General features: G+C 35.6%; 16 protein-coding genes across 22 annotated transcripts; 7 read left to right on the forward strand and 9 right to left on the reverse strand.

The window, feature by feature from the left end:
- Nucleotides 1–7,735: 7,735 nt before the first annotated feature.
- On the reverse strand, nucleotides 7,736–14,663 carry LOC108319049 (uncharacterized). Its single transcript, XM_017550062.2, has 19 exons — nucleotides 14,039–14,663; nucleotides 13,795–13,958; nucleotides 13,166–13,273; nucleotides 12,430–12,600; nucleotides 11,780–12,346; nucleotides 11,564–11,638; nucleotides 11,361–11,489; nucleotides 11,218–11,292; nucleotides 10,917–11,126; nucleotides 10,383–10,535; nucleotides 10,069–10,283; nucleotides 9,718–9,835; nucleotides 9,490–9,622; nucleotides 9,222–9,423; nucleotides 9,034–9,139; nucleotides 8,814–8,954; nucleotides 8,596–8,719; nucleotides 8,385–8,504; nucleotides 7,736–8,189 (listed from the first exon to the last, which is right to left on the reverse strand). The coding sequence occupies exons 1-19, from the start codon at nucleotides 14,526–14,528 to the stop codon at nucleotides 7,813–7,815; spliced, it is 3,678 nt and encodes a 1,225-aa protein (XP_017405551.1). The 5' UTR covers nucleotides 14,529–14,663; the 3' UTR covers nucleotides 7,736–7,812.
- Nucleotides 14,664–14,695: 32 nt separating this feature from the next.
- On the forward strand, nucleotides 14,696–17,284 carry LOC108319050 (protein PLASTID MOVEMENT IMPAIRED 2-like). Its single transcript, XM_017550063.2, has 3 exons — nucleotides 14,696–14,934; nucleotides 15,155–15,294; nucleotides 15,520–17,284. Exons 2-3 carry the CDS (start codon nucleotides 15,160–15,162, stop codon nucleotides 17,134–17,136), a joined length of 1,752 nt encoding a protein of 583 aa, XP_017405552.2. The 5' UTR covers nucleotides 14,696–14,934; nucleotides 15,155–15,159; the 3' UTR covers nucleotides 17,137–17,284.
- Nucleotides 17,285–17,443: 159 nt separating this feature from the next.
- Nucleotides 17,444–18,364, forward strand: LOC108319004 (50S ribosomal protein L10, chloroplastic). Its single transcript, XM_017549998.2, has one exon. It carries the CDS (start codon nucleotides 17,507–17,509, stop codon nucleotides 18,206–18,208), a length of 702 nt encoding a protein of 233 aa, XP_017405487.1. The 5' UTR covers nucleotides 17,444–17,506; the 3' UTR covers nucleotides 18,209–18,364.
- Nucleotides 18,365–22,149: 3,785 nt separating this feature from the next.
- LOC108318981 (uncharacterized) lies at nucleotides 22,150–23,653 on the reverse strand. The gene is made up of 2 exons (XM_017549976.2): nucleotides 23,181–23,653; nucleotides 22,150–23,082 (listed from the first exon to the last, which is right to left on the reverse strand). Exons 1-2 carry the CDS (start codon nucleotides 23,651–23,653, stop codon nucleotides 22,326–22,328), a joined length of 1,230 nt encoding a protein of 409 aa, XP_017405465.1. The 3' UTR covers nucleotides 22,150–22,325.
- Nucleotides 23,654–26,427: 2,774 nt separating this feature from the next.
- Nucleotides 26,428–29,323, reverse strand: LOC108319006 (protein DETOXIFICATION 9). The gene is made up of 7 exons (XM_017550001.2): nucleotides 28,958–29,323; nucleotides 28,014–28,558; nucleotides 27,828–27,914; nucleotides 27,690–27,746; nucleotides 27,007–27,245; nucleotides 26,689–26,894; nucleotides 26,428–26,528 (listed from the first exon to the last, which is right to left on the reverse strand). The coding sequence occupies exons 1-7, from the start codon at nucleotides 29,231–29,233 to the stop codon at nucleotides 26,448–26,450; spliced, it is 1,491 nt and encodes a 496-aa protein (XP_017405490.1). The 5' UTR covers nucleotides 29,234–29,323; the 3' UTR covers nucleotides 26,428–26,447.
- Nucleotides 29,324–48,570: 19,247 nt separating this feature from the next.
- LOC108319028 (mediator of RNA polymerase II transcription subunit 33B) lies at nucleotides 48,571–57,285 on the forward strand. 2 transcript variants are annotated; one of them, XM_052867459.1, is made up of 10 exons: nucleotides 48,571–49,573; nucleotides 49,805–50,121; nucleotides 50,245–50,336; nucleotides 50,707–51,058; nucleotides 51,526–51,736; nucleotides 52,318–52,432; nucleotides 52,563–52,724; nucleotides 53,488–54,154; nucleotides 55,038–55,244; nucleotides 55,861–57,285. In XM_052867459.1, the coding sequence occupies exons 1-10, from the start codon at nucleotides 48,867–48,869 to the stop codon at nucleotides 56,979–56,981; spliced, it is 3,951 nt and encodes a 1,316-aa protein (XP_052723419.1). In that variant the 5' UTR covers nucleotides 48,571–48,866; the 3' UTR covers nucleotides 56,982–57,285. The 2 variants fall into 2 exon arrangements, with proteins under 2 accessions (XP_052723419.1, XP_052723420.1); XM_052867460.1 differs by having other exon boundaries at nucleotides 48,572–49,573; nucleotides 55,864–57,285.
- A 1,656-nt stretch (nucleotides 57,286–58,941) lies between these two features.
- On the reverse strand, nucleotides 58,942–59,921 carry LOC108318969 (uncharacterized). Its single transcript, XM_017549968.2, has one exon. It carries the CDS (start codon nucleotides 59,666–59,668, stop codon nucleotides 59,186–59,188), a length of 483 nt encoding a protein of 160 aa, XP_017405457.2. The 5' UTR covers nucleotides 59,669–59,921; the 3' UTR covers nucleotides 58,942–59,185.
- Nucleotides 59,922–61,595: 1,674 nt separating this feature from the next.
- Nucleotides 61,596–65,718, reverse strand: LOC108318954 (elongation factor Ts, mitochondrial). The gene is made up of 7 exons (XM_052867461.1): nucleotides 65,296–65,718; nucleotides 65,132–65,215; nucleotides 64,815–64,989; nucleotides 64,386–64,570; nucleotides 63,400–63,525; nucleotides 62,425–62,513; nucleotides 61,596–61,917 (listed from the first exon to the last, which is right to left on the reverse strand). Exons 1-7 carry the CDS (start codon nucleotides 65,635–65,637, stop codon nucleotides 61,875–61,877), a joined length of 1,044 nt encoding a protein of 347 aa, XP_052723421.1. The 5' UTR covers nucleotides 65,638–65,718; the 3' UTR covers nucleotides 61,596–61,874.
- A 1,845-nt stretch (nucleotides 65,719–67,563) lies between these two features.
- Nucleotides 67,564–69,413, reverse strand: LOC108318985 (50S ribosomal protein L22, chloroplastic). The gene is made up of 2 exons (XM_017549981.2): nucleotides 69,098–69,413; nucleotides 67,564–68,121 (listed from the first exon to the last, which is right to left on the reverse strand). Exons 1-2 carry the CDS (start codon nucleotides 69,333–69,335, stop codon nucleotides 67,736–67,738), a joined length of 624 nt encoding a protein of 207 aa, XP_017405470.1. The 5' UTR covers nucleotides 69,336–69,413; the 3' UTR covers nucleotides 67,564–67,735.
- Nucleotides 69,414–69,568: 155 nt separating this feature from the next.
- Nucleotides 69,569–72,885, forward strand: LOC108318947 (uncharacterized). The gene is made up of 11 exons (XM_017549939.2): nucleotides 69,569–69,776; nucleotides 69,853–69,915; nucleotides 69,995–70,129; nucleotides 70,213–70,315; nucleotides 70,402–70,472; nucleotides 70,566–70,670; nucleotides 71,047–71,080; nucleotides 71,209–71,309; nucleotides 71,519–71,578; nucleotides 71,633–71,833; nucleotides 72,603–72,885. Exons 1-11 carry the CDS (start codon nucleotides 69,603–69,605, stop codon nucleotides 72,690–72,692), a joined length of 1,137 nt encoding a protein of 378 aa, XP_017405428.1. The 5' UTR covers nucleotides 69,569–69,602; the 3' UTR covers nucleotides 72,693–72,885.
- A 117-nt stretch (nucleotides 72,886–73,002) lies between these two features.
- Nucleotides 73,003–74,661, forward strand: LOC108318948 (heavy metal-associated isoprenylated plant protein 21). The gene is made up of 3 exons (XM_017549940.2): nucleotides 73,003–73,919; nucleotides 73,994–74,069; nucleotides 74,318–74,661. Exons 1-3 carry the CDS (start codon nucleotides 73,848–73,850, stop codon nucleotides 74,605–74,607), a joined length of 438 nt encoding a protein of 145 aa, XP_017405429.1. The 5' UTR covers nucleotides 73,003–73,847; the 3' UTR covers nucleotides 74,608–74,661.
- A 5,964-nt stretch (nucleotides 74,662–80,625) lies between these two features.
- Nucleotides 80,626–83,362, reverse strand: LOC108319030 (actin-1). 3 transcript variants are annotated; one of them, XM_052867462.1, is made up of 5 exons: nucleotides 83,272–83,362; nucleotides 82,313–82,390; nucleotides 81,817–82,210; nucleotides 81,002–81,615; nucleotides 80,626–80,910 (listed from the first exon to the last, which is right to left on the reverse strand). In XM_052867462.1, the coding sequence occupies exons 2-5, from the start codon at nucleotides 82,370–82,372 to the stop codon at nucleotides 80,845–80,847; spliced, it is 1,134 nt and encodes a 377-aa protein (XP_052723422.1). In that variant the 5' UTR covers nucleotides 82,373–82,390; nucleotides 83,272–83,362; the 3' UTR covers nucleotides 80,626–80,844. The 3 variants fall into 3 exon arrangements, with proteins under 3 accessions (XP_052723422.1, XP_017405525.1, XP_017405524.1); XM_017550036.2 differs by lacking the exon at nucleotides 83,272–83,362 and adding an exon at nucleotides 82,573–83,230 and having other exon boundaries at nucleotides 82,313–82,387; XM_017550035.2 differs by lacking the exon at nucleotides 83,272–83,362 and adding an exon at nucleotides 82,573–83,034.
- A 459-nt stretch (nucleotides 83,363–83,821) lies between these two features.
- On the reverse strand, nucleotides 83,822–86,046 carry LOC108319031 (uncharacterized). The gene is made up of 4 exons (XM_017550037.2): nucleotides 85,830–86,046; nucleotides 85,693–85,759; nucleotides 85,511–85,591; nucleotides 83,822–84,231 (listed from the first exon to the last, which is right to left on the reverse strand). Exons 1-4 carry the CDS (start codon nucleotides 85,989–85,991, stop codon nucleotides 84,167–84,169), a joined length of 375 nt encoding a protein of 124 aa, XP_017405526.1. The 5' UTR covers nucleotides 85,992–86,046; the 3' UTR covers nucleotides 83,822–84,166.
- Nucleotides 86,047–102,253: 16,207 nt separating this feature from the next.
- Nucleotides 102,254–105,838, forward strand: LOC108319055 (pyruvate kinase, cytosolic isozyme). Its single transcript, XM_017550069.2, has 4 exons — nucleotides 102,254–102,627; nucleotides 102,715–103,004; nucleotides 104,005–104,466; nucleotides 104,788–105,838. Exons 2-4 carry the CDS (start codon nucleotides 102,747–102,749, stop codon nucleotides 105,598–105,600), a joined length of 1,533 nt encoding a protein of 510 aa, XP_017405558.1. The 5' UTR covers nucleotides 102,254–102,627; nucleotides 102,715–102,746; the 3' UTR covers nucleotides 105,601–105,838.
- A 2,031-nt stretch (nucleotides 105,839–107,869) lies between these two features.
- Nucleotides 107,870–114,747, forward strand: LOC108318946 (uncharacterized). Of its 2 annotated transcripts, none has more exons than XM_017549938.2 (7): nucleotides 107,870–108,302; nucleotides 108,379–108,552; nucleotides 108,683–108,761; nucleotides 108,848–108,907; nucleotides 113,280–113,401; nucleotides 114,075–114,179; nucleotides 114,265–114,404. In XM_017549938.2, the coding sequence occupies exons 1-6, from the start codon at nucleotides 107,905–107,907 to the stop codon at nucleotides 114,148–114,150; spliced, it is 909 nt and encodes a 302-aa protein (XP_017405427.1). In that variant the 5' UTR covers nucleotides 107,870–107,904; the 3' UTR covers nucleotides 114,151–114,179; nucleotides 114,265–114,404. The 2 variants fall into 2 exon arrangements, with proteins under 2 accessions (XP_017405427.1, XP_017405426.1); XM_017549937.2 differs by having other exon boundaries at nucleotides 107,873–108,302; nucleotides 114,075–114,146; nucleotides 114,265–114,747.
- Nucleotides 114,748–115,166: 419 nt separating this feature from the next.
- On the reverse strand, nucleotides 115,167–130,670 carry LOC108319047 (katanin p80 WD40 repeat-containing subunit B1 homolog KTN80.3). Of its 3 annotated transcripts, none has more exons than XM_017550060.2 (20): nucleotides 130,541–130,670; nucleotides 130,041–130,435; nucleotides 129,793–129,942; nucleotides 129,480–129,610; nucleotides 128,572–128,689; nucleotides 128,203–128,429; nucleotides 126,393–126,495; nucleotides 125,096–125,166; nucleotides 124,915–124,989; nucleotides 124,693–124,836; nucleotides 124,356–124,578; nucleotides 123,788–124,210; nucleotides 122,510–122,569; nucleotides 122,311–122,429; nucleotides 119,569–119,688; nucleotides 118,584–118,658; nucleotides 118,362–118,474; nucleotides 116,181–116,297; nucleotides 116,017–116,085; nucleotides 115,167–115,795 (listed from the first exon to the last, which is right to left on the reverse strand). In XM_017550060.2, exons 3-20 carry the CDS (start codon nucleotides 129,818–129,820, stop codon nucleotides 115,732–115,734), a joined length of 2,280 nt encoding a protein of 759 aa, XP_017405549.1. In that variant the 5' UTR covers nucleotides 129,821–129,942; nucleotides 130,041–130,435; nucleotides 130,541–130,670; the 3' UTR covers nucleotides 115,167–115,731. The 3 variants fall into 3 exon arrangements, with proteins under 3 accessions (XP_017405549.1, XP_052723423.1, XP_052723424.1); XM_052867463.1 differs by having other exon boundaries at nucleotides 122,510–122,587; XM_052867464.1 differs by having other exon boundaries at nucleotides 122,510–122,587; nucleotides 130,524–130,543.
- Nucleotides 130,671–132,465: the final 1,795 nt, after the last annotated feature.

The following is a 132,465-nucleotide window of genomic DNA, read 5'->3' on the forward strand; positions in this document are numbered from 1 at the left end:
AAAACTTTTGACATTTGTTATTTTCGACAAACTTAAATATCCAATTCTAAGAATCACATCTATCTAAATATTCACTGTTGCAAAAAAGACTTTTGACGATTGTTATTTTCGACATTCAAACGTCTAATTCAGATTCGACATCTTACTGAGACGTCAATTAGACGTCAAATGCTTTTTCCTGAACGTTAATTTTGACGTCAGGCCCTCCTAAACCGACGTCTCTTTTATTTTTTATTTAAAAAATTAAAATTTTTCTATAATATTACCATCCCTGAAATACAAAAAATCATTATAGCACATCATAAAATTGTATATACTATGAGTTTCAAGTAATGGAGATTGGCACTCGCTACCGCCGCCAAGATTCATCAACTCACGAACAAAATTGTACCATAAGCTAAAATTAATCGGTGCAAACGAAATTTAATCGGTACAAACTAAAATTAATAAGTGCAAAATAAATTAATTGAAAGAAAATTGATCAAACTTGTTGCAGAAATTAGACGTTTTTCTCTAAAATATACAAGTAAAGTTTTAAATGAATTGTATGAAACTAATTTTACAAATGTATGTAAAGTTTAGATTTTCACATTATTTATATTTTATTTAAAAATTTAATTTTAGTATTTACAAATATTTATATAAATCATGTTTTTATTTATATAAATATTTAGTTTACATTTGATTGAAACAAATACGTGAATGTAAATAAATAAGATTATTTAAAGTATTTCCTGAAGTTTAATAGTTTTAAAATGACTATTATTTTAATATTAATAAAGAAAACTCAACCTACCAATTAGTTATTACAATTTTTAACCGGGAAAGTACGTAATTAAAATTGAAATTATGATTAGTAGACACTATGACGTGTGTAGTAGTAATAATACATACACTTAAACAACTCTTTAATAAATATATAGGTAATTACACAACTTTACGATATTGATGCCGAATATTAAGCAAAATATTATTTAAAAGATTGTTTGTATACTTATTTTTCAAAAAAAAATTATAAAATTAATTGAACTAAAGCATAACAAGAATTAAAATTACTAATAAACAGAAAAGTTAACAATTTAATATGAGCTGAAACAAATATACCAATGTGTGAAAACATTAACCATGATCTCTCAGGCATGGGATCTTTTATGGGCTTTTTCGTTCTGCACCTCCATTATCACTAACCACACCTCCATATTAAAGAAAAAGACTGAAGTATTCTCCAAAAATACAACACATTATTACTATACCATCATTCCTTTCATTTTGAATTTTATATAAAAACTCTCATATTTCCATATATCTTTAAACAAAATGTTTAACGACATTTATATATTCTTATAACTGCCATCTGTAATTGAAAATTGAAAAGCGTGACAATTCAAACAGTACTTTATTCATCTTGACCAGTTGACGCCAAAGTCCTAAACTGTTCATAGGCCTTTCCAAAGTGGCCCCGTCAAAAACGATCATCAGTCATTCATTTTTGAAAGAAGAAAAGAAATAGTTGTTTCTAAAGAACAACATGAAATTACAGAATCAAGAACCAAACTTATTCCATTATCTTCTTCAATACTTCATTCACACATACAACACAATCATATTAATTTCTTAAAGCTAACCAGCACGCTGCAACACCATAGAATGAAACAGACGGTTTATTACATGCATGAATTGAATCACTGAAAAAACTACCGAAATATCGTAGCAGAGATGTAAAAGTTCGTAGTAATACTTAACATGATTTGATTTAGATTAACAAGTTGGAAAGGGAACCCCACATGAACTAGCAACCCTTCTGGAACCAGGAGAGTTTACGTAATTCTTGAAACTAGGGTTTTGGAGGTAACCACAGAGGCATGGCCTCTGTTCCCTGACTTTCTGGCAGCAAAGAGTTGATGGTGGAGATGACGAAGTTATTGCCCCCAAACAAGGACTCAGCTCCACAGGGCTACACGTCACACCCTCTGCCGTCGGAGCCACCTCCATCGCCACCACTGCCACCACCACAACTGCAAAAACAAACACCTTCTTCATCTCTTTCTCTCACTTCTTCAATCTGTTATGTGCTCACACTCTAACATGGATGGTGTTTTTGTACTCCATGGACTGGACTCAAAGGTAAATAAACATACTGATCAATATTTATGACAACCACTCTCAGTGTTCACACGGAACTTCTGCTAAAGATGTGGACAATTCCACCGTCTGAGGTCACTTTCAAAAAAAACATAAACTAATAATTGGAAATAAATCTCACATATAACTTGTAAATTAAAAATACCATCAAATTAATTTAGAGTATATGTGTAAATATAAATTTTAGCTTATAGGTTAAGTTATAAATTAAAAGTCTGTTTCTTAAGAGTTATAGATTAAAATCCATTTTAATTAAATTTATGTTTATTGGATATATCATTTCAATTATTGAATTATCATCTTAAATAATATTATTTAATATGTAAACAATTTTAGTTTAAGTATGAGTTTGAATGTAGTAAATAGTGTTATTTAATATGTATCAAGAAATTCGGTTTTAGTATGAGTTTGAATGTAGAAAAAGTGTGTTGAGGAAAGTAATGTGTATAATGAATGTTGTTTCGGTTACTTTTGTCTGGGATCGGTCGTCCTTCGTTGCTATACTCCGATCGACCAACTCTTCAAGTAATCATTCCCGATTTGTGGTTGGCCTGCAGAAGACACTCCGACGCTCAAGTCAGATATGTTTCATAAAGAGGTCTATATTTTATTAGGATAGAAGAAGAGTTTGTGGCAGTGAAGTCCATTGATTAGTTATAAGTGCAGTATAATTTTAGGGAATCAAAACCAATAATCAATAATTAATACCGTATATTTGTAGAGCGTAAGGTAATCTGACCTATTAATACCTGATAATTGCCCATGAATGACCATTAACTCCGATCGGTATATTTCATATAGTACATAAGCCCCCCAAGTCCGAACAAGCTCTTTATTAAAAGAGGTGCGTAGGGATTATTATGAGCTTTAAAAGAGGTCACTCACGTTGTATTTAGGGAGTCTATCTTCGATGTTTTAAGTCTTCATTGCTCTATGTACCGAGCGACGAATTCTAGGAGTTCTCTTTGGATCTGTTCCTTAGACTGAACAGAAAATGCTAAGAGTTCTCTTTGAAACTTTTTCCTTTGCAAGAAATTTTCAATCCAAAAAATATGCTTTTAAATAAAGTAAACGCTTCAATATTTATTTTTATAATGAAAAGGCATTGGAACCTGACAAAGCTGAACCTGTTGAATAGTTGACTAATGAGAGTTCTTTTTCGAACTTCCTACGTTGAGCGGGAATTTCTGAAGCCATTTTTCTGACTTCCCCCGAGCGGCTTGAGGCAGGAGTCATTTTCCTGACTTCCTGCGTTGAGCGGAGATTTCTTAAGCCATTTTCTGACTTCCCCCGAGCTGTCCTGAGGTAGAAGTCATTTTTCTGACTTCCTGCGTTGAGCGGGGATTTCTGAAGCCATTTTTCTGACTTCCCCCGAGGAGAGGCAAGAGTCATTTTTCTGACTTGCTGCGTTGAGCGGAGATTTCTGAAGCCATTTTTCTGACTTCCCCCGAGCGGTTTTGAGGTAAGAGTCGTTTTTCTGACTTCCTGCGTTGAGCGGGGATTTCTGAAGTCATTTTTCTGACTTCCCCTCGAGCGGTCCTGAGACAAGAGTCATTTTTTTTGTTTCCTACGTTGAGCGGGATTTCTGAAGCCATTTTTCTGATTTCCCCTGAGCGGCATGAGGTATGAGTCATTTGTCTGAGTTCTTGCGTTGAGCAGGGATTTCTGAAGCCATTTTTCTGACTTCCCCCAAGCGGTCCTGAGGCAGGAGTCATTTTTCTGACTTCCTGCGTTGAGTGGGGATTTCTGAAGCCATTTTTCTGACTTCCCCCGAGCAGTCCTGAGGCAGGAGTCATTTTTCTGGCTTCCTGCGTTGAGCGGGATTTCTGAAGCCATTTTTCTGACTTTCCCCGAGCGGCATGAGGCAGGAGTCATTTGTCTGACTTCCTGCGTTGAGCAGGAATTTCTGAAGCCATTTTTCTGACTTCCCCCGAGCGGTCGTGAGGCAGGAGTCATTTTTCTGACTTCCTGCGTTGAGCGGGGATTTCTGAAGCCATTTTTCTGACTTCCCCTCGAGCGGTCTTGAGGCAGGAGTCATTTTTCTGACTTCCTGCGTTGAGCGGAGATTTCTAAAGCCATTTTTCGGCCATTATAACATAACCAAGTTGAGGTCTGAACCTTCCTGCACATAATATTTTATAATTTAAAATTAAGAGTCGTTAGAACCTTACAAGGTTGAACGCAACTCTGAACCATCATGTGCATAATATTTATAATTTAAGAGTTGGTAGAACCTAACAAGGTTGAACACAACTATGTACCTTCCTGTGCTGGATATTTTATAATTTAAAATTAAGAGTTGGTAGAACCTGACAAGGTTGAACGCAACTCTGAACCATCCTGTGCATAATAATATTTTATAATTTAAAATTAAGAACCTGACAAGGTTGAATGCAGTCTGTACCTTCCTGTGCAGGATATTTTATAATTTAAAATTAAGAGTTGGTAGAACCTGAGAAGGTTGAACGCACCTCTGAACCATCCTGTGCATAATATTTTATAATTTAAAAATTTAAAATTAAGAGTTGGTAGAACCTGACAAGGTTGAACGCAACTCTATACCTTCTTGTGCAGGATATTTTATAATTTAAAATTAAGAGTTGGTAGAATCTGACAAGGTTGAACGCAACTTTGTACCATCGTGTGCATAATATTTTAAATTATAATGAAACTGGAGCCTGTCAAGGTTGGATGGAGGGCTGAACATTCTTGAAAGTTCTCAAAACAAAAGTCATGCCTTTAGGAATTATTACGGAATTTTTTACTCTTGTTGCAAAACCTGGTGTTGATCCGAATAGCGATGTCGAGACCGAGCGCGCGTCTGGTTCTTTGTGGCTTCATGGGGATGCCGCTCGGTCCCACGGTGGGTGCCAAAATGTTTCGGTTACATTTGTCTGGCGTCGGTCGTCCTTCGTTGCTATGCTCCGATCGACCAACTCTTCAAGTAATCCTTCCCGATTGGTGGTTGGCCTGCATAAGACACTCTGACGTTCAAGTCAGATATGTTTCATAAAGAGGTCTATATTTTATTAGGATAGAAGAAGATGATTGTACCTGACATCAGTTGTATTATTTATAGAGTTTGTGGTAGTCAAGTCCATTGATTAGTTATAAGTGTAATATAATTTTAGAGAATCAAACCCAATAATCAATAATTAATACCGTATATTTGTAGAGCGTATGGTAATCTGATCTATTAATACTTGATAATTGTCCATGAATAACCATTAACTCCGATTGGTATATTTCATATAGTAAAAAAATGTTAATTTTGAAAGATAAATTTTGGTAGTCCTATATTTGTAAGTGATTGTTTCTTGTAGGAGAGAATTCGTGTGTAAGAAAGGAGGAAAAAGTTGGCATGCCAATTATTGGAATTTCGTGTTTAGTACACAACTTTTTCACTGATAGAATTCAGAAGTTCGTGGTTTCTTCTTGGGCAGTGGAAGATTCGTTAAATGATGAATGAAGAGTCCTAAAAAATGAAATAAGATTTGGTATGTATGTGATGTATGAAATAAAACTGAAATTCTGTTTGCATTGTCTTTAGACTAAACGAATTTTACTACTAAAAGTTTACTTCTACCCTTTAACGTAAAAGAAACTCGATACTACAAGTTAATATGTTAGGGGGTTTTAATTTCATATTATTAAGATTAATTTTATGAATAAAAAGTTCAATGTTATACTCTTTCTTTCACTTTCATTTTTACATTTGATTTGGACAAATTTAAATAATACTAACAAATATGAGTTTATTTATCCTACTATAGTAAGTTAACTTGTAAAATCTATAAAGTATAATTATGTAACCTCTTGGTGTAATTATGGCTTGAATCAATTGTCACATTGCGTTGTAAGGAAAATACCTACATTTTGCTATGATGTGCTCGAATTAACAATGGCTTCATCACAAGTAAGGAAAATTCAAACAGAAAACCTCTTTCTGGGATAACATTCTTAAACTCTTCACTCACCCATGTTTCAACGTTCGAGGAACGTAATCACATCAACCACAGATTCTGTCACAAAATGTTGCCATTATCAAACCCCGTTTCAAACTTCTACACAATCTACCTATTGACGTTTCAACACTACTTTTACAGATTTCAAACTACATTAAGGAATTCCAACATACGAAATGAAGAACGACTTTTCTTTTTTACTTTCGATTTTTTTTTTAACTTTTCCAACTTTAATCTCAGCATCCACAAAGTTAATCTTAGAAGTTTTATTACTGATTCGTTTTATTGTTACGAACCATTTTTAATTATTTTTATAGGCTTATAACTTGAATCGAATTTTTCACAAATATCTATAACAAGTATTGTTTTATTAATATAGATTTAAAAAGATATACATTAAATAAAAAAAAGTTATACAGACATTCTCTTCTAGCTTTCTTGCTTTGCTTTTTTTTTTACTCTTATTTCCAAGCTTAACCTGGACAATCTTCATGTCCAAATTGAGAGAGGAGTGATAAAAATATTATATATATATATATATATATATATATATATATATATATATATATATATATATATATATATATATATATAAATTTAAAAATGTATATAACAGTTTTAAACTAATTTAGAAGTTGTTCTTGCATTAAGCACCAAGGATACACCAATACTTATTGTGTGTGGTTAGTTACTCTTGTCAATGTTTATTCTTCTTTTCCAAGAAGGTTTTCTCCTTTGTCTTTTGGTTTTGTTAGATTGGTAAGTTACCTTTTAAAGACACTCAAACGCTACCGTTAGTATCGTCATATGTAGAGTTCAATAAATATAGTAGATTAAAAAATCGTTAATGTCTTATCTTTAGTCGTACTAGGACATCTGAAAGTTCTTTGACCCAATTCCCTTTAACATTTCCTAGCCTTCATTTTATTTTTGTGGTCATCACCTTGTTGGCTATCTCGACTCAGATGTTTGTCTGAAAATGTTCTACCGAGCTAGTAACATGTTTTATGTCTAGATATTCATAAAATTCTTTTAACCTTTTGTCTGTAAAATACTGACCGTTGACAATAATTATCATCTATGGTAGATCGACCAAATAGACATATCAAGTGTTTCCATACGAACATTTGTACTTGCTTGGATATGATCATCACCAATACCTTTATTTCCATCCACTTTGTAAAATAATTTATTGCTATTAATATGAACTTTTTCTATGTTGGTGCGGGAGGGAAAAGACCTATGATGTCCATTCCCATTGTGCGGAAGGTTATGGCGATATGAGTTGATGTAGTTGGTTAGCCGTTGATATGTTTCATTGACGTGCGTTTGGCGCTGCTTACACCTTTTTGACGTACTCAGTGGTGTTTGCTTTTGAGGGTGAGCCAATAGAAAGGTAGTCATTTGAAACACATATGTATCATTTGACGTGGTGTTCATCTTTGAGTTAAAAGCTTAGAAGGATAATATACAAACATTTTTCAAACCAAATTTGTTTGAAATCTAACCATTCATTTGGTGGGTGATACATTAAGATGATAGAAGGTTAACTAGTGTTACTTTTTAAACAACATCTTATAGTAATTTACAATATATCGAACTAAAAAAAATAAGAAAAGTGTAAAAAGTGAAAGTAAAAATCAGTTTTTATTGAAATTTGCAACTCTGATAGTGAAAAAAATTGGATATTGTTGAGACAACACTCTTATTGGTTGTGAGAATGGTCATGTTGTTTTCCCTTTGTCCTAAGTATGTCACTAAAATGTCCAAGCATGATGCGCCTTAATCTAGTGTCCTCTACTTGTGGTTGTGGTGTTGTGGCAGCCTTGGGGAAGACAACTTTCTCTTCTGTGCTGTCTCTCTTTCCAAGCAAGCCACCATCACCAAAGAAATTGCTCACCGATGATGGAAGCCCAAGATGAGAACCCATTGACTTACTTGCACCTCCAAAACTTTCCCCAGTTCTTTCTTTCATAATAATTTCAAGGGCTTCTTTGTGAGCTGGATCTAGTGCATCCAAATCTTTCAAAAGGTTTTGTGTTGCAGGAAGGAGAAACTCTCGCACACTACTTGCAGAAAGATCTGTAATATAAACTCAGAATTAAACATAAAAAATACTTTCTAGATGATAAGAAAGAAATGTGATAGGATGGATCCCAAGTATTATTTATGAGAAAAATGTTACACTCATAATTTGCAGCATTCACTTTTAAAAGAAATTATACTTAAAAGGGTTAATTATGTTTTTATCTCTAAGAGTTATGTGTTTGAGCAAACCTGTAGCATCTAGAGCACGAATTGCCTCACAAAATGCATTGGCTCTTTCTCGCCGGCGTGTCAAATCACTTGAAGCAGTACCGGGCACGGCTGTAAGTTGAGAAATCTTAGATACAAGATGTACATAAAGGTTAAGAAACAAACGACAAAGTTTAAGAACAGAAAACGCAAATGACAACAAACTAGGTGCATTTTTGAACATTAAGGATATAATCTCTAAGTTGTTCTGTTGTATTTGGTACTGCAACGACCAACGCACGAATGACAGAAATAGTAACTTCATGGGATCCATCTTCGAGAAAAGCACCCATTTGAACACGTATCTTGTCAACTATCTACAAGATATATATCATTCTTGGTCAAGAATTTGAAATGTATAGCAGCACCAACTTTTAGCTATAAAACCAACATTATGTACTGAACATATACCGTGTCGTTTTTAAAGCGTTGAGCCACAACACCAAATGCTTCAATGCTTGCACACTTAACATCAAGGTTTTGGTCAGATCCAAGTGTAACTAGGGCAGGCAAAGCATGAGTTGAAGCAATTTTTGCATCAATATATGGCACCTAATGTTCAAGAACTGTCAATTTTGGTGTTTATGAGATTTAAATGTAAGAAACTGAAAAAGAAAAACAATAAGCTTACAATAGCTTTTAGAAGCTTGGCGACAGTGATTTTCATGTTGACGTTAGAGCTAGCAACCATTTCCCAAACTATAGTAAATATCATACCATGATTTTCTTCAAATATGCTGCATTATAAGAAAGCTGATGACTCAAATACTCTACCGATTTTGAAATTATAAATACAAGAAAATTGTGCTATCTACAAACCTAATGAAGCGAATGGCATTGATAATCTCAGGAGTGTGCTTTGTTGGTTGATTCTCCTCTGAATTGTCTTCTACAAGCAACTTTCTTGAGTAATCTTCCAGTTGATTACGTTTTCCGGGAGCACTCAAAATACCGGCCAACACAAGTGGTAGGACACACAATGTCGAGAGCTTCTCCGCAACAATAGATCTTGGTCTCAAACCTGGAAGTGAACAATCAAAACAAACCTTTTACGCAAAATTTCACAAAATAGTTGAAGAATCATTACCATTGATTCTTGATTTTATGGTACTAGGAAAAAATATCAAATCAGCATCATCTCCTAGTGCTGTTAAAAATACAGGTAGCATGATGCATGTCACATAGGAATCCCCAAACCTTTGAGAAACAGTTAACAAAAACTGCAATTAAATAATTTAGATCAGAAATGACTCAATTACTTATGCTACAAAACATACAAAAAAGTAAAAGAAAAGGGAAATTACGAACGAGTTACCTTCGAAATTCGGCTCCTTAAGTTATCTTCTTTCCATGGTAGCAAGCACGACAGTTGTATCAGTTTGGGAAAGCACTCAAGATGCATCCATTCAAATGCATCCCATTCAGCATTCCCCCTAGCAAAAGTGGAAATCATTCAAGGTTAAACACCATTTTGGTACTGCATTCGAGTATATAGTTTATGTTTTTACATATATATGCATGACTACAATGCATATTCAACACAACGAGACAAGCATATAACTTCAATGAGTTTCTCTTCCAAACATGTAACTTCAATGAGTTTCTCTTGTATAGTTCATATTACTGATGGTATTATTTTAAAGTGAACATTTCATGTGAAGCTTACCTTGAATACAATTTAAGCAATGTGGTAGAAAACACAACTTGAGTAGATTCTACTTCGGACAAGAAAGGACATGTCTCAATTGCTTTTTCATACACGAAAGGAGTCAATTCCTCAAGCATTCTCAATAGAACATCTATATTCCAACGCTCTATTTCACCCAATGCATGTAGATGTGACTCTATACACCCTTCCATTACAGAAAGAGGTGGACAATGCTGTAATGCAGATGAGAAATTCAACTCAGAAATAATTTCCAACAAGGATTAAGTTCTCAGTGACGAGGGACAGCTAAATGCAAATGGGAAAACAAAGACCTGAGCAGAACTCAAAATATGTGAGAATAAAACTCTCAAAACATGGTCTAATTTGTTTCCCCACTTTACAACTGCAATAACCAATTCCTTCAGAGTAGTTTCGACCACCACTCCCGATCGATCACCCATCAATTGGAACATCAACTCCTCCACCTAACAACAAATAAAACAAAGCATGTATCTCTGTTCTTTTAATTTAAGTTGTCACATTATGTATGATAAGGGTAAAAGGCTCCATTTCCTATAGTACCATGATACACTTTTACATTTGACACACTTTTACATTTGACACATAGTAGAAGATAAAATAGTTATAAAAATGTAAATTTTTGTATTTTTTTGCAAGAAAGAAAAGAGTAAAAAGTAAATAAGGATAATATCAAATGAATATAAAAGATTTAAGCGTGTCAAAGAATCATTTTTCTTTCCTATACAGTCCCGTCAACCTGTTGCAGAGCTTACATTGCAGGCAATTCTTTAAAAAGTCAGAAATCTTCTCCATGAATGCCTCGAAGCATATATAGTGAGGCTGACCTGGAAATATTTATCCATGCCTTGAAAAAGTGGAAGCAGCATAGCCAAATTGTGAGCTGCAGCCTCTCGAACAATAATGGCACCATCTTCTATTAGTTGTTGCACAATAGACAAAATAAGGGAATCCCGAATCTCAGGCCGCACAAATTCTGCAAGCTCGCCACATGATTGAGCAACAAGCAGTCTACGTTCCTCGTACGTGTGATTTATCTAAAACCCACAATAGAAAAAAAAAACCCTGAAAATCTAGTTTCTAGGTTAGAATGACAAATAAAGGTGAAAAATTATGGGTAGAACATACTTGTTCCCAACACTGAGGAAGCAATTCTGTTTCTGTTCTCATCTCTCCAACATTCTTTGCAAGGCTGACACATGCCTGAAATTTTGAAAGTTGCATTCAACCAAAATCTTTAAACTAACATAAGCAAACCAAATATAACGTACATCCATTATTATTCGTCTTTGTTGTTCATCAGGGCGCTTGATTAAGTTGAATAATGTATGGGTCAAAGAATCCCGAGTCCTGCTATCTGGGTGGTGCTCAATTGCACACATCATTAATGGAAGAAGTTCCTGCAACCAAACAGCATTAATGCAACATATGTTGAAGATCGTGTAAGTGTAAATAAAGAAAAGTGAGTAGCCACCTCACGATGATTGATCAATACATAAGGAACAATTTTAGGCAAAGCATCTGCAAGTATCTGAATGGTTCTTAATCCCTGTCAAAGAAAAAACATTTGTAAGAAACATAAACAAAGAGAAATTAAATACTTTCAATTTGAAATCTCATCAGCTTAACTTTACTGAATCATTAATCCCCTTCATGTGTATGCTAAAGAATAAAGGTGTAATGGACTTGCCATCTTCTCTGATATTGCTTCATCATTTGCATTGTCTGTTTTTGCATTTATCTTGTTATCCTCTTCTTGCTTGCTAACATTTTGTTCAGGGATATTTTCAATATTTTCAAAAGCACTATTTGCATTTGCAGGATTGAACAATGCATATGGTTCATCTTCGTGTTTATCAGTATATTTGCTCATAGTTCGAGAAGTTGTTGATTGAGCATCTTCATTGCGTATGATATCCAGTGCTGCATCAATAGGGTAAGAAATTGCACCTTGGTCCTCATGAATCTCTATTTCTGTGTCTTCTATATGTAAAGTTTCATTTTCATAGCCAACAAATTTTCCATGTTCAGGAATTCCTCTGTTTTGTTCCTTTAACCATTCAACTTCCATTTGCAACTTGTTAATTTCTTCCTTGTAATTATCTGAAGACGCAAGTTGAAATTTGTCAACATCACCAACAACCACATGATTTCCTGAACCAGATCGTTCGATATTCATTTTCAGCTTACTGATCTCAATTCTGCTAGCATGAAGATCTTTTCTTTGATTCTCCAAGGACTGCTTTAAAACTTGCACCTAAAAGTTAATATTAGTTTTCACGATATAAAAAACAAGTGAGTATTGTTGGACAATATCTCATACAAGTAAGCAAAAACTACCATGTTCTCTTTGTCTTTAAGATCTTTGTGCAATGCCTCCAAGGATTTTGTTAAGTCTGTAATCTGACCATATGCCATATCTTTATCCTTCAACAAGCTTTCATTTTCTTGTTTCAACCTCTCATTTGCTATCAACAGTGTGTTACTTTCTTGACCTTGGGTAATGTTTTCCTGGATATTTACATGTGTAAGATTTAACATGAGACCATGAAAAATATCATATTTTAAGAATCATAAATATTAATATTTTATTTAAAATTTTTATTTATACTCACTTTTATTAATTAAATATAATATTTTATTGTTAGAAAGGTTGTAAAGTAGAGGTAAAAGAAAAAAAAGGTAGGTGTCAAATGATAATCCCTTCAACATAAACAATAATGAGTTTTATAAACAATATTATTGGACTCATTCAATTTTCACACTTAGAGAAAATGTTGTCAAAAGTATATTATTGGACCAATCAGGTAATCACACGTTAAAATGTTGTCAAAAGTACATTATTCTTTTCTAATATCCATTCAAAATTACTGAAGTTAATAAGTTATTTAAAATAATAAAGAAGTTTTCTTTATTAAAAACAAATGAAACTTTTAAATTGAAAAGTAATGGTAAGATTAAGAAGCTAAGTGAACATGTGAGAACAAATCAAATAACAAACAATGGGTTTAGCCATTAATCTACAGTTTAGATAGTGTTTTAAGAAACTTGCCTACACCATGAGTTAAATAATCACCTCAGCAACCACTGGAGTTGATGAAAGATAATGGTAATAGTAATGACGCAAGGCGTGTGGTCCTGATGCATTTGTGTTATTCCAGTTCTCCAAGTTCTGGTCTTTAACCTACAGGAGGAGTCAGAGTTTAACTTAATTGTCTTGCGTTGCAAATTAAACATTTTTACACTTTAATTAAATAATATTACAATGATTTGTTTTTTCATGCAAGAATTTTTCTTACTAATCTCATTGCATGGTTTAAAAGGGAAAAAGAGAGTGAAAAATGTTGAAAGAAGGACCTTTTGTAAAAGTGTCAGCCAGCTAATTAGATGATGACAGACATCAGCCCACTTTGTAATTTCGCAGAAACAAGATGACATCAACGTCTAACTGTTTTTGTTTCGCTGATGAAACACTGAATTGGTTGTGACAATATATGACAACCCTTTTGGAACAAGAACTTATTCAAATGTGTAAATAAAAAATTCATCTACTGTAACTCTCAAAGATTGTGTTTTTAAGCCGGTAAAATAATGAATGAAAGCATAAAATTTGTTCTTTAAGGTTTTGTATGGAATGGGTTGAAGTGAAAAAATGATTAGAGGTGAAAGAAGAAGAAGAATGAATAGAGTTGGTGAGGGTGGAACCTCTTCGTAGAATGTCATTGCAGTGAGACGGTAGCCAGCAAAAAGCAAATATTCCTTCACAGCACAGTTAAGATCTCGACGCTCAGTGTCGGTGAGAGGTCCCATGGCGTTTCCATTCGGTTCCCGATTCTGTCCCTCCCAAGCATCTCCGTTTGACTGGGGAGCTGCGGGGAGAAACGCAAGAGTGAGTGAGTGATTGAAGAGACAGGAAAATGCAGAGTGTGATGGAAGAGGGAAGGAGAACCGTATAGCTGATTGAGGCGTTGGGTGTGGGAGTGCAGTTGAGATTTGAGTTTGGCAATGTCTTCGTTGGCCAAACGGAGTTCGTAATCGGTGATGGCCAGCTTGTGTTCGGATTGGTTTTTGAGGTGGAGGAGGGTTTGGGGATCGGCGGTGGGGAGGGAGTTGAGGCGGGAGATGTCGTTGGGAGGGAAGCGGGAGGGGTCGGCGAAGTAGTTCTGGAGGCGAATGGCCTGGTCGTGGCGGCCATCGTCGAGTAGCTCGTGGAGGAGCTCGAAGGCGGTGAGGAGGTAGTTCTCTTCCAGGAGAAAGTTCACGACGCAGTTGAACAGCGACGAACGCTCCACCTCCATCATTCTCTCACACCCTTCTCTCCATTCCCATACTTTTATTTCTTTCAACTGGATTTCCATGCTTTTCGCTTCTTCTCCCTCTCTTTTACACCATCCGTCCACCATTTTTCTATTTTTGATTTTCATGCAACTCCTCACCATCCAATCATCTCAACTTTCTCAATCAAACACTTCCATCTTTATCCCAATTCTTCTAAATAATCTCTCATAATTAATATTCTCTTTTATCAAGAAAAAAAAAACAGTGGCTCACATGATTTCCGTCTTTGCAATATGCGAAACGAAGCAGACAAAGAATGAAAGTGATATTTTAATTGATTGGTCTAATGGAATAAAATAAATCTGAGAACAACTTAACGATATATTTTGATGAAGAGGAGGAATAACAGTGGTACTGTCCAATGGCAACCAGTCATGTGGACCTCCACCCTCTTTTTGTACGTTTTCAACCCTCTGAGCTTATTTACAATTCTCAGCCACAAAACTTCTCTCTCTTGACATGTTTCGTTTCTGAGCTAACACTTCTCAAACAACACACTCGTTTCAGGTATGGCATTTCAAGCCTTTCTGCTGTTTTTTTGTGTATCACTGCTTATTTTGTGGTTTGGCTAGTAAGCTGTGTGTATTTTGTGTTACCCTTTTGAAAAAAAAGCTATGTTTATGAAACAAACGAGAAGTGAATACTTATGAATTAAGCCTTCATTTCCATGTGAGTACACCATAGCAAAAACTGATAATTTTTTTGTTGTGGTTCCAAACTGGAATAGGATATATGCATATGGATGGCTCCAGCTCAAAGCCTGGTGGTAACTCAACGAGAGTTGGTTTGGTTAAAACTGCTGTTAACATGTATGGTAACAGGATTGCAGATGTTAATGGTCCTTTGCTGAGAGAGGAATTCTCCACGGTATGTCCTCATTAATTTTCATCTACCTGCAGTTTATGACATTCGTTCTACTAGAATTTTTTGTGCCTTTTTTTTCTCAACAAGGTAATCTAAATCGAGATTTATTTATTTATTTATTTGAGACTAAATTTTTTGTGAGATACTATTTACCATCGTGAAAGAAAATCTATGTATTATCCTTTTAGAGCATTTGATGACAGCATTGTTTTATCAAATATTTATCAGAAGAACTCTTCAAAAGCAAAAGAACTCCACAGAGCAAGAAGGGATATTGTCCTGTACAAAGAGAGCAAACAGGCTGCAGAATCTGCGAAAGCTGAAGCAGAAACCAAGCTTTCTAATGCTAAAAGGACGGTGAAAGATCTTTTCTTCATGATCGGGGAATCCAGCTACAGGGCAAAAGCGCAAACGAGAGATATGGCATCACTAAAGAAGTATAGGAAGCCAAGCAAGAATGTTGGTGATAATGAGCATTCACGAGTGATGAGAGAATTGGAACATGCTAAACGGGAATTGTTTCAACTTAAGCTGGACGTGGCTTCTGTTCTGGAAGAGAAACTTCGAGCAGAGAAGGAAATCGAAGCATCGAGATCCAACGTGCTGTCATGCTCAAGAGTTGCACAAAAACTGATGATGGAGATTGAAGCAGCCAACGAAGAACAGGTGGTTGTTGAATTGGCCCGGATGGACGCTTTGAAAGAATTGAGACACATGGAAGCTCTGGAAAATGCAAGGAACAAGTTGAAAGAGGCCATCAAGGAAATAGGCGAGTCAGAAGAGCTTGAAAGGAAATTGGCCACAGCAATGTATGAGATTGATATCTTGAAGAATGAACTGAAGTTGGTGAATAAAAGGGTTGAAAGAGGTGAAACAGGAGACGTTGGTGTGTTGGAGACTATAAAAGAAGAAATAAAGGCTGCAAAGAAAGATTTAGCTTCGATTAGAGATCAAGGTTTTAAGTTTATGGCGTCCATGGATGTTATAAGAAATAAGCTGAAGCAAGTCAATGCAGAAGCGGTTCATTTGAAGAACACGGAATCAAAAAAAGGTACAAAAGTGAGAAACGTCAGTTACAAGCTTTTGAGAGCAAAGTCTAAGCTAGAAGCCATGACTGCTGCTGAGGAAAAGGCTGAGTCAGTAGCCATGAACTTGTCACAAACTCTTGATGAGCTCAGGTCCAAAACAGAAGCAGCAAAGAAGGAAAAAGAGGTTATAAAAGAAGAGGTTACGGCCACCAAAGAAGAGATAAAAAAGGCTTTGTTGGAGATAAACGAGGGAGAGGAAAGGTTGCAAGGTGCCATGCAAGAGCTGGAAAGAGTGAAATCATCAGAAGCTTTAGCCTTAGAGAAGCTGAAGATTCTGAGCGAGAACGCCATGAGAGAGAGAAGCTTAACAAATCCTAGTACCTTGATTATGATCTCAAAGTTTGAATACGATTATCTGAGCAACCATGCAGCGGAGGCAAAAGAAATTGCTGACAAGAAAGTTGAAGCGGCGAAGGCGTGGATTGAAGCTGTGAAGGCCAATGAGAAGGAGATAGTGATGAAAACAAAGATGGCTGAGAGAAAACTGGAAGAGAAGATGGTTCCAAAGAGAGTTAACAATGAAGAGTTTGAGAATTGGTCAAAAAAAAGAGAAAAATATCCATCAAAGGAGTTGCAGCGTGCCATGTCAAGAAAGAGCAAGAAATCTGAAGGAAGCTCCACACCTTCTAGGGTTCATAAGTTACAGAAGGGAGCTTCACCAGGATCTCGTCCTCTCAGTCCTTTCATTGTTAAGAAGAAAAAGAAGGTCGTACCAAATTGGACCAAGATTTTTAGAGGGAAGAAAGAAAAGCATTAGCACACTTGTATAACTGTATTTCGACAAACTGATGTAACTGTATAAAAAACCAAACAACCTCGTGTATCAGTGAATCTAATTTTCTGTTAATGTAGATCTTTCTCCTACCCAAAATTATAAATTATATATTAATTAATATTTAAATGACTATATTAATCAGAAATTTGAAGTTTGGCAATTTTCTTTTTCGTTAAATTGAGTTATTTGGATGAAAGGAGAAACAAATAGAAACATTGCCAGATGTCAAATGGTGATTGGTGAACAGCGTTGGGTTGGGGTGCCCCGAAATCAAAACTAAAAAGGTGTAAAAAGTGATAAGATAAGGCAACGAGAGTGAGAAGCATTTTGCTCTGTTTCCCCAATTCCCACCATGGAATCGACGGCCACTGCTGCAATGACCTTCGCCGTTCCCTCTACCAAGGCCCAAGCCCGCTACCGAGTCCTGACACGGCCCACCAACCCATTCATCGTCCCCGCCGGCGGCGTGGCCCAACGCCCCCCCGCGCGCCACCTCTGTATCCGGGCGGCGATTCCCCGCACGAAGAAAGAGGAAACTGTGGAGACGGTGCGGGAACAGTTGGAAAACTGCTACCTTCTTGCGGGCATAAACTACAAGGGGTTCACCGTGAAGCAGTTCCAGGAGCTTCGGAAGACGTTCCCCGAGAGCACGAAGCTCATCGTGGCGAAGAACACGCTGGTTTACAAGGCCGTGGAGGGAACTCCCTGGGAGACGCTGAAACCCTGCATGAAGGGCATGAATGTGTGGCTCTTTGTTCACTCCGAGGAGATCCCCGCCGCCCTCAAGCCCTACAGGGACTTCCAGAGGGAGAAGAAGCTCGAGGATAACGACTTCACCGGCGCCGTTTTCGAGGGCAAGTTTTACGGCCCCGACGAATTTAAGAAGCTCGAGACTTTGCCCACGCGCGCCGAGATTTATGCCACTCTTTTGGGGGCTCTGAAGGCCCCTTCTTCCGCTCTCGTCTCCACCCTTCAGGCTCCTGCTAGAGAACTTCTAATGGTCCTCAAGGCTCATATTAAGAACCTTGAAGAGCAACAAGGTCTTCTGCAGTAGATATTCAATATGTGTATGCCTTTTGTTCTTATCCTTTTCTTGTTTTCTTCTGTTGTTCAATTGTTTACTCTCTGTAGATTATGTCTTGTTTTGCTGAAGGAAAAAGGAAATTGAGAATGCTGCATAGGGGATTGAAGCCCTTTTCTTTTCATCTTATTTTAACTATTTGTTGTTTTTTTTTCATGCTCGTTAAAGTGCTGGGATTTGTTTGTTAGGATGCATTAGTTTGTACCAATGGTAGCTTATAACAATGCCATAGAAACACTGTCTTGCAAGTATTTCTGCATCATACCTGCATAGAAAAACCAGTTCAAATGAAGAAACTCACTATTTACCTTCAAATGTTGGGTAAGATTACACATCATCGCTTGGGCAACAGATTTCACTAGGATTTCTGCTCCTGCTTTCTATAAATGTTTACATGTATAGCTGTTTACTTTCTACCACACTCTTACTATCTTCCTCTTCCTCTTGACAATGGATGACAATTCAAAGCACTTTCCTGTTCCTAAACTTTCGGAGAATCCCAAGATAGCATTGATTGTCTCTTTGGTCTGAGGATTGGTATTAGCATTGTAAAAAATCTCATATTTTGTCATGTTGGTTTACATATATGGGATATGCTTAACTCGGTTGCTTTCAATGCCATTTGCTCTGAAAAAACATGAAACTGTCATCTGCAAACAATTAGTAGGTTATGCTGTGTAGATCCCCACAAGCTTAAGCTTTCTTAATAAACGCAGAAAAGAAAACCCTTCACAACCTAGGATGAAAAGATAAGGGGGGAGAGGATCCCCTTACCTACCCATTTTCCATTAATCTGTATAGAAAACCCTACAGAATGCATGTATATACCCATCCAATGTATCCACTTTTCACAAAACCCCAACTTCTGCATAATAGTTTTAATATATCTCCATTCCGCGCGGTCATAGGCTTTACTCATGTTAAGCTTCAGAGCTACTTCTCCAATATTTCCTTTTCTCTTGCACTTCATACGTTATCAACCTCTAAAGCAACCAAGGCATTGTCTGTGATGACTCTAAATTCCACAAAAGTAGCTTGCTCAGGGGCTATCCACTTTTCCAGATAGAGTTTAAGCCTGTTAGCCAGAATTTTGGAAACAACCTTGAAAAACATCGCAAAGAGAGTCTTTCATAGGGCTTCTCTCTCTTGGGTATGAATACAATGTTAGTTTCATTCATCTAACTGGGTAGGGCACCTTCTCCTAAGAAACTTTTATAGCCATGTTTAGCCCATTCGGGCCAGAGTATCAGAATGCATTTTGAAAGAGAACTTTCTTAAACCCTTCACCTTAAAAGGCCTGGTTAAGCTAACATTATCTGCTGCATTGATTCTATTACTAACATTTCGCAGCACCTCTTCACAATCACCACTACTACATACCTGAACAAGTCACCAAAATAATTCTTGCAATTTGGCACGTACCTGTTTGGGTATCAGAGACAACTCCAGTTTCGTCTTCCAGCTTGTGCAGTTTGTTGTACTTCTTCTCGGCTGAGGCATGTCTCTAGTTGTTTAAGAACATTAAGATCAATGAAGTTATCTAATAAATGTAGGGAAACAAGCATCAATTATAAATTAGTTCACCAGAGAACAATCCTTATAACATAAATGAATAATGATAGAGATACATTTTTATTTTATATACATCTATTGCATGTTTGTTTCTCAATGCATTTTTTTTATATCTTATCATATAATCTATTATTTTTATTCTCCTTCTAAGTGTTCATGACCAGTTTTTATGAACACCAAATCATTTCTCAATAATTTAGTCACGCATCTTAATGAGAACAATTTTCCATTCATTATTATAAATAGTAAAAAAAAATTGTAAGTTCACAAAAAATGAGGTAAAACTAATTTAAAAGTATAAATAGGGTTAAATATGTTTTTAGTCCATGAACTATTAAGCGATTTTGGTTTTAGTCCCTACTCAGAACTTTGATGGTTTTTAGTCCTTATTGTTTTGAAACTCTGAGTAATAGTCCTTAAAATTGGACGGTGTTAAGTTTCAGTGGATGTGGCAAACGGCGTTGCCACGTGATCACTGATTTACTTTATTCTCTGTCTGCCACGTTGGATGTTTAAGTATTTGAATTGAGACTCCCAATTATAGACAACTCGGATGCCTGAGACTCCCAATTATAGACAACTCGGACAAAAACTCACTCTTACCTTGACCACTATGATTACACCTCTTCACCGCAACAGTGTCACCACTCTCAGGCAGCACACCCTTGTACAGGGTCCCAAAAGCACCATGACCAATGACCCTATTAGCACTGAACCCCTTAGTGGCAAATTTCAGCTCCTTTAGCTAAACTCCTTTAGCATTCTAATAATCTCCGACTCAATAGATTGATCAAATTTCTTCATTCGCTTCACCTTCTTAGAATACACCCAAATGAATGCACCAGCAAAGAGCGCAAGATGAAAAGCACCAGCAGTCACAACCCCAGCAACAGTCACAACCCCAGCAACAACCCCCACAGTACCGTTCCAAGAAAACCCCACATACATGAAATCATTAAGATACATACCGACATCGAGATCCACCTTCAAAATCGGATCTTTCGGCCTCACAGTCGAGTACGAGACCCACACAGCGGTGGAATCGCCGACAGCGGTGGAGTCCGGCGAGATGACGAAGGTGAGGCCACCGCTGACGGAGGATGGATTGAGGTTGGTGACAGAAAAGGAGAAGAAAGTGGAGAAGCTCGCCAGAGAAGGGGACCCTTGTTGCCGGAATCTGATGGGGTCGGAGTAAAGCGCTTTGCCAGCAGCGGAGTTTGGGACGGCGGGGTCAGCGCATTCCACAGGGAAGGCGTGGTTGCAACCGGGAACGAGTCGAGCGGGTTGGTCGGTAGCGATGTCGTCGAGGCAGACGGCGCATTCGGAGCCCATGAGAAGGTCTTTTCCGGTGATGGAGGGAAGCTTTTGGAGCTGCGAGGGGGAGAGGCCGGCGTCGGAGACGTGCTTGGCCGGTAGGTGGGGATCGGGGTGGTGAGTGCTGGCGTACCATAGAAGACACATGTAAACGACGAAAATGGCGGTCCAACATGTCCAGCTTGTCGAGGTTTGGCACAATTAAATCCCCCAATTCAAAAATTTAATTTCACAAATTGTGAACCCTAGAACAACTTAATTAATCAACTTAATCTCAGTTCAAATACTTAAACATCCAACGTGGCAGACAGAGAATAGAGCAAATCAGTGATCACGTGGCAACGCCGTTTGCCACATCCACTGAAACTTAACACCGTCCAATTTTAAGGACTATTACTCAGAGTTTCAAAACAATAAGGACTAAAAACCATCAAAGTTCTAAGTAGGGACTAAAACCAAAATCGCTTGATAGTTCAGGGACTAAAAACATATTTAACCCGTATAAATATTAAGAATTAAACGTTAAATTTAATTAAACTTCTTGAAAGGTGAGATCTTTTGTTTTTTTTTTCGTAACAAAAAGTAAAAGCACCATATTCAAGCATTCAATTTACATGAGCATATACGTCTAGAAACTACAGTATAGAGTGCATTAACATGATGATAATAAAGAAGTAGAAGCACACTTGATCTTTCATTTTTATAACGCTTCTCTCTCTCTCTCGAAAACCATCACAAGTGGTCTGAAAAATAACAACAAAATCTCCTTTAAGTACTGGTTGACTTCTGTGTGTTGCAAAGAGAAAATTATAATAAGTTAATGAAATTCATAGTAAAATAACATTTTTAAATTCATAATAATAAATAATTTATTTCTCCTTGTTGGAGCCAACCGGTGAATCAATTCAGTTCCGAAGTGAAATTGTGGAAACCAAAACAAGTTCACAAATTATATATAAAATTGTTTTAAACAACATTACATACATTTTATTTATTTATTTATGCTTATTAACTTGCAAACTTTAAGATATTAAAATTTCTGTAATTATATTCAATGTACGGCTATTAAAAGTGACATGCCAAAGAAAAGTCATATACAACTACCAAAACATACAAGTACCACTATAGGGAGAAAAAAAACACATGATGGAACATTAAAAGTCATCATGGAACATTCAAAATTGTGTCTTCCAGATAATACAAATCAATGTGGCTGTGATATTTCTGTGTGCTGCGGCTTGAGGCTATCCACATGCAACTGAGCAAGAGCTTCAGATAACAACTCCGGGGTGGCTTTTCTCACGGTTTGGTGTTTAGAAGGCAATGCCGGAGGTGGGGGCTGAGATTTGTATATCTGATCACGAGTAAGGTTGTTGTCAAGTTCATTTCCACTCTCGGCTGATTCCACGGAAGTAATAGATATGTTCTGAGATTGAGATTGAATATGATGCATTGGACTAACATCGATCTGCGGTGCCTGATTTTCGTTGTAAGGGACGTGAACGAGTGCTGCAGTTTCTGTGTGTGTTAAATAGTTCTGAGAGTCAGAGGTAGAGTTACGTGGTACACGGGAACCTATGGATGAAAGATTTAGATTCATTGATGCTTGGGTAGAGGCAGTCATAGGCAAAGTAACAGGTACGAGGTATACAGGGCAAATAGGATTGGTTTGATAAACCAGATGCGTCGAAGGACGAGATTGCTGATAAATACAGTGGCCAGTCGGTAATGAGTTCAGGGGAGCATGAAGGGGTAAATTGCGTGTAGCAGATTGCACCACTGAATTAAACCGTGGAAATGAAGAATACCGTGCATTCAAATTTGCATTATTGGAAACAAAGAGGTTCTGACTTTCAACTTGGACAGTCTGAGCACTGAGTGTGGCCTCCGAAACATGAAGCACAGAGTCCTGATAACACGTATTCTGCCGCTGCGAAATGATGCTGGAAACAGTACTATCACTGAACAAAACACAACCAGAGTTTATTATTAAAATCTTGAGAAAGAAACAAAAAAAAGTGACTTGGTGAAGAAGTTAGGGGATAAGGTAGCGGAATACCTTGGAAGAGATGAGGGGAGGGATGGAGGAAGAAGAGAGGAAGCGAAAGAGGAGGTGGTGTCGAGAGGGAAGGAGTGGTGCATGATGGAGGAGCTCTTGAGGGAGTCCAAGAACCATGACTCGGTTTTGGGGTGGCGGAAAGCAGGGAAGACGAAGAGTCTGATGCGGGAAGAGGAGTTGTGGTACTCGTCGACGAGGATGTGGAGGTCTTCGTCGGAGGCGAGGGAGATGAGAGAATCAAGGTGAAGGTGGGGGAGCTGGTACTTGAGAGTGAAGGGGTATTTCAGAGAGAGGAGGGTGGAGAGATGGGTGCGGAAGGAGGAGAGCGTGGCGAGGGTGCGGTGCTGGATGGAGAGGATACGGGTTTCGCCCCCGGCGTAGAAGAGGGAGTTGGTGCCGGGACGGGGGAGTATGTGGCCGCCGTAGCTGCACATGAGACGGAGCTTGGCGGTGGATGCTTCTTCTGACTCCATCCGGTTGAGTCGGTTGCTTCCCAATTGAATTGAATAAGAGAAAGCTTTGATTCTATTTTTGAGAATAGATATTCAGTAAATTTATTTACCTACCGACTTGAACAGTGAGGTGAAAGTGAAAAGTAACGAGAAATTGGAGGTTACGTGAAGTATTCGTTTGGATGACATAAGGTTCGAAAGCTTCTAGATCTTCCGCTGCTATTTATTTCTTAGTCAAAACTCTTCTCTCATAATCTCACCAAATCAATCTCCTCTCCATCGGAAACCATGAATCACCACCACCACCACTCTCATCCTCCTCCTGGGCCACCGGGGCCACCGGGTCCGCTGCGAGGACCGCCAGGGCCACCGCCACCTCCTGTCCACCACTCACCGCCGCCACCCGATCATTTTGCTCCTCCACCACCACCGCGTCATCATGCCCATCCGGATCCATTTTATCCTCCACCGCCACCCCTGCATCACCATCCTCCCGGACCTCCCGGGCCTCCCGGCGGACCTTATGGGCCTTCTGGCCTTCATGGACCTCCCGGGCCTCCTGGCCTTCATGGACCTCCCGGGCCTCCTGGCCTTCATGGACCTCCCGGGCCTCCTGGCCCTCATGGGCATCCCGGGCCTCCTGACCCACATGGGCCTCCTGGGCCTCATGGGCATCCCGGTCCTCCTGGGCCTCCCGGACCTCCACCTCCACGCGGGCCTTACTTTTGAGGAATACGTACGTAGTAAGCTCCACATGGCTATATCTGTTTTCGATGTTTTATTATTATAAATGTTCCAAAATAATGTCAATTTCAGTGCAATAATTTATGGTGGAGCTTTGTTTATTATCGTTCTTCTCATTTATATTATACTCCCCTCATTGTATTTTATGTTCTATTTTTTATTCATACTTTTTATTCTAGATGCCTTTGCGTTTGGTGCTTATGCTGATTTTTTAATAAATTCGTATCCTTACGTTTCATAAACTAAAATAATATTTAGGGAAAACTTTATGAAGAACTTTTAAATTATTTAATAATTTATACGATCAAATTTAATTTTTTTGTTGTTATAAATACTTAAGGTTTAATCCTTTACTACATCCCTATTTATGTACTAATGTCTCAATTGGGTCCTCGTTTTTTAAAGTGGACCAAAATGGTCCCTAATTTTGAAAATTGATATCAATTGAGTCCTTTCCGTTAAGTTGGCTGGACGGCGTTAAAAAAATTGATGAGTGGGATGCTGAGATGACGAACGAGCGCTCGTCCACCAGCGAACGAACGCTCGTCCATCAGCGAACGAACGCTCGTCCATCAGCGAACGAACGCTCGTCGACCACCGAACCAACGGTCGTCCAGTGTGGAACAAACGGTTGTCCAGCAGTAAGAGGTCGACGAGCGTTCGTTCTCTGGTGGACGAGCGTTCGTTCGCTGGTGGACGAGCGCTCGTTCGTCATCTCAGCATCCACTCATCAATTTTTTTAACGCCGTCCAGCCAACTTAACGGAAATGACTCAATTGATATCAATTTTCAAAATTAGGGACCATTTTGATACACTTTAAAAAACGAGATCCAATTGAGAAATTCGTACATAGGGATGTAGTAAAGGATTAAACCAATACTTAATTAAATCACATATCCAACCCCACTGAGATATAACAGAATAAAATAATTTTTTAAAAAGGCTGGACCAATGCTGTGCCCACGAGTCCCACGATTCTATCTGTCCGAGGTCACTTATTCTATTATCCAAGAAAAAACATTATCTATTTATTAAAACAATATCATTTTTTACAGTATTTTTTGAAATTTCTATTTACTTAGCATTCTTTTTAAATAATAGAAAACGATCCAAATCAATAATAGGTTGTTCCAATAAGGAAACCACGGCAATTATATATTTTTCATTTAAATTACATATCATTTTTTTTAATTAAGTAAAAGAAAGGACATTTATTGACATTTAAATTGTGAATTTTACTTAATTTTGTGATTTGTTTATTCTTGAATCACGGTAGGTGGTACTATTGCATTGCATTCTAATACCGGTGCCTATTTTCATCAATCAACTGCAATAAGAAGAAAAGGAAGGATCAAATTGATTTTGGAAAAGAAAAAGTCTCTGCCATGGATGATTAGATATTTGTCTGTAATGTCTTACCCAGCGTAAGGGTAATTTTTTAAACACCAAATATTGCAAGAGAAATGAAAATATGATAGTGAGAGAGTTGCAAGTGATTGAGAAATATAATGGTAACCTTTCACTGGCATTAACAATCAACTAGTGCTTTCAACCAAAAATGGACCATACCCCATTCACTTTTCTTTTGTTTGATTTTACCACTGAAAACACATGAGACATATTATGAACACTAGAGAAAAAGGTGAAAATGATCCGTGGGACTCGTGGAGTGTTATTATTATCATCAATGGAATGTGCAGTTCAAGCATTTACTAAAGTATGCAGCAAAAGAAAATTTTACCACACATTGCTGAACACCTTCATATCATGCATCAAAGTAAGAAGAAACATGTCCATTAATCTGATATGTTGTAGTAAACATTCAGAGTCAAAAGCAAAAACAATACAAAACTCTCATCACATATTCACACAACTTGTCTACATGTTAATATAATTAAATCCTGACAGACACAAAACAGAAACAAAAACACAGTCACAAAGAAAGCTAACACACTAGACTATATCCTCTATGGCTATCTCTCTTTATTTCCCTACTTCCTTTCCACAATCAACTCAAAAACCAAAAGAGCAATGACAGTGTATTGTCTGCTCTTCCACTCTTTTTATTGTTCACTTGCCTTGAACATCGCAAGCAAATGGAGTATGAGTTTTACTTGAGTTCTCGACCACTCTCTCCCTAGCTTTAGCTGTCTGCAATAGTAACAGCAACAACCAAGTACAGTAATTTAATGTTAGCTATGTATTCGGGTGATGTCTCACTATCATTCAGCATGCATTCCACATGCAAAGAGTCTAAAAATGGAAGAGTATAGATTTATTTATACATGTGAGAAAACTAACTAAAACTAACCTCTTTCTGCCAATCTGTTAGTGCTGTTACGATAGCAAGAATGATTGCTTGTAGAACAGACCCTGATAGAATTCCCATCCAAAGTCCCTTGGCATTTAGTTGTAGATGAAAACCCAAAAACAAACCCGTAGGAATTCCTACAAGATAGTAGGCTCCCAGGTTCACGTAAGCACCTATTTGTTGAAATCCTCCACCTCTTGCTATCCCTACAAACGTTCATAGATATAGATGCAACAATCAACAATGTTGTTATATTTTAGATGTATACACAGAAGAAGAAGGAGATTTTCAAGTCGAAGAAGGAGATTTTCAAGTCACCAGAAAGTGCTCCAATTAGACTGTCTACACTGACAGACACACAAAGGAGGGGAGCTATGCTTGCAAAATAATCCACAACTTCCATATCATTGCTATATGCGTATCCTAATATATGTCGGCAACTGAAGAACACTATGCTCACAACAACTGCCTCTGCAACCACAAGAATCACAACCACACGAACAACACCTTTGGCTGTCCTTGGATTCCCTGCCCCTAGTTCGTTTGAAACCCGAGTGCTGCAAATCAAACACCATGTCAATCTGTGGGGTGATGTAACAAGTAAAAATACAGAAAGGAAATGAGGAAAAAAAACACATGGAAGAATCAAAACAGTCATTCAACGGAGAGAGGAGAGCAAAATCTGATTCAAATCTTTCCTGTGTTTTCTGTGACCATGATAGAAAATTTATGATTTTTTTTTTCCTTTTGTGTATGCTACTCTGGTAGCCTTCTTTACCAGTGTAAGAAATTCATATTTGATATAATGCATACACAGTTTATATCCTTGTACTTCTTTTTTTACAGGTGTCTCTGCATTAGCACAAGAATAAGATACTTTCTAACGTAATATTTGTTGAAAATCACAGCATTTTGAAGATGTTAACTTTTGTGTAGATTTTAGATTTTAATAATATAACGTAAACTATTAGTAGAGAATGACGCAACCAGAAAAAGCCAACCTTGCAGAAGCTCCAACAGCATAAGGAATGACGTAGTGTAAGGTAGTAGCGTTAAGGCTGCAAGGGTGTGATAAAAGTCAAAAGATGATGACATCAGAGTTATTTCATAGTAATGAAAGAAAAATCGATTCCACCCACCAGATTGAGAGTACTGCGGTTTCAAGCTGGGGATTAGGCAAAAGCCCTGCAAGTAAAGTTAGCAGCTCAAAAGACCACCATTCAAAACTGCACACAAGTGTGAAAAATGCAATTAGCAGAAGAAAAATAGAGCAAGAAAAAGCATTGTGTTATGGGAGATGCAAAGTCATATAATGTCATAATTACCATAACATGAGTCCTGAAGGAATAGCTAATTTTAAGAACTCTGGAATGCAAAGTAAAGCACTACTAGAAAACACTATCTTGGTTTCTTGACAAGCCGGGGAGTAGAGTATGTAAATTGCAAGCCAAACCACATTCAACCAATAAGAAACTCCAATGGCTAATGCAGCTCCAACGTGTCCTAGGTCCAACGTAAAAACCAGACCCCAACAAATAGGAATATGCAAACACAGTGAGGTAATTGAGCTGAAAACCATGGGAAAGATCATACTCTGAGTCTGAAAGTAGCGAGTCAAAGCCTGAAGAATAGCATAGCCAAATAGTGCTGGTATGAGGTATATGCAGTACTCACAAGCTGCACGAGAAATTTCAGGGTCTTGACCAAACAGCATCAGTATTTTATCAGTGAATATCCACATCAGAGATATGGGGACACAAACCAACATCAGAGTCAATGTAGCACACCAAGTGTAGTTCCCAAACTTTCTATACTCTTCTGCACCATACGTTTGCCCGCACAAAGTTTCCAATGCACCAGACATTCCCAACTGCAATGCAACACAAACGTTTCAAAACACAAATATAATTATCTTAAGGAAAAAACTTGAATGAGGGGATTTTCAAGCTCTCAACTTTCAACCCTTTGCACAGATCCAGTCTCAAAAGCAAGGTTATCAACCAAACTGAACAACTAAGCACTAGTAAAACACAAATATTCAATAGGATGGCCCATTGTACTTTTTACATGTGATCTAGCTGATATGCTAATACTAGGTACTGATCACCTGGATCAAGGGCCCTCTCCCAAGAACTAGAAAATATATATCTATCCAGTAAAAAAACAAGCAAAAAGGCTAAAGATGCTAACTTTAAAAAAAATGAGAGAAATAAAAGAAAAAGGGTGCATTGAAGCAGAAAGAGAAAATGGAAGGGAGAGTTGTATTTACAAGGACACTGAATCCGGTAACTTCAGCAAAAGAGGTGGCAATAGCAACCCCGGAGAAGGAGACCAGTACTCCAAGATGTCCCACCATCATCAGCGACACAACCTGGAGAAGGTACTGTGAAACAGTAACAGCCACCATTGGAGCCGCCATGGAGCTTATCCTCTTCAGCTCTTGGCAGAATGTACTCTCCGATGATGATGATGCCATTTCTTGTTCACCACCCTTTTTTAGCAGTGGTTCTGCCATCTCCTTACTCATCTCTCTAGAATTTTCCATGGTTTGAAGAATGTTGAATGCTCATGCCAAAGATGTACTGCAAGGAGATACATATAGGAGCAAAAGTGCTCCTTCTTTCTCCCTCCTTTTTTACCAAACCAGTGGTTCTTTTATGGGAACCGATATTTTGACAACAAAAAATTGTTTGACACTATTTTAACAACGCCAAGTGTCATAATTCCATTGGTTGGTATTATAATTTTTTTTTAACTTAAAATCTGACTTGAGGTTTGGGAGAGGTTTAAGAAATCTGTGATTCCAAAAATGTCTTTGTACTGTTTCATTAGAAATGAACATTTTTGTGTCCTGTTTCAAAACTGTTGCTTTCGTTCTCTCTCGCTTTCATTCTCTCTCCTCTCGTTCACTCTCTCGCTGTCGCTCTCGTTCTCACTCTCGATCTCGGTCTCGGTCTCGCTCTCGTTCTCGGTTGCATCTCTTCGTTCCAATTGTTCGTTTTCAGCAACATCATCGTTTTTGTTGAGTTTATAGTGCGAAATGACAAGTTCTTCAACCACCAAGGTAAAAGGGTTGTTCCTGGTTTTATGTTTTTACATTGTGTTTTAGTTGTTGTGTTATATTTTATGTTTTGTTCGTTTTAGGACTTTTATGTTTTGGTTAATTTTTTGTCGTTGATGTAGTTGATGGTTCGTCACTCATTTTCAACAAAGTATATATCTACTTTCCTTCCTCTTGGGGTGCCCAAACAAGACCTCCCACACTCTAAACACAGTTCAACAACAATAATCCACTCAAAACCAGCTGGACTTGTGTAAAAATGTCAAAAATTTGGACATGGTCCTCTACGTTCACAGAACTGGCTCCTATAGTACAACTTTTTGTACAAATCCGAAAATTTGCTCGCGTAAACGTTTATCAGGTCTTGTAAACGATTACAAGTGCCTTTTCTACTGCACAATTCATCCAACTTGCTCAACTCACAAACAATGATACTTTCCTTCCTCTTCGGGTGCCCAAACAAGACCTCTCACACTCTAGACACAGTTCAACAACAATAATCCACTCAAAACCAGTTGGACTTGTGTAAAAATGTCAAAAATTTAGACATGGTCCTCTACGTTCACAGAACTGGCTCCTGCAGTATAACTTTCTGTACAAATCCACCAATTTGCTCGCGTAAACATTTACCAAGTCTTGTAAACGATTACAAGTGCCTTTTCTGTTGCACAATTCATCCAACTTGCTCAACTCACAAACAATGATGTTTTCCTTCCTCTTGGGGTGCCTGAACAAGACCTCCCACACTCTAAACACAGTTCAACAACAATAATCCACTAAAAACCAGTTGGACTTGTGTAAAAATGTCAAAAATTTAGACATGGTCCTCTACGTTCACCGAACTGGCTCATGTAGTACAACTTTTCGTACAAATCAACAAATTTACTTGCGTAAACGTTTACCAAATCTTGTAAACGATTACAAGTGCCTTTTTTGCTGCACATTTATGGATCATTCACTTAAGTTGGACAGCCATTGATTTTATTAAAAGGAATTATTAATATCACGCTTTCATTTCTCATCAAAACACAAACAACGTCAATAAAATTACATTGGAGTTCATGTAATCAACAAAACTATGATCTTATTTAATTAAAAATTTGGTATATATATATCATTGTTTGTTAAAATCTGTACATATGACAATGTAATTGGGAAAAGTACAACTTCCTCTAAATACATATACAAGTTTAACAAATCTAAACAATCCTACAACAACCCATATTCAGCTAGTGCTTCCATTCTTCTAATGTTGTCGTTGTCTAGGATCCAATCCCTTACATAATTCTTTCTAATTGCACGCAACTCCTTCTGAAACCAAAATTTTGTACTTTAGAAATCATTAACATAATCATCAAATATTGCTAACAATCAAAATGATAATTACATTCGTATATTGTGGCATGCTCGTGTCGTTGTATTTGTCCTCTCCATCCCAAATTTTCATTGCTTTTAACATGATAACTCCACAATCTACTCTGAAATAATATAACCAAATGAAACCTTTCAATCAACTCCTTCTTTGTCATGGTTTTCGGATTAAACATCTGACCAACCAATCCAACTACCGATTCATCGAAAGGGATCTTTAAACCACCTATATCTAAACCTGTGGCTATAAAGACATCAAGAATAGTAAATAGAACCAATTGTTGACAAGCCCTAAAACTAACATCATGGTCAGCCCACCGTTTGACCATCACCTTCAATAATTTTAAATTCACCTCAAGACGGTTTAAAATATTCAAACACCACTTAAAAGGAGTCATCCTAATACGCTGTATATGAGCATCTCCTAGTAACCTATTCATTTCAAGAATAGGCGCTGAATCCATGGAGATACGAAAGCCACTACAAAACATTAACAAAAGTTGATTAAATACAAACAGTCAAAGGATAAAAAATCATCCATACTAATAAATATTACATTTTAATCTTACATTTGGTTTTCCGGTTGCCATTGGACCTGCACTCATAAACAAAGTCCACAAAATCGTTAGGTTTCAACAAAGCAAAAAACGTCTATGGTGGAGATTAGGTTAGTGTTCGACCACTTCGACTTACCAAAAAATAACAACACAGCCACAACGCAGGAGATAAATATGCTAGAGGGCTTCAACGGATAACAACCACAACGCACAAGACACCCACAACAATGCGAAGGAGAATGACAGAGCGATACAAACAGAGACAAATGACCGATAAAGAGTCAGACGGTCATGAGAAAACGACAGTCCTGAGAGAACGACAGAGAGAAGAACGCACAGAGAGTGATGAGAGAACCCTTCCCTTGAACCAAAAGGTGCCAATCTTTCAAACCGCGAAACTGAAATTCCTATTCGTTTTCCCTTCCAAATATGCCCCTGCCTGATTATAAAACACTTCATTCCTCTTTTTTAAAATTCGGCCAATTGACAACCGCCACGTGGCGTTGTCAAAACTGTGTCACCATTTTGTTGTTAAACTAGCGTTTTCCTTCTTGTTTTATGGTCAAACATGCTCAGCCACTGCAAACTGCGAATAAACCATTCATGCTACATCAACCAAAATAATAAGACAAAAACAACTCTATACCTAGGTAACCTATCGACAAGATTCTGTATCAGGAATTAACTATCAGAATATAAAAATAAAAAGTGTAACTAGATATTGTTAAGTTTGTATGGAAGACTAATTATTGACTAAAGCGATAATTTTTTCATATAAAATTGACAATGAAATAAGAATAACAAGAGGATTTTCGTTATGTGAATTATTTGTCTGATAATGAGTATTTAATATTGGCTAAAAAGATGCATGAAGGTGGCAAGACCATATGCATTATAGGAGTTGTCTGTGTAGAGTTTTTAGTTTCATGAGACTTTGAAGTGGGGACAAACCAAAACCGTGATCGTTCCGCCGCGTGCATTCCATTGTACTTTAGTTTGATGTTACTTTTGAATGGTACAGTTCTTTATTTTGGCTTTTATCATAATTTAATTCAGTTATTGTATAAGAAACATTATAATATAAACTAATAACAAAAGGAAAGTTTAATTTAGTAATTAAAAAGAATACTGAAGTCGATTTAATGTAATAGATTTGGTTAACTTTATAAAAAACAAAAAAAAAACTATGGAATAATTAATATATATATATATATATATATATATATATATATATATATATATATATATATATATATATATATGACGTTACCTGTAACTTATTATGATCACATAATCTAAATTTCGAAATTTCAATTATTATCAATTATGATATTCTCGTAAAAATAAAATAATTTTAACATATAATTTTAATATATTATTATCTTTAAAATTTAAAAGTGAATTAATAAAATCTTTTTAATCTAATAACATGATTTGTTTTAGTTTACGGTGAACACCATATATTCAAAGATAATAGAAAAACTTACCTTACTTGAAAAATGATATGTGATGTAAGTAATTAGTCACCAACGTTCAGAAAGGTGATATTTGTTGATAACAAATTTACTTTGTTGTGAATAAACTAATTTACTTTTGTTGTTATTGTGTTATTTATATAAGTAACAACATAATTTATAAACTCACATTTTTAACCGTTGTACATGGTCAAAAACAATTAAAAATAACTAACTCATTGATTATCCATAAAACTTTAGTTAATATATTAGTTACCCCACAACAATGACTAATACATTATTCACTGTTAATATTGTTAATATATTTAAGTTTATTGTAATTCTAAGAAAATTTTCTCATAAACTTAAATGTTTATTTTATTCTTCATCGTATCAGATTTTTACAATTATTGAACAACAGAGTAGACAATAATTTTTGTATACATATTTACAATTTGATCTCGATTTATTACGTGCATCGACTTCACACGTGCATCGACTTCAAATTTCCTTCCTTTATATATTCTTAGATGAAATTACATACATGTGCTTTCTTCTTTCATGATTGATCAAGTTGTTTGTCAAGTCAATTACTCACTTGTTATCCACTTGTATCATCATCCTTCTTTCCTGTTTCATCTTCGGTTTGCTTAGAATATTTCTAAGTCACACTTCATGATGACATACACATCATGATGCTACATTATACATGACTTTACACTTTCACAATATTAGTGTGAGTTCTTCTTTGAAAGTCAAGTGAACGTCATCTGGTCTATGAAAATAAATACTCGGATGTGTTTTTTCAATCATCTACATCTCTATACCAATCATTGTCTGAGTATCCTACTAGTCGGTAGTTATCCAACTTAATATAGTATAGGTCGAGTATACCATTCTCCGAATATACCTTAAGAAAGGCTTCTTCATTTCTACCACCGTCGTTTCTACACAAGTTTTGTATTCAGCTACTCCTTCAATCTCATTCATCTTCATGTATTTCAACTCATTCTTGAGTGTTTGAAGTCGAAATTGTTTCACTCGATCATTTCCCTTATACATCTTCTCCAATATATCATATGTTTATTTTGAAGATTTGACATTTACAATATCCTCAAATTCAGACTCATTAACAACTCAATACAACACATACAAAGATATTTTGTACTTCATATGCTTTACTTTCAACGTATTCATCTAAGCATTCGACCAATTTGTTGTGTTTGTTAGTTCTTTGTAACCATTTTCCACCACTTCTCAATTGTCTTAGGAACCAAGAAGAGACTCCATGTGAGGACTCCAATTATAATAGTTGACCGCATTTGTCAACTTAGAAAAAAAGGCATTGTTTGTAAGATTGGTCATCTCACTTTTTCTTTTACAAAACAATCAGACACTCAAGTTCTCTAGCTCTTATGCCAATTTATTGACAACAAATTTACTTTGTAAATAAATCAATTCACCTATGTTTTTGTTGTGTTATTCATGCAAGCAACAATAAAAAAATGTTGTTATAGTGTGTGTAGTTGAACACAGAAGAAGGAGATTTTGAAGTCACCTGAAAGTGCTCCATTTAGACTGTCTGCACTGAGAGACACACAAAGGATAGGAGCCATGCTTGCAAGATAATCCACAAACTTCCATATCATTGCTATAGCATAGGCGTATCCGATTATATGCCAGCAACTGAAGACGACTATGCTCACAATAACTGCCTCTACAATCCCAAGAATCACAACCACACAAACAATACCTTTAGCTGCCTTTAGATTCCTGCCCCTAGTTCATTTGAAACCCGAGTGCTGCAAAACATCCATTGTCTTGAATAATTTTATTAATATTATATATTTCTAGTTATCTATTTTAGTTTATCATCTTTATAATGTTTTATTTAATAATTTTATATTATTAAATTGAATGTTAGATAAAATTCACTTTCTTAAACAAAATTCTACTCATTTACAATGGTACGAATTTGTAGAAATTGTAAAACATGTTTCTATCTTATAATATTTAATACCATTTAATTAAAATTTAAGAGGTAAGATTATGAAAATGAACTGATTTTGTTCTTAGGTACAAATAAATCAATTTAATGCAATTTAATTTACTTTTTTAGCTACTTATAAATTTTTGTAGTTGGGATTGATTTATTATGACTTAATGAATTAAGTGTTATCTTATTTTACTAAATATTAATCATATTTAGAAAATAATATTATAAAGACTAAATACAAATTAAAGTTTTAATCTATATAGTTATATAAACAAATTTTAAGTAACATTGTCCAATAAAATTATAACACTGTTCGTGCTTATTAGCCTTTACTCTGATAACATCAATCTATAATTTGTTGTGTCAAGGAATTGTAGTTGTTTTTCTTCAATCTGCAGTATCCTGGAACAACGTCCATGCCTTCCGTCGATCACAAAGTTCATCTCTTCTAACTCACCAATTACAACTAATAAATAAAATTTTGGTAAACTAGTTTAATCACTACATAATTTTGAACCTAAACAGCTGCACCGAAATCATCGTCCCTGCAAGATGAGCATTACCATCACTTTGCCATATATTCAAAACTATTAACCACCTTATATTTGAATATTCCAAGCCATGGCAGGGTAAATATATGGACTCTCAAACGACCATCAGGGAAGTTATTTATCATCAACTAAAGACATTACAGGAATTCCCTTGTTAGAAAAGCTTGAGCACACCACTCGCATCTCATCGCCTATTGTAAAGTCCCTACTATTATTTTCCTGCACGATAGAACAGTAACAGGTTAGCAAGTGAATTGAATGGCTCATGGTGCAGACAAAAAGACAATACAAAGATGGATTCCTACCTCAAACCGGTACACTCCTCGAACTCCTCCACCCAAATCCAACACAAACCCCTGTGCACGAATTTGATATACTTTAGCAGTTACTATGGTTCCAACTTCAAGATCTTTTGCAGTTACAGAAGCCTTATCTTTGCAGTCTTCTTAGCATTAGTATATGGCAAGGGACCTGAATGAGAAGTTGAAGAATCGATAACATCTTGAGATTTACGAGATTTTGATTTCGGTGCAGAATGAATTGCATTTTGAGATGGACGTGATTTTGACTTGCGATCCAATTGGACCCCATTATCTACTTGAGGAACTTTGGAAGATTTCTCCTCTTCATCACACTCGGCAGCACTACGTATTACAATTACTGGTACTTGGGAGGTTGGGGATTTTGCTTCACCCGACTCAAGATCACCTAAAGACAACTGAGAAGCAGAATTTTGTTGTTCTTGTACTCTAGACGCATTCCCGTCTGTTTCTTTTGCGGACGTAACAGATCCTTCAGTTACATCATTAGTCTCCAATATTCCAGGACGAGGAAAAGTTGCTTTAAGGGATAATTTGATGTTACCATAAACATCTTGGCCTATGCACATCAAAGAAAGCTTCTGGCCAACAGACACAACCTCTGAAACTCGGGAAACCTATGTATGCAGTCACTAAAGACAAATTATAACATACAAATTGTTTTGCCTGCTGTTAGCAGACCCAACACACGACCCTTAACGACAACCAAATAAAATAGTTAAAATCATACATACAGGTTCATATGACAACTCAGAAATGTGGAGTAAGCCTTGGTGGCCACCATTAAACTCCACAAAAGCGCCGTATTCTTTTATATTGGTGACAATACCTGTGTAGATACCTCCAACTTCAATTTCACGGCCCACAATAAAATCAATCTGACAAACAAGATGATTGAACTTCAGAATGAAAGCCAATAGGAAATAAATGAGGGTGACATTTGTGACATCCCGACTGATTATATGGAAAACACAATATAATATAGAATTTCCACATTTAAATAAAATAAAAGAGAACAGTTAGAAGTAGACGCGCTGTTATAGTATAGGATTTCAGTCATCCAAAATGGATCAGAATTTAAAACTCTAGAACATAATAGAGTATTTCAAAAGTTACTAAATAATATAGGTCCGAACTAAGCTAAGCAGTGGAGTCATCTCCTTCCAAGACCTGCTCCAGGGGCACCACTTCAACCTCTGCTCACATCCAAGTGGATGATCTTTGCAACAAGAAGCACCAACATACAAGCACACAAGCAAACAAAAGGGTGAGCTAGATAAACAAACAATAATCATATAACACAATTAGTCAGTATCATTACGTTATTTATTAAGAGTCAAAGGCATACAATTCTAACCATGCATCAAGTACTCAACATGACTCATCCGAATCGTCGAACTATTGGTAGTCTTTGCACTTGTATAGTTCAGCTGGCACTCCCCAACACCATACAAGGTTAATCCTTATACCAACCTATAGCTCTACTCTGAGTCTACAGACAAGGACCTCCCTCTACTCTCACCACTCACATCGTTCTTCTCTATTTGAGCATGAATGATGCTTAGAGTGTAGTGATAGACTTACCATTTCAAAGCTCCATGCAATTATACAAGACAACAACAAATCCTCCACCATTACTTCCAATCATCTCACCTTGAGATTTCCAAATCATACTCAATTATATCATCTTGATTCACAATTATATTCTTACAACCCAAACAAATCTAATATGTAATCATACATGACACTCTGCCAAGCAAACAACATTAATAATTCCATACACATTACCAGACAATAACAGTCCCAAAAGAACCACTAAACAACACAAAACCCCGTAACTCATACTTAGACAAAGAAAATGGCTTTGAAACCATCACCAATAGTTTCAGACAGGTCCAAAACCCTCAAAACGACCTATGGAACGTCCAAAACGGACATCCGAAACCCCAAAAACTATCAAAAACAAAAACAACAGCATGTTGGTGCGCCTAGGGGCGCTCGGGGGTGCCCAGCGCGAACCGCCTCGGATCCAGGGGTGCCAGGGCTCAACCAGGGGGCGCCCAGCCCCATACCAGTTGACAACAATCATGAAAATTGACTTTTGATGCACTTGGAACCTGTTTTAATGACTAAAGGGGGTTCTTTACACATTGGTATTGATGGGAAAACACGTTTATAAGTTAAAACAAACATCCATTTGATCACTAGATCCAAGACTAGGTGTATCAAACAATTTTTGACACTTTAAAATCCAAATTCACTTCTACAAGTGGTCCAATTTCAATTCTACTCTTAGAACATGAGTTTGACCTTCCTAATAAGTCACAATATACCTGGTAACACTACCCAACAACCCACTTACACCTTAGACCTCAATTGCCCAAAAACGCTACTCCACTTCTTTCAAACTCACTCGAAAGCACCAATTTCACTTAAATAACTACTTATTAACTAGCATAACACATTTCGCCTCATCAACAAGCGCAATTCCAGCAAAACATCATACATAAACAAAATACTCAAGTTTTACCACCTTAATTGGTCATCGGAGAAGAATCAAATGTTTGACGAATCAAACTCACCATAAACGCCAGTACATATGACTAGTTACATATGACTAGTCACAACTTACTAGTCACAACTTAATGGATCAGATGAGGGCTGCTCTATGATGAGGGATGTACCAACTCCAGTTTTAAAGATTCCTTTATCCTACCAACAAAATATTCTCAATACAACTTTTAACTCAGTTAAAATTAGTTATCAAATATCATGCTAAAATTTCACAGCTTAAACATTCCAATACATGCACTAAACCCACTCAAAACTCAGAACATAAATCAACAACATACCAGTTCAGAATTTAACATACATACATAACATACAACAAATTTTAACCAAACTCTAGCTCCCCTTACCTTGCCACTTCACAATTTAGCTTAAGACCCGCCTCTACAGTACCTAGAGTCACAAGGAATTTAGACTGCACCCTACAGACCACAAAACAGTGATCAGTAACAACTCTTAGAGCTAGGATAGGACAGGAAGCGGAAGAAAGAAGGCAAAAGACACATGCAACCAACAGATTGCATGGTCTATGGTTCCAAAACAGCAAAGAATAGTGAAGAACAACTTATCACTAGAAACCCAGAAATTAATCGGTGCAATTTGAAGCCCTCAGTAGTAGAGAGAAATAGGAGTTGGAGTTCTAGAGAGAAGATTGTTCTTAAGAAAATGGGTTTTGCTTTTTAGAAGTTCAGCAGAAATATTAAAACTGTTTTCTTTTTTTTTAAAGCCCATCCCCTTTATCTTAATACCGTTTTCGCCCACATATATATATATATATATATATATATATATATATATATATATATATATATATATATATATATATATATATATATATGTGTCCTTACAACATTCACCATTTGTCATTAATATATCCATGACTTGGGTGACTCCCACCGAGTAGTATATATGAATAAATGTAATTAATAATTCTTAAGGAAAGCATTACTTCATGATATTATCAATTTATCAGTGCATAAGTATTTCCTGATATATGATAGACAATTATCTCACTTGTGACTAAAAGAATAAGACTCCAAACAAAAAGCACGATTGGATAAAAATTAATGGTTCAACAGAATGGAAGAAGTACCTTTTCTAGTACTTTGTCCATTACAGATTGATTCTTAGCAACTACTGTAAGTTCTCCATCGCCTACAGACATCCGTGCACCTGAATGAAGTGCATGATAACATGTTCCATGTGTTCAAGAATGAGAAGACGAGCTTTGTGTGCAGGTTTTAAACATTCACAAACGATATCCAGAGGAATTCCTGCTGGTTTCATATCCAACTGACTAGCAGTAACTCCTTTTCGAGTTCCAGCAATTTTGAAGTCTATATCACCCAAATGGTCCTCCAAGCCCTTAGAAAAATTAAAATGAACACTTTTGCATGAAATCAATAATCTTTTTTTGTTCAAAAGTAATATAGAATAAATGAAACACAAGATGCCATAAAACCTAAACGTAAACGTTGAAATATTTAATATTATTGAAACAGATATTTCGATGATCAGAAGTAGGAAACTAGAATATAACAATGTAACTATATTAAATTATAGGTTTAATACATCATTTGGTCCTTACTTTTATGGGTTTGGTTCAAAATGATCATATCTTTTAAAAAAGTGCAGTAAAGTCCTATATTTCGTTAAAAAATGTTCAATCAGGTCTTTTTCGCTGACGCCGTTAAAAACCTAACGGTGTAAATGCCACCGTGGCCAAATCTAAGTGAATTGTGAAGTTTTATGAATAGGTGGCACGTTGTACTGTGTAAATATTTAAAAAAAATTAAGATGACGTAAGGTAGGTGATAGGTTTAAGATTGGGTTAAAGAAAATTATCTTTTTCTAAGACTGATTTCGCCATTTCTAGGTTCAACATTGTGCTGAAAGTGGTGTTGTAATTAGGGTTGGTTGTTGATTCCTTGAAGGAGGTGAAATTGGAATAGCGTACGTGAGGTAAGTGGTCGTAATCTAAGTCTAATTACTTAATATTATTATTGTTGTATTTGGGGATTAGGGTTAAATTATATTTTGTTCGATTGATGATGATTTTGGGGGTATAAATTTGTGCCTTAAATATTGTATGTTGAATTGTTTTGTAATATGTTGTCTATTGTGTTTTAAATATGATTATAGTTATTGGTTCTTGGATGATTGAAGACAGTGAGCAAGATTGTCGGCTTTTGGGGTTGATAGTGTGTCGATCATGTTGTGGAAATAATTTACCAGTGACGATGGCGGTGAGGCAGGGGAGATCGGCGGGTTTTCCATGACTTGTTCGGCGGTGGATTTGGAGCCGAAGCCGGTTGGACTGGCGGAGCCGAGAAGGTATCTAAGTGTGTCGATCATGTTTTGTATTGAGAAATGAAATATATGAAGGTTTGTAGTGAATGTTTAAGTAGACGTTACTCTTGTCTTGACTGAGCGAGCGAAGAGTTTTGAGAGTGATATGGGAGTATAATATTGGGAAAATTAAATAAAATTCTTGTTGTGATTCTTCTTATTATTTTGGTTGGGGCTGTTTTTCTTATGATAGAGAAAAAGGAGGGGTTGAGGACTTGACTTTGGGTTGTACTGTAAAAAATGTCATCTTAATTTTTTTAAAATATTTACATAGTGCAATGACACGTATTTATAAAACTTCACAGCTCATTCAGGTTTGGCCATGGTGGCATTTGTACCATTAGATTTTTAACAGTGTGAGCAAAAAGAACCGGAATGAACATTTTTTAACGAAATATATGACTTTACTGAACTTTTTTAAAAGGTAGGATCATTTTGAACCAAACCCATAAAAGTAGGGACCAAATGATATATTAAACCTAAATTATATATTCTTAACAAATTCGCAAACAAAATTCATCACTTTTTGAACATATTAATTTGAAACTAAAAAACATTTCAACATAAATTAAAATATAAAAATTGTTCAAAAAAAATTGACACAAGTTATTATTCAAAATGATCACAAAAAGGCCATGAGTAACAACTTGAACATGAAGGTAAGTATAGTTGTTAAATTAATAGACAGTATACATTCCAACCAAAATAGCCAGTATATAAAATGATATAATTCAACAAGTTCTGGAATTTACCAGAATATCAGTCAATATGCGAGTCTGCTATTTTGTCGATCAAGCTCACTAATAAGACCCACAAAAACCCCAGCAACATGTTCACGTACAAGAATTCCAGCCTCCATCAAAGCCATACTACCTACAAAATGGAAAGATTCACTGTGAATTTTCTCTTCATTTACCGATGGACATTGGCATGTTCCTTGCAACTGAACAAATTATATTAAATTGCATACTTCTCTATTGTTCTGTGGGTTTGCACATGGTAGCAACTATCGTACTATTTTTCAAGAATAATTTGTTATTTGGTTTTACTTTTTGGTTTTACGCTTTCTGTTGTAACGGCCTTCTTTACCTTTTCTCTCTCTTCTTTGCTCGTGTATATATTTGGCTTTTGGCCACAGTAATAAAGTAAGGCAGTATGCATTGAGATTTTTCTTTGTCTGCATTTTTCTTTGTTATGGTATCAAGAGCAAGGTTTTCTCTTCTCCTCTGTCACACCTCTCTGTTTTCTTTGCAACCATGAGCGATGACAATGATCCATCTCTTAATGTTCATAGTTTTCTATATTTACATCCTAATGAAAATCCAGCTATGGCCCTTGTATCCCCTTCTCTTGATTCTACGAATTATCACTCTTGGAGAAGATCTATGATCACTGCTCTTAGTGCCAAAAACAAGGTAGAGTTCATCAATGGCAGTGCTCCACAACCATCACAGTCTGATCGAACATATGGTGCTTGGATACATTGTAATAATATGGTCGTTTCCTGGCTTGTTCATTATGTTTCATCATCTATTCGCTAGAGCATACTTTGGATGGACTGTGCTGAGGAAATCTGGCATGACCTAAAATCTCGTTATTCCCAGGGTGATCTCCTTCGTATTTCTACTCTGCAACTAGAGGCATCTTCCATTAAACAAGGTGATTTGTCCGTCACAGATTTTTTTACTCGACTTCGAATTATTTGGGATGAATTGGAGAATTTTCGACCAGATCCTGTTTGCACCTGTAATGTTAAATGCACCTGTAAAGTTTCTTCTACTCTCGCTCAACGTAAGCTTGAAAATCAAGCTATGCAATTTCTTTGTGGGCTTAACGAACAATATGCTAATGTTCGTTCTCATATTCTGTTGTTGGATCCACTGCCTCCTATCACAAAAATTTTCTCTTATGTTGCACAACAAGAACGACAACTCACTGTTACTGACCCTTTCACTGCTAAGACCAGGCATGGTTCTATTAATGCTGTTGGTGCTAATTCGAATTGCAATTTTTGTGGTCGTTTTGGACATACTGAAAACACTTGTTATCGTAAACATGGTTTTCCTTCCAATTCTGATAACAAGAACAACAAGAGCGTGTCTCAACGTGGAAAAACTTGCACTCACTGTGGCAGGATTGGTCATACTATAGATGTATGCTATAAGAAACATGGGTTTCCCCCTGGACATCGTTTTTTTAATGCCAAACCTCCTTCTGCTAATAGCATTGTGTCTGGTGAAGGCAAAGTCACTGAGAAAGATCTCTCTACTTCAGCTACTGAGCACCAAGAGATTCATTTCACACCTCAACAGTATCAAGCTCTATTAGCTTTAATTCAACAGCCACCAAATGTTACTTCAACATTAAATACTACTACTGCTCATGTTAATCAACTTGGTTCCATTTCTTCTTCTTCCACTCACACACGTCATGTCTCAGGTACTGTCCAGTCTATTATTTGCACCACCAACAATTTTAACACTACTCCTTGGATCCTTGATTCAGGAGCCACAGATCATCTGTCTTGTTCTTTTCAATTTTTCACTTCTTATCATAACATTGATCCTATAACTGTCAAACTCCCTAATGGTCATCATGTCACTGCTACACACTCTGGCACTGTACAAATTTCTTCTAATTTAATCCTTACAGATGTCCTTTATATTCCTTCATTCACTTTTAATCTCATCTCCATCTCTAAACTTGTATCTATTGTTCCATGTCAACTTATCTTCACTGCTGATAATTGTCTTATACAGGATGTGAACACCAAGATGAAGATTGGTTCAGTTGATGTGCAGGGTGGTTTATACAGACTTACTCCCCATAATTTTACATCTCATCATATACATTCCTCCATAGTTAATCCTAAATGTAACGTGATACCCGTTGACTTGTGGCATTTCTGTCTAGGTCATTTGTCCCATGCTCGTTTACAGATTATGCAGCAACTTTATCCATGTTTGTCCATTAATAAAAAATTTACTTGTAATACATGTCACTATGCTAAGCAACACAAACTTCCTTTTCCTCTCAATACATCTCATGCTTTACGTTCTTTTTCTCTTTTACACATGGATATATGGGGACCATGCTCCACACCTTCTTTGTGTGGTCACCGTTATTTCCTAACCATTGTTGATGATCACTCACGTTTTACATGGATATTTTTAATGCGCTCCAAAGCTGAAACTCGCATGCACAACATTAATTTCATAACTCTTATTGAAAATCAATTTAACATTCATGTTCAAACTATCCGAACAGACAATGGTGTTGAGTTTTCAATGCATGAATTTTTCAAATCTAAGGGAATCGTTCATCAGACTTCATGTGTGGAAACTCCACAAAAAAATGGCATTGTTGAACGTAAACATCAATACTTACTCAATGTCACACATGCACTTCTTTTTATTCAAACTTACCTCACAATTTTTGGAATTTTGCACTTCTACATGCCACATATCTCATCAATTGCATTCCCACTCCTTTTCTTAATAATGAGACTCCTTTTCAAAAATTATATGGTCATCCATGTGATATTACTGCACTGAAAGCCTTTGGGTGTCTCTGTTACACATCTACTCTTACTTTCAATCGCAAGAAACTTGATCCACGTGCCCATCCTTGCATCTTCATAGGTCTGTCACCACATAGCAAAGGTTACATCACCTATGATCTTCACACACGAAACATTGTTACTTCTCGCAATGTTTACTTTTGTGAAGATCATTTTCCTTCCCTACAATCCGATTCCAAGGATACTCATATTCCTACTATTGCACCTTTACCTTTCATAACTGATTATGCATCACTGGATCATTTTCCTTTTTCCACTGATTAACATCAACCTTCTTCATCTGATTCTGCTCCACTCGTCCCCACAAGCCTCCTAATTATTTAAAAGATTTTCATCACTCTCTTACATCTACTGCAACCAATCTTCATTCAGGTACTCGCTATCCTATTGAAAATTTTCTCTGCTATTCTCATCTTTCTCCTTCATTTCATCATTTTGTGTCTTCCATTTCTGTTGAGTCGAAACCAAAATCATATGCTGAAGCTGCTAAAAGTGATTGTTGGCTTAAAGCCATGAAAGCTGAATTAGATGCTCTTCAAACGAATCACACTTGGACGCTCATCACTCTCCCACCTAACAAACGTGCTATTGGTTGTCGTTGGATCTATAAGATAAAATATCATGCAAACGGAAGCATTGAGCGTTATAAAGCACACCTAGTTGCCAAAGGATATACTCAGACAAAAGGATTGGATTACCTTCCCACATTATCACCAGTTGTCAAACTCACTACTGTTCGACTTCTTTTAGCTATTGTTGCGATTTTTAATTGGCACTTAAAGCAATTAGGTGTAAATAATGCTTTCCTCCTGGTGAGTTATATGAAGAAGTCTATATGAGCTTACCTCCTGGTCTTCATCTTAATTCTCCAAATCAAGTTTGTAAACTACAACGTTTAATATATGGCTTGAAACAAGCTAGTCGTCAGTGGTTTGCTAGACTTTCTTCATTTCTCATGCAACACGGTTATCAGCAATCTCAATCTGATCATTCGTTGTTTCTCAAAATTTTTGGTTCTTCCACAACAGCTCTTCTGGTGTACGTTGATGATGTTGTTCTTGCAGGTAATAATATCTGAATAAACAAGGGTAAACAATAATTGGGAGCATAACCTCCTTCAATTACTTTGAGAGCATAACCTCCCTCACAAGACAATAATGTCTGTTACAAAACTCAATAATCAAAAGCATGTCTTTAATCCTAAACTCTAACTTTATTTATATTAATTATTTCCCGCCCATCTCTTATTAAATATTTCTCTAGAATATATCTGCATTTAATATAAATATCCTTATATTTAATATTTAATATAAATATCCCTATATTTAATATAAATATCTCTCCGTATATTATCCTAGCATATATCCTTAATTATAAATATCTTATATTGAATATTTCCCTAAATATATATTTATTTACTCTAATTAACTTATACTATATTTATTTACTCTAATTAACTTATACTAAATATTCTCTCTGCTCATATACTTTCCAATCCTTATTATTACCCTTACCTTAGATCGTAACACCTGGAGTTTGAAAATACTTTTACAAGGTCTGCTAGATAGTTTAACAGACATGACTGCAGATTTATTTCAAGTGTCCTGAATCTGGAAAAGTTAGATAGCTCATCTAGAAAAGTTAGAAGCGAATCAAATTAATTTGCATGAGACATTGCAAACATGGTGCATTCCTCCCTAAGAGTTCCATTCTTGCAAGTAGAATCTTTGGGTAGCAAGTCAACATCTTTGACATCATATCTCATACAACGCCTAATAATTGATCCCCAATCCAAACTTGGCAACCTGGGAGCTCTAGAGAGACACCTTAACACAGAAATGACTCTGTCTTTATGTACAGCAGATTCGGGCTTAATTTAGACAGAACAAAATGAGAACAGTGAGAAATAATAATGAAAAAACATATCACAAAACTATTGTAATAGAAAATATAGATGTGCATGGGAAGTTTATCATATACAACGGTTAGGTTTCTGGGTTTGAAACCTAATTAAGAACACTAAGAGTAGGTAGAAACAGTAATGAAAGAATGAGTTTTTCTATTATTTACTATAAAAGAACTTTCTTTACAAAGAATGGGTGAGAGCATAACCTCCTTGGTTGGGAGTATAACCTCCCTCTTCTTGCCAAAGTCCAGACTTACAATGAATTCACTCAATAATTCTCCTGTACAGGACCTACTCTCTATTTATAAAGTTTCTCTTCCCCATCCCACTAACTAACTAACTGTAAAATAACTCTTCCTTCCTAATTGCCCTTCTCATTTCCTCTTCCTTCTATCCTAAACCCCTTATAACCTATCACCCTATATCCTATCATTACATCCCGCTGCATAACAACCTTGTCCTCAAGGTTGGAACCCGAAAGCTTGATCTCATGGCTCCTCTTCAATTCAAGTCTGGAGGCTTAGGTGGTGGCAAATCCTCCTCCAATGACTTCCACTCTTCCTGGATTCTTTTAGCCCAAGTCTTCATAATCTCAACTCTAACTTCATCGGTCTTTGTAGTAACAACACTTTTGGCAACTGCTCCATCTACTTGCAAACTCTCATGTAAAATTTCCACACTCCCCATCTGTGTTACTGCTGTCCAATTCTCACATAGACTGCTTCTTCTATTCCCTTCAACTATCTTTAGTAGAGTTAGGGCCAGATTTTTCCAAGAAAGGTGCTTGAATTTTTTATGCCAAGTCTTGCATCCCTGGACTACATTTTCTTTATTGTTTGGATGTGCTTTTGTTGATCCTTTGGTTTTTTGAACTTTAAAAGCATTTGCTGCCCTGTTGTTTGACCTTGGGTGTCAATCCCTTCATAAGTGATTAACTCTTCTCTTTTCACCCACGAAAAAATTGGTGTCTCCTCACCCTTCCTAGCGCCATTATTGTCAATGGCATCTTTGCTCCCAATTGCTTGAATTTTCTCCTCCACTTGAGCGTTTCTTTCCTGTCTTTACTGTTTTGACATTCACACCACAACCTACCACACTATCTCCACTAAAAACATCAACTTTTGCAACTTTCTCAAGAGTAAAAACAACAACTTTTGCAATTTTTTCAGCAGCAGCCAACATGTTTATGCATGAAAACTTTGCTATGTCTTATACGAATATGATTATTATTATTATTGATGCACATATTCTCCATTCTCAACCAAATTCTACGTCTCCCTTCTATCAGTTATTCCTTGATGCAACCAACTTTCAGAGACACATAGTAATGTGACACTAAATGCATCAAAGAATTGAGTTTATAATAACTTAGATACACAAAAATAATCATTTACCAAAGTAAAAATCCAACATTCCTCATATTGCATCTACAGAAAAAAAAAAAACGCATAAATTTATAAACTCAACCCATTATAACTTTCATGCGTACAAATAAAAATATCCCATGTTCTCACTTTAGCTTTTATATTATTCCTTTTCTTTTTCTCATTGCCTTTCCTACTATCTAACTTACACAAAAGATTTGATAAATATTAAAATCTTCAGAAATGCTTTTCACACCCCATGCTTTTCTTCTACACCCCTTAAATATTAAAATCATCAATTTACTCTTCGGTTTAAAGATATTTCCGAATTATACAATCAAAACTTGAAAAAAATATATATGAAATTACACCATTCAAAATAGTAATTTGAAAATCCTCTTTGACTTTTGGATTTTAACTGTGCAATTTAGAAGTTAATATTATATTATGAATTACTCCTGATTTTTTTATAAGAAAATAATTTCTATATTGTGTAAATTAAAATATACTTTTAGATTTGGAATTGACTTTAAAATTGAATAATTTGAAAGTTATTTATTTTTTAAAAAATTGTGAAATCCAGAAAATACTTGTAAATTGTTACACATTTGGTGACAATGATGGAAAGAGGGTGGCCAGCATGAAGTGGAGGAAGAAAAAATGGAGGTGCAGGAAGAAATAGCGTCCATGTGGAGAAGGAAACAGTCGGAGGCCCAGGAGCAGGCCCTGAATTGGTGGTTTGAATGATTTGAGTGGTGGAGTGCGTGAAAAGAGTGGAAAGAGACGAAGATGTTGACGAAATGATGTGAATGATTCCATTCGATGGTTTGAAATGCTGAAACTCACTTTATGTGAGAACTTTGAATACTGAACAAAAGCCCCGTCCAAGTTTGCTTCATTTTTAAATGTCTCAACCTTATCTCATACAAATAATAAATCACAACTGCTACATTTTTTTCATTTAAACAAAAAACATCAGAGTGAGTGGAAGCAGACTTTTCAAAATTTGAAGAAGAAGAAGAAGAAGAAGACGATGAAGATGGTGAGTGAAGTCTGAATTGAGAATCGAAGGAATTGCGAAGTGGAGAGATCGATCGGTGAATGGAAGCGATGGTGTGGGAGGGAGTCATGGAACTCACCAAGTGGGCGCAGGAGAAGAAGACCGACCCTCTTCTGTGGTCAATTCAGGTCAGCGCCGCCCTCAACTCCGCCGGCGTCTCCCTCCCTTCCGTCGACCTCGCACACCGTCTCGTCTCCTACATCTGCTTCGACAACCACGTCCCCCTCGCCTGGAAGCTTCTCGAGAAAGCCATGGCCGTCAGAATCCTCCCTCCCTTGCTCGCCCTCTCCCTCCTCTCCACCCGCGTCCTCCCCCACCGCTACCTCCACCCCGCCGCCTACGCCCTCTACATCGACCTCCTCAACCGCCACGCCTTCTCCCTCTCGTCCAACATCCACTTCCCCAATTACCCCAAGGTCATGGCCTCCATTCACCACTCCCTTCGCTTCTCCCAGCTCTACTCCTCCCACGACCCCCACCCCGGCCTCGTTCTCGTTCACCTTCTCTTCACCCTCGTCTCGCAGTTGCTCGAAGCTTCCTTGGACGACGAGGGACTTCTCCAACACAAGCCCAGATGGATTGCCAGATTCCCCGATTCTGATGTCGACAACATGCTCATCGACGCCTCCCCCAACCACACCAAAGACACCTTGCACCGCAAAAACACTGCCATGGCTATTGAGACCATCTCTTTCTTTCTTCACCACAAAGTCACTTCCAGAATCCTCTCCCTCGTTCAGCGAAACATGTAAATTACTCCTTTTCACTGCCGCTTTCGTATTATCATGCTACACCAAAACTTGCTATATACACCTCGTTAGCTACTGTTGGACGGATTCGTTCTGTTCTCTAGTTAGAATTGAAGTTGAATTCCTTATGCTTATTCTCAAGCTCGTTTTGATTGGAGAACATTGACAAAAGTACCTTAAGAACTGCATTTATTTCTGTTTTCGCTGACTCGGTGGATGTTTATTTGTAGGCCAGCGCATTGGGGACCTTTTGTTCACCAGCTTCAGCGGCTTGCCGCGAACTCGACCGTGTTGAGGAGCTTGAAGCAGGTCACTCCTGACTCGCTTTTGCCTTTGAATTTTAACTCCGCTCCTGGGATTAGGGGTTTGTCTTCTGAATGGAAATCGACACCTAAGCTTGAACTCAGTGCCGTCATGGCTGGCTCCTGCGCGGTTCAGTCTTGCAATGATAATTGGTCTTCTCTTTGGCTCCCTATTGATCTTATCCTTGAGGATGCAATGGATGGAAATCACGTGGCAGAAGCTAGTGCTGTTGAAGTTCTTACCGGTAAGCATAAATTTCATTGACGCAGTGGTTACTGGATTTAACGGCGAATCTGGCAATGATAAGAGTTGTTTTTTCCATGCGTTGTTGAACTTCATGGTTGAAGTGATTGTTGGCTTATTGCAGGGTTGGTTAAGGCTTTGCAAGCAGTTAATGGTGCTGCATGGCATTGTGCTTTTTTAGGTTTATGGATTGCAGCACTACGGCTAGTTCAAAGGGTAAGATTTGAGCCAAGGTATATTAGTTAACTAGAATTTGCTGTAGGGGATTATTTCTTCTACGTGGAAAAAGGGTAATTCCTGAAACCAAATGCAGACTAGCAATTTCATATTTTGGACTGGGACAAACACTTTGTGTGTGTGCGAGAGAGAGAGATAGACTGCTTGATGGACTTAGCAAGTGCATGATAAGATGTAACCCAAAGAACATGAGATATTGCAGCATATCTGTTATGTCTTTTACTTTGTTGGTCGGTTTACATTCATCTGATTTACTGGTTTTTAACAAAATGCAATTAGTTACTGTAATTTTTATACTATTGGCCTCGGTTCCCTTGTTTTAAGACTTACACGTTTCCCCCTTTGTTAGGAGAGGGATCCAAGCGAGGGTCCAGTGCCTCGCCTTGATACCTGCTTGTGTATGTTATTGTGCATTACAACCCTTGTAGTTACTAACCTTATTGAAGAAGAGGAAGGGGAACTCATTGAAGAAGCTGAACGTAGCCCTACAAATCAAAGGATGGACAAGCAGGCTTTGGGAGAGCGTCGTGGGGAATTGGTTATCAGCTTACAGCTATTGGGTGATTACGAAGATTTACTCACTCCGCCACAATCTGTTATTTGGGGAGCCAATCAGGCTGCTGCCAAGGCTACATTGTTCGTATCAGGACATAGTGGATACTTGGAATATACGAATGTGAATGACTTGCCCACCAACTGTTGTAAGTAATTGCTCTTATAATATGAAACTATAGTGCTGTTTGGTTTGGTCATAGAAAGAACTCACAGCTGGAGTACCTAACTTAAAATGAAAGCAGACAATTTAAGAACAATTAAAGCACTTTTGTTCACTTGTATCTTTTGTAATGTTATAACTAACATGTAGGAAATTTCGTGATTAAGAAAATGACAATGTAGGAATATTAATGAATGCAAACAGGCAATATGGATGTGCTTTCGTTTATCCTGTTAATTGTTCCTTAATAAATTTCAGGGCTATTCAACTTAACCTTCGCTCAATCTCTATCATGCTCCTGATATTTTTGCTGTGAATATCAAGTTTTCTCTTTGCTTCTGATTATTTTTCTCTCAGATGTGTGCTCTCATAAGGGTATCTTGGTTTGTCTTGGGCCCCTTATTATACCTCTTTGGTTTGAGAGTGATAGCTCATCATTGTTTTTTCTTGCAGCGGGTAACTTAAGGCATCTGATTGTGGAGGCTTGTATAGCAAGGCATCTGCTTGATACCTCCGCGTATTTCTGGCCTGGTTATGTTAGTGCACCTTTCAATCAGCTGCCTCATAGTATTCCTAACCATTTACCTAGCTGGTCATCATTAATGAAGGGATTACCACTGACTCCTCAATTGGTTAATGTCTTAGTTGCAACTCCTGCTTCTAGGTATGCTGCTACCTCATATCATTTCTGCAGTCATACATTACATGTGCTCTGTAGGACTTTTATACGTTATCATGAATTTTTTTCTGTTTCTTTTTTAATTTATAGTTATCTTTATATGGTTTGCAAAAACGTAGTAGCATAGAGTTAATATTGAAATACCATAGATTCACTGCATATATTATTTAAAGAGTTGTTAAGGAGTACCTTTTCTTAATTCAACTTGGGCAGGGTTGTAATAAGTCTATTGGTTTATTACTCCCATCCAATGTATCTTGGACACAGGACCTTATTTCATCTGGTGAACAAAATAGAAAATTACTTGTATCAGAGACAAAGTAGAAATGCATACATAGATATTTAATAGAGATAATGCATACATAGATATATAATAGAGATACGCATTCAAAGTGTGCATAAATGTGTTTTTGAAAGTAGTAGCTGTCCAATTGCCTGTAGTATGCTTAATACCTGGGCTTCAGTTACACTTTTCTGTTTCCTGAAGTTCAGGGTATCGTATGCTCTATTCTGTATATTTACTAGTGGTAAAACAACTGAATTTAAGCTCGTGGATGTAATGGAAGCTTAGCAGAGATTGAGAAAATATTTGAATTTGCAATCAATGGCTCGGATGAAGAAAAGATATCTGCTGCTACCATTCTTTGTGGGGCATCTTTAGTACGTGGTTGGAACGTGCAGGTGATCCGAACACCATTTTCATTTTATTTTATTTTTTGCTTTATTCTTGATAATTTATTTTTGTTTGCTTTCCTTCCTTTTCAGTTTTTGATTGTTCACTCATGATTGTAATGATTATCTTTGGATGTAGGAACATATTGTTTTTTTCATAGTAAAGATGCTTTCACCTCCAGTTCCTCCTAAATATTCTGGGACTGAAAGCTATTTGATCAACCATGCTCCTTTGTTGAATGTTCTTCTGATTGGAATTTCATCCGTAGACAGTGTTCAGATATTCTCCCTACACGGTGTGGTATGTTCTGATTTAATATAGCAAGTGGTGTACATTCTTGTTTCACTCAAAAGAAAAAAGGAAAATTAATATGAATGACATTTTTAGAACAACCCTCCCCTATGCATACAGACAAAGAAAATTTGTCTTATTAAATTTTTTTGTACTATCAATCAAAAACAGTTTTATTTTTTCCCAAGAAAGGAATTGTTAATAACTTCTAAAATTTGGGCTTAGGGTTTAACTTAATCCCACAAAGCTAACTTGTAAGAAAAAGATTACACAAGCATTAGGAAGACTACATTGAAATCTTTCCCTAGTCAATATGATTTCAACACCCCACCCTAGATGCTCAAGACTAGACATCTAGAATGTGGACAAATGTGGGTGACATTGTAACGGCACCCCTATAATTAAATTGGTTATATCTCTGGTTGATACTAGATTCGAACGTGTTCCTTCACACTTAGGATTGGACATCTAGAGTGAAGACAAATGGTGATGGCCCAATAACATCACCCATGATGCCTAGGAATAGACATTTAGGGTGTACACAAATATATGTAATCCAATAAAAATTCTCAGATATGCTTTGATACAATATTAGAATTAAAGTTTGGGGCCTAACTCAAGTTCCATAAAACCAATTTATATGGCAAGGATTGTCAAAGTCTTAAGAACTACATTGATCCCTTCCCTAATCTATGAGGAATCACAATAATAACTATTGAAGCTTTTAGTTTGTTGTCCTATTCTATGCATTCATTTTACTTTCTCCTTTCAGGTTCCGTTACTTGCTGCTGTGTTGATGCCAATATGCGAAGCTTTTGGATCATCTGCTCCTAATGTCTCATGGACTGCTGTTACTGGTGAAAAACTCACTTGTCATGCAGTGTTCTCTAATGCATTTATTCTCCTGCTGAGACTATGGCGGTTTAATCATCCACCTGTTGAGCATGTGATGGGTGGTGCAGCAACTCCAGCATTAGGATCACAGTTAGGTCCTGAGTACCTTTTATTGGTTCGAAATTGTATGTTAGCATCCTTTGGGAAATCACCAAGAGATCGAGTAAGTTGCAGAAGATTTTCAAAAATGATAACTTTTTCTTTAGAGCCTTTGTTTATGGAATCCTTTCCAAAATTAAACATTTGGTATCGGCAACATCGAGAATGTATTGCATCCACCTGCTCTACTCTTGCACCCGGAGGGCCAGTTTCTCAGATTGTTGAAGCGCTACTAAGCATGATATGCAAGAAAATAAATCGAAGTGCTCAGTCATTGACGCCTACAACTTCAGGAAGCAGTAATTCATCTTGCTCTTCACTGGATGATGCTCTGATGAAACTCAAAGTGCCTGCATGGGACATCCTTGAAGCAACTCCATTTGTTCTTTATGCTGCTCTTACTGCTTGTGCACATGGAAGACTCTCTCCCCGTGAATTGGCTACAGGTTTGCTCAGTTCACTTGTGGATATATTCTAGCTTTTTTTTTATAATTGCTTATCATTAATAACTGTTTCAGGATTATAACGAGGCTTTCATGTTTTGAAATGTGAGAATGTCAGTTGTGGACTAATGATGATCAAATATTGAACATGACTCATTTTTATCGGAATAACTTAGAAAGTGAAAAGATTGAATATAAGTGCTTTTTTTTCCATAAAAATGATATTGTTTTACCAAACCCTTGTAATTTTCATCTCATTCACTTGATTCTCCTTGTCCACTTGTCAGTGAAATAAGTTGTGTTTGCTAGGATTGGGAAGGTAGTTAGGAAAATTATTATAGTTGCTTGGAGGAGTTAGTTCTTAGAGGGGATTTGCAAGGTAAACAAAAGGAGGAGGATGCAAGAGAAGAGGCACCCTCTTGAATGTTCAACTAAAATTGAGGAGGACGTAAGAAAAGACTTGGTCATGTTTGTTGTTGTACTGCTACGTTTCTCCCAAATCCAGATAGGTTTGTGCTCACTACTAGTCTTGGTAGTTGTGTACTCCAAGTGTGGACATGTTTGGAGTGCGTACTCCAATTGTTTGACAAAATCACTGGTGATGTAGAAGTTCGCAATTAAGCTAAGGAACCATAAAATTATCAAGCAATATTAAAAGGTATTTTTTTAAAAAACTTCAGTGTGTTCAAATATGAAGGCTAGGCCTAATGCTAGGTAAATCCATGCTTCTTTAAGTTGTCATAGATTAACTTATTGGAATAATTGCACGCTAATATAAAAATTGTAAGTTTGGGAATTCATTGAAATGGGTTGCCAATGTCTTCTTTTTTAAGTTTTTGTTAGGCTGTTGTTTGCTTAATAAATCATCTGCCTTATTTTTATCTAGGTCTCAAAGATCTGGCTGATTTTCTTCCGGCAACTTTGGGAACTATTATAAGCTACTTGTCAGCTGAAGTAACACGAGGCATTTGGAAGCCTGCTTTTATGAACGGAACTGATTGGCCAAGCCCTGCTGCAAATTTATCCATTGTTGAGCAACAAATCAAGAAAATTTTAGCAGCCACAGGTGTTGATGTCCCTAGTCTTGCTATAGGTTTGTCAAGTTTACTTTCTTTAGATGAATCCTTCTTTGTGAGTTCAATTTATCCTTTCCTGGGTGATTGTTGCGGCATTTTCCGTTTTCTCCCTACAGACCAACTAACCTGTCATGTTCTGCATATTCGTAGTTATTTTTTGGAAGTAACTCGTGGGTGATGAGTAAATTCTCAATTAGATAGGGGCTATATGATTGACACAGAAATATGAAGTCATCGTCTCCAGTTTTTTACAGATCGTGTTTTCATTATCTGTTTATGTGAACATCAGCCAAAAATGAAGTGAACATTTTCTATTTATGTTAGGAATATGAGAAATGTCCAAGGATAACATCTTTAGAATATTTGAGTATCAGTGATGATCTCATAGGACCATCTTCAGAATCTTTATAATCATAGGGATATGTAGCTAGAACCAAAGTTATTATAGTATGATTTATAGACATATCATGTTTACAGGAATAAAATTTCCTATAATTATTTGTATCTACTGTAACAATCTTGCATAAAATGGACTCCTTTGCGTGGTCCAGACAGTTTTCAGCATCTCTTGTATCTTTTTTCTATGTTTGAACAAAATTGATCAGTTGACACTGCTTCTCTAACTGCTGCTAGCAGATGGTAATGCTCCACCTGCACTTCCTTTGCCATTGGCAGCTTTTCTGAGTCTCACAATAACATATAAACTGGATAAAACTTACGAGCGTTTCGTTGTTTTGGCTGGACCATCTTTGATTGCACTTTCTTCTGGTTGCCCCTGGCCATGTATGCCCATTGTTGGTGCTTTGTGGGCTCAGAAGGTGAAGCGTTGGAGTGACTTTTTTGTATTCTCTGCTTCTGCAACTGTCTTCCACCACAGTAGGGATGCTGTAGTTCAGCTCTTAAGAAGTTGCTTCACTTCCACCCTTGGACTTGGTTCTGCCTGTATTTATAACAACGGTGGTGTTGGCACGCTCCTTGGTCATGGCTTTGGTTCTCACTTCTACAGAGGGATCACTCCGGTTGCTCCTGGGTTTCTCTACTTAAGAGTTCACCGGTCTATTAGAGATGTCATGTTTTTGACGGAGGAAATTGTATCTCTTTTAATGCTTTCCGTTAGAGATATAGCTAACAGTGGGTTGCCCAAGGGTGAAGTGGAGAAGCTAAAGAAGACCAAGTATGGGATGAGATACGGGCAGGCTTCTCTTGCTGCATCAATGACACGTGTAAAGCATGCTGCTCTTATTGGGGCTTCGTTTCTTTGGATATCTGGTGGTTCAGGTTTGGTTCAATCTTTGATTATAGAAACTCTACCTTCCTGGTTTTTGTCAGCGCAAGGGTTAGAGCAGGAAGGGGCAGAACCTGGAGTTGTTGTAGCGATGCTGAGAGGTTATGCACTTGCGTGTTTTGCTGTACTTGGTGGGACGTTTGCCTGGGGTATCGACTCTTCATCACCAGCATCAAAACGACGACCAAAGGTTCTTGGGATTCATTTAGATTTTCTTGCAAATGCACTGGATGGAAAAGTATCTCTTCGCTGTGATTGTGCAACCTGGCGTGCGTATGTGTCAGGGGTTATGAGCTTGATGGTGAGCTGCACGCCACTGTGGATCCAGGAACTTGATGTTGGTATATTGAAAAGAATGAGCAACGGATTAAGACAGCTGGATGAAGAAGACTTGGCTCTGCGCCTACTAGAAATTAGAGGGACAAGCGTCATGGGCGAGGTAGCTGAAATGATCTGCCAAAGTAGATAATAACCGACCAGAACTCGGGAAGGAGCATGGTGCATATGTGACGGTAATACCAATACCTAACGAAGTTTACACTCATTTCAGGGGGAAATGGAACTTCATTTCATTTGCTAGTTGCTACCATTTCTGTACATAGCAATGTAAATTTCATAATTTTGTATTATCCCATTGAATTTAGAGCAGTTACGTTTAGGTAGCAGTATGAACCTTTGATCATAAAATGTATTACAGCGAATATTGTCTTAATGTGTACTTGTAACATTAACAGATTCATGAAGAATTTTTTAACACTTGTATTTCCTGAAAAGCATTTGGTTATACATTTCCTAATACCAACAAGTTCAGTTTTTTTGAAGAGTACATCACCGTTCTTATTAAACAATGGTTTGGAATATGTTCTTAGGATAGAATTAAATAGAAAAAACGTTGCTGTTTTCAAGACAGACTATTTGTTTTATGACAAAATGAAATTAAGAAATACTTTTGAAATTAAAGGATAAATTGTGTGGAATAATTCTTGTTTAAGATGGTTATTAAATTTTAAGTTCATGACATTTTGATCTTTGAATATAATATTTTTATATTAATGAAGTTTCAGCTGTACTCGTTGAAAAAACAAGAACAATGTGATAAGTTGAGAAGTCAAATAATACACCCGATGTCCACAGACAACAAGAAACGCGTAAACGAAAGGGAAACGTTTTCCTTTGATTTTACTTTGATAATTGAAAGCCTTCAAGTTGTTTTCTGAACGGACCATCATCTAACTTCACATTCCTTCAATCTGGTAATCATAATCAAATCTTGAGAAATGAATAGTATTATGGTTAATCTCCCTTATATAAAGAACATAAATAAGATAATATATTTATAATGTAGAGAACGTGGGTTAAATTCATTCACAAACGAAGATGTAAAAAAATAACATATGAACATGTTTTTTTAATTAATGTAATATATAACATTCTCTTCTAAGTTGATAGGTATAAATGGTATGTTTCAAATTATAAATATAATTAATTTTTTATTTTAGTAAAGATTTAAATGACATATTTGTTAATTAATTATTTGAGTTTATAAACTTAGTCTTTTGATGTCTTTATATAAAATGATAATCAATTTTTTTGTACAAAATAAGATTAGAACTTCTATGAAAAACAAGATTAGAACTTTATACCAAGAGCAATCCGATTGTCATATATAAGTATCATTATTTAAGTGACATTTCTAAATTATAATTTTTTAAGTAATTATTTAAGTCAAACAAGTTTTAGAAGTGGCTGTAGCCATAACTCTATATTATGTTTATGTACTAGATCTTGTCACAATACTTTGCTTTTTGTTTTTCTAATAGATCAAGTTACCACCAATGGACATACAGTACCCAAAAGTGGATCCTCTATCACAGGGAGATCTTGCCTAATCAACGTCTTAATAGAAAACACCTTTTGAATGGTTATTGAAACCATATAACAACTCTTTTCTAAAAAATTATTTAATGTACTTTAATATACAAATTATTGTATTTAAATGATCTTTAGATGACAAATTGAGAAATTGGCTTACCATAGTGACTACAAAGGAAATGTCACGACAAGTAATTGTAAGGTTATTTAGTGTCATCTAACTTATCATTAAACGAGTGTGCATGAACATAATTAGTAAAGACTCATGGATCATACACAATGGTGACAAAAGAAATGTTAAAAGTAGAAGAGAGACCAAAAAACACCGTGAAGAAAAAGAAAAATCCTAAAACATAAAAAAAGTCTCATCGAATCAATAAGATCAAATCCAAAAAGAAGATAAAAAAACAACTTCAATGCTTTGAATCATTACCGAATAGGATAAATGTTCATGTGTTAATTATGTAAAAAAAAAACAACATAATTAATATAAGAAATTTTTTTCATGTTAACATAAAACTTAATATATCTAACAAATATCATTCAATTTCGCTCTCAATTCTAACTAAAATCCAACAACAACAGAATTGAAGATTATGGCAATGAAATCTAACAATTGAATATAAGAATGGTCTAACAATACTCCATGTCTAATGTCTTGAATTAGTTTTAGTAATACATACAATTCCAATCACAATGAAGAAAAAAGAAACTAAAAGTAATTGATGTCCCATAATCACAAGAAAGCCACAATCTGGACTTGGTCCTGCAGAGAAGTATTCTCCACATGAGGCCTTCTGATTATGATCTGGCACACACCGGTTCCTCTGCTATGGTCTCAAGCAAAGGTTTCTTTGACCTGGTGATGGACAACCTGTGCACGAACTCGGGGCTAGAAAACTCTTCAATGTCGTCAAAGTTGAACTTGGGCTCCTCCACTTGTTTCTCAGGAACAACTCTCACTTTTGCAGTGACCCTTTTGGCAGTGAGTAACAAGGCACCCATGTCAGATGGTCTGACCACAGAATTAAGCCTTTTCATGGGATGCATCACATAAACATTGCCACACTCAAGCTCCTCATCTGCGTTCAGTGCACAAAACCTTTGTCCAATCTGTAGAGACCGAGTGTTCACCACAAAGAAGCTTGGCATCTCAAGCATGAGTTCTGCTGCTTTAACTCCTTCTTCAAACTCCTCAATCTCCCCACTTGGAAATATCACCTTTATTCCTCTCCAATGCTTGCTCCCTGCTGTTGATAGAGTGCATGAAATGTAATTCCCCATCTTCAACTTTGCTTATATGCAAACACAGATAATAACTATGTGTGTTTATATCAGGCTTTCAACTTTCAGTCTATATATATATATATATATATATATATACACACACAAGAGAAAATGTGATGTGAAGCAGTATAGTTAGAAATTTGAGATTCAAAGGAGGAAGTTAATTAAATACACATAGGGTTGACATTGTAACAGAGTCCGCGTTAGTGCCAACAAGAAGCTTCTGTGGCATTTTCGTGTTGTATCTGATAACTTGTTTACTTATTCTTTTATATGTTTAGAGACGGAAGCTTTTGATCTGTAGCCATGACAGTGTACGCGTGAAACCCAAATGCAATAATATTCCTTATTATTATTATTATTATTATTATTATTATTATTATTATTATTATTATTATAATAGTCACGTCACAGGTGGTGTGCAATTATTCCTTCAGCACAGATGACAAATCCCATTATCTGCTGTGCCTTCCGCACAAAATAAGGAAGTGACTTTATTTATTATATTATACTATGTATACTTTTGGACGCAAAAAGTTTGATCAATGCATGTGAATTTACGGAATTGACAATTTGTAAAACACTAGCTTCGAAGCTTTATGTGACATTGTCATTTGCGGTGACCGTGTCGGTTAGCTTGTCGATAAATCATAAACAATATTCATAACATCATTCGTCTCTCGTTTTTCCAAAAGCATGATCTCTGTGATACGTATGAACAGAATTATATCGTGATTGCAATAAATAGGAAGTCTTATGCTTGCTTCTAAGTTGTTTTTAAAAAATAAATATGTTTATTTCTCCATCCCATAGACTGTTGGATGACATCTCATTCATCTATGAACTCATACTCATGATTACCTACACATGTTTCCTACGCCATTGGGATCATAAACTAATTGGCTTCATTCCTTTTGCATTATTTTTCTCTTGGGTTTGCGTGCGTGATGATGACAAGTCTCGTGGTTCCTTCTTAAGTACTAAATTAATTTGCTTAGTTTGTGCATGAATTGATTCCGAAAGAGTTAGTGTGCTAAATCATTAAGTAGTTGGAACGGAAAGTTGGGCGGAAGCAATAGCAGTAGCGCGCTACCACATTTTCCAATCGTCACACCCTGTGTAGTGTATTATTATATAACATAATGTAGAAAACGACTTGCAAGATCACAATGTACACGCAGTAAGAACTTTCCTGATCCATTGCGACTTCATAAACCAGAAAAATGGTTCAATTAATCAATACAGGTAAAATGACAACAGAGTTCAGAACATTACCATATTTTTGTTTAAAGTAGTACAGTACTATTTGCAGATATTGACTTTAGAACAACATCAGTAAACTCAAAATTCTTTCGGATCAACTCTTCTAAAGTAAAAGAATTCTGGATCACCTTTTCCAGAATAAAAAATAACCCAAATCAACTATTACAAAAACTATAACACGAGTACACTTTTTTGTGTTAATCCAATCCAGTTATGTCGACCCTATTATAACTGCGGACTTGTATTACCCAGCAGGGCATAATGTTAAGTTTCCGATTATACTACTCAAGTATTTCATTTAACACTTTTAAAGAATAGTACAAAAAAAAATAGAGATACAGTACTTTTGTTTAGATCATAGGAGTATCACAAAAGTCATGGAGATGCGTGAAGAAACAGCCCATATTCCACAGTAGCCAAACGTTTAGTTGGGATCGAAACCAGGGCCACGAAACGTGCGTCCAAATGCACTATAAATAGTTAAAACATAGTATATAGAACGTTCAAAGTGCAGTATATTAATGAGCAAAACTTGCTTTGAAAATGGGATTGACACTAGATTTAAACCACTTAAAAAGATGGGATTAAAATTAAAAACACAACATTATGCAAACACGAATATGTAGCTCTGAAAATAAAATTGAAAACTGTGAACTCAAGATATAAAACCATAACTTTATTATTTTGAGAGCCACGCTAATGTGTTCAACTTCTTTTGTGGGATCAGGAGAGAGCCCAGAACAAAGTAATGCAGTCAAACAGAAATCATTTATGATTCCACTACCGAGCAAAATTTTCGACCGAATCCTGTACCTAATCGCTGGATCAATATCGGAACATACATGTTTAAATATAATCAGCTTGAGAGCAAAAGCCTTAAAAACAAAGTAGAGCTCTCAGAGGGTTTCCTCCCCGAATAATAGATAGAATTTCTTTAAACTTACGCAACTTGAGCGACGGTCTCTGATGCATCTGTTTCTTGCCTGAAAAATGTAGATGGCCAGTAAAACTGTTAATTCAATCCAAAGTAAATGCAAATAAACTCTCAGACATAAAAAAACATAATAGGAGTTTAATCAACAATTTTATTCTCAATTGTTTGGGAGCATTGGGTGGGTCAGTCAGGGATAGGATGCTGCAAAGCCGAAATGATCCTGAAGTTTCTAGGTATGAAGACATAATCATTTTAGGTAGGTGAGGTAAAAAAATACTCAAGGTTGTTTACATGATCATATAAAATGGAGAAATTTAACACTTTCAATTAGCTAGCATAAAAGCTTATTTATGCACTTTAATCCCAACTGTAATTACAGCATGATGAAAACAAGCAAAAACATAAGTTCTAAAGTAATACGCCACCAACTAAACTACAATACTTTGGTTAAACCCTTAAACTAAAGGACAATTGCAATCATTTTCGTTTCAACGGTACATAAATGGAATTTAGAATAAGATAGGAAAAGACTATCCAAAAATGTACTGGTTTTTACCTTTCAATTCCTTCCCCAACTTCCATTCTAAGAAAGTTCACAACCCTCACAGATGAACCCACCTCCTTGGATAGATTATCCAGCACCGCCTGCAAAGAAGAATGAGAGATACTAGAAATCAATTACTAAACAAACAAATTGGTCCAAGATGGATGCTTCACAAAAGGCACACAGCATTACACACACATAAATAGCAAATACACATCTAAAGAGTATGCACTTCGTAATTCCATTAAATATATTATAACGCTACTAGTCAAAGACAATCAGGAAGCTTATCATGAAATTCTACATCTGGGTTGTGATCCCGGAAATATAGAAAAAAGCTTAATGGCACTGAAAACAATAAAACACATTCATTTTCTGATTAGTGTCCGGAAACATACTAAGGCCAACCTAGAGTTTGAAACTTTGAATGGCTACCCACAGTTTTATACTGCATATTTGCTTGGAAGAAATTTTCAGCTTCCCAGCAGCAAATATAGGTTTCTCATTTCTTAATTATTATCATAAACTCGGAATGAAGGAGACATCACTATTTAGAGATGATTTGGATTATTGGGGCATGTGGGCTATATGTAAGTCCAAATAAAAAAAGGTTTCAACCATAAAAGGAAGTAGAAATCCAATAATGTGGTAATAAGTCTGGCATCTCGAAGAAAGGCAACCCAACTCTTACTCTCAAGTGCGCCTCTCTTTTGCCTTTTTCAATGGTGAAGACATCATAATTGTCACTTTTCGCCAAATTCACAAGTTAAGACGATCTACAACTTGATGCAGGGGCTGTTTACAATTTTTTTAATCTCTCATATCAAACATGGTAACGAATAATGAATGCATTTGCTGCCACCATAACCTTACCAAGAATTGTAAACACCACAACAAGTACTCACACTGACAACCACCATATGGCTATAGCCATCATAAATTCCACCCTGACATAAATCACAAATGAATCCATTTCAATTCACATACCTGCACATTCATAGTGTCATTCATAATGAACTTTTGGTCCATAAATACAACATCCTCAAAATACTTGCGTAGTCGTCCTTCAACCATTTTCTCTATGGCCATCTGAGACTTACCAGAGGATTCTGCCTGAAATAATTAAACCATAGTAAGAGTTTAAATTTTCGTTTGGTTTCTAAATATTGGTAAAGAAAGTGGAACTTTAGCATATGAAGTATATGAATTAAGAAATCCAATAAAACATCAGGCAGATTACAATTGCCGAACAAAGTTTTCTTCCAATTCTGAATTGTAATTGCTAGAGAAGTTTTGGTTTATCAATCCAAGAGTTGAATTGGTCTAAATAGGCCAACCCTAAATACTTATTAATCCAGGCATATATTTATTTATGGCAGGAAAAAGGTGGATGAAAAAAGGACCGTGTTTATGCACAAGAAGGTTATCATTCTTGTACAGGTGTAAATGGCCACAGTTCATAAAGAAACTAGTTCAAATGTCCATTTTCCCAATTGAACCATTCCTTGCCAATTGAAATATAGTCAAGACCAATTAACTACAAGGCAGATTAAACCTACAACGCCATCTTAAACAGTCCTTGGAAAGACACTTAAGGCCTTTTTCATTTGCCATATGGTCTGTTGCATCTATGAAAGCATCGCAACTTTCAAACCTATCTCCCTCATGAGAAAATAAACGTTATAAAAGGAAACAAGAAAATTAAATTAGCACAGAACAATTCATACAATATCTGAGAGGGTGTTAGCTTAATTTTCTGTTATGACAGCTTGCTATTTTTGTTGGTCATGTTTGCTTGCCTCTTTTGTAGTTCTACAAGTACTTTTCTTTAATTTAGATTGCTGAAATAAATGACAGATTTTCAAGTAATACTTAAAGACCAAAAGAAACAGAAGCCGAGCAATGCCATATTAACTACGATTCATGTATTCAGCACGGGACTGAGCTTCAATCTAAAAGAAATCAACCTATACCTGAGATTTAAGAATTTCCCGCTCATTTTGCAAAGCATCTGAGGGCACGAGTTCCTTTGTTAAAAATGATGGCTTTGCTGCCACTACATGCATGGCCAATTCTGATCCAACACGCTGTAGAGCTTCCACTTGTGTTTTACCGTCATCTACTTCAAGGGACAAAATTCCAGCAATGCGACCCAAACCTAATCAAACAGGAGAGAGTCAGAATCTTTATAGGGTTAAGTTTCTAGATACCACAAAGCATTTGGTACTCAGCACAAGATATAGTAAAACAAAATGTAATTGATCTCATTCAAACAACTTCATGCATGTAAATACATACATTGCACCCCAACGTTTCACATGCAAAGCAAGAGTGGCAAAAGAGTTGTAAGAGAAGAGCAGAAAGTAAAAGGAAGAAAAGCAAGAAGTGGAATGAATTTTTACCATGTTGGGGACTGGTATGAAGATACGTAGATATAAAACCGTTGGAGGAAGCAGGCAAGACATAACCTCTTCTAAGCCTCACATTCTCCCCCATCATGGCAGCCACTTCAGTGATTGCATTTTGAACGGTTGTTTCTCCACTGATCTTTGGATGCTCAAGATTCAACGTCGTGTCCTGGCAAATGAAAGCGATTATGTCAATAAACACATGCCGTAACAACCTCGTAGCTTGAGAGGATTTTAGGAAACGAGGAAACTCAGTTCATTTGTATAAAAGAGGTTTATTGCAACAACATCGAGAGCGTTATGTAACGTACATGCAAAGATTGAGGTCCGACATGAAAGGCAGAAGAAGAAGAAGAGTTATCGAGCGACAAAGCTTGCTTTGCCAAACACAATGCCTGAGGATTGAAGAAGAGAGTAAGTGAGAAGTGTGTGAAAAAAGGGGTAATTGAAAAATGAAGAACACGAAGAGACAAACCAAGTGTCGGAAAATATCGTTTCGGGCAACAAAATCGGTCTCGCAGTTGAGTTCGATGAGAGCGACTTTGGCGGGGGTTTGGGCGAGGGCGAGCAAACCTTCGGAGGCGATTCGAGACGATTTTTTGGAAGCCAAAACTTTTCCCCTTTTCCTGAGCTCCTTCTGAGCAGCTTCGATGTCCCAATTGGAATCCACCAGAGCGGCTTTAACGTCCTTGATGGGAGCGCTTGTTCTCTCTCGCAATTGTTTTATCAGATTCACGTTCTCCGACGCCGACGAAGAATACGAACGATTCCGGCTTATGAAAACACAAACACGTTTTGCGGCTCCGTAGAATGCCATTGCAAAAGAGAAAATGCAGCTCAGTTGATGGAATGCTAGGGCTTTTCAACACACTGTAAAATTCATCCTTGACAATGGAAAGCTCGAATTTTTTTCCAAGGTACTAAACTTACAATTTTTTTTTCTTCCCAAATATCATTAAAAAAAATTGTTATTAAACTAACTAAATAATTAAAATACTTTTATTATTAGTAAATTTATGAATTTATTTGTTTAATTTGTATTTATATAATAAATAATATTTTTTATATTTATTTTAAATTTCAATTTAATTATTCCAATGCCTAATGAAATTGTAATAATTCAAAAAATAAGTACATGTTTACAATATTAACTTAAATCATTAATTTAAATTATAACTTAAATTTTCAATTTTTATTACCAAATAATGTTCTCACCGTTAAATTCTTTAAAATGTTATAACTTTTAAATCACAAAGTTTCATTATACAAATTATATTTTCAACAATGCTATGTATTTAGAAAATAAATAATTGTAACATGTCATTTCGTTACCAATTTTATCTAACTTAATTTAATACATTATTCCATATATTACGCAGCTAACTTAATAAATTTATTAAAGTTATTATAATACTTAACAAGTTTGTAAACTATTAATAATTTTAAAAAAGTTGTAATTCCTTTTTTCTTTTTACTTTAAATACTCCTTTCTTATTTTACTTTACGAAAATTAAAGATATTAATTTAATTTTAAAATATTACACTTAAAATATATATATATATATATATATATATATATATATATATATATATATATATATATATATATATAAATATATATAATATATGTGTGTGTGTGTTATCAACCTATTGACAAGGCTCGAAGTAGCAAGAAATGATGAAGAAGATAATATGGTCTTTTGGCAATACAATTTTGTTTTAATATTCGAGAAATCATTACTACATGAGTCAAAAAAGGTTAAAAGAGTTGAATGAATAACCAACCATCAAGCCTAATTTTCAATTAGATAAATTAGTCCTCCTTTATGCACTTTATCATTTATTTGAATTAGGTTTTCAACGAAAAAACTAATTTGAGAAAAATATTTTAATTTCATGATAAATAATTAAAAGTATATATCAAGGAGGAAAAATCGGTATTTACAAAATAGATCAGGGGTTCATTATTGGAAACTAAATTAAGAAAATAATTGAGCATAAGGAAAACTATAACCCTAAGCATTCATTCACTTCCATTCTTTGTCACTTTAGTACTACTTTTCAAGTCATTCAACTTAAATTAGCCTAGACAATATCAGAATTTCTGAAATTAGTAACCATCACCAGTACTTTGTGTATGATATATGGATTCCGTCCATTGTTACTGATAATAGTAGTAAGATGCACCAGTTCTTCTATTATGCTACCAATTCACAGTTCTCTATCCCTCAAAATCGCCCAAACCAAACTTCAATTTCATGGTTAGGTAACATACCCATTTAGCAATGGAGGTCATACACGGCTGGACAAAAGCAGAGTAATATCAAGAGTGGCCAAGGGAAGGTCTCGAGACGGTGCTCAGAACAAGGTTTAATTTGATCATTTTGGATGATCAAAGCCATCTCTAGACTGCTTTGAGAAGGAAGAGATGAAGCAAAATTTATGAGATGAGGACAACCTAGAGAAAATACAACTCCTAAAAAGACAACTTGATTTTTCTTTGACAATCAAACTCTTAAATTTGAATCCAAAATGGTTTCAGTAGAATTAACGTGGTTCCTTTCATATCCACCGTGATATCAGACATGTACTACGTAATACATTACCAATAGAAGGAACTAACTTTAGTAACTCAGAATTGTTTGCTTAGTGCTGGATGCTGAATCTACATTACTTATTTTTGGTAAGTATTAGCAATGTCAAATTTATTTATTTTTTTCAAATTGCAATACAAAACCATTCATTTTCAGGACTAATTAAATTGAATATTTAAGCATGTTCATCACTCCTCTACAAGTCAAGTCACACGGTATAAATGAAGTACATAATGTCGAAATACAGAAATTTTGATCAAATACAATGGGTAAAGGGAACTAACTCATCATAAGGCGTACATACACTTAGTCCGAAAAGGATTATGCAGGGCTCGCTTCCACGATGGACTCACTTGGTGAGCCTTTTACAGTGACGGTTATATGACAAGTGCGCTTTTTAATTGGATGAGCACGCCCTCGAGCCACAGGTTTTACCCTTTTCATTGTTCTTCCTTCATTAACCTCTGCTTTACTGATAACTAAACTTCCCTTGCTTAAACCCAGGTTATTGGTAGCATTTGCTCCAGCAGAAAACACTATCTTCAGAATGGCTTCACAGGCTCGATAAGGCATGAGTTCTAATATCATAAGTGTTTCATCGTATTTTCGTCCACGAATCTGATCGATCACTCTTCGAGCTTTATTAGCGGACATGCGAATGTTTCGCCCAACAGCGTACGCTTCCACGGATTTGCTGCTCTCCTGTCCTGCACCAGCATCAAATTTAAATATCGGTTACATCTTTTCCCAATTCCTTCTAAGCTGCAGATCTCTAACCAGATACAACTAGACCCGTAAAATGTAAAAAGCTAAATATTTGACAGCCTAAAATTTCTAATGTAAGCCTTTGTTTGTGTGAGAGTGAGACTCAGAAAGACCTCATACTCTTCAGTCAGTCACTCATGTCTTCTTTGCATTTCACACACCAACATTTAGGAAGAACTGTCACCCTTTAATTGAAGGAAACGTACATGAACTGATGGTGGTATGCTATATATATATATATATATATATATATACGCCTCAACCAATTTATTGAACATTAATTAAAAGCTACAGAAACTTTCAAGAATTAAAGAATCGCCACTAAGTTTATGCTACAGTTGAAAAACAGTCTCAAGAAGTGTATGAGAGGCAAAGGCATCCGATTGGCGTTGGAATGCACTGGATGATAGATGTGGTTGACGTGCCCCATGGATAACTAATGCAGATGTTAAAACTTGTAGAACTCTCAACCAATACTAACTCAAATCATTACGCAGCCATAGGAATTGGGAATTGACAACAGAACACTGATTACTGAATAAAACCATGTTGACAAATAAACATTCATAATTGTGAAATTGGGAATTCACAATACAATACTGATTACTGAATTTTACCCCTGGAAACAAGATGAAAGAAGGACACATAATATGAAGAAAAAGGTCCGTTTGAGACCCTGCCGATTGTAATATATCTAAATGAAGGGTATATATGGTGAGAAGAAGGCGCATTAGACTGTAATAGAATAAATTGGGGCTAATATTTGACGTAAATGGAGCGCAAACAAGAAAATTGAGTAAGTAAATAGTTAGGTTAGGGTTGCGATGTTGAAATCAGAAGAGAAATAGAAGAAGCATGCTATGGAGAAGGGTCAATAAAAATGAAGGAGAAGGAGAAGGAGAAAGAGAAAGAGCGCACCTCCAAACTGGGAAGCGTGGAAGCGACAAGCGAGGGGGTTGTCATTGATGTGGGAAGTGTTAGGTTTGATGGAAATGAGGGTTTTGTCGGTAAAATGGGAGGGCGAGGAGGAGCATCGAATTCCGGCGAGCTTGGGCTGACAGTGGAAATGGAGTTGGGGAGCGATGCCCACAGGTAAAGGTGGATGCTTGTGGTGAAGACGAAGGAGAGGACGGTTCACCGACAGAGAAACAGCCATGTCTGTTATGCTATGTTACTTACCCCTGCTCTGCAAACCAAGGAGTGAGAATGAGATGGATAAGATAAAGGGGAGAGAGGGGTTTCAATTCGGTTCTTTTTCAAAATTAATATTTAGCTAATTAATTATTTATTTTCTTTTTTCTTGTGTAAACCATTTTAAAAAAAAAATTACCTTTACTATTTTTAATTTTTAATATGTTGAATTGATTAAAAAAATTATGTATAATTGTGATATGAGACAGAGAGAGAAGGAAGGGAAGTAGAAATGCATAGCTACAGGTGGTGTGGTTCTATGCCCTCAACCGCCACAGCCACAACCACAACCGCAACCACCATGATTCGTAGGTTGTGCTGTTTGCAGAGCGTCTCTCCTTCCCTCCCTTTCTCTTCTGCTTCCACAACCACCAAGAAGCCCCTTGTCTTCTTGGGCGCACCTCAGGTCTCTCTCTGTCTCTCCGAGCACTCATGCTACCTTCTTCAACTTTTTCTGTTTCACTTCATTCTCTGCTTTTCAGGTCTCCGCCATAGTCCTTGACACGCTTCTCAACGCTTCTGCTTCTCCACATTCTTTATTCGAGGTTTCTCATCCGATACACACGCCATTTTCTTGTAATTCAACGTTCATTCCATGTTTACACTGTGTATGCAATTCATCAGGTTGCGGCCATCGTGACTCAGCCACCTGCTAGAAGGGACAGGGGCAAGAAGCTCGCCCTCTCTCCCTTGGCCACTCATGCTCTTGACAGGGGCTTCTCCCCCGATCTCATTTTCACTCCCGATAAAGCTGGAGACGTACCTAGCTTTTCTATCCTATTCTGTTTATTGCGTTTCTTTTCCTAAATTTGCTTCTTTCTCATCCAATTCAATTCCTTCAGGATGTTTTCTTGTCAAATTTAAAAGCTTTGCAACCTCACCTGTGCATTACAGCTGCCTATGGCAATATATTACCTACCAAGTTTCTAGATATTCCTCCATTGGGTTTGTCACTCCCTCCTCTATTGCCAGCCATTCTATTGCTAAATCTTAAGACCTCTATGACACCTTTCCATTTGCAAATACCTCAGGAACAGTCAACATTCACCCTAGCATGCTGCCATTGTATCGTGGCGCTGCTCCTGTTCAAAGGGCATTGCAGGTTCCCCCCAATTATTTCGTCAATCCCTATATTCTCAATGTTTCTATTTCATTAACTTACTTTGCTGGTGGTTTATATTGATTTGTACACTAGGATGGTGTTAAAGAAACTGGAGTGTCATTAGCATTCACCGTTCGTGCTCTCGATGCTGGACCTATCATTGCTACTGAAACAATTCAAGTTGATGATCAAATAAAGGTATGTTTTCTCTTTGTCCGTCTCCGCTACAATTGGTATGAATGGAATGGAAATGCATCATCAGCCCTTTGATTTATATATCAAAGAAGATAAGTGTTTTTCCATATAATCTTTATCCTTCATTTGTAACCTAAATTTGAAATGTTTCTACTTCTGGTTTGGATATGTAAAATTGGTGCATATTATATCAAGGGTTACAATCTCCCTTAATTGTATTAATAGTATTTCAGGTTCGTGATTAGAACATACGTTAAAATTTTATGGGTTTAGCATTATGGATTGCCTATAATCATACCTGTCAACTTGTTTGGTAAAACTTACAAAGCTGGTATACTTTTTCTCCCTGCTTCTGACAAAACTTTAGATTTCTGTGTAGGCACCTGATTTGCTTGAGCTCCTCTTTCATAAAGGTATGATTGTTCCATTTTTGTCGTTCTGTGTACCTTTCTCTTGGTGATCTCTGTACTAAGTATTCTTATTTGGGCATTTTGATAGTGTTCTACACTGATTGAGTTCCTACCTTTATTTGACAAAACAGGATCTGAACTTTTGATTAGGGAACTTCCTTCGATACTTGATGGATCAGCAATATTAAAGGCACAACCTCAAGATGACTCTAAGGCTACATTGGCTCCTAAGGTATGTGAGCCTTGATTATGTTCACATGATTTCATTTAGCAGTTAGCTGTAGTTAAGTTAGAAAACCTGTGAATGTCAAAGATTGAATTGGTGATGGTTTGTATTACGTGCCTTTCTGTTCAGTGCAGTAAACATCCCATTATTCATAAGGAAAAGAAAACACTCGGGTATATACAAGGAGTTGCTCATTTTTTTTCTACTCTATGCAGATAAACTCAGATGAATCATGGCTATCCTTTGATGAAGAAGCATATGTTCTACACAATAAGGTAAACTTCTTGATCTTATCTGAAGGGCACAGTTGTGACATAAAACAATTTTAGGTTCGTGCCTTTTCAGGGTGGCCAGGAACTCGAGCAAGAGTGTTAGTGGTTGAGAAAAATGGTGAGCAGAAAACTTTGGATATTAAAATTATAACCACACGACTTAGCAGTCATGAAAGTGTGCAGTTCAATGAAGCAGATGATGTTGCATTTGTTGACGGAGCGTTGTTATTTCCATGTGGAAGGGGTACCACAATTGAGGTACGTTTTTGTATTATGTTTGCACCACCTAGGTAGATGATGATGGGTGGAAACCAGTTACCTTTTGAAATTTATGACTGTATATATTCCCTTATGCTGAAGCTGCTGCTTAATAATATCTTTTTCTGAAAATCGCTATTAAATATATTTCATGCACGAGTTTCCATAAAAAATGGGAAATTTCCGCCCTCTTGTTCTCATTTTGCCCAAGTACTCTTTGAAATTCTCTGACCGTCTTGCATCTTGGAATCAACAGGAAATGTATTTATCTATGAAATTAATGTCAACTATAAAAATGGAAACTCCTGTAACGCATTCAAGAGGCTTTTGTACTTTCTATGATTACGTGTTTGTCTCATCCAATAGGGATTGGATTCTATGATTGTAATTCTTGCCTGGCTAATGACAGTTGTGTTTTTTAACAGTTTTTTAATATAAATCTTACTTACCTTTTCAAAAAAAGAATTGAAACAAATAATATCAGATGAAAGAGCAGTGTCTTTGGGAATGCGAATTGTATATCCTCACTTTATTGAAAGAGCATTCGTACTAGAAAATACAAAATCTTCGAGTTTGAAATTACTTGCTTTCTGAGATACAGTTTACCAGTGTTTTTCTTTTATATCACGAGGAGCAAGCATTAAGGAAGCACTTGCTCTTCAGTCTAAATAAGAACACTTTTTGTACACAAATTTAGTATAGGTATGAAAGCTCAAAATTCTTGCATGTCAAATATGCCTTTCTGAATCAGTGACACTAACTCTTTCAGGTATTGGAAGTTCAGCTTCCTGGAAAAAAGGCAGTAAATGCAGCTGCTTTCTGGAATGGACTGCGTGGGCAGAAGCTGAAGAAATTATGAGGGTGGTTTGTCAAACAAGGCATATTTTAAATTAATTTTTAGCTGTTTAGGAAATCGATTTTGTTTTGAAATTATTTAAATTTTTATTTTCATGTTAAATTTTTTTATTTATGCGTTTTTCTTGACTGATTTTATATTTTATCAAGCTGTGCATTGTGTATGTGCTTTCCCACAATAGATTAACATATACTTATTTCAGCTAGCTAAATTACAAGCTCATTGCATATGAAAAGGTGGCACGGTGCAAGATTTATTTCTCTCACTTAAACAGATCTAACTATACAAAATTTGAGTGTTTGGATGGTGCGCATTACGGTTTTTCTTCTATCCCTTTCCATCTGTTTGATGTGGGTCTAAAGAAGAACAACTTTAAACTTTCGGTAGGCAACAAGCAATAACATATCGAGTAAATCATTGTGCCATTTGCTTTGGGATTGGATCCATAATCATTAATCAATATTATTCTTGCGGAAAGTATTAAACCATTTTCTTCCTTCCTCCCGCCGTTGCGCCGCTCTTTTATTTATATATTTCAATCTTACCACCATTCTTATCTCTTTCGGACTTCAATAATGCCCATATTCGGCCATCTACCATAATTAATATAAACATAAAATTACAGGAATGAAGCAAAATGGGAGCTTTATATCATGGTTTGGTTGAGGAAAGAAAATAATTGCTTGTTTACAACTTCTCATTAGTTTAAACCTGCTTACAACTTTGATAATTAATTTTAACAGAACAGAACAGACTAACTCACGAGCTAACAAATACAAAACCTTAATGCTAATAAGCTGGTTCTAAGATATTGAACCATTCAATAATGAAACAGTGGATAAAATCATATAATAAAAGGCATTATTGGAGCAATATGTTAGGGTGATGTGTCCAAAGGCAAATCATAATCATTACAGAAAAACTGAAAGACAATATAAATATAAAGAATCGAAAAAAATAAACTGTGAATAAAATATGGCCCTGGCAGAGGCAACACCAATGCAGCGTTAGAGTTGCTAACCTTTTAAGAACATATGTCCCCATTAATAATTACAGTTTATAATATATAATACAATGCTGAAGTACTGATTTTCCAACTAGTCCTCTCAATCTATTATATATAAACCCTATTCATTGCTATCAATCAGTCATCACAAAATGGGTGCACTTGATTACCTCTCCCACTTTTGCACTGTAACCACCACTAGGACCAAGCACAAACCAATGCAGGTAACAACTTCTTCCTTCACCTTGCTCCTCTCATCTACTCACATGCGTTGAGTTGCTTTAAATGTTAATTTCAGACAGTTGAGATCAAAGTGAGAATGGACTGCGATGGTTGCGAAAGAAGAGTCCGAAATGCAGTCACTTCACTAAAAGGTGATGCTAATTATAAATATATACAACATTTTCTTCTGTTTGCTGCAATACACACAGTGTTTGATATGCATGTTCCAAAGCAAGAGGAGTTAATACATATCTCTTATATATCTTCTGTTGTTTTCAGAAGTTTCAAATCAACTAGAACGTGATTTATAATGTATATAATATATATAAGAAATCTAGTTTCTAACATAGTATCATAGTGATGATATAAAGTTTAAAAATTTATTGTTTGTTGGATGTAGGGGTGAAATCTGTGGAGGTGAACAGAAAGCAGAGCAGGGTGGTTGTGAGCGGATACGTGGATCCAAACAAGGTGTTGAAGAGGGTAAGGAGCACAGGGAAGGTGAGAGCTAAGTTTTGGCCATATGTGGAGCAGCATCTTGTGTACTATCCATATGCCACAGGAGCATATGACAGAAGAGCACCTTCTGGATATGTCAGAAACGTTGTGCAGGCCTTTCCAGATCCTCCCCAAGACAACTTTCTCTCCTTCTTCAGTGATGACAACGTCCATGCATGTTCCATCATGTAATCCATTACCATCTCCCTCAAATCAAATAAAACAATAACCTTCTACTCTTCTTCATTTCTCTCTTTTCTTCTCTTTTCTTCTCTTCCCATGCCTGCATGCTTCTCTGAGAAACCTGCAATGCTGTCTACGTATGCTCTTTTTTTCTTTCTCATTTCTCCATGTTATCTAATGCATGCCTAATCATTGTACGTTAGGAAAAATGAAAAAGAAAAAAAACTATGTATGTAAATCATAACTTATTTATGTTCTTTAATTTAGATAACAACATAAATATTTTTTCATTTTTTGCAATTTATTTTTACCACTAATGTTTTTTGTCTGTATCTTTTCTAAATAAATATATATGTATGTATATCATTCCTTTCAACTTCTATCATCCACAAACTTAAATTGGAAACTTTTTTTGAGGAAATCAAGCTTAATACTACTCTAATAAATAGAATAATTATTTATACGTGTACATGTGTTTAACAACACTCTTTGTGCTCATGTGGAAGATTTTTGGTTGTATTTACCTATGATTTTCAAAGTTTAAAATAATATTAATTTCTTTTTGTCATTTATACTCTTGTTTTTCACTTAATTTTCAATTAGTTATATACATATTTTATTGTCATGGAAAAATGAAAAAAAAAATCTTATAATATAATTTGGGTAATGTTACTTTGATACTCTACTTTTTCACTTACATTCAACTTACAATTTTATGCAATATTGTTCTATTGTAATATTTTATTTTTATTACATTAAACATTATATTTTATTATAAAAGCAATTGTGAAGTATATGTAGAGTAGATTAAAAGGGAGTCTAATACAATATTTTTCCATAATATTTTGAGAAAAGAGGAGAGTAACTTGCTAAGACTAAAAACAATTCCCGTGACCAAGAAAATTAATTATTAATGACAAGGCTCACCCATTGACAACAACTTAGAACACACACGTCCCTAAATTTTGGCTTTATTGCAAAACACATCCCTCAAACTTAGCTTTTACTGTTCTTAATTATAAACAAAAGGACCAGTGCATTATCTGAAAACAATTCCTTTTAAAATGTTCTGTCTTTTTTATTATTGTAATCTCATGTGATGATCCCACCATTTAAAACAGTACACCCACAAATGTAGAATGATATATATCCCAGTTAATTGGTCTAGCTTTTGACTTTACAGTTTCTGTGTATGCACTGCATAATCACATAATAATTTGCTATAATCACAGAATGCTTAATTTATGGAAACACTTTTCTGCATAATTTCCCTTCTCTTTTCTCTCTAAAGAGAAAACTTACATCCAATAGTATTTAATTTTGAACATGAACAATAACATATTGATCAAATCTAACCCTAATGAAGCAACCTTAAGTAAACCAAACATAACATTAACAAGTAGTTATTTGATCTTCACTGAACACAGTTCCTACTAGATATTACATAACATAACATGTGTACGTATGATGTTTGAACTTTAATCTCAAAAGAGTTTCAATATCCAAAAAGTAGTCCTGTAGAAAGCAAGAAAGAACGGTAAATTCAGTAATATACATGTTATATGTATAGATATATCTATATATATATATATATATATATATAATATATATAATATATACCTTAGGTGTATAGTTATAGAATGATTAGTTGTCAATGAGAACCACTCCGAATTTTTCCCACAAAGCTATAACCTCGCTCTGGCTTCTGTATTGACGCCCTTCCCTATCATAGTAGTACTGCATATTCATTTCAAAATAGCAGTTATAAGAATTTGTAAGAATCACAACAGAAAACAACATACTCACTAAACAACAAGAACATATAGCAGTGAAAGCAAATCAAATAACGATGTGCATGCACACTTACAAAACAATACATGAAAAGATGAAGAATAAGAAAAAAGAAGATTACCCTGTAGACCCTGCCAGACAACATGTGGCGTTCTTCCGCCACCCAACCAGGAAGTAGCCACTGGTAGCCAGGCGATGTGTTGTCGTGGATGGTGCAGAGCATCTGTTCATTTCCGGCGCGTGGGCGAGAGCATTGTCGCTTGATTTTGGACAAAGTTTCCTTTGTTTTCTCCGAAAATGTTTGGTTATTCTTCCTCTTCCCCTCACCACCATGTCTTTGCTTCCCACACTCGCTCACCATCTTCACCTTCACTCTCTCTCTCCCTCTCTTTCTCTCAACAATGTCTTTTATATATATATATATATATATATATATATATATATATATATATATATATATATATATATATATATATATATATAAACTCTACAATTTCTTTTCTCTTTTTTCTCAATATTTCTTCATGCTCTCCACCTAAAAACAATTTACATTGTTAATAATTAATAACTATAACTAATAAAAATATAATTAATGTTACTCTAAATAATTACTTAAAGTGTCAAAACATTTACCATATATCTCCCTCTATAATAATTAGTTTAGTTGATTTTCCATTGTATTATTTTCTCATCAGAAATTTAAATTAGTCTTACTAATTAATATCTTCCTAAATTTGTCACAATTTATCATAATTAAGTCATAATAGTATCACTTATTAATGTGTTTTTATTATCAATATAGATTTTAACAGAATGATGAGTATTTTATTATTAAATTCTTTAGTTTTTAAATATATGTTATTACTTCCTTGATCATTTTAAAAAACCAATTAATTTTATATTTTTATAAAAATATACATTTAATTAAGTGCCAATTTTTGACAAAAATAAAATAAAATAGGTAATATGTTAATATTATTAATTATTCTAATTATATTAATGAAAATAGTAAATAATTTATTTGATTTAATATGGTGTGTAATTAATAAATAGTGAAATAATTTATTTATATAAAATAACATATTAAACTACTTATTTAATATAGTAAAAAGTCACAATATCAACATTTTATTCTATTAAGTTATTATCACAACATGTATATGATCCTAATATAAGGATTTGCAAAATACTTAAGGGTAAGAGGAGTAGATATGAGTGAAAATTAATTATTTTATTATTTAAAAATAAAGATATAAATAAGAAATCAACTTTTATATATTATAAAAGTTATTATCTTTCTAAACATTTTTTTTATTCTCTCTATATGATTAACCAATTTATTCATCAATTTGAATATTAGAGTAAACCATAAGTACTCCAAATCAAAATAAGGTAATTTTTTACCTTGTTTGAGTCACATCGCTAATATACTTATACATGACTCTTATGGGTTCAAAATAAATGTCTATCTATCAATGTGATTACTATGATGTGTTCAGATCCCTTATTTGAGTTTGTCTTTGTGTAGATATAAAATACTGTGAAAGTTTGAGTCGCAAAGCTTGATAGAGAAAAAACTTAAGTCCAAGTAAAGGAAACTAGTTGTTTTTCTTTTCATTTGTGAGATTAGTTTATTCTTTGTTGAGTGAATTGCATGTTTGTAATGAGATGTGATCATGTTGGTTGATTAGTTATTTATTCTAGTTGGTTTGATGAATCAAAATATATCAATTGAGCCAAATGTTGTATTGAAGGTAAATTTTAAATTGAATGTATGTGTGTGTGCCTTTGTGTGTGCGTGTGTGTGTTTGTGTATGTGCTTATGTGTGTGTGTGTTTGTGTGTGTATGTATGTGTTTGTGTGCAATTGTGTTTGTCTTTCTGTTTGTGTGTCTGTGTCTATGGGTGTATGTGTGTTTGCATGTGTGTCTTTTTGTGTGTTTGTGTGTTTATCACTGTGTATGTGCGCGCGCGTGTTTGTGTGCGTATGTGCCTATGTCTATAAATATGTGTGTTTGTGTCTCTGTCTATCGGTGTATGTGTATGTGTGTTTGTTTGTGTCTGTTTGTGTGTTTGTGTGTCTGTGTTTGTGTTTTTGAGTATGTTTATTTGTGTCTATGTGTTTGTGTATGTGTGTGTGTTTATGTGTGTGTGTGTTTTTGTGTGTGTGTGTGTGTGTTTGTGTGTGTCTGTGTGTGTGTGTTTGTTTATGTGTGTATGTCTGTGTCTGTGTGTTTGTGTGTATGTCTATGTGTGTGTGTCATTGGGTGTTTGTGTGTGTATCTGTTTGTGTCTGTGTGTTTGTGTGTGTGTGTGTCTATGCATGTCTATGTGTGTGTGCATATGTTTGTGTGTCTGTCTGTATATTTATGTTTGTGTGTCTGTGTGTATGTGTGTATTTATGTTTATGTTTTTGTGTTAGTGATTAAGTGGAATTATTCTCTTATGAAAGACTTGAGAGTTGTTTTTTTATATAAAATTTTTGTATATGTATATATAGTTTATATTCCTCTAGACAATATATTGTATTGTAAAATTATTTTGAAAAATTGTATTAAAGAGGATCATAAACATATTAATACAATGATGAACGTGACATTTAGTACAAAAAGAGTGTTACATCAATTATATCAAAAAAAGTTACACGAAATTTTTTTGATTCAATAAATGACTCTGAATTTAAATTGAGGCCTTTGACATGCATACAATAATAATAAGAGATATACAAGTAACGTATCAAAGAAAGAATTTAAAATTGTAGTTTCTTTTGCGAAATTTTAAATTTCATAATTTTAAGTGTTTTTTCATAAATATTTAGAAGTTTATTTCTTTTAAATCTCATATCCAAAAAAAAATTACTGCAAAATATTTAAATCATATAAAAATAAATTACTGTAATAGGTTGACAATTATTTATACATGTTATATTTTAATGATATTGTGATCATTGTAATACATCAACAATTTAGTTTAGTTATTCTTACGAAAGGATTAATTCACAAAATGTGACATAGATTCGTATTAGTAATTCAGTAAAATCAAATCAAATCTAATGAAAAAATTATTTTCTTAACTTCATACAAACCAAAACGAAATTGAGTAAGTTAAGAGGTGTGTTTTTAAAAAAATAAATAAATGACCTATCCAATAAAGTTTATTGAACTCCAATATATACTCATAGGTAAAGTACTGAATTAAATAAATTCTTAATTCAAATTATTAAAATCAAATAATTACCTCCACTTGTTCTTATTTGAATTTAGAGTTCGTGTAACAAGACAAAATTGAAATGGATTCTTTTATTGATCTGAATATCTTAAAAAATAAAGTTTCTAAACTTAAAAAAATTGTAAGTGGATCATAATCTTCCACAAGATTTTAAATTTGTAGTAAGGTCCTTTAGTTCTTGTGTAAATGTATATCATGATTTAGTAGGATTTACGTGTTTTAAGGTCAATCTTAAACATATATTACGACAATGAAAGTTTTTTAAATTTTAACAAAATTGTTTCCAAATATATAGTAAATGAAAAGTTATAAAATATGAATACTTCTAAAAACTATTCATTGAAGCAAAAATTCAAAAAGTTAAATACCAATTACTGTACAAAATTATGAGATAACCAAACTACTGTATAAAGTGAAAAATACCAATTTGTTACTTATAGGAACAGGGCTCTCGAGATGGTCTTGGATTAGAGAAGGACTTTTTCTTCCTGCGCCTCATTATTACTAACTGTACCCTATACCTCATTAAAATTCCTTACTGCACCATACTACTGTTATCATCACTATGGAAAAAAGATGGTTTTGAAAATAAAGTTCAAAACAAGTTTTTCATGTTCTAGAAAATTCATACGAAAAGATATAATAAGCTTCAAAAATCCTATTTGACCAAAAATTGTTCTACGATACATTTTGTGTTTGAGGTAAAATGTTATTTTTAAAAATGTCATTTTAAAAATTATGGCGTTACGCAAAGAAATGAGGGGATGCACAAGAAAAAGCTTCAGAAGTTGTACTTGTATTCATTGGGTAGAGAACTGGTAAGCAAAAAAGATAGCCCCTGAATTTTCCTGTCAATGAACATCAATTACAACGATGATAATGATACGAGTGCTACCCACTCGGCTATAAAATATGTAATGCTGAAAATCGGAATTATAATTTTGTATATCAAGAACATGAATGCGTGGTTCATTTGATAGTTTCAGCTGATTCAGACGCACAGTGAATCTAAACAAAATAAAAATACAAATATATAATAATAGTGAAAATTGCATGCACCATTTTTGACAAAATAAACTCCTCGCCTTCTCCAAATCATCACTCCAGAGAATAACGTAAACGGATACAAAAAGTTAGAATAGAATGAAAGGGTTACAAGCAGGCAGCACTTCTTCCAGAGGAATAAAACAGCCGTCTTTCCCTTCAATAACCCTACTGATCAAACAATTTAGAAGCACTTTCTATGCACAATTGATGGTCCAGACTCATCGTACTCTGCCTTTGCAATCCACATCTGCACTCAAAACAAGGTTTGTTGGGTCTCGTTAGCAACCAGGCAACAAACAGCACAATTCAAGGATATATTATATTGATAAAGAACAGACCTGCTGGAAGGTGCTCAGGGATGCCAGGATAGAACCTCCGATCCAGACACTGTACTTTCTCTCAGGAGGTGCAACCACCTTGATCTTCATGCTGCTGGGGGCCAAAGCAGAAATTTCCTTGCTCATTCTATCAGCAATGCCAGGGAACATGGTTGTGCCTCCTGAAAGTACAATGTTACCGTACAGATCTTTCCTGATGTCAACATCACATTTCATAATGGAGTTGTATGTTGTTTCGTGAATGCCTGCTGCTTCCATTCCTACCATGGATGGTTGGTACAAGACCTCGGGACACCTGAAACGCTCAGCGCCAATGGTGATAACCTGCCCATCAGGCAACTCATAGCTCTTCTCCACTGCAGAGCTGGTCTTGGCTGTCTCAAGCTCCTGCTCATAGTCCAGGGCTATGTAAGCCAGCTTTTCCTTCATATCCCTCACAATTTCGCGCTCTGCTGAGGTGGTAAAAGAATATCCACGTTCAGTCAGAATCTTCATCAGAAAATCAGTGAGATCACGACCAGCCAAATCAAGACGAAGGATGGCATGAGGGAGGGCATAACCCTCGTAGATAGGGACTGTGTGACTGACACCATCCCCAGAATCCAACACAATACCTGAAAAAGAGCGAAAACAGATAATCAAATTCGAAAACTGAAACGGATGACTAAAACAGACACCTCCTGTGGTTGATGAGGACAGTGTTAGTTTTGAAACAATTCCATACAAAGATCCATTCGCTCGTAAACCAGATGACGCTGCCTCTCATTCTACGGCCTGGACCTAACAAAACCAAATAATTTGAAAGGATATCTTACCGGTTGTACGACCACTGGCATAGAGTGAAAGAACAGCCTGAATGGCTACATACATGGCAGGGGCATTAAAAGTCTCAAACATGATTTGGGTCATCTTCTCGCGATTAGCCTTAGGGTTAAGAGGAGCCTCGGTCAAGAGAACGGGATGTTCCTCTGGGGCGACACGAAGCTCATTGTAGAAGGTATGATGCCAAATCTTTTCCATATCATCCCAGTTGCTGACGATACCATGCTCAATGGGGTACTTGAGAGTGAGAATACCTCGCTTAGACTGAGCCTCGTCACCCACATACGCATCTTTCTGGCCCATGCCAACCATCACACCAGTGTGGCGAGGACGGCCAACAATGCTGGGGAAGACAGCACGTGGGGCATCATCTCCCGCAAACCCCGCCTGAAAAGATACACAGGAATTGGAAGGAAGGAAGGAAAAGAAAAAGTCAATGCTAAAGAATTAGGTGGAGAAGCATGAAGCGAACAGAGACGCATCGTCTACCTTAACCATTCCCGTTCCATTATCACAAACAAGGGGTTGAATATCCTCAGCGTCTGCCATCTTCTAATATCTGCTCTGCTGAAAAAAAAAAAAAAAAGATACATGAAGCTAACATAACAATATGCATATCTCACATCGTTGCAAACGATTCAATCGCTAGTTAGGCAGAAATATAAGAAAAGTTGCAGATCTACAGATCTAAACGAGAGGAACACAATGAGGTTGAAGAGGAAGATTGATTGATTGAGAATGCGATGTACCTTTGGAAATGCGAGTGCGAGAGAGAGGAGAGAAGAGGAGAAGAGAGGATGAAAAATCGATTCTCAGTGACAAACACAAAATGAACGAAATTCCATTCAAATGAATATAACAACCATCAAAACCAATCGGGACCGTCGGATCATGCCTCCCAATTTTTGTCCATTTTAAATTTGGAGAAAGAGAGAGAGAAATTCACGCTGCTACTGCTACATTTATCGCTCATTCTTTTCTCCATTTACACCAATTCTATTCATTCTTTTACGGAGAAAAACAACGGGTGCGGTTAATTTCAGAAATTTTGTTTAAAGAAAATAGAAAAAAGAAGGGACAAGAAAAGGAAAAGGACGAAGGAAGAAACAGTTCAACCCTTCTTTTCTTTTCCTCTAAGTGTGCGAAGGCAAAGATGTAATGTAAGATTTAAGAAAATACATCAATCATTCTACGCACATCATCTCTTTCACTCAGCCAGCCAGCCACCCTTTAAGATGAATCAACTTTCAATTACAATATCTTACTTGAGGACCCACACCTCCAACCACAATACTTTTCCACCACTTCAAAACTGCATTGCAATGTACGATTTAAGAGTACCAACCAAACATTCAGAAACAGATCGCCAACATTAGTCTCGATAACCAACATTTATAGGACATTTAAAATTATACCACACTGCAACATTTTTTGCAAGCGTCTCTTACCTGTTATCTGTCCTCTCTACCAATTACCACTCTCGCTCAACCATAACCACTGTCATTTTCTTTAAAACAAAGTACTCCTTGGGCCCTCGGATTCTGTCACCTAGCCATAGTACAATCACAGGTCATTTCGTGTTTTACCACTGTAAAACTCCATCTTCTCTAATATCCCTGATATCATATCATATAAGCGCCTTGAAATATAAATAATTTTAAATCGTGTTTGATCTAAATTTTTTTAGACTGAGATCATTTTTCTTTTGTATTTCAAAATGGAATTAGTAGAGTTATCCATGACAAACTTCATCCAATGTTTTAACTCAATCACAATTCTGGGTTAAAAAATCAACTCCTTAGCATGAAACCAGACATACTTATTATATCACGTTAAATAACATCATAGTTTCTAATAATGCAGTGTAAATCTAAACAGCAATAAGCTAGTGTCTTTCGGAAGGTAATTTATTTTAGCATAATTTTATTAAAATTATTAATTAAAAGGTGGGTCTCGTGCTCACAGCAAGCTGCCCGTCACAACAGAAAAATCGATTGATTTGGCTGAAATAAAAATCCTTTTTGCATTAAAAAGGAAATTTTAAAATACCAGACATTTGTCAATTCTATTGATAAGCGTATAAACTGCATAATACTCTGAATATCTAAGAACCATATACATCAGACTTGATTTTAGATTGCCTTGCACGTCATGCTGTCAGGGGTAGGAGCATTTTCCTTTTCCATAAATTGCTAATCCGATTTCCATTAATCTTTAAAGATCATTAAATAAAAGAGAGTATAAGAAGAGCATATCAATCACTCAAGGGCTACAAATGATACCATCACACATTGGCCTCTTCTATGCTCCCCCTACCAAGTTTGTAGGACATTAAAACGACATTTACTCCATCATTGCATCAGCCGAAATATCAGCAGCAGGAACAACAGACTTTCCTTTGTTCTTCCCTGCACAGTGTTACCGCAAATATTAAAGTTAAAACGCATAATATTTAGTAAAATCAATTTTAAGGTTATTTCTTAAAATGTCATAAAGTTATACAATACTGATATTTAATACATTGAACTTTAAAAAGTATCACGCAACAACACAATAATTTCTACACTACTTTCCAATTTCACAAACCTTATCAACCCCATTCATTACTTCAATATATATTTTAATTTCAACTTCGGATATGATCAGGTTAAACTAGATTATGCCTTTCGGCGAGTTAGATGTTTCATAACTTTAATCCATCCTAAATACAGCAAATCGCTATTGGACTACAGCAGATTGACCCTCCCCTCTAATATCCTCTTAGCTAATCCCTCAATCATCACTGTTTCGTGCTTATAATCCCCACCTGACTAAAGTCAAAGGCAGAGAAAACATGTATGAACTCGTGACTTAATCTAGGATCAACTCAAACAACAGAGGAAATACATTAAACCCTTAATATAAGTTTGTAAAGGTGGATAAGAATGTTTGTTAGGAATTAAACATGAGGATAATTCAACCCAAAAGGTGGATAAGAAAGTTTTTAAAGGATCATTCCACAAACTAGGTCAGGCATAAACTAATTTTAGCCTGTGGACATGCTAATTTCATTTATTTTCTAATTTTTCACTCCTAGAAATCATTAATCAACCAAACAGGCCCTAATATCCTCAGTTACATTCCTATTTTATAATGCCCTGAGAACTGCAAATTGGCAAAATGTGAATGCATATATTGAGAAGCTAGTTCGACCAAAAAATGTCAGTATAGCCAACAGCCTTTGTCAAAATTAACATGTGTTCAAACAGATGTACTTATTCAAAACAAGTGTCCTAAATTACTTATTCAACTTTAACTAGTCCGTGCAAATATACTGCATAGCCCATGCATTGCACACATTACACCTCGTATAACTAAATTAAGTAAAGAGTTAGCCTATGAGGAAATAACTGATGATCAAATCGAATTAACACTGCTCGTATGTAGCAGATTTAGGTATCTTTTACTAGCATTACGTATTCGTGAAACATCGGTTTTAAAAGTCCTAGAAAGAAATTGGGAATTTGTAGTTTGGTACATTATTGTACTCCTGTTTCATAAATGGAGTGCTCTTGTTGTGTATAATATAACATATAATATACCTTTGTGCAAATGTATCCCAAGTTTTAGAAAAAAAAAAAGTTAACCCATAGATATACAGAATCTAGTGCAAGATAGAACAAGAAATTATAAGTATGATGGACTTACCTTTGCGCTTGGGCCCTTTAACTTTCACAGTCTTCTTCAAGCGAACCATTACTGGGGGTTTAGGCTTATCTTTGTTATCCCCTGCTCCCAAAATCAAACAAATTAGCAAACATGTTTTCTCGTATTAGCACAAAACATCATGATACAAAAATTTATGATTCCATGAAACGAATAGCAGGTACCTTCAGCAACTGCCATTTGAACATCTTCCATGCTTATCAAACCATTCTGTATGGCATCCTTTTGCTCCTGAAAAGTGAAAAAGAAAATTGTGAGAATTGAGTGCGTGAAGGATAGAAAAAGCAAGCGTGTGGAGTACCCGGCGCCATTTTTTGAAGAGCTTCCGCTTTCGTTTTCCAGATATGGAATGGGGCTGTTCCCTGATCTTGAGCTTGGCGGTGGAAGGGTCTCCGTGAAGCTGTCTCTTCTTCTCTGCTATGAGAGCTCTCCTTCGCTTCTGCACCACATTGAACTTCGCCATGGCAGACACCAAACCCTAAACCACCGTTCCCTTTTTCTTCTCTTAATAATATCCCTGCTCTTTATAATTATTTAAATAATACTATATTTTCTTGCCTAGGGTTTGTAATTCTGATAATAATTTTTTTATTAAAATTAGAGTTTTATTACTCCTTTTTAATTTCCCCTTATAAACATTTTTTCACCGTATCTTATTTATCTTAAGCGTGCTTGTCCCTTGATCCGTTGGCATATGTTTAAAAAATTTTAATAAAAAAATTATTATTGTATATAAATTTGTAAATAGTAAAATATAAGATACAAAATAATAATGATTAAACAAACAGTATTTGAAGATTTATAGTTTAGGGAATAATGTATATTTTAAAATTATTATGCGTTAAATATTTTAAATATTTATTTTTATATAATTTAAATTAGATCATAAGAATATTAAATATATTGTATTTTTAATAAGGTTTGATTAGTAGTTTGGTAAAAAGGTCTAATGTGACTTTTTCATTAAACGGGGCTAATGGTATTTCAAAATGTTATGTATTAAAATTTAGAATTGTTACGTGTCAAAATTTAAATCATTTTATATTATAGAATTTTTTTACTATGACACGTGATAAAATATATTCATAATTTTTATATGTGTCCATATTTTGACCATGTGACACTTTGAGTATTAATTTAATATAAGAAATCACATTGAATTACTTTTACAAAAATAGAGATTTAATTGAATTTTTTTAGAAAATATAAACTCAATTGAATAAAATGAACATAAAAAACAAAATGAATCAATGACTAAAATATACAAACCAAATTATTAATTAAGTCTTTTAATAATAAATATTATTTTATTGAAATAATGTTATTCGATTATAATAAAGAAAAAAAAGTATAAAAACATTAGTTTGATCTAATTTAGATATAATAGTTTGATGACTATAATGAAGGTTTATATTTTCTATCTTATTAAACATGTGATAACTCTTCCATAGTATTTATATTATGTAAATGAGATGTTAAATTATGATATTTTGCTTTAATTTCAATCAAATAAACAATCATTGTCATTGTCTTTTATCAATTTCTTTAATTAAATAAAAAGTTTATTTTTGATATAAAAACAAAAAAAAAAATATAACTTGCGTTTATGTTTGAAATAATAGTTCAGAATTAAATCTTTCATTCTTTCAATAGTTGAAAGTATAAATGACACACACCATTTAGAAAACATAAATTAGAAGAAAAAAAATTATGGTACCGAAAGAGTTTTACTAGGGACGACAACGGGTCAGGTTAAACACGGATAGTGTATACCTTGTACCCGATCCGCATAAAAAATCGTACACATCATATGCCCCGCTACTCGTTGGATGCCTACATAAAAAAATTTATGGAATTTTTTCAACCTGCGAATACGCGTTGGATACCCGCAAATATTTTTAAAAATTTAGTTTATGTTTTTAAAAAATTATCTTAGCTTTCCACAATGCATTTTGAAGGAAGTATGGGACATGTACAGTCCAAAAGGCTTTAGGCTTTTGAAGAAGGGTCCAATGCTCCAAATCCTATTCCAGTGCCAGAAAAACATCTTCCAACCATTAGTATTGAAAATGAAGAAGCAAAAGTCATTATTAGTGAACCCATTTGAAAAATCATTGCAACTATGGCCATTGTCATCTTCCTACCAATAATATCTAAAGTTCTTCCACCACCTAAACTTCTAAATAGAGAAATAGCACTCAATATACCATCGTATTATCTCTTGATTCTTTGCAACTTGCAGAAATTTGAAATTGTTGTTGGATCCGACTTATCAAATGCCCGTTTGGTTGTGTTTGGTGTTTATGTCAGAAATAAATCAAGTATATGTACCGCATCTTTGTTATGGGACCATATAATATCTGTTTTTGTTTCACGTGTGTAGCTTTCTTTGTCTTTAGGAAACATTTGCTATTATTATATTGTAATTGTAGTCTATAAAAAAAGGCAACTCTAATGCACGAATATGAACAAGTTAAGTTATCCAGAGAAAATGTTAAGTTCTCTTCCTCTGTTTCTCTACTTTGAGTGAGTGCCTTTAGAAAATATTAATCCCACTGATATCAAATTGGTATCAGAGCAGGCTAGATCTAGCATTAGTTTTTTAAGTTTGTGAGAGAGCAGTATAAAATTTTCTGAGTGTGTGAGGAACAAAAGCGTTCTCACCTTAACAAAATTTTTGAGTCTATTTGAGAAAGAGAGAGATGGCCACAAATTACAATATTGTTTGGTCTGGTCCCAAATTAGATGACAAAATGGATTACAATTATTGGGAATTGTTGATGTCCACCCATTTGAAAGCTCACAACATTTGGAGCTTTATTGAACCAGGCTTACAAGAACAAGCTAATGCAGAAAATCAAAGGAAGGGGCAGTTGGCGCTATCACAAATTCAACAAGGAATAGATTATTCAATTTTTGGCAAAATTGCAAGACTGCCAAAGATGCGTGGGATACATTGAAGTTATCATACAAAGGAGTAAAGAAAGCTCAAAAATCCAAACTGCAGTCCTTGCGAAGAGAATATGAAAGGTATGATATGTCTAGTTCAGAAACTGTTCAACAATATTTTTCACGTATCACAAATATTGTCAATAATATGAGAGTATATGGAGAAGATATTTCTGAAAGCAAGGTGGTTGAAAAAATTCTACGCACCATGCCGATGAAGTTTGATCATGTGGTGACTACAATAATAGAGTCTCACGACACAGACACCATGACAGTTGCAGAATTGCAAGGAAGTATTGAAAGCCATGTGAGCAGAATATTGGAGAAAACACAAAAAGGAGCTGAAGAAGCATTGAAAAGTCAAGTGAATTTCAATAAAGTTGCGGAGTCAAGTCAAGAAGTAGAAAGTAGAGGTCGTGATAATTTCAATAATAGAGGAAGAGGAAATTTCAGAAGTAGAGGTTGTGGAAATTTAAGAGGTAGAGGTCGTGATAATTTTAATCACTGGAGAAACAACAAATTCAGACCAAACAATCAAGGAAGAGATGGAGATAGTTTTGTACCTGGCCATCGAGGAAGAGGAAGAGGTGGCTATCAAGAAAGAAGTAATGTTAATTGCTTCCACTGTGGAAAATATGGCCACAGAGTAGCAGATTGCAAATTTCGACAGCAAGCAAACATTGCAGAAAATCAGTATCAGGATATTGGTGAGAATTCTAATAACCCACAAAGTTTATTTTTGACAAGCAATAACTTCTCAGAAGATGAAAATATCTGGTACTTAGATACTGGGTGTAGTAATCATATGTGTGGAAAAAAGGAATTGTTTTCTTTGCTAGATGAAACAGTTACTTCAACTGTTAAGTTTGGCAACAACAGCGATATTCCAATTTTGGGAAAAGGCCAAATAATGATTAGATTGAAAGATGGTTCATAGAATTTCATTTCTGATGTTTTTTATGCTCCTGGTCTTCATCATAATTTATTAAGCATGGGACAACTATCAGAAAAAGGATACAACATGCAGATTCATCATGGGAACTGCACGTTGATTGACAAGAGTGGGAGATTTATAGCCAAGGTAAAAATGACTCTGAATCGCCTATTCCCTTTGAAAATTCAACATGAAAAATATCCTTGTTTGAGTTCTATCATACCAAATGATGATTGGTTGTGGCATATGCGCTTTGGACACTTTCATTTTTCTGGATTAAATTATCTGTCAAAGAAAGAATATGTTTCTGGTTTGCCTGTTATAAATATTCCCAAGAGTGTGTGTGAGACTTGCCAATTGGGAAAGAAACACAGAGAATCATTTCCTACAGGAAAGTCATGGAGAGCAAGAAAGCCACTGGAGATTGTTCATTCAGATTTATGCACAGTTGAAATTCCAACACATGGTGGTAGTAAGTACTTTATTACCTTTATTGATGATTTCAGTAGAAAAACATGGGTATATTTTTTGAAGCAGAAATCAAATGCTTATGATGCCTTTAAGTCATTTAAGGCATTTGTGGAGAAACAAAGTGGCTGCAAGATTAAAGCATTGAGAACAGACAGAGGTCAAGAATACCTTGTCTATGCAGATTATTTTGAGCAACATGGAATACATCATCAACTAACAACCAGATACACTCCTCAACAGAATGGAGTTGCCGAAAGAAAGAACAGGACCATCATGGATATGGTAAGGTGCATGTTAAAAGCAAAACAATTGCCTAGAGAATTTTGGGCAGAAGCTGTTGCTACCGCTGTGTATATTATGAACAGATCTCCAACAAAGAGTGTTTGTGAGAAAACACCAGAAGAAGCCTGGAGCGGAAGGAGACCATCAATTCGACATCTCAAAGTTTTTGGGTGTATAGCTTATGCCCATGTACCAGATCAGCTAAGGAAGAAGCTCGATGATAAAGGAGAAAAATGTGTGTTCATTGGCTACTGCACAAATTCAAAGGCATACAGGCTCTACAATCCGGAGACAAAGAAGGTAATTATCAGCAGAGATGTGACCTTTGATGAAGAAGGAATGTGGGATTGGCTATCCAAATCCCAAAATAAGCCTACAATAATTCTAGAAAATTATGAAGAGGAGAATGGACATGTAGATTCAACACTTGATGAGCCAAAAACATCAAGCAGACCACAGAGGCAACAGAGACTCCTAGTCAGATTAGAGGATTATGTTGTGGGTAATGACAATGACTCATTTAATGAAGAAATTATCAATTTTGCCTTATTTGCAGATTGCGAGCCTGTATCATTTGAAGAAGCGTCAAATAATCAACATTGGAGAAAAGCAATGGATGAAGAAATTCATGCCATTGAGAAGAATCAAACATGGGAGCTGATAGACTTACCAGCAGACAAAAGGCCAATTGGAGTGTGTTACCAATGAAGAAGCATTGGTAAATTTGAAGATAAATAGTTTTGATGATGCTGAAAGATGTAGATTGTTATAGTTGTTTTAAAAGCAATTTGTAGATCATAAATGTATTAGGAAAAGCTTTAAACATGTAATACTTAGAAAAATTCGTATTCTTAGAACTGCTACGCATTTAATCGATTATTAGAAGCAATAATCGATTATCCTGAGCCATTCTAAAAAACCTCGTTGCACTGGAATAATCGATTATTACTCCAAATAATCGATTATCACAGTTCTGATGAGAACTGCCAAAGTCACTGAAATAATCGATTATTCCTCAGGATAATCGATTATCACTTTTTTGAAAACCCTGTAACGGACTTGAATAATCGATTAGCACTAACAATAATCGATTATCTACGGCAGTTATAATTCATCTTTGCGAAATTAGATCAGTGGGCTATATAGGTGAGTTCCAAAACTCCTAGAACTTTTACTGAGCTTGTGAGAATACAGTGTTATCTGAGGAAGTTCCATAAGCTAGTTCATTGCACTGTCAAGTCTCGTGAAAAGGAGAAGCTCTCGCTTTGTGAGTCAAAGGTCGGAGTTATTCTCTTCGAGTTGGCAACGGTACTGTTCTTTCGGTTTGTTGGTCGAAGGAAGAACTGTTCTGCACTGTTCTGGAGTAGAAGGAAAGTGTAGATTGCTTGCTTCCATTTCGTTGGTCGAAGGAAGGTTTTATATTTATGCTTTTTATTCACTCTTAATTGTACTTTGTTGAAACTGATTTTAGTGAAATCGTTAATCACTTTTTATAGTGATTAACAACTGGACGTAGATTCTTTTGAATCGAACCAGGATAAAAATTCAGTGTGTCAATTTTTCTATTCCTTACACTCATTACTGTTTTACGCACATCAAGTGTTTGTTAAATTTTCTCTAAGAAAATTGATTTTCTAAAACGGACCATCATAACTTAATTTGTGACCGTAACACGCTTTCTAAATATTTTATTCCGTTGTGCAACTCTATACCGGTACCGATTGTTCCGACAATTGGTATCAGAGCTTGCTTTGATATTCTTTCAAACTTTTGCGAAAATGGCCGGTCATCAAAATCAAGTATATGTTGAGGGTGCATCCATCAACAGACCACCCCTTTTTACTGGTGATAACTATGCATTCTGGAAAGTCAGAATGGAAATTTTTATGGGGTCTGTTGACAGAGGCATCTGGGAAGCTGTGCTAAATGGTCCCTATATTCCTAAAAGAACTGTTGATGGTGTAGAAGAAGAAAAACCATACTTTAACTGGACTCCTGAGGAAAATAGAAGAGCCCAATTTGACATTAAGGCTCGTAATATTATTTCATCTGCTGTAGTACTTGATGAATTTTATAGAATTTCAGTGTGTAAGACAGCATAGGAAATGTGGGAGGTTCTCAGAGTCACACATGAGGGTACAGACGACGTGAAACGTGCAAGGAAGAATACACTCATTCAGGAATATGAGATGTTCAGAATGCAATATGGAGAAACAATATCTGATGTTCAGAAGCGTTTCACTCACATTGTGAACCACTTGACAAGTTTGGGTAAGACTTTTGACACTGACGAATTGAATGTGAAAATTTTGAAATCATTACACAGGTCTTGGCAACCAAAGGTGACTGCCATTTCGGAGTCTCAAAACCTCACTCAGATGTCAATGGCGATTCTCTTTGGAAAGCTTCGTGAGCATGAACTTGAGCTGAAAAGATTAACTACAGAAGAGGATCAAGGCAAAAGAAAGACGCTTGCTTTCAAATCTGAAATCTCAAAAGGAAAAAGTTCTAAGAGAATTGAGGATGATGATTCCGATAACGATGAGGAAAACATGAGTCTTATGATTAAGAAGTTTGCTAAATTTATGAAAGCAAAGGGAAAAAACAAATACCATGGAGAAAGGAAAGAAAATCGAGCATCAGCCATTAAATGTTATGGATGTGGAGAAAGAGGTCATGTGAAGACTGACTGTCCTAAGAATAGGAAAAGTGAAGAAAAGAAAGAAAGAAATTTTCCAAAGAAGAAGAAAGCTTACATAGCTTGGGAAGAGAATGCTTCTAGTTCTTCAAGTTCAAGCGATTCAGATGAAGAAGCAAATTTGTGCTTAATGGCAGACTTAGAAGATGCAGGAAGCCAAGTAAGTGATTCTAGCTTAGAGTCAAGTGATGAATTTGACTTACAAAAGGCATTTCTTGATTTGTTAAATGAATATGAAAAACTTGATGTTGCTCATAAAAAGCTAAAGAAAGAGCATAATGAATTGAATTTGAGGTATGACAAAGTACTAGATAACGAAGTTGTTTTGAGAAACAAAGTTAGTAACTTGGAAACTAAATTATCTGAATATGATATTGTTGTACAACCTGTTGAATGTCTATCATGTAAAAGTCATATGTTTGATATTGACATTCTTGAGAATTTACTTGCAAAGGCAAATAAGTCTAAGTCACATGCCAAGACAAACTTTGAGAGAAGCATTTCTAGAAGTAGAAACACGCATCTAAACAAAAATTATAAAGTTATAAGAACTCGTAGAGTTTGGGTAGAAAAAGGAACTTTTATGAAAAATAAAGTGTGTGAGACTTGTTGTTTTTACTGCATGAAAATTGGTCACACCTCAAACAAATGCAACATCAAACATTTTGGTATTCCAAATGGTAAATATGCATGGGTTAAAATTGTAAAATGATGAATGTTTGCATAAACTAACCCCAAGGACCTATAATTAGATTGGGGACCTAAAGTATTGCTCCAATTTGTTTTGTAGGAACTTACTAAGTCAAAGAAGTCACTGTGGTATCTTGACAGTGGTTGTTCAAGACACATGACCGGTGACAAGAAAAGGTTTACTTCTTTTGAGAAGAAGAAGCAAGGATTTGTGACTTATGGAGATAACAACAAAGGTAGAATCATTGGAACTGGAGACATTGGAGGAGGAAACACATTGACTATAAAGGACGTATTATGTGTTGAAGGTCTCAAGCACAATCTCCTAAGCATAAGTCAATTATGTGACAAGGGTCTCAAGGTAACCTTTGAACGAAATAGATGCACTGTATATTTTAAAGATTCTACTGAAATTGCTTTGCAAGGTGTTAGGCATAATAACATTTACTTGATTGATATTGAAAATGCATCTAGTCATAATATAACATGTTTAATTGCTAAAGAGGAAAACCCTTGGCTATGGCATAAAAGAGCTGCACATATACATATGCAACATTTGAATAAATTGATTTCAAAAAATCTTGTGATTGGTTTGCCAAATTTAAAATTTGAGAAAAACAAACTCTGCTCTGCATGTCAAAAGGGAAAGCAAACCAAATCCTCATTCTCATCTAAAACCATGATTTCAACATCAAAACCTTTAGAACTTCTGCATATGGACTTGTTTGGTCCATCTAGAATTAAAAGTTTTGGTGGAAACTATTATGCTCTTGTGATTGTTGATGATTACACTAGATTTACTTGGACATTCTTCTTAACCCTTAAAAGTGAAGCTTTTAAAGCATTCAAGTCGTTTGCAAAACGTGTTCAAAATGAAAAGGAATTGAAAATCAAAACCTTGAGAGTGATCACGGTGGTGAGTTTGAAAATGAATCTTTTGAAAAGTTTTGTGAAGAACATGGAATTGCTCATAATTTTTCTGCTCCAAGAACTCCCCAACAAAATGGTGTTGTTGAAAGGAAAAATAGGTCATTAGAAGAACTAGCTAGGACTCTTTTAAATGAATCTAATGTGCCAAAATACTTTTGGGCTGATGCAGTTAGTACTGCTTGTTACGTGTTGAACAGAATGCTAATTAGGCCTATTCTTAAGCTAACTCCCTATGAACTGTTTAACGGTAGAAAACCAAATGTATCTCATTTGAAAATCTTTGGATGTAAATGTTTTGTTTTGAATAATGGTAAAGATAATCTAGGCAAATTTGATGCTAAATCTGATGAGGCAATCTTTTTAGGATATTCTTTAACTAGCAAAGCATATAGGGTGTTTAATAGAAGAACCTTGAAAATTGAAGAATCAATGCATGTTGTCTTTGATGAAATTGTGGACCTTGAGGTGAACCCTCTTGAGACAAATAAACCAATTGCAGGTGATGAGGATTATTTGAGGGAAGCTCTTGAAGAGATGTATCTAAATGAAAACTATCCACCAGAAACTCAAAATGAACATCAAGTAGTTGATCCTAAAAGCTATCAACAACCAAGAGGACTTTCTCTGGACAACATCATCGGAGATATATTAAAAGGGGTAACTACTAGACACAATCTTAATAATTTCTGCTTAACCGTAGCTTTTGTGTCTCAGGTAGAACCTAAGAACATAAAGGAAGCTCTTCAAGATGATAAATGGTGTGTTGCTATGCAAGAAGAACTTAATCAATTTGAAAGGAATGATGTTTGGGAACTCATTCCTAGACAAGATGATTATCAAATCATTGGAACAAAGTGGGTGTTTAGAAATAAGCTTGATGAAGATGGAAACATCACAAAGAACAAAGCCAGGCTAGTTGCAAAGGGCTACTGTCAAGAGGAAGGTATCGACTATGATGAAACTTACGCTCCAATAGCCAGGTTAGAAGCAATTAGATTATTACTTGCTTATGCCTCTTTGATGAAGTTTAAATTGTACCAAATGGATGTGAAAAGCGCATTTTTGAATGGTGTTATTAAAGAAGAGGTATATGTTAGTCAACCTCCTGGTTTTGAGGACTTTAAATATCCTAATCATGTTTATAAGTTAAAAAAGGCCTTGTATGGTCTTAAACAGGCACCTAGGTCTTGGTATGAAAGACTTAGCACCTTCTTGATTAAAAATGATTTCTCTAGAGGAAAGGTTGATTCCACCCTATTTATTAAGAAAGTAGGCAACCATATCTTGATTGTTCAAGTATACGTAGATGATATTATTTTTGGGTCTACAAATAATTCATTATGTGAGGGATTTGCACAAATAATGCAAGGTGAATTTGAGATGTCTATGATGGGTGAGCTTACCTTCTTCTTAGGGCTGCAAATAAAGCAAATAGATGGGGGGACTTTTGTCTCTCAAACTAAATATTGTAGAGAAGTACTTAAGAAGTTTGGTATGGATACTTGTAGAGAAGCCAACACACCTATGGCAACGTCTTGCTATTTAGATAAGGATGACTCTGGTGAAGGGGTAAATGAAACCATGTTTAGAGGAATGATAGGATCATTACTGTATCTAACTGCTAGTAGACCAGACATTATGCAAAGTGTATGTGTGTGTGCTCGGTACCAAGCTAATCCTAAAGAATCTCATCTAATTGCTGTCAAAAGGATTTTGAAATACCTTAAAGGAACCCCTTCTTTTGGACTTTGGTATCCATCTGATGCTTCCCTTAGTTTAATAGGTTATTCTGATGCAGACTATGGTGGCTGTAAAATTGATAGGAAAAGTACTAGTGGCACTTGTCATTTTCTGGGTTGTTCTTTAGTGTCTTGGCATTCAAAGAAACAAGCCTGTGTAGTTTTATCTACTACTGAAGCTGAATACATTGCTGCTGGCAACTGTTGTGCCCAAATCTTATGGATGAAACAGCAACTGGAGGATTTTGATATCTTCCTTGATCACATTCCTTTGAAATGTGATAATACTAGTGCTATCAACCTAACTAAGAACCCCATAATGCACTCAAGAACTAAGCACATTGAAATTAGACATCATTTCTTGAGAGATCACATTCAAAAGGGAGATTGTCAAATTGAATACATTGATACTTTACATCAATTGGCTGATATCTTCACTAAAGCATTACCTAAAGATCGATTCTATGCGCTTAGAAGAGAGTTAGGGGTGTTAGACATCCTAAACTCAATATTTACGAAATTTTCTCAATTCTTGTAAGATCAGCGCTTTTAATCGATTATCATAGGATAATAATCGATTATTTTGAGCTTTGGCAAAACCCCTATTCGCAGATAATCGATTCTACCATAGAATAATCGATTATTTTTATCTTTGGCAAAACCCCTATTCGCAAATAATCGATTATACCATAGCACAATCGATTATTCCTATTCAAACCCAAATCTGGACTTTTATGCGAAGATAATCGATTATCTTTATACATAATCGATTATTACACAATTTCTGGACAGTAACTTATGAGCAGATAATCGATTATTACTTACAATAATCGATTATCACGCGATCTGTTTTCAAAAATATAACCGTTACAGTGAATCCTAACGGTTGGAAACGGCTATAAACGGTTACTTTTTCGATTTAGCTTATAAATAGCCCCCTATAATCGATTATTACTCACCTCTTTGTACTCAGAACCTTGTTGTACCCAAATCTGAACCAAATCTCTTCCTCATTCTTCTTTCCTTCCAAAAACCAATTCTTTTTGCCCACTTCTCTCATGGCTGATTCAAGAAGAACCCGCAGGAGGACTGCTGGTGCTTCTTCCTCTCGCTCCCGCAATGTTCGTTCTGCTTCTATCGAAGGTTGGATTTCAGATGAGGAGCAACATGGTGACTATGTCCATTTCTGGCAAGAACGCCGAATCATGGCGGTAAAGTTCATCCGTCTTGACTTTTATCGTTTTTATGGCTTTCAATTTCCAAATTTGTTTCATGCTCAAGGACTTACTCATCTAGTGGAGCAAAAAGGGTGCATCTACCCTGATCTTATCCGTGTCTTCTACTTCAATATGCATTATTGTGACGGTATCATCACAACAAAAGTAAAAGGTGTCCCTATAATTATGGATGATGACATATGGACGAATGTCGCACACCTCACACTATGGGATGATGCTGTCAAAATCCATCTTGGCATTCTGGACTTCAATTGTCTCCTAGCTTTTCAATCTTTTTTGCGCCATCCTGAACAACAAATCAATCGTCGACAACTGCTTGTGGGTGGATTCAAGGTTGAAGAAAGGATGATTCATTACTTAATTGTCTGGATCCTATGTCCTCGTGCCACTAACCATGCTCAATGCTCGGAGCAAGATCTTCTACTGCTATATGGGCTTTTGAATCAATTCCACATTGATTGGCCAGCCCTTATCTCCGACACAATGGTAAAGGCCAAGAAATATTCTTCTTATCATCTTCCATATGCACTTCTCATCTCTCGAATTTTGGAATACAAAGGTGTCAGTGTGGACGGTGAACTCACTACCTCCATTCGAGCAATTGGCACTGAAATTGGTGAGACAACCTTTCGCCAAATGGGTTTTGTTACTCGTGGCCGTGTGATCATTCACAAGGATGATGATCACCACGACACTGTCACTGACGATATGGAGGCCCATATGGTTGATCCTATCCCCGCTGCTCCATCTGCTGATGCTGGTCCTTCTCACATGCCTTCACATTCATCCCTGACTATGGAGGAGCATTTTGCAAACCTGTCCAAACAACTGGAGGATATGTGTCTCTTTCAACAAACTCACTTTGAACAAATATATGAGTGGCAACAAAATCATGAAGAATTTGTGATCGACCAATTCAATGACCTTGATACTCGCATTGGCAACATTGAAAATCATTTTAATCTCCAACCTCCAGAGAGACCACCAAGTCTTGAATTTTAGATTTAGGATTTTATGATTAGTGTGCTTTCATGTTTGTTTGTTTTACATTCCTAGACTGTTTTATCATATTCATGTCTTGCTTTATGTGCCCTTGTAATTTTTAATGTTTTCATGAATAAAATGATCTATTGTTTTGGTACTTACACTGTTTAATTGAGGGGGAGTTCATATTAAGGGGGAGCATTATCACTCTTTTTGCTTCTGATAAAAAAGGGGGAGAAATATGTGCAGTTACTACTAACTCCTACTGTTGTCTGTCAGTTTGTATCTTTTGCAGATAACCCAAAGTTGCTTTTAAAAAGTGATTTTTGATCATCATCAAAAAGGGGGAGATTGTTACCAATGAAGAAGCATTGGTAAATTTGAAGATAAATAGTTTTGATGATGCTGAAAGATGTAGATTGTTATAGTTGTTTTAAAAGCAATTTGTAGATCATAAATGTATTAGGAAAAGCTTTAAACATGTAATACTTAAAAAAATTCGTATTCTTAGAACTGCTACGCATTTAATCGATTATTAGAAGGAATAATCGATTATCCTGAGCCATTCTAAAAAACCTCGTTGCACTGGAATAATCGATTATTACTCCAAATAATCGATTATCACAGTTCTGATGAGAACTGCCAAAGTCACTGAAATAATCGATTATTCCTCAGGATAATCGATTATCACTTTTTTGAAAACCCTGTAACGGACTTGAATAATCGATTAGCACTAACAATAATCGATTATCTGCGGCAGTTATAATTCATCTTTGCGAAATTAGATCAGTGGGCTATATAGGTGAGTTCCAAAACTCCTAGAACTTTTGCTGAGCTTGTGAGAATATAGTGTTATCTGAGGAAGTTCCATAAGCTAGTTCATTGCACTGTCAAGTCTCGTGAAAAGGAGAAGCTCTCGCTTTGTGAGTCAAAGGTCGGAGTTATTCTCTTCGAGTTGGCAACGGTACTGTTCTTCCGGTTCGTTGGTCGAAGGAAGAACTGTTCTGCACTGTTCTGGAGTAGAAGGAAAGTGTAGATTGCTTGCTTCCATTTCGTTGGTCGAAGGAAGGTTTTATATTTATGCTTTTTATTCACTCTTAATTGTACTTTGTTGAAACTGATTTTAGTGAAATCGTTAATCACTTTTTATAGTGATTAACATTTGGACGTAGATTCTTTTGAATCGAACCAGGATAAAAATTCAGTGTGTCAATTTTTCTATTCCTTACACTCATTACTGTTTTACGCACATCAAGTGTTTGTTAAATTTTCTCTAAGAAAATTGATTTTCTAAAACGGATCATCATAACTTAATTTGTGACCGTAACACGCTTTCTAAATATTTTATTCCGCTGTGCAACTCTATACCGGTACCGATTGTTCCGACAGAGTGAAGTGGTTGTACAAAACTAAGTACAAGCCCAGCGGAGAAATTGATCGTTTCAAAGCAAGGTTGGTAGCAAAAGGGTACAAACAAAAGCCAAGAATTGATTATTTTGAGGTATTTGCTCCTGTAGGAAGATTAGATACAATTTGTATGCTCATCTCTCTATCAGCTCAAAATAATTGGAAAATTCATCAAATGGATGTTAAATCTGCTTTTCTGAATGGTACTTTGGAAGAAGAAGGATATGTTGAGCAGCCTGGAGGATATGAAGTTAAAGAAAAAGAAAATAAAGTCTACAGATTGAAGAAAGCATTATATGGCTTGAAGCAGGCACCCAGAGCGTGGTACAAAAGGATTGATTCCTATTTTTTATTCATGGATTTCAGAGATGTCCATTTGAGCACACTTTATATATTAAAGTTGTTGATCCAGATAATATTATTATAGTATGCCTTTATGTTGATGATCTAATCTTTACTAGCAATAATCCAAAGATGATTGTAGAATTCAGGGATGCCATGATTCAACATACTACAAAAGTTTGATTGGAAGTCTGAGATACTTAACTGCCACTAGACCAGATATTGTATTTGGAGTAGGATTGCTCAGTAGATTCATGGAAGGGCCACGTGCAAGTCATTTACAAGGAGCAAAAAGAATTCTCAGATACATCAAAGGTACTCTGACTGAGGGAATTTTTATGCTAATAATTCTAATGTAAAGCTGGTTGGATACACAGATAGTGACTGGGCAGGAGATATTGAAACAAGGAAAAGCACGTCGGGGTACACGTTTCATTTAGGCACTGGAGTTGTATCATGGTCCTCAAAGAAGCAGTCAACAATTGCACTCTCAACAGCCGAAGCAGAATATATAGCTGTAACAAGTTGTGCTACACAAGCAATATGGATGAGAAGGATGCTTGAAGCTATGCATCAGAAGCAAGATACTCCTACAGTGATACATTGTGATAACAAGTCTGCAATTTCACTATCCAAAAATCCAGTTTTTCATGGACGATCCAAGCACATTGATATTCGGTTTCACAAGATCCGAGAACTAGTAGCTGAGAAAGAAGTAGTAATCAAATATCTTCCAACTGATGAACAAGTTGCAGATATTTTTACAAAGCCACTGAAAACTGAGTTATTTTATAAGTTGAAGAAAATGCTTGGAATGGTAGAAACTTGATTTAAGGGAGGCAATGTCAGAAATAAATCAAGTATATGTACCACATCTTTGTTATGGGACCATATAATATCTGCTTTTGTTTCACGGGTGTAGCTTTCTTTGTCTTTAGGAAACATTTGCTATTATTATATTGTAATTGTAGCCTATAAAAAAAGGCAACTCTAATGCACGGATATGAACAAGTTAAGTTATCCAGAGAAAAGGTTAAATTCTCTTCCTCTTTTTCTCTACTTTGAGTGAGTGCCTTTAGAAAATATTAATCCACTGATATCAGTTTAGAGATTGAAATGCAATAAGAAGGAAGCATTTAAGGGCTGAAAATATTTACAAATATACCTTTGTCGAGGACACGCCTAAGCCTTGAGTCACCACCGCCAAGTGCTCGAACACGAGCAATGCGTTGCCACATCCTTGTCGAATATCTTATGGTTGGTGGGCTTTTCACGACGAAGGATAGATCGTCTCGACGGGGCAGGCGGCGGGAATGGTAGTGACCTCGTCTCCACCGATGAGCTCACAGATAACAAATTTGAAAAAGAAACTAAGATTGAAGAAAGTAGGAAAAGGGAAAAGAGGTACTTGAAAATGGACAATACCGTTTTTGGCTGACGCACAATGTCTCAAATATGAGGAGACTCATCTATCAACAATAACTTAAACCTCAAAGTCCCATATCTAGTAGAAAATGAAAGCAAATAAGCACAACGACAAAAAGAAAAAAATAAAACCTCCAACAATTTAAACCTAATAAAGGATAAATATTTTATTAAACATTTATAATTTGCTATCATCTATCGACATTTACAATATATAAAGTAGAGCTTCCTTTTTTTCCCATGAAAATAGAAGTGATAGTTGAAAAAGGAAGATGTTGAAAAAGGAAGTAAGTAGAAAGCAACTAAGTGCGGTAATGTACTGGTAAGTAGGAAAAAAGTGATTGTTGATTTGGACCAAAGCAAAAGAAAGTGATTATTCTAAAATACCATCTTGAGACTACCCGCAAAACCGTGGGGCGCACACCGAAGGAGACGTCGCCGTTTAAGTCGAAATCAGTGGGCCCAGCCCACAGTGTCGTTGGGCTTAGGATCTGAAAGCTAAAACCACGCCCCAAGCTCTAATAATATGTCTTATTAATGTATATTAACACACACACACACATATATATATATATATATATATATATATATATATATATATATATATATATATATATTCTTTGCATAAAATTGTGATTAAAAAAAAGGTTACAAGCACTTTAATAAATAACCGCGGTATCTACTGCTGTACCTTCATCATAACTATTAATAAATACAAACTTAATTTTGGAAAATAAAAACGCAGAATTCAGTTGTGGAAAGGCGCAAAAGTGCTTCTGTTTCTGTGATTCTGTGGGAGTTGGGGAAAGTGGTGGACTCGTGGCGACTTTTAAATTCAACAAACATAAAAATCCCGTAAGGCGTGTTGGGTGCTGTTTGGAAGACAAAAAAACATAGGTTTCTATTGTGCAAAAATAAATAAATAAATAGATACTACAGAGCGTGAGATTAAGACCCTCTCAACCTAACCCTTCCGACTCAGACCGAGGCTGGTGTTGTCCCAATCTAAGGTTTGTTTGTGCTTCCGCTGTCGTGTCTGATTTTTGGTTTTGTTTATTTCAGTTTCATGTGACATATCCATTGATCTGCATGTGCAGAGAAAGGAGTAGCAGTGAAGGAGTGAGTTAGAATGGCGAACATAGACATCGAAGGGATCTTGAAGGAGCTACCCAATGACGGGCGTGTTCCAAAGACCAAAATAGTGTGTACGTTGGGTCCTGCTTCCCGATCCGTAGAGATGACCGAGAAGCTTCTGAGGGCAGGGATGAACGTTGCTCGTTTCAACTTCTCTCATGGCAGCCACGAATATCATCAGGAAACCCTCAACAATCTCAAAATTGCTATGCACAACACTGGAATACTCTGTGCTGTCATGCTCGACACTAAGGTCATTTCGCCGTTACTTTTCATCGGTTCAATTTTTCTGTTATACTACTGTGTGCCCTCTTTGAATTCTTCATTTCCTTTTTTCGTTGCCGATCATACTTCCTTTCTTCATTCACTATTGAAGAAGTGCATTTATTATGCATTTGGGGACACTTCTAAGCTCAACCTTTTTATAGCTTTTATGGAAATTTGGTGGGGGCATTTCTAGAAAGAAATGCGATTCTAAACAATTAAAATGATATTTTTGGTGTTTCAAATCAATTTTTTAGCTTTAAATTGCTTTAAAATTGTGGTTGATATGAATGTTTTCCAGCACGTGAGATTCAAGGAGAAAGATTATATCTTATGCTCTAGGTAGGGAATTGTGTAATGTGTACTATTTTTCTCTACAAATATGCCTTTTAGATAAAGAGTTTTCAAGCTCAGATTGCTTCACTTCCAATTCAGATTCATCCAAAATGCTCAAAATTGAAATCATTCAAAGCCTAGTTTGTTAATGCTCACCCTGACACTACTTAACGTATAAAATTAGTTATGCATAAAGTTTAACACTTCTCACTATTCATGCAGACATGATTCTCCCATGTCTAGATTCATTGCCTGCTCTAATTTCTTTTAAGTGATCAATGATTTTGGTGATGGAATGGTGGTAAGTGTTAAGTTTGTTGTTTCCATTTATAGTGTCATATATAGCTATTAGCTTGTGAACACAATTTCAAAGTGCCTTTGGCCTTCTTGAATGAATTTTCTGACAAGTGTATTGTATCCGGTTGCTATTAAATGCTTAAATTTTTCGCACTTCTCATGACCAGTTTATGCTCTAGTTTTACATTTTAATGCAGTTGTTGTACAGCTTTGTGTTTTTCCCCTGTAAATATCTTGTTGAGGAGAATATCTTGTTCTTGTCATTGTAAAGTTCTGTTTCTCTTATGATGATGGATTTCTTATTCAATAAATCATTAACATTCCGTGTACATCTGCTATATGCTGTATTTCTGCAGGGACCTGAGATTCGGACTGGTTTTCTGAAAGATGGAAAACCTATTCAACTTAAAGAAGGACAAGAAATCACCATAACTACTGATTATGATATTAAGGGGGACCCGGAGATGATATCGATGAGTTACAAGAAACTGCCTGTCCACTTGAAGCCTGGAAATACCATACTGTGCTCTGATGGGACAATCACTCTCAATGTCCTGTCCTGTGATCCTGATGCTGGTACTGTTAGATGTCGTTGTGAAAACACTGCCACCTTAGGTGAGAGAAAAAATGTTAATCTTCCTGGTGTTGTGGTGGATCTTCCCACACTTACTGAGAAGGATAAGGAAGATATTCTTCAATGGGGTGTACCCAACAAGATTGACATGATTGCTCTTTCGTTTGTTCGGAAAGGCTCAGATCTTGTTAATGTCCGAAAGGTTCTGGGTCCACATGCAAAGAATATTCAGTTAATGTCAAAGGTATTTTTTATTGCATTCTTATGCAATTTCCGTAATAAAAAACCTTGTGCATCTTTCAAAATAAACTAGAGTGTTTTTTTATTAGTTGTGATCTATTTTTCCTTTGTGGTTTCTCAGTTGATGTGGAAATAGCTGCGTTTTTTCCTCATCATCACGATTTGCACATCTACTTCAGGAATAGTGTTTGTTGTGTATTGTAAAAGTGTAATTTATATTGGTCAAGTGTAATTTTTACATATGCTGAAGGTTTTCTTTTGCTAGTTCGTCTCTTTCAATTCACAAAACCTGATTTATATTTTAATGATTTTATGATATTCCAAGGTTGAGAATCAGGAGGGAGTCCTGAATTTTGATGAAATCCTTCGGGAGACTGATGCATTCATGGTGGCCCGTGGTGATCTTGGAATGGAGATCCCGGTTGAAAAGATTTTTCTGGCACAGAAAATGATGATATACAAGTGTAATCTTGTTGGGAAGCCTGTGGTCACTGCCACCCAAATGCTTGAATCAATGATCAAGTCCCCCAGGCCAACCCGAGCTGAAGCAACTGATGTAGCTAATGCAGTTCTTGATGGAACAGATTGTGTCATGCTTAGTGGTGAAAGTGCCGCCGGGGCTTACCCTGAACTTGCTGTGAAGATCATGTCTCGTATTTGTATTGAAGCAGAATCATCCCTTGACTATGGTGCTATCTTCAAAGAGATGATAAAGTCTACCCCCTTGCCTATGAGTCCACTGGAAAGCCTTGCATCATCTGCTGTCCGCACAGCTAACAAGGCCAAAGCAAAACTCATTGTTGTGCTGACACGTGGTGGGTCTACAGCCAAATTAGTTGCTAAGTATAGGCCAGCGGTTCCGATATTGTCTGTGGTGGTTCCAGTTTTGACCACAGACTCATTTGATTGGACCTGCAGTGATGAGACGCCAGCAAGGCACAGCTTAATATACAGGGGCTTGATTCCTATATTGGGCGAGGGATCTGCTAAAGCTACTGATGCAGAATCCACAGAGGTGATTCTAGAAGCTGCTCTTAAGTCTGCAACAGAAAGGGGGCTTTGTAAGCCCGGTGATGCTGTTGTTGCGCTGCATCGTATCGGAGCTGCCTCTGTTATAAAGATCTGCATTGTGAAATAAGTAACGCAAGATATGCCGATGAGTTGAATGTGTTATTCGCCTGCGTGGCACAAACTGATGCAGAGCTATGTTTTGGCTTTTGTTTGTGAAACTTTTGTGCTGTTTATCCATTATATCATAAAATGGAAGATTTAGTTACTAGCTTTAGATGAAGTGAGTTTTGTTATTCGCTGTTAATACTGCGGAGTACTCTGAAAGAGAGATCATGAAAATAAATCAGTATTCGTGTTTTTAACTACGATTGGTTTTGCTGTGATAGATACATCGTTTCATTATCCTCAAAAAAACTGTTGGCTTGGGAATGGCAAGTGTTTATTTGAAGTAGGGATGACAAAATGGTTCTGATAACGAAGCTGTACATGTTAGGAATGAACAAGGCAATGCCATTATAACATTGCTACAAAAAACGAATTAGTGGGTCTTGTATAAAAAACGGTGAACTTCATCGATTTGTGTTTGTTTCTGTAAATACAGATAATTCACACCTAAATGTTATGATTTACGGGTGAAGAAGTTTCTTAACTGAAGGAAGGGTGAGTTGAGTTTTCTTATACCCATAAGCGATCCATGATGTTTTTTTTCTTCTTGTTTTAAACATAAAAAGTTGTCTTCTGTTGTTTACATGGATACATAAACAATTCAATAGTGGCAGACTTGTTTACCATTAGATAAATTATACCATTAACCCAATTTATTATTTTGACACCCGTTCAAAATAAAAGTTTTTCCGTAGTTTTATTTTGAAACCACATCACTAAGCAATTATTATGTCAATTTTATAATTTAATACAAACAAATTTATACCCAAATGCATAATTTCAAACAAAAAAAATAAGTTATCATAGTGCTAATGTCGATATTAATAACTTTGTTTAAAATTTTTAACATCAAATTCATGCTACTCTATCTTTTTTTTAATAGAAATATGTTTCATTTTACTCATATATACATCTTAATTTCATTTAGAATATTTTCAGTTTAACTTCATTTTTTTTTAATTTCATTTAGTCAATACCTTTTCAATATTCTTTTATGTTTTAAGTTATATCTACATATGCTTCTATTTAAAGATGTGTTGAATTTATTTTATACGGAATCATATTATATGTCAACATTTTACTTTCACAACTATCCCTATATACACAGTTCATTTTAATATAATATGTAGTTCAAACGTTTAATTATAAATTTTAATCATATAACAATATTATTTTATCATATATCAATAATCAATTATTATGTTAATTATATAATTTAAAATAGAAAAAATTATATCCAAATATTATTTTTTTAATTTTATTATTATTATTAGTTGTATTATTATTGCTGTTATTATTATTATTATTAATATTATTAATATTGATATTATTATTATTATTCGTATCATTCTTATTATTATTATTATTATTATTATTATTCGTATCATTCATTATTATTGTTTCGGATGTGAAGGGCTGTGTCGTCCAATGTCTCCACGTCCTCCTCTGCTCGTACTTCGTGTGTCCGGTCCTCCGTAGGGAGACCTGCGAAAGATTCTCTGATGTCAAAGTCAGTTGAGAGCAATGGCGTTTTTCTATCAAACAGTAATAAATGTGCAGTAAATGCAACCTATCTACCACTGACCCTGGATCTGAGTTTTCGCTATGGGCTTAGGATTAATTAGCAGTATGACCGGCCGGTCTCCCAAAGTTAGGCTTTTGAACCAGCCGACCCCTATAGGCGGCATGTATAGTGAACGGCATGTCCGGCCGACCTCTTAGTGTATCCAGATGACGAGGGTAAGGTTGCGTGATCTCGGACGCATGGGCGTCCGGTTTGGTGCGTCGAACCTTCGATGACGAACCGAAGAGTAGCGTGTTTGGTCTATTGTAGACGTCCGACCTATCTGACGTCCGGTCCCTACTGGTACAACTATTATTATTATTATTGATATTATTAGTCGTATCTCTTTATCATAAAGAAATCAATATTAAAATAATATTATTTTATTTTTAATCAATTTGTTATAAAAGAAAAAAATATCCATAATTAATTATTTAATTTCTTTTATATTATACAACTTTTTATTTAGATATTATATTTATAATTATATATAATTATAATATTTAAATATAATTATCTAAATAAATTATTTATATAAATTTAACAATAACTATATTAACTTTTAATACAAAGGAAAAAAAAAATTTGCCAGGTTCTCGTACTAGTTATAAAATGAAAGCCAATCATATATTACATTCATACTCTTGTTAAGAAACACTCCAACCTGACATATCAAACGATAAAAATGTTGAGGAGTTATTAATGAAATTTGGTAAAAAAAACATTGTTTTTGTCTGGTCCGCTACAAAAAGAGACGATAAGCATTTGAGAAGCAGAGGGAGAGAGATGGCGTATGGATGTTGTTGCCGGTGGCAGTGGGTGGAGGCCAAATCCATGGGATTGGGATGTTGCTACTCTTCCTCGGCTGCTAGGACCAAGACGAGTCCGAGTTTTCGTCTTCGTCTTTGTTCTCCTCCTCGTCCCGTCTCTGTCACTGTCTTTGTCTCTGGTCTCTCCGATGGTAACCCTCACACTGGCAGTGACCGAGAGGACATAAAAGGGTCGGGAACTTCCGCCAGAGGTCGCAGACTGCTTAAAGTTCGAGAAGAGAAACAGAAGCGTGAATACGAGCGGCTCCACAACTACCCTGCTTGGGCAAAGTAACCGTCTTTCTCTTCATTCCTCCATCAGCAATGCTTCTTCTATTTATTAATTGATGCTTTGCTTTGCCTTCAGAGTCCTCGAAAATGCCTGCAAAGACGACGAAGAACTCCGTGGCGTTCTTGGAGATAGTATTGGCAACCCTGAACTCATGAGGAAACGGGTGGAAGATAGGGTTCGAAGGAAGGGTCGAGACTTTCAAAAGTCAAAAACAGGATCCGTCCTTGCTTTCAAAGTCACCTTCAGAAAGTAAACAAACATCATCTTTGTCCCTTTCTCTTCTCCTCCCCTCTTCACTCTTAAACCATACTTGCATTTCCACAATTTCTGTGTGTTTATCAAAACCCATTTTCAATTAGCTCTGCATTCCCTCTTTCAGCTTCAATCCAACTGATTCTTATATCTGGTTTGAATTGTATGGACCACCATCAGATCGGGATGTTAATCTAATCGGTAATGTAAGTGTTTAGTTTAGACTTTTAGCTTTTAATATGCAGTTATATTTATTCATAAAAAATTTCTGTATTCTTCATGTAAAATGCAGGTTATTCAATCATGGTATGTCATGGGTCGCCTTGGTGCCTACAATTCATCAAATTTGCAGGTGAGCCATGTTCACTTCTTCAGTTTTCTGTTGCTGTCTCATAATAATTTAGTGTTGGCACCATCTTTTATATTTATCGCAAGATAGAAAACACAAAGAATAATGCGCAGGAGAAGATGGAAATGAGATTCCCAATCCCGATGGTTTCAGTGTATTTATTTACAAATGCGTGCTTGGAGCTCGATGAAATACATAAAAATACTAAAATATCTCTAGGAGTAATGTTTTTAATCTTTATGTTTGTCCAGTATTGTCCATGTGTAATCCCTATTATTTATGTTAGAGCTTCAAATCAATGTAAATAGAAGAATTACATCGGTCTTATGATTGCACATATCATTATAGTTTACTTAGTATTGGAGCCTGGTTCCATCCACCATGATCCATGTCCACTGTGCCATGTTTTAAAAAATATAGAACTCACTTTTGTTTGTCTTCTCTATATGGTATTTCTGTCCAATGACTATTTGAATCCCGCAAGCTTTGAACTAACCTTGGTCATGACTAATCACTGCCATGCCCGGGGTTGTGCTTCCCAAGCTGTTTCTGAAGTGCATGGCTGTACCAGCGGGATTCTCCTCCCTCCAATAAGTCCATATCTAGAAACACTGAGCAGTGTCCTTCACTTTGCTATGCAGTACATACGACCTTCTGTAGCAGAAGTTTCTGTAGATACTGAACCTTGTTCAGCACATATCAAAACATCACCTTTGCTTAGTTGTCTCCCATAGTTTCCCAGTTTGCCTTTGCCAACCAATCCCCAGCCTTTGTCCCCGTCTCTCCTTGGAGTCTTTTAGTTTTTGTTTCCAACCATTCATTTTTTTCATCAAAGTTTATTAACTCTCTTTCCCAAAAAGGGATATCGCCAACACATCCAGAGGCTGTGAATTAGTTATCAGTAGAAGACTCTTGAAATAGGAGCGTTTTAGGAAAAAAAATACAGTTTTAATGTTTCTCTATCCAAGTAGCCTAAATTGCCTTCTATATGTAGCTAGGTTTAATGCATATTAGACACTAGTAATAACTTCAATTTCTCTGTTGTAAATTTGTAGTTGGCCTATTGATGTAAACCTAGACTTAAATCAAATTTGTTGTAAGTCTTCCTCCCTATTTGATTTGGTTTTATTTTTCTATTGCCTATTGATGTAAACTCCATTTGCACAAGGGTTGATTTAAGATCTTTAGGGTTAGAACTTTGTAGGAAATTTGAAAAATTAGTGAGAAGGTGGATTAGAAAGTGGCTGAAATTCTAGGTTGAACAATATTTAAGAAACATCGATATTTCAAGCTATAGAACTCCAATTGAGGTTATTTCAAAATGAGGGCAAAGTTTGCGTTTTGAACTTCAATCTACGTTTTGGAATCACATAATTTGGGCAAGTAGAACGAGAGATACGATCATAAGATAATTCTGGACAAAAGTGAGTTTCTAAATTTCGAGTGAAGGAAGAAAAAGAGGTGAATATGAAAGGTGGAAGGAAAGAATCACTCTCATTAAAATAAAAGAGATAAACTCTAATTTTTTAAATAACACTCAACTTGTTTCATTGATAAAAATGGTTCAGCTTATATAAAAGCTTTAGCTATCAAAAATTATAAAGAATTTATTAATTACAATTACATTTCACTTAAGCTAATAATGATTCACTTAAACTAATAATGATCTCATTACTTAATGGTTGATTGTAACTGAAAGCCTGAATCCCTAAAACCCTAAACCTAAACCTAAACCTAAACGTATAGCCTTGAAATCCTGAAACCTCAAACTCTGAAGCCCTGAAATCCCTAAACTCTAAACTTAAAACTTAAAACTTTGAAATCCTGAAACCTCGAAACCCTAAAATTTCGAAACCATGGAATCCTGAAACCTAAAACCTAAACGTTAAACCATGAAACCTAGAACCCTAAAAATAGGAAACTCAGAAACCCTAAAAAAAAGAAACTCTAAAACCTTATAACTCTAAATGCTAAACCCTAAACGAAAATCCCTGAAACCTCGAATCCCTTAATTCTCGAACCTCGAAACTCTAAATCACTAAAACTCTAAAATGTAAAACCTAAACGTAAACCCTTGAAACCTTGAAACCTTAAAACCCTCAAACATGAAATCCATGAAACCCTAAAACCCCAAAGCCCCGAATCTTGAAACTCTGAATCCCTAAAAACTTGAAATTCTTAAAACTTAAAACCTAAAACCTAAACGTAAATCCCAGAACCACTGAAATGTTGAAACTGTAAAACCTCGACACCCTGAATCTCTTAAGCCTAAACTTTAAACACCCTTGAACCCTAAAACCCTAAAAATCTGAAACCTTTAAATCCCGAACCTCCAAAATCCTAAAATTTCGAAATCTCGAAACACTGGACTCTGAAATCCTTAACCCTAAACACAAAATTTTGAAAACTTGAAACCCCAAAATCCCAAAACACTGACACTTTGAAACCCCGATACCTCGAAACCCTAAATCCTCTAAAATCTTAACCCTGAACGCAAAACCCTTAAACCCCAAAACTCCGAAATCCTGAAATCTCAAAACCCTAAAACCATGGAACCCCAAGACCCGATGCCTCGAAACCTTGAAACCATGAAATCGTGGAACTTGGACACTCGGAAACACTGAAACGCTGAAACACTGAAACTCGTAAGTCCTTAAACCTTGAAACCTTAAACCCTTAACCCAAAACATAGAACCCTGAAACCCTTAAATCATGAAATCTGAACTCTAAAACTTTGGAACTGCAAACTGCAAAATCAAGAAACTTTGAAACCTTGAAACCTCGAATCCCCGAAATCCTGAAACTTCGAAACCCTAAAATCTCGAAACCCTAAACTTTGAAACCTCAAAACTTCGAAACCTCGAAACCCATAGACCCTAAAATCCTGAATTCCCGAAATCTCGAGACCCTGAATCCCTTAAACCCAAACTTAAAACCTGAAACCTTGAAATCCTGAAATCTTGAATCCTCGTAACCTAAAAACCCTTAAATCTCGAAACTCTGAAACATTAAAACTCTGAAATTTTGATACCCTGAATATCTAAAACCTATACCCTAAACGTAAAACTCTAAAAACATGGAACCCTAAAACCATTAAAATTTGAAACCTTGAAACCCTAAATACCTAAAACCTTAAACCATTTATCCTAAACACAAAACCTTGAAACCTTGAAACCCCCTTAACCCCAAAACCCTGAAACTTCGAAACCCTGAAATCTCGAAACCCTAAAACCTTTAAACCTCAAAACTTTGAAATCTTGAAACCCATAAACCCTGAAACCCTGAATTTCCGAAATCTTGAAACCCTAAATCCCCTAAACCCTAAACTTAAAACCCTGAAATTCTAAAACCTTGAATCCCTGAAACCTTAAAACCCTGAAATCTTGAAACTCTAAATCATTGAAACTCTGAAATTTTGAAACCCTGAAAACCTGGAACCCTAAAACCATTAAAATTTGAAATCCTGAAACCTTAAATACCCAAAACCTTAAACCATTAACCCTAAACGAAAAACCCTGAACCACTGAAACCCTCGAAACCCTAAATCCATAAAATCCTAAACCCTTAATCTGAAACGTAAAACCCTTAAACCATAAAATCCTCAAACCTTGAAACCTTGAAACTCGAAAACTCCAAAATCTCAAAATCCAGAAACTCAGAAACTCTGAAACCTTGAAACCCCGAATCCCCGTTACCTTGAAACATCGAATCCTTGAATCCCCAAAACTTCGAAACCCCAAAATCCTGAATCCCGAAACCTTGAAACCCTATAATCTTGAAATCCTGAAATCTTGGAACTTAGAAACCCCGAAACACTGAAATCCCGAACTCCCAAACTTTGAAACCCTTAATCCCTGAATTGAATCTCTATTGCCAATAATATCTCTTCGTATACAATATGTTATAGGGATAATTTTCTGTCTGTATACAAAACAGTTAGGAATAAATACTGAAGATTATTAGTGATTAGTTCCTTTCACACTCGTTTATTTGTTGAAATATATAGGAAACTAGGAAATCACCAATGAGACTCATTACTATTGGCGGAGTAAGTCTCAGTTTCAACAAAAAATTCATCTAATAGTAATGAATACGTTTCAAAGAGTATTAGAAAGTATATTACTAATTTTTTAGTAAATTATTTTTATATCGACTTTCTTATATCCCTAATGAAAGAAGCACTTTTAATTTATACACAAACAAGAACAATTAATATGATTTTGTTGTTTGGAACTCGTCAATTTTAGCTTAGTTCAAGAGGCTATGACAATGATATGCCTGCATGAGCTGAGTCATGGCACTGTCTTCTATATCTAGCTTCCTACTTGTTCCTTTACATTCTAACAAGAACTGAATTATCTTGAATTGATGACAGATGGCAAATTCATCAATGGAGTTTGATCCGCTATATGATGCACATAAGGGTTTCAAAGTTATGCCATCATCTTTCCATGATATCAGTGATATTGAGTTCCAGGACAACTGGGGTCGTGTTTGGTATTAACGCTAGAACTCAGCTCTTTAAAAATGAAATAAGGAACTCATCTAAGTATATATTGAAATGTTGGCAAAGTCTCTTTAATCACACGCAGCTTATTATAGTATCTAAAAACTTAAAGACGTAAGCAGAATTATTTAAATGCACAGAGAGCACATTAAAAAATCCCCAAAAATATAAAGAAGTGAAACTTTGAAGTTAATGTGTATTGATCAACTCAAACTAAAAAACTTTAAAAAAATACTCAAACAAAACCAGTATCGTAAAATAAAATACCTCTCGTCAAATGAATCAAAAGAAGAAGTCATATTTTAGTAACACAGACAATACATAAATTACTGTTTGCTTAATTTTTCCTAGGAGTGATTTGGATTACATGTTTGACAAGACACAAACTAGAAGAAAGGGAGATAAAGGAAACATTCAAAGTTATGAATTTAAAATTCTAAAATACATGAAAAATGGAGTTAATTACATTATAATTGAGATGAAGGAATAAAGTACCAAACAATTGGAGTAAAAATCTTCTTATATGAATGACACTTTACATTAGTTCATTCACATGTAATGTGTTTTATGTAATTATATAATTATATAACTGTAAAATATGTGATTTAATCAAGATTTCTGTTGGCACAAAACATATTTAAGCTTTATACATATATCTTACAGGGTGGACTTGGGGACATCTGATTATTTTGCAATTGATGTCCTTCTCAACTGTCTAACTGGCTTGAGCTCGGAGTAAGTTTGAATACTAAACTTGTTGTGACTAAAGTGAGGATACATGTATTACAAATGTGTTTGTCTTGTTAGTTGTTTTATAAAAGCTACTGTGAGTAACCTTTTTTCTGAATGTCAGATATCTTGGAATCCAACAAATTGTTTTTGGTGGTCGCCACATGGGTGATTGGGAAGAGGGGATGACAAGCCCTGAATATGGTTACAAATATTTCAAGATTTGAACTGGAACTCCTTGCAGTTGACTACACTCAGTTTGGTTCAAAATGGGTTGTAAGATATGTGCATACGGAAAGGTAAACTTTTTGGGTGAATTTAACTTTAGGGTCATTATTTGTATTTGGTATTCTTGTCATTCAGTCCCACTTTAGGGTGAGTTTAACCTACTCAGGCTGTGCCTGTTAGAGGAGGTATTGCACAAGTGGAAAATGGCATTGCTCTTTAACTCATCTGTAATTTCATTACTAAAAAGCGGAAGCATGGTCTGGTTGTATTTGACATAGTATGCGCGAAAGAATGATGGTATGGTACACTGCAAGAGACAGTTTGACATAATTTGACAGAGGAATGTCATGCATCCTCTTATATTAGTTAAACTTTCTCAGGTATATTCTATTCTTCAAAAAGTATGATTACGCAACTTAACTGCGAGACAAAATTTTGCTCCCAGATTTAAAATTAAGTTATATTTAAAATGAACATTTTTCAATGATCTACCAATAAATAATTTTACTTAAACGAGCATTTCACTTTTGGCTTGAAAACTTTTCTCCAAGAATTTCATTGCGTAGTATCCACCTTCCTCTGGATATCTGTCTGTTCTATCCAAATTCTTTTTCGACATATACTCCCATGCATGAAAATAAAAGAACTCCCAACTTTACTCAACATTAAAAATTCCAAGTGATGCAAACTCTTAACGCATTTTCTATTGTGGAATCAAACTCCAAGTGTCTTCAAAGATTAGTCTGTACAAGTTTAGACTGAGTCCGTTTTTAAATAGCCTAAAATATGGGAATCATATAGTCCATGAATATACCTGATCATTTTGAATGACTATGATCTCATAGAGCATAAACCATTGTCATATTCAAGGAAAATCATTGAAAGAAGATCATACAAGAATATGCAACAAATAGAAATATGAACGGCGCCACTCGCTATGCATAACGGCACTTAAAGAACAATAACAAAAATCATGAAATTTCGAAATGAGATTAGACAGGCGGTAAGTATCTTGCGCCACATATTGGGTTAGTTGTGGAATGGACTACTTAGACCTTCGCATGAAGCAGATGACGACTGGTTAAAGTCAGCTGTGCAACCATCAGCAGAGGGTGACATCTCTCAAGCTTTAGCTTCGAGTATATGTCGCAGAATTAGCAGTTATCAGTGCCTCCACTAATCAATTTCCATTAACTTTTACCGGCAATAAATGTACATACATGAAAAAGCTTCTTTCGACGCCCGAGGACAACGCATCAAACTATTCGGTGGCTTGTTTAGAGGTTTAAATCTTTAAAATGCACAAAACCCCCAAAAGCACCGGCAAAACATGAGCAACAGAAATCATTGAGCCAGGACAGGATCATGAAACATCCTGTAAAGCCAGATTCAACTCGTGTGCAGATTTTGCAATTGATCCTCCTCTTCTACAGGAAAAGAGACAACAAGCAATGTAATTAGCACAAGATATTCTAAATCACCACATTAATAAATCGGCTCGCTAAACATCAGTTTGCTTTGAGTTTTCAAATATTAATGTTTCTATGTTGCCTTAAGAGTTCAAGCCAAACTAGCATTGCCAAATTGGGCTTAAATAAATGGACATTTTTTTTTCCATACAAGCCAAAAAATAAAGTCGAACTGATACCTTGAAAGAGAAGGTAAAAAACGTTTGACTTTTTCAAGTTCTGGGAAGCATAGGTTGCAACGTTCTAGCCTGACAATCATTAACACGCAGCATAAAATGAATGAGTATATATATGTGTTTGTACATACTATTATATATATAAAAACCTGAGGAATCAACAAAACCTTTTCTCTGCCTCAATATCGACACCAACGGGTAGTGGAGCTGATACAGTTGAATAGATTACCGAGCCAAATATTCTGACCAGTTTCAATAGCATTTCCAAGGATATTCCCTGATGTCTACATACATATGAATATCAAATTTGTCAGCACAACGAAATCTATGAAATTATAATTTTAAAATGTAAAAACATCAAAATTACCCATCTTCTATATTCTCTAAGGATACAATCACAACATTGATGAAGATTTTGTAACTGGAAAAAATTAAGGGTATATGGTCAAGTAGACCTTGACAGCTGATCTAACACGAATGCCTAAGACACATTATAAATGATTACTTGTAGAATTTATTAGATAAATTATCCCATATTATTGATGGTTAGTCATAAAACATGCAATAAAGAGCCAAAGAGTTTGTAGCTCACTTGAAACCAGCTCAAATTTGAAGCACCATCTGACAGGAGCTTGTAGTTCCCCAATCCCCCTCATAAAGGTTAACTTATTTTGTGGGTTTTTATAGTTTACTGAACTTTCAAAGTTTTAACACTATTAATTTTTAAACTGGTCGTACTTGCTGGCAGCTATTAACTTTCATTAAGTTATACATACATGCAAGAATACACATTAGTGTTTCATCAACTTGTGTTGTGAGTGTCAAATAAAATACCATCAGCTATCTAAGTCTTTATAATTTAGCAAAATTAAAATTTTTAATAAAAAAAAGGTTTTTTCAGAAGTACAGGGGATACCGTTAAAATCTTTCAAATTATTGGGATTTCATATAAATTTAACAAAACTACAAGGATAAAAGATCTACTAATTAATCTATCCAAAGAAAAAGACGATAGACAGGATCCTTGAAAGAAATACTACTAATTCTTTATACAAGAAAGAAATTCGAAACATTTTGTCATAATTATAAGAAACATAAGACCCCTTTCAAATGTATTAATTTATTATGAAGTCTATTAATGAAACCACCACTCCTTCCCCATGAGTAGATGAGTTATTGGATTAATAACAATTACAAATCATACTCACGGTTGAAAAAATTATTACATTACTGATTTCATTAAATATAACTACTATTTAAACCATTTAATTTTACAGGTATTTCTAGAATAAAATTTAAATTTATGACATTGTTAATTAAAATTAACTTCTTTTATTGGTATTGGTGAATTACGTATTTGTTTGTAATGTACAAGGACCAGATGAATCCGTAACTATCAAAATCCAGCAGATCTTAGTTCTTACACTTAGAGATTGATTCCTTCAAATAATAGAAGGAATTCAGTTTCCCAAAGAGATTCCTGAAAAAACTAGGGTGCTTGCAAGAGAAGTGAATAAATAGAACCTCAGACTGTCATGTATGGCACTCATCAATTGTCTTCTGAAACAAACATTGAGAAGAAACTTGTCCTTGCTTGAGAATATAATTGTAACATATCACAGAATTAAGGGAACGTTTGGTTTGAGAAAACATCTATAAACTTTAGTTACAAAATATCATTTTGTTTCCTATTTTCAAAAGTTGCATTGGAAACAGTGAAAACAAAGACCAATAAAAAGTTATCTTAGTTTAACAAAGTAATTATCACTGTCACTCCATGGCTCCCCGTGACTTTTCTCCTTGGATAATTTTTTCTCTCCACAGAATAAAAAAAGTTAACATTTAAAGTTACTGCATAGTACTGCTAAAAGAACCTAAAAGTTCGTTCAATACACAAAATTGAGAGAAAATATATTTAATAAATTGTCAAGCAAAAGTAATCCATTTAATTTATGATCCACTCCTCTCCCTTAAATCCCCAAAAAAATGGCCTCCTCATTCTTGCTGTCGGGGAGTACCTTCCACACGAGTTAGTACTCGTGTGGATAAAAAATGTTATCCAATAAAATTCAAATAAGGTAAATCAAGGCTCTAGTTACCCACATTGGATTATTCTAACCACCTGCTTTCTCAAAATATAGTTGTTCCCCTCATTCCCACAGAAATCTGGTTCTTATACCAACTGTTATACTAGTGCGGATGACACTGAACACATGAAAGGAACATTTCATAAACCATGTAACTATCACTTTATCTTACTTTCAACAATATTTTATGTCCTCTATAATGCATTTGTCCAGCACAAAGCATTTAAAATGCTGCCTTGCATCAGAAGAGATATCACTCACCTTTCCATTTCACTTTGTAGAAGGTCAGTTAGAAGTGGTAGAAGACCAGTGCATATATCAAGTGTAATGATATCAATTTTTTCCAATATAATGCTAACAACATCCGCAATCACCTGGAATAAAAACTATTTATATAAGAATTATGACAACATATTAACAATACCACGGTAAGGACAAAATTTAATGATAGTATGCAATAATGACAAAAAAAACTCTGCTCACAGCATGATCATCCATCTTTGTCATTATGCCAATGACCTCGTTAACATCATTCCTTTCCCAACATCTGAAGACCATCTGCAAAATAATGCTTTCGAAGTTCAGCAAATGTATAATTGCATGTAGGTATGGGTCAGTTACCAAAACTCTATTCAAGTCTATAGAAATCCTAAATGTTTATTGAAGGGAATTTATCTTTTCATACAAAACCCAATTTCTCGTTCTGCTTGATTTGGAAAATTTATCTGCGTCAGGCTGTGAATTCTACAAATTGGTATGATTCAATTCGCCCAGGAAAAAAAAGAAACTCAGTTCAAACTTCAGAATGGTTCAGTTAGTTGTAGTGGTTCTGGTTCCACATGTAAACAACTATAGAGCAACGATAGAACGTTCTGAGATAAATATTTGCTAATAAAATGGTCTTAGCTTCTGGTTAATAGCTTTCTAAGCGGGTTTCTTCTTTTAATATAAAAGTTATGATCAAGCATTGCCAAACTCTATAGGATGGTATAGTGAGAGATCAATTATCTAGAAAATCTCAAAATATCTGGAATGATCAATCTCTTAGGAGTGTTTTCACACTTCAATATTTCATAATATATCATGATCCACTTCCTCAAATTAGGCTTACCAGAGTAATATTAGTATAAATAAGGATTACAGTTGTCTTTTGCAACACATCAATAAACACCAAATATGAATATTATATTCCATAATAAGGAGTTTGTTTTCTCTTTTTCTCCTCCCCTACCTAAATCCCTATGACATGTAATGATCATATGAAATTCTCTCCTCTTGATCCTTTTTTTTTTCTCTAATCTGAGAGAAGAAAAAGAATGCTGAAGCACATCAAGTTCCCTGGCCAGTTGACACTCAACATTCAAAGACTCTGGCTCATTATCATATAACATATAGCAGTAAGACAAATCCAAATAAATTCAAAGAACCCTGAAAAATATTTATGAAATCATAATTAAACCATCAATACCTGTAACTTAGCTGAACGAGCCATCATTGAACTGAGAAATTCATCATGTTGTTCCATCACATCAGCAATGGAATCTTCATCAGTAGCAGAAACCGTAGCCTTCTCAGTAGAATGTGCTCTCTGTTTAACTTTGAGGAATAAGGAAATTACATCCACCAAGTAAAAAGAAAACAGAGAAAAGGACACAAGACAAAGCAAACAACGGCCTCCTCAATACAATTAAATCAACCATTAAGGAAGCATTCAGTAGGAAATTCTTTCAAGTTTTTCAAGAATTTTAGGTTATCCATGTTAAATTCTCATGTTTGGCATGACAATTTTAAGAACCATTCTCAAGAATCTAGCATTCCCAAGAATAGCATTTTAACTATGTTTCCTAGTAAAATTATATATTTTGTTAGGGCCTGGCGAGTTTACGAGAGAAGAAGATATAGGAGGGAGAGAGAAGGGGACCGTACGGTAGAGGACAGGGGCCGAACGGTTGAAAGGGAGGAGCACGATGACCGAACGAGAAGGGGAAGAGAAAGAGAGTTGAGCGAGCGGAGCAAGGACGAGCGTCCTGAGCGAGTGGAGGTAACAAGAAGTGCGGACGAGCTTCCTGAGCGAGGACCGAGGACGAGCGTCCTGAGCGAGCGGAGCAAGGACGAGCGTCCTGAGCGAGTGGAGGTAACAAGAAGTGCGGACGAGCGTCCTGAGCGAGGACCGAGGACGAGCGTCCTGAGCGAGTGGAAGCAACAAGGGCGGAACGAGCGGAGCGAGGACGAGCATCCTGAGCAAGTGGAAGCACCAACGAGCGTCTAACTGACAACAGTAGGATAAGCGGGAAACTCATGGGACGCACCTCAGGATATTATAGAAGTAAATATAGTAAATAAGGATAGAAATATTCTTACCAGATAATTATAATAAATAGGCATAATTACTATTATTCTCTACCTTTTTGAGAAGGCGTAATTAGTATTAATATAGGAGGAACCTAGGGTTTACAGCACGTTTTTGATTAAGGAGTTTGTAAGAGAGGTTAGGCTCTCAAGTAACTGACGGAGACCCTGCTCCCAGTTATTGGTTGTTTTATTGTGATACCCATATTTACAGTTAATAAAGAGTTTTATTCAGTCTTTTCCCATTGTTAAGTGCTGTTGGGGATTTGAAAGGGTGTGAGCGGCAAGTTATCATACTCAGGTACGTAACATATTTCAATTCCAGTAACATGTTTAGACATTCCAGACATATTTATAACATTCCCAAAAAAACATGATTTCTAGGAAAGATTGTTGCAGAAAAAACTATACAAGAAACACCCCCTATGTTGGTTCAAAATCCATGGACTATCAAGTTTAACACGAATGTCTTCACTCGTTAAGATGTTGTGAACATTTTGCTGATAGAAATGTGTGCAACAGCACGAGTAAATTATTTTTCAATACATATCCTTTTGATGGGACCCATAATCAGTCATCATAAGTGGCTGATGTGGTCACATCAAGTTTGAGATGAGGAATGTCGCAAGGTATGTATCAGGTAACATGACACCTAGTGGATATGCTACTTTCTTAAAGCCAGGCAAAGCAGCATGCAGTTGAGACCAAAGCATCTGAGACTAAGATTATTAAACTATGGGTTTTAAATTTTAGAGAAATGCTAGCCGCAAACGCTTTTGAACAGACTCTTCACTATTGGTCGAATTTATTAGATTACACATTATATGGGTTCCCAATTTCGTATTAAAGAGACCCACTTGTGATATTGTAGTGTTCGATAAATTTTAGTCAATAAAAAAGAATGTTAGAAGGAGTGTGTCAAACAGTATGTAGTTCCTTAATGTATACTTTATGTGGATGCAATTCGCCAATTATGCAGCTTTCTCTCAATTACATTGACTGTTAAACTTTGAACTACAGCCTAATGTTTCTACAAAAGATTTGACGTGTTGCCAAAATTGCAAACATGCAATACCAGCAACAATTAAATATATCATGGAGATAAGGACAAAAATGCACATCTTAACATGTCTAGATTTTGAACAATGTTCTATACTAGAAAGAATATGAATAGAAATATAGAAAAGAGTGGTACGTATATGAAAGCAGGAAGAAAAGGGAGGCTAAGAGAGTGATACCGTTGAGAGATCAAGGGGAAAAAGAGATGCGGTGAATTGTGAAGTTAGTTGTGGGGCAGAGAGAAATGATGAACTGAGAAGGAAGAGAGGGGATATATAAGGTGTGGAAAATTAGAATGGTAGGGAAAAAAGTAGTAATAGAGGCAAAGTAAAAGTGAGGGTCAAGGACATCAAAGTGCTTTAGTTTTCTTCCTTTCAGTAATCTTTGGTTGCAGTCTGAGATTTGCACAATCTCTTTTTTGTGAGGACCTGAAATCCTAGTGTTTCTTATTTGTATATTTCATTTGTAATTAATTCCCATCATATTACGGCAGTACTTTCCACAACTATATGTCAAAAGAAAATGATCACAGGTCCCACTTGCCCTTATAATAGAAAGGGTGCAGATACAAAATGAGTATGTATAGAGTGGCCCACTTATTCTCTGATACTAACTTGATTGCCCTCTCCCAGATAAAAGAAACTTCAGCGCATTCTTACAAAACAAAGAAATGGATTGATTATACCAGTATTTTTTTAAGTGTTCTTTAAGACAAAAGCTATGAATCATCATCATAAGTAACATAAAATAGAAATAAAAAGGCTATAAATAATTATAGCAAACAATAGAATTGGTATAATACCCCACTGAAAGGAAGCACATGAACTGATGATATCCGTCCGTGAGAAATCCCTTGTCTAGGTCCTTCGTAATTAAGAGGTCGTTCCCTCTTTTCTAAATTGAGGAGTGACCGCATTCTCCCTACATATTATAGAGCATAAAATTAAGAAACCATTTATATTAATGAAATGACAACCAACAGTTCACAAAAAGAAAGATACCTCCTTTTTGCACTTCCACGGAGCATACATCCCTGTTCACTTTCAAGCTTCGAGCTTCGTCTGGGGCAAGATGAAATTCTAAACACCATTAATACACCATCCAACAGGGTAAGCACACCCAGATTTTCACAAACAAATATCCATCAATCATTGTAAAAACCATAACATGAGGCAGTGAACCTTCACACCATTTTGCCTTAGTACATTGTCTACGTTTAGTCTCATTATACCATTGTAATTGTATTCAATGTCCATTAAAAATCAAGCAGAGATCAAACAGCTACAACCAGACAACAAAAGAAAACTTAAGCAAAGGTCCTTCCAATCACATGACAAATTGAGATACATTGATACAGCTCAAATTATTCCTAATATGCAAATCAATTTCCAAGTTAAAGCTTCCAGCAAGTTAACACTATGTTTTGAGACCTAAGTCGCACAATTATTAAGAGCAATCACTTTCGTATGAAGAAAGACTGGGAAAGCATGCCATCTTTTCTTATGGCATCCACATTCATGGTATCCCAAACCATAAGACAAGAATGGTTTGCCATAGTAATTATAGGTCAATGTGTGCTTTGGCCACACAGCCATAGCCCAGATCTGACCAATATACAAAGTTTCTTTTGTTCACTGGTGAGGCATATAAATCAATCTATGTTTATCTTCTCCAAAACTAATTTCCATATCACACTTGTATTACTTTATTATTGTGAGCAACATCAGGGCTTTGAGGCTTAGGATCATGACATATAATCAGATAAGATAATATCAAGAGAAACAAGAAATATTTGTCAAAAAAATCACTTAAAAGCTTGAGTTACTATGTACTTAAAAATGGCCTTCATCAGACACGTCAAAAGTTTGTTACATGTCAATAAAGCACAAGCTCACAGCTACACTAATTGATAAAAATTTATCCATAACTCTGATGAAATCATAAGATTTAGATATGGAAGGAGTAAAAGAGACTAAGCAAACTCCTAGTAACATGTATTAGATTATATGGTGTGATGATAATGAGGTTCCAATACTATGAATTCACAACCATTTGACCAAAACTTAGACAAGTGCAATAACATTAACAGTACAAATTACAGTTAAATAGATTATGACTAGAAAACATATTGCATAAATATCAAAGGAAAACAAGTTGTGTGAATACAGGATATGTAAAACTTTGTGCTGATTACTAGCACAGAGCTCAATGAATTTATTCATATTTGCCAGTCTCAAGACACCTAGCATAATTTAAATCTTTAAAACATGTAGAAATACCTTGCGTAGAGCTTACAGAAGCGGGGAAATTATTTTTTTCTGCAAAACCACTTAATTCACTGCTCTTACATGCTGCAGTTTCAGTCAGAGAAGGGAGGGGCTTATCCACATCATCTCTATTATTTGAAAATTTACGCATATCTGCTGCCTTTGACGGTAAGGGGAACGGCATTGTTCTTCCAGCAACTCCAACTTCTTTTCTAGAATCAGCTGCAGGCTCTGATGACCTTGCACTAGTTCTGGGGACAATTATAGGTATAATATCTGATTTATTGACAATTGGAACATTGGATGTTGTGTGAGATTTCAAAGAACTCCTTTTCTGAGCTGTTGTATTAACCACTGTGGTTGAACCACCAGGTACTGTTTTGGGACCGGAGTTCAAATTAATCCTTTGAGGAGTAGTTGGTGCACTTCCTGAGGCTTCATGCAATCCATAAGCACATAGTGAGTGATAATGATTAATTGATAACAGAATCCAGATACAATAAAGATTACATAAAAAAAATTGACTAAAACAAATTCAAAAAACAAAATAAGAAATTGAGAAATGAGGAAGGATATATACATGGCAAACATTTTCCCTCCTTTAAGGGGTCTGAATCTTGAGAAGAAACTGACAACCGCCCAAGAGATCTCGTTTCCTTTAGTAATTGATCTGGATTTTGTGAAACAGATAGCCTAGCCTTAGCACTGATCTCATTTAGAACAGTCATATTTCCTCCTGAGGATTTAGTTTCTGATTGACCATTTAGATGGTTCACACTATTAAGTGCATATGGTTCTATACGCTGGACAAGAGATCAGAAATGTAAAAGAGGCACATTAGTATTAAATGGTATCAAATACAAGTCAACAATTCCTATAAGAAGCAAAATTTTATCTTGAAGATAAAGTGCCTTTACCGAGATGTCCACTACCCAGACTCCAACACAGCTTTGATTGTATGAGCAGCCAAGAAGTTTTCCTTCATGAACATTAAGATCTGACAATTTAGACCAACCCACATCCACCATATCATGACATCTTATAGGTTCCCACGAGAAAACCTAAACAGAACCAAGCAGAACATTATTACCTTCATAAATGATTTACCTCAAATAAATAAACCAAAAAACAGAGCATACCTTTAAACTCTCGTGTAAACCACAAAGCAAGGTCCTCCCATCAGGACTAAAAGTAAGAGAACGCACTCCAGATGTCTAACATATAAGAAAAAATAGTCCAAATAAACCAAAAATAACTTGACAGATTGATCCAAACGAATCATCTCGAAGAAAATGGTCAATTTCCTATGATAAAAAGTACCTCAGGACCAGCTGAACCAATAAGCTCAAAGGTTTCAAGGTCCCAGAATTTAACTGTTCTATCTGCCGAACCTAAACATGGGAAGAGATAAATGAAATAAAATTAAACTCGAAATCACTGAAATTAACAAAAAAAAAGAACTTCCAGAAAGATAACACAATAATCCAGCCCTGTATGTGTTGCAGTAACCATAAATAACATAATATAAAGTCATCCACAATTATTATTTATTTATTTATTTTTAAGAAAATTTCCTACTGTTTAAAGTCAAGGTATCCCAAATTAAATAGTATTGACGTGTTCAGAAAGTTGTATTATGTTAAGTGTATCGATTGGTTTTAAGATGAAATCTAACACATGTTTTCTCTTTCATAACATGGGTTCATCATTGAACCAGACCTAAGGGAGATCACATCAATAAAGTTCTATCGTTTCTTTCTCTAATCTCGAAACCAATAATACTTATCAACTGATAATACAGAGGAGTCTTTCACAGTACAGTCAATAATAAAAACTGGAATTGTAGGGAGAGGGATCCAATCTTCAATGAGATGGGCGGAAGAAGACAGCCAGCAGGCAAGGAGAGACAAGGAGCAGTAGGAGGATGGGTGAAGAGACAGAAAGGGTTATCTCGAAATATCCAAAGGGAGAGAGAAAGGGGGAGGGATGTAGTATATCCTATTTGGATTAATGCTAAGGAGCTTGGTTTTGGAGGGAGAAATAGTTGACATGTCACACTGTGAGCTTTGCAAGTTGAGTAACTTGTGTTGTTCCAAAAACTTAAATACAAGTCACTTCATAATATATAAATGTTTATGGTTAATAGGAAAACAACATTGCAAGCCTCAGCTTCAGAGCGAGTGTTGAATTGTTATTAGGCTTGTTGTTTAATAAATTAGAAGCGGTATCAAACTAGACTTGTCCTAGTTGCACCATGTGAACACTTGATCTAAAAGCTTAGTATTTGTAGGCATTGTGCAAGGATAGTGTTTTGTTATCACATCTCATGTCAATAAAAATACCAATAGCGTATATTCTCTTTTCTCCATTTCCATCAATGCCTATAGTTCAAATATATATGATGGTATAAATACGGGTATAAAGACAACATAGTCCCGGGGAAATACATTCTATCCAGTTCACCATCTATCTGTTGAAAAAGAAAATATTAGGACGAAATTGTGTGTATAAAGTAGCAAGTATAGGATTCACTACAAATAACAAACCAAACACACACACTCTTGCTAAGGTAGAAAGGTACTTATTTTCATGATTTCATCAGAGAAGTAAGACTAACCTGTTGCTAGTAGAAACTCATTGGGATGAAAATCTATACACTGGATCTGGCCTTCGTGACATTTAAAGTCATGTAAGAGCTTCCCTGCAGTCAGATCCCATAACTGCCAAAATATACATTATAATTTACATAATTGATTAAAAAAAACAATAGATTCTTATTTGCAAATGAAGCACAGCATGCCAAAATTACATTAATCACAATTCATAAAAATATTAAGATAAATATACTGCGTACTATGCAATAAGTCCATGATAATGAGTATAAAATTTTACCGACTTTTTCAAGAAGTCATACTATAGTCTATACTAATTGAAAGATTGGATAATTTGCTTCCAACTCAGCGGCAAGGGGAACATTTCTTCTATATAACAAACACACATTGGAGAAAAACATTAAAAAAAAGGTAATCACTAAAAGTAGACTCAAGAATGCAGCAAACTGTCCATTCTCTCTACATGCCACTAGAGCTAGTTTACGGCAAACGACATCATCAAAGCAATGCAAGCATTTCCCTCCAATCAAATGCACAAAATGAATGCATAAACAGAACACAACCACAAAATTTTAGCCCCTTTATTTCTGGATAAGCTTTTATAAAAAGCCATGGAAAGTTAAGGGGCACTTTGCATGTTTAAAAATAAATTTTGTATTGCTTGGATTGTGATAGGGAAGTGTAATACAAGCTTCAATAAGACCATTCTACACACCAATAAAGAGCAAACACCTCAAGAAATCTACATAGTACCTAACACACCAAGATTAGATTCCCATTCAGTCTGTGAAGAAGTAGCAGTCCACAATACAGCCCTAGCTGGCCTCATAGTACACCAATAATTTTGCGAATCCTGCCATGGACAGCTTAATTTCTTCTTTTATCTTTACTACCATTACCATGTGTATACCTTCAGATTATCATGTTTATTCTTTTCACCTGTACTACCATATTATGTGTATAACCTCAAATTATCATGTTTATTATACTCACTTCTATATCTGTTCTCTCTCACTCACCCAGTAATGGAGTATAAGACTTTTCTTAGCTACTGCTTTGTGTAACAGTAAAGAGAAAAACATGCATATTCTGTATTAAGGTACATGTTTGAACAAACTTCTCTAAAAGGACTTCTAGGAAAGAAAATGAAATGAGCTTCTCTACAAGTTAGAATTAACTTATGAACAAGTTAATACAAGCTCTCTCATATAGCTATTCCAACTTTTTATCTTTTAACTTGTCCAAAAGCTAATTTTAACTTCTGAAGACACTGATCTTTTTTTTTATCCTTTTTATCTCTTAGAAGTCTTTTTAGTAAAGTTTGTCCAAATATACCCAAATTAGTATAGGATATTCTTCCAGCTAAGCCAGTGGTTATGCCAGCTGTATTTTCTGTTATGGGTAGTTACTTAACTACCCCTATCTCTGTATTATTAAAATATGTTCTCTGTACTCAGATATCAGAATATCAATAAAATCATAACTTATATCCTCTTTCAGTTCTTTCACCCTCTGATTACAAGCATTTCATGGAACAAGGTTACAACAGTAGACACCTGAACTTGCTATTTTTCATTGAGGGTATTCATTATCATGTACATAACCCAGCAGTTTTCATTCCGTGGTTCAATATGTACCAAGCTTGAACTGCAAATCTTAATTATTTTTATTTGAGGCAAACCATGCAATACATAGGTATATATGGTTCAATATGATTGACTACTTTTTCCTTGTATAGTTGAAAAACCATGCAAGGCAGGTCTAGTTATTGAATCTGACTCTGATAGTATCATGAAAAGGGAAAGCAATTATAACCTTTACAGTATTGTCCTCTCCACCTGAAACAACCCAGCGTCCATCTGGGGTAAACCTGATTGCATTTACCCCTCGAGTGTGACCTTTGTATGTATGGATACAACCCTTCTTTCTGATGTCCCATATCTTAAGATTGGTGTCTAAAGAACCAGATGCAAAGAACTCTCCAAAAGGATGGAAGTCCACTGATGTACAATTGGACCTATGACCAGTAAGAGTACGAACAACTACCAAAAGAAACACAGCAAGTCAAAGAATAAATTTGTCGGTATGGGCAAGAAAAAGTACTGAATAAATTCTGAGATTAATCAAATCTCTTTTCATTGGTGAATTAAAACCATTTAAAGTGAATGGCAAGAAACTGCGTACTCTTTGCCTCTTCTAAGTCCCAAAGTTTGATAGTGCCACTTGCAGCACCAGCAGCTACCAAGACTTCAGAGGAATCAAAGCTTACGGAGTCTATTCCACTTGAATGTCCTGACAAACTCTGCAGTACGGGAAACAGATCTTACTTAAAATACAGAAACAAATATTATTTTGTCTACAGGACCATATTTCTGTAAAATATGATTGAGACAGACAAAAGTAAATAAAAAGATGATGACAGCATTATTGGTGTAAAAACAAGAAAAAGAATGTATCTAGATAAGAAACTGATCAGTTGTCCCCAACGGCCAAGAGGACATCCCAATAGCTAAAAACTGAGTACCGTCTAGATTCTAGAAGGTCTAATGGGTTGAATTTGTCAGAATGGGATAAGCAGCGCAGCACATATTGGGTTGTTTTCAACTGAAACCAGAAAAAAAAATGGAATCCACTCACTTTGAACATTTGAGAGAGGAATCCCTTTCACCCAATCTCAAATATATACCATAAAGATGTCAAAACAAAAACACCAGAAGGGGATAATTTCTAGCCTTAAAATTTATTGGTCTGTTTAAATTTAATCCCGACCAACTAAACCAAAGCCCGAATACAACGAGCGTAGTCACAATATGTAAGAACAAACCCAAATAAAAGAAATGGAAACGATGATGTCGTGGTGTGACATTAGGTATAACTTAGTAAATTAATCCGAAGGTATCCTGACGAGAAGTTTTCATGCAACACCATTTTCATCAGCGACCATTTACTGTGCAAACTAGTTTGGAACAGCTCCAAATAATTAAAAAATGATTTTCAAATGTGAGAGGGAACAAGAAGCCCGCACAAGGAAAACAATGTTAATAATTAAGGCGCAACTAAAAAAAAGATGAGGAGAGAGGAGGAAAACGAACCAGTATGGCATTAGGTTTGCCAATAGCCCAAAGATTGACCTTGTGGTCTTCACCTCCAGTGACAAGAACCCTGGATGATTTACGTCCAATCTTGAGGCAGTTGACGGAAGAAGCATGTGCTACAAATTCCTCTGGACATAACTCATCAAGGCCAAGCCAACCAGCAAGTACCAACCATAACCCACACACACAACAGAAGAATAACAAAGCAAAGTGGGCAACAGATAGCAGAGAGATCTGAAGATGAAAAATAAAATGAATGGCAAGAGCACAGCATAGATCAAACAAAATGCAGAAATGCCAAGAAGGATACGAAGCTTGTAGGCGCGTTTGGTAGTCATCGGTATGAATAAAAAACCCTAGCAATTGCAGTAGTGACAGGAACAGCAGCTCTCGATTAGAGACATTCGAGTCCCGAGATCTAATTTGGTCCACAAAGATACCCAGATCTTCGCTACCCAAGCTGCTCCAGGCCCCCACAAAATAAATGTCGGTCACGGCAGATCAAAATGGAGAGAGTGAAACTGAAATGAAACAAAGACCAACCGAACCTAACCTAACCTTCTTTTTTATTCTTGTTCTTGTTAGGTAAAGGGCGGTTGGTTGCAGTTGCAGTAGCAGAAGAGATTGCTTCAGAGTTCACACAGCATGATTCAAACAAGTAACCCACATAGAGAGATACATTAACTTGTGCCTGCTCGTCTCAAAATTTTCCACAACCAGAGAGTGTGTGACTGATACGATAAGCCTGAAAGGTTTACGAATTAAGAGTAATAATGCTAACGCCGCCGTCACATGGAGCGAAGGCTTCACCACTTCCTTGGATCTACGAGTGAGTGAGTGAGCGAGCGAACGAGTGTGGGAGCCAAAAGCTGAAACTGCTCGGCGCTTTCACGATCTCTGTGTGACCTTGTCCCTCGGTAGTCGGTAATCGTAATGCTTGTGTTCAAATTAACCTGAGAGTGGGAAGGTTCAAAATATATTTGTAAAAATAGATAGAAAAAAGGAAAATATGTAAATAAAAATAGGAAAGCTACGTTCCACGTTTTATCCTCTCTCACCTCCCTCCCTCCGCAAATCAAAATTGAAAAGACCACACAACAAAACTCAACTCCAATGGACTCCCTTCACCTTTCTCATCTTTAGCTACTACCTTCCCTAATCATTCGTCATCTTTCACTCACTCACATCACAACCACTGTTCATTCCACCTGTACCTTTTTTTTTTTTCATAACTTATTTTCAAATTTTATTTTAGAATATGCAGTGTGCACTTTTTTTTAGTATTTTTTCCCTGACTAAACCTTTTTAAAAAAATACCAAAAGTAGACTTATGCCGAATTAAATTATGTTAAGGATTTTGTTTTAAAAAAGAGTAGAATTCGGTCTCTAATGTGAAACACTGTGTTCATAACAGATGGTGATTGGAACTCTGAAAAATCGAGTTTCGTTTAAGGTTTTTCATTTTTTAAAATGGTGAAAAGTGAAAGGGAGGAAAAATGTAAAAAAGAAAAAACAATTAAAATTAAAAGTAATGGTTACAAATGTGAAATTAAATTTTAATTTGGATTAAAAGAATGAAAAAAAAATATTAATAAAGAATAGTAAATGTTGAGTATAATTTCAATTTCCGTTTTGTAAACTAATTTAGAATGTAAATTATTATTGTAATGATTGGTGTAACAATTTAATGAAACACCGAAGAAAGTTATAAAAGTGTAATACATTGATATTATAATTATTCATTGTAGAAAGAAAAATATAAAATGGAATATATAGCAAAAAAATTAGTAAGAATTTAAAGTTGAATATTAAAATTTTATGTTTTGTTTTTGTGAGTTTAATAACAAAATAAAATAAAACAATATTTACAAATAGAATAAACATCCCAAAATATGTTACTTGAAGTATGTTTTGTGATGGTTAATAAATTTTTCTAATATTAGAAACCAACAATGACCATATATGATAGTGATAGGGAAAGGTCTATACACATCAAAATGTATTAGAGTAAAAGGAACATTACTTTTATTCAAACTCGTATGATATGAGGTTTTATGTCTTTTAGCAAAAATGCAGGTATTACATGTAAACTCAATATTTTTTAAATTTAAAAATAAATGTCTTAGATAACTGAATGATAGATGTCTCAAACGACGATGTCATAACCATATTTCTCGTTCTTTGCTACTAAAATGGTGGTGCACATGATATGCTTCTCCTTTGCTAAAATCATCTAGGTAGTATAGCCCTTCTCTCTTAGCACCACGCTCAATAATCTTCTGGCTGAAAACATCCTGAAGAAGGCAGAAAGTGAAGTACATTAATACCACACTATTGAATTCTTCAATTATTTGACTTACATACGTTAATTTATTATATAGTGTAAGAATAATGAGAATGTGAGATAAGGAGAGTGAGGGTGATAATGTGATAGTTCCAATGCTTGTGACTAGGTATGTAATTTCATTTGCATTTGCAATGCAAGTCTTAGTGGCAGGGTTGAATGAGAGAAGTCAATGGAATAAAATATCATATGGTTTGTTGCCCCAAAGTCAATAATTCATGCACTTGCATACCGAAAACTAAAAGTTAAAATGAAAAAAAAAACAAATATATATATTTTTCTTTTTAAGAGATTTTTTTTAAAAACATAATATTTTTTAGATTCTTTTTGTTGACATAGAATTTATTGCTTTTTTTCTAGCTTTCTTTCTTGATTTTGTAATCTTCTTTTCAAATAAAATTTATGTTTTCTTTAAATTTATTATTTAACTAGTTTTTGAATTTTTATGTTTATCCATTTATTAAGTTTGATTTTTAACACAACTTATAACTTATTAGTTGATATTTCACGTTTCAAGACATTACTTATATTTTCTACAACTTTTTATAGTTATGCAAAATATTTCTAACTAAAAAGTGTAAGATTAAACTAAAACAAATATTGACCTCTCAAATATATAAAAACTCTCATTTATGTTTA

The sequence above is a fragment of the Vigna angularis genome, chromosome 8, assembly GCF_016808095.1.
Source record: "Vigna angularis cultivar LongXiaoDou No.4 chromosome 8, ASM1680809v1, whole genome shotgun sequence".
In the NCBI taxonomy this organism is placed as follows: domain Eukaryota; kingdom Viridiplantae; phylum Streptophyta; class Magnoliopsida; order Fabales; family Fabaceae; genus Vigna; species Vigna angularis.

Bases quoted from the DNA above. Each gene is read 5' to 3' on its own strand.
- LOC108318985 (XM_017549981.2), bottom strand. From the start codon at position 69,335: ATGGCTGTTTCTCTGTCGGTGAACCGTCCTCTCCTTCGTCTTCACCAC. The intron at 68,122-69,097 runs GTGCGCTCTTTC...ATGCTGGTGCAG, and splicing joins CCACGCTTCCCAGTTTGGAG to GACAGGAGAGCAGCAAATCC.
- LOC108318969 (XM_017549968.2), bottom strand. From the start codon at position 59,668: ATGGGGAATTACATTTCATGCACTCTATCAACAGCAGGGAGCAAGCAT.
- LOC108318954 (XM_052867461.1), bottom strand. From the start codon at position 65,637: ATGGCATTCTACGGAGCCGCAAAACGTGTTTGTGTTTTCATAAGCCGG. The intron at 62,514-63,399 runs GTATGTGAATTG...TCTTCTTTGCAG, and splicing joins ATGACACTATGAATGTGCAG to GCGGTGCTGGATAATCTATC. The intron at 61,918-62,424 runs GTAAAAACCAGT...TACATTTTTCAG, and splicing joins GTTGGGGAAGGAATTGAAAG to GCAAGAAACAGATGCATCAG.
- LOC108319030 (XM_052867462.1), bottom strand. From the start codon at position 82,372: ATGGCAGACGCTGAGGATATTCAACCCCTTGTTTGTGATAATGGAACG. The intron at 82,211-82,312 runs GTAGACGATGCG...GTATCTTTTCAG, and splicing joins ATGGAACGGGAATGGTTAAG to GCGGGGTTTGCGGGAGATGA. The intron at 80,911-81,001 runs GTCTGTTCTTTA...TTTTGAGTGCAG, and splicing joins CCCTGAGCACCTTCCAGCAG to ATGTGGATTGCAAAGGCAGA.
- LOC108319004 (XM_017549998.2), top strand. From the start codon at position 17,507: ATGGAATCGACGGCCACTGCTGCAATGACCTTCGCCGTTCCCTCTACC.
- LOC108319049 (XM_017550062.2), bottom strand. From the start codon at position 14,528: ATGGTGAGGAGTTGCATGAAAATCAAAAATAGAAAAATGGTGGACGGA. The intron at 13,274-13,794 runs GTTCCACCCTCA...CTCCTCCTGTAG, and splicing joins CAATGACATTCTACGAAGAG to GTTAAAGACCAGAACTTGGA. The intron at 8,190-8,384 runs GTTTGCTCAAAC...TTTATATTACAG, and splicing joins TCGTGCTCTAGATGCTACAG to ATCTTTCTGCAAGTAGTGTG.
- LOC108318947 (XM_017549939.2), top strand. From the start codon at position 69,603: ATGCATAGCTACAGGTGGTGTGGTTCTATGCCCTCAACCGCCACAGCC. The intron at 71,310-71,518 runs GTATGTGAGCCT...TACTCTATGCAG, and splicing joins AGGCTACATTGGCTCCTAAG to ATAAACTCAGATGAATCATG. The intron at 71,834-72,602 runs GTACGTTTTTGT...TAACTCTTTCAG, and splicing joins GAAGGGGTACCACAATTGAG to GTATTGGAAGTTCAGCTTCC.
- LOC108319028 (XM_052867459.1), top strand. From the start codon at position 48,867: ATGGAAGCGATGGTGTGGGAGGGAGTCATGGAACTCACCAAGTGGGCG. The intron at 50,337-50,706 runs GTAAGATTTGAG...CCCCTTTGTTAG, and splicing joins CACTACGGCTAGTTCAAAGG to GAGAGGGATCCAAGCGAGGG. The intron at 54,155-55,037 runs GTTTGCTCAGTT...ATTTTTATCTAG, and splicing joins TCCCCGTGAATTGGCTACAG to GTCTCAAAGATCTGGCTGAT.
- LOC108319047 (XM_052867463.1), bottom strand. From the start codon at position 129,820: ATGACTACCAAACGCGCCTACAAGCTTC. The intron at 128,690-129,479 runs GTTCGTTTTCCT...CCCGTACTGCAG, and splicing joins GCAAACCTAATGCCATACTG to AGTTTGTCAGGACATTCAAG. The intron at 124,837-124,914 runs GTATGCTCTGTT...GGTTCTGTTTAG, and splicing joins GTTTACACGAGAGTTTAAAG to GTTTTCTCGTGGGAACCTAT.
- LOC108318981 (XM_017549976.2), bottom strand. From the start codon at position 23,653: ATGGAGTCAGAAGAAGCATCCACCGCCAAGCTCCGTCTCATGTGCAGC. The intron at 23,083-23,180 runs GTATTCCGCTAC...TGTTTTGTTCAG, and splicing joins CTCCCCTCATCTCTTCCAAG to TGATAGTACTGTTTCCAGCA.
- LOC108319006 (XM_017550001.2), bottom strand. From the start codon at position 29,233: ATGGAAAATTCTAGAGAGATGAGTAAGGAGATGGCAGAACCACTGCTA. The intron at 27,915-28,013 runs GTAATTATGACA...ACTTGTGTGCAG, and splicing joins CCTTCAGGACTCATGTTATG to TTTTGAATGGTGGTCTTTTG. The intron at 27,747-27,827 runs GTGGGTGGAATC...ACACCCTTGCAG, and splicing joins ACCGCAGTACTCTCAATCTG to CCTTAACGCTACTACCTTAC.
- LOC108319031 (XM_017550037.2), bottom strand. From the start codon at position 85,991: ATGGCGAAGTTCAATGTGGTGCAGAAGCGAAGGAGAGCTCTCATAGCA. The intron at 85,760-85,829 runs GTACTCCACACG...TTCACTTTTCAG, and splicing joins TCTTCAAAAAATGGCGCCGG to GAGCAAAAGGATGCCATACA. The intron at 85,592-85,692 runs GTACCTGCTATT...TTTTGGGAGCAG, and splicing joins TCAAATGGCAGTTGCTGAAG to GGGATAACAAAGATAAGCCT.
- LOC108318946 (XM_017549937.2), top strand. From the start codon at position 107,905: ATGAAATTTGGTAAAAAAAACATTGTTTTTGTCTGGTCCGCTACAAAA. The intron at 108,303-108,378 runs GTAACCGTCTTT...CTTTGCCTTCAG, and splicing joins AACTACCCTGCTTGGGCAAA to AGTCCTCGAAAATGCCTGCA. The intron at 108,553-108,682 runs GTAAACAAACAT...TCCCTCTTTCAG, and splicing joins TTCAAAGTCACCTTCAGAAA to CTTCAATCCAACTGATTCTT.
- LOC108319050 (XM_017550063.2), top strand. From the start codon at position 15,160: ATGCATATGGATGGCTCCAGCTCAAAGCCTGGTGGTAACTCAACGAGA. The intron at 15,295-15,519 runs GTATGTCCTCAT...AATATTTATCAG, and splicing joins TGAGAGAGGAATTCTCCACG to AAGAACTCTTCAAAAGCAAA.
- LOC108318948 (XM_017549940.2), top strand. From the start codon at position 73,848: ATGGGTGCACTTGATTACCTCTCCCACTTTTGCACTGTAACCACCACT. The intron at 73,920-73,993 runs GTAACAACTTCT...TGTTAATTTCAG, and splicing joins CCAAGCACAAACCAATGCAG to ACAGTTGAGATCAAAGTGAG. The intron at 74,070-74,317 runs GTGATGCTAATT...TGTTGGATGTAG, and splicing joins TGCAGTCACTTCACTAAAAG to GGGTGAAATCTGTGGAGGTG.
- LOC108319055 (XM_017550069.2), top strand. From the start codon at position 102,747: ATGGCGAACATAGACATCGAAGGGATCTTGAAGGAGCTACCCAATGAC. The intron at 103,005-104,004 runs GTCATTTCGCCG...GTATTTCTGCAG, and splicing joins CTGTCATGCTCGACACTAAG to GGACCTGAGATTCGGACTGG. The intron at 104,467-104,787 runs GTATTTTTTATT...TGATATTCCAAG, and splicing joins ATATTCAGTTAATGTCAAAG to GTTGAGAATCAGGAGGGAGT.